Below are 144,179 nucleotides of genomic sequence, written 5' to 3' on the forward strand. Positions count from 1 at the left end.
TCATAAGGAGCTACACATTCCTCAACATCTGAAAAACTATTCAAATTATCTGATTGTTCAGTGTCTGGTATATTGATTTTCCATGAAATTATAGAATGATCAGGTATATTTTTAGAAAAACAATTATGTATACCAATAGTATTCAATAAATCAGAGATATGTGTCACATTAAAATCTGAAAAATAATGTAAATTTTCATGTGTGACAAGGCAATAATCAACAACGGCGCAGCCTTTTGATGAAATTGATGTATAATCATTACTATGTAGTTTCGCCCATTTAATATACACATACTACAGTCAATCAAAAATTGTATCAACATGTCACCATATGAATTGCAAGTAAAGTCAACAATATCACGACTTACAATGTTATCTACACCTGCAATAATATCATCATTATTGCCACAGCGGCTATTAAAATCACCACATAAAAAGATTAATCCTTTATTTTGGTACTGATAAATATCACTAAGTAAGTTTTCATAAAATGAGTTTGCATCTGAAAAACGTGATGAATTTTCAGGAGGAAGATAACAAACACATGGAAAAAATGAATAATTTTCATGCTTGTGAGCTAATTCTAACCACATTATTCCTTCATGTGAATTATTTAAAATGCTTACGTTGAAATCATTTAAAAGACAACTCTTTACTAAAAAACCAACTCCACCTGAACCGCGTTTTGCATTTTTGTGCGCTTTCCTATTATTACCATACCAGATATAATTATCTAGATCAATAGTATCTAAGCCTAACAGGTGACTTTCAGCAATTCCTAAAATGTCAAAGTTTAAAAAATCTATACATTGCTTCCTAAGTTTAAAATTATCCGAACTACTGTCTATATTCCATCCATGGACATTCCAAAAACCTGCGCTGACCTAAAAATGCCCCCTCCTGTTGCTGGAGCCATGACCTCTCCCGCGTTTATTGCCATCACCACGACCTTTCATGTTGGACTTGGACCGAGAGCCTGAAATGTAATCAAGTCTATCAGAGTGTCTGTCATTTCTGTAATGACCTTGATTGTTTTTATTGTTATTATTTGCATTATATGATAAAGGCAATTAATTCACACCCCGCTTACCTCTGAAGACACAAATTTGTTTGACAACAGCAATTTCATGGTTAATTAGGAAGGTCAGATTTCTTCACCCCCACATATTTGCCAATAAGTAGGTAAGAACATTTTGAAGCCCGGTTATCAAAACTTCTTACCTATACTAATTAGTTTGTAATAAGAGGCATTTCCATTATGGTTTTATAAATATTGAATGTTCATATTGCCTTATGTTTGCATCATTTTTTTCTAAAAGGTAAATCAACATATATAGAGGTCCTCAATGACATAATGAGTTTCAATTGCTCTGTCATTTCTATCATCTAGCGCATTTAATGTTGTTGTAACAAATGTATACTTGATAGGCCTTACAAACCTATTAAATCCCGCTTTCTTCCCTAACAAATCAACATTATAATTATAGAGGTCCTCACTGACATAATGAGTTTCAATTGTTCTTCATTTCTATCATCTAGCGCATTTAATGCTGTTGTAACAAATGTATACTTGATAGGCCTTACAAACCTATTAAATCCCACTTTCTTCCCTAACAAATCAACATTATACATGTACATTGAAATTCTACTCATTTAGTAAAATTAAGCAATGTAAAAAAAGAAGAGAGATAATGGTGATAATCTCTAAAGTGCATTGAATTACCGCGTTTTCGAAACAGGATGTAGATTAACAAATGTTATACCAATAAGTCCTTTTCAGTGTTGAAAGCAAATGTTTTAATTTTGTTTTCAGCAAATTTCATGATAGTTCAGGTATAAAATTCATTTAAACTTGCCTTCTTAGTAATATGTTCATATCGTATATGTATATTAACCTTTAACCTGCTGAGTTTCTATGATGAACTTGTCCATCTTTCAATTGGGACAGTGCCACTGACTATTAAAAGGTGTGCTTACAAAAATATACTGACTGAATGGCGAACAGTGCAGATCATGATCAGACTGCACGCAAAGACAGAATAGATCGTGTCCAACATGATAAGGGTTGAACTTGCCTTCTTAGTAATATGTTCATATCGTATATGAATAATAGATATCTGAACAAAAAGTCTCTTATCGTAAGTATGGCAGTTGCCGGTCATACATAGCAAGGCGACCACAAAGCTGACCCTGATCTTTTTTGTAATTAATCTGACTGGTAAAAGTTTGCATGCCAACCTTTTTGCATGTCAGCCCTACTTTACTGTTTAACTAGGGAATAAACTCCCTGACATAGATTTTACACGGAAATAAAAAAGGATGTACTTTTGATGTGTTTAACCGCAAAATATCGTGTTCTAGATAGCAGTTTAAGGGATACATTACAGGATAAATTCATAGAAATCTGACTTCCTGGTAGGATTTTAAAGTACTAATGCCGTTATCTTAGGTCATGAAACTTTCCCTGATGATATTCGTTTCAATTACGAATTTTCTTATTGCGTGGATGTGACACGAAATCATGAAAGATATGTTCATACCAACCACACGACTGTTTGTTTCTTGTTAAGGAAGTTGTTTCTATCCCTTGTAGCTGAGGGTAATTAGGCTTAAAATACATATCGGCTACGCAAAATGTGCAGGCATTGATACTTATTTAGTCTTTCTTTTACAAATATGTAATTTATGTCATTGTGTCACTTTTTATCTACCTATGGATGCCTGAATCAAGGGAACTAGACAAAAATCACCCTAAAGGTATAATGAAGTTTAAAGTACACTGTCCTCTAAAAGCGAATCCGTACATTAAACGAGTGCATTTTAATACATACGCAAACCTACAAAGGCAAAGTAAAACACACAGACAACTAGGACAAAAGAAGCAACTGACTGGTAATTAATATCACATCTCTGATCAATCGGTGTTGCACATGCTTTTAATAAATGCTTTTAATAATTATGTCTAAACAAAAGATGTTTGTGTCTATTTACTATGCATGGTATGGATCTATGTATCTATTATCCAGTAATTTCCAAAATTTTTCAAATTATATATTTTTGAAAAATGATGGAATTTATGAACCGGAATAATCTTAAAAGTGGTCAATCTCATTTGAGCAGCATTTTATGACACTTTGTTTTCCTTTTTTTTGTACATTCTGTTAGTAACAAAAGGACCAATTTCATAAAGTCAAATTCCTATTAGAAAGGTATGTTTTATTATTTTTATGAAATGATGTAATTACTCCCATTTAATAATAAGTATTAAAATGTTGACTAAGGCTTTTGAGTTTCAAGGGGAAAATTCAACATTTTACAATGAATATGTTTAGAAAGAATTTAACGAAAACTATAAACTGGCGAAAAAAATATGAAAATTGGACTTCAAACAAAAAAGATATGGCAATTTAAATATTATAAATTAGTTAAACGGCAGCCATTTTGGGCACAGTGACGTCATCGTCCTTTCCTTATATGGGCATTACCAGATCTGGTATTTATGGCAAAATTATGTTAAATACAATTAAACATATAACTTAAGTTTAAGGTATACACTTTTACACAGATGCTAAGGTTCATATTAAAATATGGCCAACAAAATATGTTTCTCTCAGTTGTTATTCACAGATTTTCCATATATGGTAATGCCCATATTAGGAAATAATGATGCTGTCACTATGCCCAAAATGGTTACCATTTGAGTACATAGATAGTCCGATTTTGATACTTTTTTCGTTAGTACTAATGTTTCACATAGTTCTTTCTAATAAGAAATGTTGCCAAATGTTGCATATTGCCCTTTAATATAATTTCTAATTTTACATTTGCATTTGATCGATATTGGGTTATTTAAAAAATGTGGACCAAAAGGCAAGTTTAAAAACAGTGTGTACATATGGAATTCATCTGCTTTCAATCTATCACGGTTGCGCAGCCAAGATAGGTAAAGGGAGGTAATAATATTTTTACAAAAAGCATTTCTATTGAATTCCGGTGAAGTATATTTTCATCAGTGTAAATATTTGCCATATATAATGAAATATGTCTTATATTCATATGATTTCTCAGGCAAAATATGTTTATTAAATTTAACATATGCTAGAATAACTCTCGGTTGGGCAACAAGGATCGAACTCAAATTTTAAAAATACCTCAAGTGAAATTCTAACGCGTATTAAGCAGTCAGTGAGCATAAATAAGTGCAAATGATCATTTTACAAACTTAGGACCAAATCCATTACATGCGTATTTTGTATGTATGACGGGTGATTAAATATACAAATCAAAATCTCCTTTAGTTTTATTAATTACACATTTAAAACTTCACAGCACAAACACACTTATCTGATAAAACCTTTTCAATCCTGCCCTAGTAATTACAAGTGCATTTTTCAAAAAAAAAAAAAAAATAAATAAAAAAATCGCGTGCACAATTACGTCATAGGCACCCATTTTGTATAAACAATGATACAATATCTAAGCGTTGGATGCAATTTTAACTTATCTTATTTGCATACGTTTACAACACAATGAGTGTATTTTATATAATACTATGCACCTATTTGATAAAAAAAATTCAATACACATATTATTTCATTACAACTATATCGCTCGTAAGAATGTATGATTTCATATAACCACGTGTTAAAAATGAAAATATGTACTAAACAAGAGATCACAGAGTGATCTTGGCGCCCACCAATGTGCCATTTTTGAGTGTTCCAAATTTCAAGACTTACTGACTAGCTCAAGGTCAAATTTCATTTCCGTACACAACACTTTGCATGTGGTCCAAATTCGAAAGCTGTAGCTTGAGAAATGTGAAAGTAGGTCACTAGATCAATTTCAAGGACGAAATGTGAAAATAGGTCACTAGGTCAAAATCAAGGTCAAATTACACTTCAGAACACAAATTTATGCATGTGGTCCAAATTTAAAGCCTGTACCTTCAAAAATGTGGAAGTAGGTCACTAGGTCAATGTCAAGGTCAAAGTTTGTTTCGGTACACAATCCTATGCATGTGGTCTAAATTTGAAGCCTGTAGCTACAGAAATGTGAAAGTAGGTCACTAGGTCAATCTTAAGGTCAAAGTTCATTTCGGTACACAAAACTATGCATGTGGTCCAAATTTGAAGGCTGTAGCTCGAGGAATGTGAAAGTAGGTCACTAGGTCAATGTCAAGGTCAAAGTTTGTTTCGGTACACAATCCTATGCATGTGGTCTAAATTTGAAGCCTGTAGCTACAGAAATGTGAAAGTAGGTCACTAGGTCAATGTAAAGGTCAAAGTTCATTTCAGTACACAAAACTATGCATGTGGTCCAAATTTGAAGGCTGTAGCTCGAGAAATGTGAAAGTAGGTCACTAGGTCAAAATCAAGGTCAAATTTTATTTCGGAACACAGAACTATGCATGTGTTCAAAATTTGAAGCCTGTACCTTCAAAAATGTGAAAGTAGGTCACTAGGTCAATGTAAAGGTCAAAGTTTGTTTCGGTACACAAAACTATGCATGTGGTCCAAATTTGAAGGATGTAGCTTGAGAAATGTGAAAGTAGGTCAGTAGGTCAAAATCAAGGTCAAATTCCAATTCGGAACAGAAAACTATGCATGTGGTCCAAATTTGAAGCCTGTACCTTCAAAAATGTGAAAGTAGGTCACTAGGTCAAAGTCAAGGTCAAAGTTTTTTTCAGTGCACAAAACTATGCAAGTGGTCCAAATTTGAAGGCTGTAGCTACAGAAATGTGAAAGTAGGTCACTAGGTCAAAATCAAGGTCAACTCATGTCAAGGTTCATCTTGCCACTTAAAACCATACATGTGGTCCAAATTTGAATGTTGTAGGTTATTGACAAGAAGATTTTAAAATCTTTTCCCTATATAAGTCTATATGAACCATGTGACCCCACAGGGCGGGGCCATATTTGACCCTAGGGGGATAATTTGAACAAACTTGGTAGAGAACCACTAGATGATGCTACATTACAAATGCCGAAGCCCTAGGCTTTGTGGTTTGGACAAGAAGATTTTCAACGTTTTTCCTTATGTAAGTCTATGTAAACCATGTGACCCCCGGGGCGGAGCCATATTTGACCCTAGGGGGATAATTTGAACAATCTTAGTAGAAGACCACTAGATGATGTCATATACAAAATATCAAAGCCCTAGGCCCTGTGGTTTTGAACAAGAGGTTTTTCAAAGTTTTTCCCTAATAAGTCTATATAAACCATGTGACCCCCGGGGCGGGGCCATATTAGACCCCAAGGAAATATTTTGAATCATCTTGGTAGAGGACCACTAGATGATGCTTCATACCAAATATCAAAGCCCTAGGCTCTGTGGTTTTGGACAAGAAGATTTTCAAAGTTTTTCCCTATATAAATCTATGTAAATTATAGAAATAAACAAAGGGCCATAACTTACTTAAAAATTGTTGAACCAGTCTGATTTTCAGGGGGACACAACTAGGGTACCAATACATTATTCTGACAAAGTTTGGTCAAAATCCCCCAGGTAGTTTCTGAGGAGATGCGATAACGAGAAATTGTTAACGGACGGAAGGACGGACGGAAGGACGACGGACCACGGACGCAGAGTGATTTGAATAGCCCACCATCTGATGATGGTGGGCTAAAAACCGCTACACTGTGGAATATCGAGCCCATACTAGCTATTGATCATGACTAGCAAAATACAAAAATAATACTAGCAAAATACAAAAATAATACAAAAATAATACTAGCAAAATACAAAAATAATACTAGCAAAATACAAAAATAATACAAAAATAATACTAGCAAAATACAAAAAATAATACTAGCAAAATACAAAAAGAATAAAAACAATGCTTATGGCGACACATTTTTGTGTTACTAAAATTATCATCACTATCTCATACATAAGTATGAATACTGATTTGTTAACATTATCTAAAGAACAGACAGTTCCATTATTAAAAGTAGCTGACCTCGAAACTACACTATAGATATAAAATCAGTGCAACACCTGCATATTGATCGCGTATATATCTACTTCTAGCTTAAATAGAATTTAATGCGGACGTTATATGCTAAACTTAAATAGGAATGTTTTGCAAAACAGAAACTTGATTTTGTAAACGTTTCGAGCTATTGACTGCGTGTGGATTTTCATTAACACTTTGTACATGTCCAGAATGTATTCATGGTGTAAGTATTCATTTAAATATATTTTAAAATAATTATTAATATATCCATATTTTTGTATGATTTTGTTAGTGGGAAGCATGCATAAGCGAAGTTCCCCAGACTGGCAAATAATTTAGGCAATGATTATAATAGAAACTATGATACGAACACACTCATTTCGAATAAATATATCTGCCGCTTGTCTTACGCCGTTTGCGGACTACTTTATTCAAATAATCCATTACTTGGCGGGTTCGCAGTATTTGCCGTTAAGGTAGTCCTGCACGTTTGAAAAACCTGAAGTGATGGCGCAACGTCATTTTTTCGGAAAACGAAGAATGAAGCCTGAATTCGGCGTACGGAAATGAAAATCAATATATGAATTAATGGCAACCTGTAAATTGATTTATTAAAATCGCACTGTAACTATCTTTCTAAAGTTAAAATATCATAAGAAAACGTGTGACACGTTAAATAATTCAAAATAATGTCTTAAATATAGCTCGAAATGGGCAGTTCACATTAATCATGGCCTAATATCTCAAAAGTAAGCACACGGACCTATACATTTTATTTCACCATATTATAGGCATTATGTTTATTTACCTTTGTGAGAACATATTGAACTTTCAATTTTTCCGATAATCGGTATTATCGATTTTTTGACACATTAAATAAAGAAGGATAATTTCGATTTATTCGCTGTATCTTTTAAATGGTTTAAAATAACGGATTTGCTTCGGTGGCATTCGTTGATTTAATCTTTCATCTAAATGATGATATAATTTTAAATGTTATAAGTTTACGCTTTCGCTTACCCTTTGGACTTTTAAACGTACCACCCTTGTTTTCCATTGACGTCAATTGTAGATGTCTATTTTTTGCTAAAATTTAGGGTAAGTTTTGTTTATATATTGTTCAAAGTACGAAAATCGGAGAAAATAATCGTTTTTGCTTCGGTTATGTTCTACAGAATAACTATTGCTCGACTCAACTGTGCAAAAATAATTTTAAAAAATATTTGATTTGACTTACCCTTTGGGTGTTTTATAACATCACTATTACTTTTAAAATGAAGACTCGGGCCGACTCGGAATTTTCCGGATTTTTTCCGAATGCGAGCAGACGACTCGGTATACAGGTATTTCCAGTTACGGCAAATTTTATGTCAAATTAAATTTACGTTTTTAAATACTTGGATGTAATCATCATAATTTATAACTTATTTTGCGTCTATTATTCATATGATTAAAGGTTATACATATTTTGACATGCGAATGCGTGAAAGAAGGGACCAGAGGTAAACAAAAGTAGATACATATGGGACTTTTTATTGGGGAAAAAAGGCAGACACAAAGATGAAATTGTCTGTACTTAGAAAAAGTGTCAACTTGATTATTTCTCCAATTGTTTTCTTAAGTACATCAAAATATGCTCCTTGTATTGGATGAAGAAAGTCCTCAACTGTCAAAAATGAACGATTTATTTTTGTTATTTGCACACACCTTGACACGCAAGATTCCTCAACCTTTTCTTTAACCAGTTCGCTTAAGCAAAGTGTTTAAATATGGTTAAATGACAATTTATACATATTAATGAATGATAAGATGGAGAGTAAATTATCCGTATTTCATTGTTTAGCATGTTAATCAAAACTCTTACAGAGTAAGCGAAGATTAATTTAGAAATTGACAGTTTCATATCGGGATTGTTATTTCAATCAGATGTAATAGATATAAATTTTTATAAACTGATACAGTTTATAAACTGATACTTAATTAGATAGTCCCTTGCTTGTTACTTTTATTACCTTTTCACTGTAATAAAATTTTAACACCATGCATGGATAATTATGGGGGTGATAGTGGATATTTCGCACTTTTATAGCACATGTCACTTTGAAAAAAGGAGGCATTTAATAACGGCAATAAAATGGGAATTAATAAAAAGAGACAATGCTTATGTTTTCTTTATTAAAGTAAACAAGACATTACGAATGATTATGTTTTCTTTTCGACTGCTTCATTGTATTGCTTGTTCAAGATCATTATCTGTTCTATTTATTGCTTATTCAAGCGACACTTAAAAACATTTGATTATTAAATGTAATGTCACAAATTCTGAAGTGTGCAGGCTTCCGTACATGAAAACAGGGTACATCGCTCCGTGGGGACCAATCTCTGAATAACTTTGTCCCCTTTTTAAGTACATATTTCGCACGAGCAACTTGGGTGTTAGGCGCATAGGAAACTACACATTTTGCCGTTTTCTACGTTGAAGTGGAAATGATTGTCATTTCTTTATATTTATACAATGTGTCTATATTTGTCATACTTTCTTATCCGAGAAAATTTTACACGTTTGTAAGCTATTGATGTGTATATCCAATAAACAAAATGTATTGCAACTTGACGTGGGTACATGTATTTCATCTCTATTTTTAAAATAAAACAGTATTTATTTCTTATACAAAGCAATGATAATTTGAATTATTTCAAACAGATAGTCCCTATCCGTTTTATTAGGCCAAGAAAGAAATGGACAAAATACAGTGTTACATTTCCTTTTTAGTTTAATATCTTCAGTTAGTTCCCGAGTTTAGTATACTTAACAAAAATATAAATTAAAACTAACATTTGACTTGACTGTGAATTAAGCCATTCTATTTTCATACCAATATATAGAAAAGAGAAAAGTTGTTAACATGTGTACACATTTATATTTGCATATTAGGTTTTCAGTATTCTATTACAATGTTGACTTACACACTTAAATGATAAAATACTTTCACGGGTAAAAAGACCTTAAATTACTACCTGGAACGACTACAGACCTTTCTGGTACTACAAGCTAAATATATAAATAAAGATGCAAGGAAAAGATATGATATGCCCTTTAAGTACTTATTTTCTTTATTATTTTACTTTGAATTTTATTATATCTCAAACTTCACTCTTCCTTCGCTCATGTCACATCATCTCTCTACAAGTGTCTTTAATCCGCTTAAAACATAAATGCTAGGTTACTTATTACCTGAAGGCAATAAATATCAATTTTGTAGATAAGGTGATTTATGACCCCCGCTTAAACTCGGAAGTTTACGTAAAATTTACGGACGATAACGATCATACCTGTAGCATTGTCGATTTTTTCTCCAGCTAGGCTTAAGCTGTCCCGCATAGTACAGAAAGTTCGATATGGTTTTATTAAAATCTACATTTTAGAAAAATTTCTATTCGCGAAAATGTTATGAAAGTTGCAATTTTCCCATAGACTCCCATTATGGAAAATCGCGTGAGATCCAAATTTTTCAAATCAGTCTAGCAAAAAAATCAAGCACACGACCCTATCTTTTTTATTTGCTGAATTTTCTTAATATATTCCGAAGTTTTGAAAAATCAGAGTTTAATCAAATTCTACATTGTAGAAAAAATTTCGATCCAAAAGTGCAAAACTACCTTAACTATGGTAATGACGGCAAATCGACCGATGAGAAAAAAATCGACAACGCCCATGTAACTGTGAATAAGGAAACTCTGAGATATGTTTCAAAAATCGGTTGAACCTATTTCTTTTTACAAATTTACCGTCGAACTTTGGCTCTCCTCTGTTTACACATATATAATCATTGCTTGGCTGTCTTAACAAAACAAATGCTAACCATTGGAAGTGTTTTTATCTTGTCAAATCTAGCATTTTTCATAAATATAGTGCATTTCAGCAATAAACATGAAAAAAAAAATGTTCGATTCACAAGTACTAAATTACTGTCTTTATAATTTACGTGTGGTGCTTTCTTACATATATCTTTCGTTTGTAAAGAGTGAGTCTTAAAAAGACCTGCCGGAATATTACAGTCATATTTATATGATCTGAAAAGTTGAAAAGTCATACATCAGTGTACATCAACTTGATATAATTGGTGCAGTATATAAACACCGTCTAGAAATGACTAAATTATGTTGCTTTTACTGTTTTCTAAATTTCGAAAACAATGACATCAAGGTTTTCTTACCTTTTGACGATAAGGCAGATAAAGCAGCTTGCCCGGAACTCCTCAGATCATATACTTATATCAGTTACATCAGAACAACTTGTAGAAATAAACCCAACTGAGTTACAAGGCATGTCATCGGCTTTCCCAACATTTTCATTACATAATTTATATCATGTACTTTTGATTCATGAAAAACTAGTCACAAATGTCATAATTTAGATCGTAGCTCATCATCATAAATTTTCACATGATTTTAAATTAGAACAGTTCCTTCTTTAACTAGCTAGCAGCCAGGAAACTATTTTCAAGTACGAGTATATTCATGCACTTGTGTACTTGTTTCTGCACTCCATACTTGTGTTACACAAATTCTGATTGTAACATTGAATCGTTTTCATAAAAAAACTTTATGGAGTTTTAATTCCATTGACAAAGCCAAGGGTGTTTGAGTTAAAAGTATTTACATTAGCTCAATTGCAAACACTTGAGACTTTGAATTATCATATATCAATCATTGAAGAGGCCACCACGGTTTTCTTTACTTAATAGTTGTTAATTCAATACAGTGCATAACCTAAAAGTGTTTAATTTATTTAAAAAATACACAAATTTAATATGCAATAAGCACTACAGAACTGTTGAAAGTCCTAATTTGCATTGCAGATTTTGAAGCGTTAAAGAACTCGGGGGTACAATATTGCACATAGTTGTTCTAATACTGGCACACTTGACAGGTATTATAATTGCATCTGATCCCCTTAAATACTGTAAATGTACAAGTGTATATTTTTGTACAAATATGACAGCCAAGATTTATTTAGATAAAGGAAAATAATAGACACAAACATATCACTAAACACGATAAAGAGATTTCATTTCACATCAATAATTAGTTTGTAATAAGAGGCGAAATGGTTTTACAAATATTGTTCATATGGCCTTATGTTTGCGTCATTTTTTTCTGTAATGTAAATCAACAAATATAGAGGTCCTAACTTTAGTTGTTTCTGTCATTTCTATCATCTAGCGCATTTAATGCTGTTGTAATGAATGCTATTATTTAAATTTTCGTAATAGTTTACAGATGAGTGTTTAAGCTTCCAGCTTCTTCACTCGCAAATCTCTGTGAATTAAAGAGAAAACGATAATGTAAATTTAAAAATATATTGTTTTTTTTGTAAACTACCGCCTGAACATTAGTTGTTTAAAGTACTCATGTTGGCCTTCGGTCTCCGCATTAATCTACTTCAAACAAACCGGTCCAGTGTTTTGTTCTTTGTATCCAGATCTTTACTACATTTAAATTCTATTCATTTAGTAAAATTAAGCCATGTATAAAATATAGATAATGGTGAAAATCTCGAGTGCATAAAAATACCGCGTTTACGTAAACAGGATGCGGATTTGACAAATTTTATACCAATTAGTAGTCCTTTTCAGTGTGCATTTGAAAGGAAATTTTATTATAATTTTGTTTATGATAGTTCAGGTCGAAACTTAAACTTGCCTTCTTAGCAATATGTTCATATCGTATATGTTTATTAGATATCTGAACAAAACGTCTCTTATAGTAAGTATATAAGTTGCCGGTCATATGTAGCAAGGCGACCACAAAGCTGACCCTGCCTTTGATCTTTCTTTTTGTAATTCATCTGACTGGTAAAATTTTGCATGCTAACGTTTTTGCATGTCAGTCTTATTTTACTGCTTTATTAGAAAATAAATTCCCTGACATAGTTTTTACATGTTCTAGATAGCAGTTTAACGGGTACATTACAGGAAAAATTCCTAGAAATCTGACTTCCTGGTAGGAAATAATTTTAAAGTTTCTAGGCCATGCAATTTTCCCTGATGATATTCGTTTCAATTACGTATTTTCTTATTGCGCGGATGTGTTCAGTTTCGAGACACAAAGTCATGAAAAATATGTTCATACCAACCACACAACTGTTTGTTTCTTGTTAAGGAAATTGTTTTTATCCCTTGTAGTTGAGGGTAAATAGGCTGGAAAATACATAGCGGCTACGCAATATGTGCTGGCATTGCTTCTTATTAGCCTTTCCTTCTTGTATAAATATGTAATTTTTGTCACTGTGTCACTTATTATCTACTCATGTATGCCTGAAACAAGGGAACTAGACAAAATCACCTTAAAGGTATAGTCAAGTTTAAAGTGAGCCGTGCCATGAGAAAACCAACATAATGGGTTTGCGATCAGCATGGATCCAGACCAGCCTGCGCATCCGCGCAGTCTGGTCAGGATCCATGCTGTTCGCTTTTAAAGCCTATTGGAATTGACATTATCTTAAAAGGGGTCAGTCACATTTGAGCTATATTTTATGACATTTTTTTTCTTCGTTATAGTATATTCTGTTGGAGTTTTATTTAACTTTTCTGAGAAACAAAAAAGAGTTAAATCTCTATTAGAAATGTATGTTTTATTATTGTTTATGAAATATTGTAATTACTCCCCTTCAATTCTATGTATTAAACTGTGGAGTAAGGCTTTTGATTTTAATTAAATTTGCATTTGGTCGATATTGGGATATTTCAACCAAAAGGCAATTATCCGCTTTCAATCTATCCCGGTTGCGCAGCCAAGATAGGTAAAGGGAGGTAAACATATTTGTTACAAACTTGCATTTCTATTGAATTTCGGCAAAATGTATATTTATCAATGCAAATATTCGCCAGATATATTTCTTACGCAAAGTATGTTTATTAAATTTTCACTTGTGCTAAAATAACTCACTGTCAGCGAAATCAATTTTAAAAACAACCCCAAAGCTGTCAGTGAACCCAAATAAGTGTAACTGATCATTTGTTAAACTTTCGACCAAATTTATAACTTGATCAAAATCTGATTAACCACGTTTAATTCGTAACGGCAGGTTGCGTATTTTGTATGTAATGACGGTGATTAAATATACAAATCAAAATCTCCTTTAGTTTTATTAATTACACATTTAAATTTTAATGATCTATGACCAATACCCCATGAGGTACAAAAACTTCACAGCACAAACACACTTATTTGATAAAACCTTTTCAATCCTGCTCTAGTAATTATACGTGCATTTTTCAAAAAAAAAAAAAAAATAAAAAAATAAATAAATAAAAAAATCGCGTGCACAATTACGTCATAGGCACCCATTTTGTATAAACAATGATATTAAACATATTTATCACAAATATAAAATGCATTAAAGTTCAAAAGGAAACGCGCAATATACAAAAGTAATAATGCTTATACTTAACTTTTAAGGCGACACATTTATGTGTTGCTAAGATTAATCATTATCTCACACACGAGTGTACTGAATAATTCTAGTTTGTTTACATTACCCAAAGAACAGACCCTCCCATTGTTAAAAGTACAAAAAAAAAACCATAGCTGACCTTGAAATTTACCTAAGCTGAGATAAACCCGGATATTTAATGCATTTTTTTTGTGTGTGTAAACATGATGTGCGATTTATTTCGTTTTAAAATGAATCATGTTATCATAAGTCATTATGCATTGTTAGGGTCCCCATTAAAGGTAGAGTTTGAATTTATACTCCTACTTTGAAAGCTTAATAATCGCCTGAGTTGACTTTTTCCTAGTTTCATTTTCGGTCTTCTAGTTGGGAATAACTTATCTTCGCTGACCTTTAAATGATCATTAAATGAGCCGTGCAATGAGAAAACCAACATAGTGGGTTTGCGACCAGCATGGATCCAGACCAGCCTGCGCATCCGCGCAGTCTGGTCAGGATCCATGCTGTTCGCTTTCAAAACCTATTGGAATTAGAGAAACTGTTAGCGAACAGCATTGATCCTGACCAGACCGCGCGGATGCGCAGGCTGGTCTGGATCCATGCTGGTCGCAAACCCACTATGTTGGTTTTCTCATGGCACGGCTCAAAGCTTAAACTTGCATCGCAATGTTACAGCAAAGATTATTTGTCACAATCTATATCCTGGTAGATACAGCGTATATGCAATATAGTATAGTTTAATTTTCGATATTGTATTAAAAGGATATCATTTTAATTTAGCAACGTGAAACGAAATTGATAGAAAAGAATAAATGAAGAGCAATCGCGCGTCATATGATAGAGCGGAGTTTGACAGACCAGAAGAGAGGGTAGATCTAGTTATTAAAGGGGAGTTAGGCAGACCAAATATGGCAGCAACTACATGTATACAAGAAGAACCAGATAGTGTTTTGAACAGCAATGAACAACTAATAGAAACTAGAACTGTAAGTACATATTTATACCGCGCCATGAGAAAATAAACATAGTGGGTTTGCGACCAGCATGGATCCAGACCAGCCTGCGCATCCGCGCAGTCTGGTCAGGCTCCATGCTGTTCGCTTTTAAAGCCTATTGGAATTGGAGAAACTGTTAGCGAACAGCATGGATCCTGACCAGACTGCGCGGATGCGCAGGCTGGTCTGGATCCATGCTGGTCGCAAAGCCACTATGTTGGTTTTCTTATGGCACGGCTCATTTATAGTATTGTATAAGGAGCTAATAAACGGTTGCCTGGACGTTGCACAGGAGCCGTTCTTTTGCATTTTTAATTAGTTCATGGAAATAACACATTAAAATGTTCCAATGAGCGACGGTTTTATCATACGGCTATCTTATCTTTTTGTCCTTTTAAATTTTTTGAATATTTTCAGTATATTAAAAGGATTATTATATGTATGAACTACTATAAAATGTAATTTGTACATGTATATGATGAATGGTGTCAAGTACAGATTTCAAAATTAAATTTTTAACCCTTAGCCTGCTGGCGGCAAGTGGTTCTGCCTTTGCGACCAGTTTTGCGACCAGTGCAGACCAAGATAGATCAGCCTGCACATCCGTGCAGTCTGATCATGTTCTACACTGTTCGCTTCCATCAGAGCTCTTCCAATTTAGAGTTCACATACTGATTTTACGGCAAGCATTTTTGTATACCTAGTGACTATAAATAAAATAGATTCCAGTGCACATTTTCCTGAGCTTGTTAAAATGTTTTTTTTTTTGTTGGATTTAACGTCGCACCGACACCTGATAGGTCATATGGCGACTTTCCAGCTTTAATGGTGGGGGATTACCCCAGGTGCCCCTCCGTGCATTATTTCATCGCGAGCGGGCAACTGGGTAGAACCACCGACCTTCCGTAAGCCAGCTGGATAGCTTCCTCACATGAAGAATTCAACGCCCCGAGTGAGGCTCGAACCCACATCGACGAGGGGCAAGTGATTTGAAGTCAGCGACCTTAACCACTCGGCCACGGAGGCCCCTTGTTAAAATGTGGAAGGACTATGTAACCCCGAAGTATTTAACTAATCGATATATTTAGAAATTGCAAAGCTGTCGATTTGTTCAAACTGCTTCTTACTTGTGCGTTCTTCATGGTTCCCCAAAAATTCAGTAAGAACCCGGTTCTTATTTCTTAATTTTCAACTGACAGGTTTATTTCGGAAGGTCATGATAAGACCACAATCAAGTGATAAAGGCAATTTATTTATCAGACCTTTTTTTTGTGGTGTACTTTACAGGAATGCAGTGACATACTGATATTCCTCTGAAGACACAAATTTGTTTGACAAAGCAATTCAAAAGCCCGGTTATCAGAACCTCTTAACTATACTTATTGGCAAACTGCCTCTTAATGGTGCGTTCTTCATGATTCCCCAAAAATTCAGTAAGAACCCGGTTCTTATTTCATAATTTTTAACTGACAGGTTTAATTGGGAAGGTCATGATAAGACCACAATCAGGTGATAAAGGCAATTTATTTATCAGACTAATTTATTGGGGTGTACTTTACAGGAATGAAGTGACATACTGATATTATGAAGTGTGAAAATATTTAATTAAACATTTAATTCTTCGCTCAACATAATCCTTTGAAACAAACTGAAAACGGTCCATCATTTTGCTAGACATTCACATCTGTTTTGGCTCCAAAAATTACAGACAAAATAAATGATGTAATTCGCACTCAGCATACCTCTGAAGACACAAATTTGTTTGACAACAGCAATTTCATGGTTAATTAGGAAGGTCAGATTTCTTCACCCCCACATATTTGCCAATAAGTAGGTAAGAAGTTCTGATAATCAGAACTTCTTACCTACTTATTGGCAAATATGTGGGGGTGAAGAAATCTGACCTTCCTAATTAACCATGAAATTGCTGTTGTCAAACAAAGGTAATCTGAATGTGAATTCGGTCATTTATTTTGTCTGTAATTTGGAGCCAAAACAGATGTGAATGTCTAGCAAAATGATGGACTGTTTTCAGTTTGTTTCAAAGGATTATGTTGAGCAAAGAATTAAAAGAGTCATTTGTTCTCTCGCTAGCTCTTGTAGTGAAATGTTTAATTAAATATTTTCACACTTCATAATATCAATGTCACTGCATTCCTGTAAAGTACACCACAAATAAATGAGTCTGATAAATAAATTGCCTTTATCACTTGACTGTGGTCTTATCATGACCTTCCCAATTAAACCTGTCAATTAAAAATTACGAAATAAGAACCGGTTTCTTACTGGATTTTTGGGGAATCACTAAGAACGCACCATTAAGAAGCAGTTTGCCAATAAGTAGGTAAGACATTTTGATAACTAGGCTTCGCCCGGTTATCAAAACCTTTTACCTATACATATATCTTTCTGAATTTAACTAGCGAAAACCTTGAAAATCGATCGAATACGGCTATTTAGAGAACAGTAAATTGTAAAATTTGAGCTGAAGTATAATAATGCAGAACTACAGTTGACATTTTTCTATCACGCTATAAATGGATGAATTGAAGTAAATTGGGCCACTGCGTAAAAAGAGCACAAGATATATCATAGTATCTAATATCCTACAGTATTAAAGCTTAGTCTTACATTTGGAGTAAAAAATCAAACATCAAATCATAGAAAGAAAGGGTTGTTTAAAAGAAAATTGAACAGCATATAATCATGTATATTACCCTAAAACTAAAAACAGTTGTCAGTATACTGATATATACATTGAATTCCGGAAAAATGCTGCATAAAAGGGCCACGCATTCGGACAGTTTAACGCCTTTTAAAAACTCACCCTTTTCATGGAAATTTTACATAAGTTCGTTTTGATGCATTTGCAATAATACCCCAGTGTTGAAATTTCTCATAACTAGGTGGAACGAAATTTTCAGCAATTGTTTATTTTTATTTCTTCACAAATGACATTCATGTTTAACTGGAGACAGCTTTTTTTCAGAATATTTTAAGTATCCATCGTACCGGACAGTACGGCAGAACATGTAATAGTCAGATAGATTGTTGGTAAAGATGTTGTTCGTTTATCAAATATTTCTGTGTTTGATGATATTCTCCTAAATCTTTAGATAATTCTAGAAGGGAAATTAGGTCTGATATATGGGTCGTTCCACGTGAAAACCTATATTAGTGATTGCATAATAAGTACTTTAAAATACTGGAAAATCCTTGTTTTTCTTGTCTTCATGCAGAAACTTGAAACAAGTATATTGTAATTTATTTATGTAAGGCGAACCAAATTCTACGATATTTTACAAATAAATGTGATTTGTGTGGCCATGGGAACGGAAATTCCAAAGCACCTCTGCATCATGAAAATGTAGAGGTGTGTAGATATTTAAAATCAATGATGAAACCAAAAATACACGATTAAATTATTTTTCAGTAGTATCATTTTAAACTGTTCCTAAATATTCAAATGTATGATGTTTAGTAAGTGATACACATAATTTGTTGCACTAATGACCTGAAAAAAAACTCACTTACTTAAAAGCATTGTAACTCTTTAAATAATGAAGATAATTACTTCAAATTTTCAGATATGAAAAGTAAAAGAATGTTTGTTATATTAATTTTGATTTTTTTGTCACTAATACAGGTTTTCTCATTGAACGGCCGATATTATTTCGATACTGATCTACCGATAACGCATGTTTTTTTTTCGTGTAATAAAATGGTAATTAAAGCTGTGTTAACAGGGCGTGAGCGTGAGAAACTCTCTGTTAATACACGTTTACTCTATTGAATCAACCCTAGCGTTGAAAAGATGGTTGAAACAATATGTCTTGGCTTATATATGGCACCAGATACTAGTAGATCTAGTAGGTCGACGTTACACGTCCCAAAGAATAATTTAGGACTGCGTAGACTTTTATTACGTTTTAGCCAGTGCTTTAGCAACTGGCTATAGCTCTAAATCTACTACCAAGTTTCAACCTCGCCTCGTATGAGTTTTCCTTCTATTTCTATGGGACCGTATCACACAAATATTCTGGACGTGTAAAAAAATAGTCCCATATTTATTTTTTATAATCCTGGTATTGTGTGAATGTGTAAGCAACTGAGAACTACTGTTTTAAATAACAAAAAGAAGAAAACAAGCAGCAACGGATTCTAGAATAATAATGAACTTTATATCCACATTCGAAATATTCGGAATCACTCTAATTTAGGGTTAGGGTTTAGGGTTAGGATTGAAATTGGCTCCACTCTGGGGCAAACTTAGTTTTACATAGAGTTAATTAATTGTTTAGGGAAAATCTTTAAAAATCTTCTTGTCTTGAACCACAATGCACAGAGCTTAGATATTTTGCATGTAGCATTGTCTAGTGGGCCTCTACCAACAGTGTTAAAATCATGACTGGTCTAGGCACAATGAAATGTTGATTCTTTAGGTGTATCGGTTGACTGGCTATCAGTCTTTTCATGGCTTTGATGTTTCTGCGCTCTGAAAATCGATTCAGAGCTTATGAATTAACTGTAAGAGCGCTCTGTCATATCATTTCAATTCAATTAAAATGAATCAAATGTGGTAACACCCTTTCACAGCGCATATAATATCTCCAATTAAAATGTCAACCTGACATTAATATTGCCATGCTTAATGAAAATATACAAGATTTTGAATATATTGTGATGTCCGATATCGGACAGAGGTGTTGCCGAAAAGATATTGATTCTACTTGAAAACGATTGGTAAAGATGTCGTTTTGGAATATCTATCCGGTATAAAAATGATACTGGTCCAAAGTCGGTTGGTAAATATGCACTTGCTTGCTAAACTGTAGCATAAAAAGTTGCTTAGACAACTAATAGAGAAAGAAATCTGAACACTGGAACTTGAGAATAATTATATTCAAATAACAGGAGGTAAAAACCGAAAAATGTCTGACGTTGACTTATGAATCATGAATATGGATCATATTGGTAAACCACATCGTTTGTTTGTATGTAAGCTTATTTATGGTTGCCACTGGGTAATGTTAGTGGGAGGATAGCGCAAGATACAGAAGACGCTCCAATTCCAGAAGCTTCTCTGGTTCTTTGGTGTGTCAGGTGTAAAACACACATATACGGGACTCTTATTTCAATGTTAGTTATCTTCAGTTGGAGGAGCGGGGCCTCGAGCTCACGACCCGTGGTTTCGTTGCCAGACAGTGTTACCACCGGACCAATGCGTCCGCTCTGACCGCATCATGAGAATGTTTCTCCTTTAGTATCGGAAAATTCTCCATTAGGCTCGAAAGTACTCGTCAACAGGCGGAAAGTCGGTATGACAGTCTGAAACTTTATACCATTGTAGGTGTATTACAAACATATAAATCAGCCCAAAGAGGTAAACTCATTGAGTTGAAAGCGAAGAGGTGTTTTTTTGCAATCGTTGTCACTCAGCTGTTTTATCTAATTGTGAAACATGCATGTTTTATCGCTGAGCAAACAAATCGTATGTTCCCGGTTACGTGTAATATTAGGCGGACTCATTGTTTTGCTGAAAAATTAGTAACATGAACCATGGATATTGAAAGTCTTTAATGCTATTTAATGCTATTTATGTATATCTCGGACTTTTAAATTCGACAAAAAATTTGGATATGAAATGCAATGGTATTTACTTGTTTTGACTATTTATATACACTACTTTGTAAGATCTATATTTTTATTTCTGAACCCTATATCGCGAAATCACGTAACTACGATGATGAAAGTCGAAAACACGATGTTGAAACTCGAAACTACGATGTTGAAAGTCGAAATCACGAAACCAAGATAGTGTTTTCGCCATCGAGCTTTTGACTTTCTACTTTCGTGATCGTTGTTTCGACTTTCAACATCGTAGTTTCGACTTTCCTCATAATGGTTTCGACTTTCACCATCGAAACTCGAAAGCACGATGATGAAAGTCGAAAGTTCGAAAGTCGGAACCACGATGTTAAAGACACGAAACCACGATGGTGAAAATGCGAAATGATATCGCGTTACATCATCGTGGTTTCGTGATTTCGACTTTCCCCATGATAGTTTCCTGTTTTTGCCATCGTGATTTCGACTGATTTCGACTTCCACCATCGTAGTTTTGTTATTTCGACTTTCGAGGTATGGCGTTCAGGAATAAAAATATCGATGGTCTAAAAGGAACACCATTATGTTTATTCTGTACCTAGTTATATTCTTATTTGTACCACATGATCGTCCAATACATTTCCATATATCCCGTATTTGGTGATGCCACCCCTTTGTTTGAAACATCGAATTAACGCAATGTTTCTATAACGTTGAAAAAATGGAATCATGTGCACGTCGTCTGGTGTAAGAAAGATAAGCACTGAATAAATATGATATATGTAACGTCGACCTGTGACCGTGATATATTTTGACTCGAACCCCCACAAAAAAAAACGTCCAATTTGTCTTTGTTTTTTTTTTAACTATATCAAATATATTTCATAGGTTTCCCAAACAAAATGGTGAAATTTGTTTAAACCACTGACAATACAATTAAAAAAAAATATTTCATTTATATGTAAGATAAACATATTAACTCACCCATAGACATCATATGTTACATTTTTATTCGAGGCAACACCATTCGACAGACTTTACATTTACACAAAATAAAAGATATTTCGATATTAAACTAAACAGACAATTGTATTATTCGTATTTTATTCTGTGACGTTTGACACCATGGGAAGAAATTAAACTATTAATATTTTAAAATCCAAAAGTTAATGTACAAAATATCACTTACAACTGCGATACCATTACCTGTAATATTTTAAGACACTTTATTGCTTTTATTTAGGTTATCCCAGAGCATGTTTTAATAGAATGTAATATACTCAGTGACGTTTGCAGGCTATATTTCTCACCTCAGACATTACTTTCAAAGCTACATAAAATGTTTATAATTTTGATAACTATGAAATGCATATCTGCTGAAGACCAGACAAACATACTGAACGTGCAAGGTATATTAGACTCAAATTTCGTATCTGATAAAAAAAAGAAACAGTTACTATATATTATTTTGTATTTATACAATTGATTAGTTTAGAATAGTACACACGTATAGCTAAAACAAAGTATAACTTCACATGTCGACTATCAAAAAGTCACCCACGTTATCTGAAATATGATAATGGTATGATAAACACCATGCTCGAAAAGGTCACTGAGAATTACTTTTCAAAGAAAATAAATGCAGAATGAAAGGAGTTTGAAATAGTACACACGTATACACTAAACAAAGTATAAATGTGTATATCCATTAAAAAACTGAAAGTGTTTTTTTAAACAATCGACTGTTACTGAATGACATTTGAGCCATGTCATGAGAAAACCAACATAGTGGCTTTGCGACCAGCATGGATCCAGACCAGCCTGCGCATCCGTGCAGTCTGGTCAGGATCCATGCTGTTCGCTAACAGTTTCTCTAATTCGAATAGGCTTTGAAAGCGAACAGCATGGATCCAGACCAGACTGCGCGGATGCGCAGGCTGGTCTGGATCCATGCTGGTCGCAAAGCCACTATGTTGGTTTTCCCATGGCACGGCTCATTTAATTATGATTGTAGCTTTACACACACAGTTAATTTATATTCTTAGTAAAGTTAATTACATTTGATGAAAATTTTCTACATTTGAAGAAAATACCTACAGATAGAATATTTTAGTGAACGGTGACCACTGGATATCTTCAAAACATTAAATTAAAGACAGTTTATAAATATAAGTAGATAATAGATCTCTCTGCGAAAAATAAATGAGCCGTGCCATGAGAAAACCAACATAGTGGGTTTGCGACCAGCATGGATCCTGACCAGCCTGCGCATCCGCGCAGTCTGGTCAGGATCCATGCTGTTCGCTAACAGTTTCTCTAATTTCAATAGGCTTTGAAAGCGAACAGTATGGATCCTGACCAGACTGCGTGGATGCGCAGGCTGGTCAGGATCCATGCTGGTCGCAAACCCACTATGTTGGTTTTCACATGGCGCGGCTCAAATTTTGTTTATGCTTAATCTTTCAGGAGGAGAATTACAATGGAACACGCATAAAAGACCACCCCACTTGTACATGTAATATATTGGTAGGTGTATTTCTTATATTGTAGATTTTAACAACCAGAGCAATAAGTAAAAATGTTAGACAGATAACGGTAGATTTTAGCAGTTGTATATTTTAAAACCATTTATCTTAACATCTTAATCAAGCATCAGAGTTTTCGAGATTCGACGCATATATCACATATCTATCCAGTTCGTAACATATTCTATTTTGCTGCGAATGTACATATACTTTTCATGTTTGAACGAAAAAAAAAACTTATTAGGACATTGTTTGAACTTCAAATTTATTTTGTCTTCAAACTTTTAGATCTCATATTAATGTTAAGTAACAAAACAACCATCATAAAGTCATTAAAATTTAATTGAAAAGAAACCCAGTTTTCAAAAAAGAAAAAGAAAAAAAAATGAAGTGAATAAATTAAATCATACAATTCATATCAACCATGTTCCTATAGTAACACAACCTTTTATTAATGTTATGTAATAGTGACGTGTTGTAACTGATTCTTGATTTAAGAAATAAATTATGGCAAAAGAGTGCTTTAATACTATTTATGCACGATGGGCGGTTATACGTCGGGCGTAATAATTGCACGAGGGCGCAGCCCGAGTGAAATTATTTGTACGACGTATTACCGCCCGAGTGTATATATAGTGTTAAAACACTCTTTTGCTATAAATTATTTCGATTCTAATACGCCCTTAATCTAAAACAGTATATAAAATATAGAAGCGCTCTTTCTTGGCCGCAACAAAAACTTTGACGTCACCGCACGTTAACGTGACGTCCTTCTAGCGTAAGAGTGTTTTAACAGAGACAAGCATATTAGAATACTAGTAATTCTTCATCACTACTTACGTGAGATGCATTCTATATGGTGTATAATAGCCCCTTTCCGGTTTATTTGATAAAAAGCGCGCTTTAAATGTCAAAGATATATATCAAGTTGTTTTTATCTTAATAGCAGTAATATTCATTTCTGTGCAGATGTTTTAGAATTTTAAAGTAATTGTTTCAAAAAACCTTTAAAGATGTTATTTCCCCATTTCTGGGTCAGTTTTTGCGTAAAGTGTTCATAAATCAATGAATTAACCTAGCGCTCATATTTGGTAACAACTGGGCGCCAATGTCAGTTTAGTGTGTGTATGCGGGAGGACGGGGAGGGGGAGGAGAAGTCGGCGGCGGCAGCGGAGGAGGAGGTGGTGGAGGAGGAGGAGGAGGAGGAGAAGGAGAAGGAAAAGGAGATAGAGAGAATATTTTAGAATTGCAAATATCGACTTTGTCTTTGTGGCTCTGTATTCATAAGTCCTTCTTGCATGAGCAACCGATATGCAAGTCAGTCCAAAGGAAGCTGTGCTGTAGTTTTATGTACAATAATTAGAATTTAGACGTTCTTTGTATTATACATGTATATATACTTTCTTTGATTAGCAGACATTTAACATTTATGCGTTGTGATATTTCTGTATATGTTGATAAAAATGCCGATATCATTGGTAAGCCACTTTAAAATGGCTTGCATAGAAGGCGTACGCACGTGCCTACGCGAGTGTAGCACGTTCTTCTTTACCGAAAACATCACGCTATTGGAAAATCATATATTATTATTCTAAACGGACACCAAAGTTTGTTTGTCAAAGGAATATAATCAGTTAATAAACACTTTTCATCTAAATATTGAAAGGTAAGATTAGGACTCATTACAGACATTATCAAAGTTAACGCAGACGAATCTCACATGTCGACAACCAAAAATTCACCCACGCTATCTAAGATATGATAATGGTATAGTAAACACGGTATTCGAAAAGGTCACCGAGAATTACACTTCAAAGAAAATAAATGCGGACTGAAAGGAGACACCACATCCTCCTCAAATATCGCGGCAGTAAATAATCAAATAATATACAGATATTTGAAACGTTCTGCTCTGTATAATTGCATTACACACGCGTGTTACTGGAAATTAATTGAGCCATGAACTGCACGTGTGCAATAAATTATCGAGATAGATGATATTATTACCCAGACTTACATTGAACTCGTACTAGTTTGAATTTAAAATACCCCAATGTCGCTTGGAAAGCTAGCGCAAGCAGCTAGGAGTGTCTTAGTCGGAATGTCATGTAGAGGGATATGCTGTCTAACTAATAGTTATCTTTAAAATTAAATTAGAGTGATTTTTATCTAACTAATAATTATTCTTTAATTTTTGACACATAACATAATTCAAGCATTTTTGATCTCATTTTTTTTTAATGATTATTTGTCGCCGGTCGGCGACTACATTTGGTAACCTCAAGGATTTTGTGCATGGCAGAGTAATATTTAAACACGGAGGATATAAAACTGTGCATGAAAACACTTTACAAGATTATATAGCGAAGTATAATTATTTTCATCACGAAATAAACTTATGGATAAAAAGTATATAATGCAGGACAACTGCGAACCATAACAATAAAACTATTGATTTCAAGCGGATATTTTCTTTTGGTTTAAAGTCATACCAACAGAATTCATGCGGCGACGTTCCAGCATTTTGGTGGGCATTGTTTATGACAATTTTTCATATTTAAAACATTCTCTAGATGAAAAATTATCATTTCACAAATTTGAGATTTATTTCATAACTCCTTTGGAAGTAAAAGATATCATATCTAAAATTGATCTTAAATAATCTACTGGGAGAGACGGAATAAGCCCCAAGATTCTACACGACTGCGGAGATTTCATAACTCCATCTATCATATCTATAATAAATAAAAGCATACACAGTGGTGTTTTTCCCGATAAATTAAAAGATCCTTGCGTTATTCCAATTTTTTAAAAAAAGAATAAGCATATAGACCTAGCTCAATTTTACCTACCATATCTAAGATATTTGAAGGGCATATTGCTTCACAGTTGCAATTATATTTCAAAAAGACAAATATATTACACAAAAAATAAAAATAAAAAAAAACAACAATCAGGTTTTCATCCTACTCATTCATGCCACACTGCTTTATCACTTTTAATTGATACTTGGTTGAAAGATGTGGACAGTGGTAAATATGTAGGGTCCGTATTTATTGATTTTCAAACAGCATTCGATCTTGTCGACCATGAAATATTACCTAATAAACTAAAGCTTTATCACTTTACAGATAACTCTTTGAATCATCCGGAAAAAAACAAACAAAATGTATGCTTCTAAGTACATATTATAAAATGAAACAAGCAAGGAATCTTGAACTTTTATTTATCAATGGAACGATAATTGAAAATGTAACAAGTCAAATTATTCTTGGCATCTGTAGAGATAAAAAATTAACGTGGCATACACACGTTTGCAGTGAATAAACCTAACTCAAAATTTGCACTTTTAAAAAGAATTTCGTACTTTTTGACCGATGAAATGAAGATGTTATCTTATAATGCAAGAAGCGAGCCTGCTCACTTTTGAAAACAGATGCAATTATCACATGGCTGTACTGGTTTTTAAATGTGACCTTAATCTTGTACCAAAATATATGTATGAATTATTATCTTTTGCTCACAACGATAGATATAATTTTCGTTCTTCGACACGTAAAGATCTTTCTTTGCTGAAGCCCCGAATAAACTACTTGAAACAAACATTCTCATACAAAGCCACACATTTATGGAATTCAATTCCATCAAACATCAAACTGCAAGATAATCTATTAACATTTAAACGAAAAAATAAGGATTATTTATTACAAGAACAACGTTACTTACACTTAGATTTTTTTAAAAATCTTATGATATTGATGGATAAGTGTACATGTATGCAAAATGAATTACACTGATTTATTCTCCTGGTAAAATCATTTCAAATCGAGTTTGTTTAGTGTGTTTGTCCCTATGGAAAGTGGTGCTACTGTTACTCTTATTTTTGTAGATACTGTGTTTTTACATTTATATAGAAGGCCATATTGGAAATACGTTGTATGTATACTATGTACTCTTAATATATCACCTTCTTAAAATAAAGTTATTATTATTATATTATTATAAGTCACGAGGGCACCTAGGTAGAATCACCAGACTTCCATAAGCCAGCTGGATGGCTTTCTCAAATGAAAGTAATCTAAACTCCAAGCAAGGTTTCGAACACACAGTAATTTGGGGCAAGGGACCTTAACTTCTGGGCCGCGGAGGTCCCCAATTAGGGGATAGGTATTAAAATACTTTATGAGAAAGTGGTTTATATCAGTCTAGTTTTCTCAAAAAAACACTGAACAGATAATTTGATAAAATAAACGATGATTCCAGAGTATATGTGTCATGCTTGAACTGTGTGGCTCCTTAAACATTGTTTTCAAAAGAAATAACCACTTCTCCGTAATACCATATATGAGCCGTGCCATGAGAAAACCAACATAGTGGGTTTGCGACCAGCATGGATCCAGACCAGCCTGCGCATCCGCGCAGTCTGGTCAGGATCCATGCTGTTCGCTTTCAAAGCCTATTGCAAATTTGAGAAACTGTTTGCAAACAGCATGGATCCTGACCAGACTGCGCGGATGCGCAGGCTGGTCTGGATCCATGCTGGTCGCAAACCCACTATGTTGTTTTTTCCCATGACGCGGCTCATATATAGGTTACATCATTCTTATTCATTTTCTGTTTAATTTCAAATGAACGGTTTCATGTACAGACATTATCTCAAGTACTGTAGAACATTTTCAATAATATAAAATCATATACAGCATAGCCAGTTGATAGTCTCTTAGATATAAATACCATCGGGCCCGTAGTTTAATTCAAGTGAATAACCTGACGCTACTTTATTTTGAAATAAATTTTAATGGACCTTAAAAGGAGAAAACGTTTTACTTAAAAACAACTCGTTTTGCCGTCAATGCACAACAACATATTCTACTCGTTTAGCTCGGTTTTCTTTTGAGAAAAGAAATCTTGAACCGTAGATTTGGCACGAAAGTTTGGCCACCACAACACCACCATTTCTTACTGGGACAGTCCAACCGTGCCCGTAGAACGGCCCACCAGTGACCAAAGATTACATAAAGTTTATTGGACAAAACGTGCTTATTTCTATTAGATCTTATGATGGTCATACCCACTTTCGCTATTTGATTGTATTACTTGTGTTACGGATAATGTATTTTACCATTGACAAATTTGTAAAAAAAATAATGAATTTTCCATATCATTTAACTATTTCTAAATAGAATTAATAATGTTTATTGTAATTCAAATATATTTCATAAAAGTTGGAAACGTCTACAGGTGTACAACAACAAACACACATTGTAACATGACTCGGTATTATTTCCAGTTAAACAAAGAAAGAAATAAAGCTCTGTATATTCTGCGATAAACAACGGCTGACGCGCGGACCGGTAAGAGAGCATTATGACGTCAATTATGACGTCAAATAGCCACATGACGTCCGATACATTACTCCTCGCGTAAATGAAGTCCAGTATGATATTCATTAAAATATATTAATGAGCATGTCAGAATGAAAACAATCAAGGCCTTCTTGTGATTTATCGTCCAATTTACCACGGTTCATCGTTCAGATGCTTCAGTATTTAACCACTCGTGGTTCAATTCCTACGCATCTGAACTCTGAACCGTGGTAAATCAGACGATAAACAACTCGAAGGCCTTGATTATTTGTTCACTCTAACACAGCATGAACATGTAATTGATCGAAAATATGGACACCGCTCAGCAATGAAAACACCTAAGCTATGCTTTAATAATATCGCCCATCAGCTGGAATTTAGTTAAGGGTATATAATATATGAGCCGCGCCATGAGAAAACCAACATAGTGGGTTGCGACCAGCATGGATCCAGACCAGCCTGCGCATCCACACAGTCTGGTCAGGATCCATGCTGTTCGCTTTCAAAGCCTATTGCAATTAGAGAAACTGTTAGCGAACAGCATGGATCCTGACCAGCCTGCGCATCCGCGCACTCTGGTCAGGATCCATGCTGGTCGAAAACCCATTATGTTGGTTTTCTCATGGCACGGCTCAATAATTTATTATGTTATTATATATATTATATTATGTGTAATATCCATGTTAATCATGTTAAACTTTTTAAGACGGTATCTTAGCAACAAAATGATTACCTCTATCCTGTTAATCGTCTCTGATATTTTTTCATATGTATGGCTAGTATTCCTCAATTCGTGTTTGAAGTCAAGTATGTCTTGATGTTCCTTGATTTCCAAGATCTGTCAGTTAAAAAGCTACACTTTTCTTCTTCAGAAATGGTGTTTTGCCATTGTTGTAGTGGCCGCGTTAGTGATTGTCATATTAGTACTTTTGGCAGAGCGAAACCAGAAACACGAAGGATCGCCACCCGCACCACAAGCATCTAGGTTTAGCAGTTACGTAAACGCCGATGATAGAATAGGTAAGAGTTTCACTTTTATATATATTTTATGATATTACATCCTTAACATATGCATAGATATTTTAGTGATGACCTTTCTTATTTCAATGTTGTAATAAGTACAGTCGTGTTGCAATTTCAGAAAGGGTTTTATCATTTTCTGCTATGGTATAATTCCATGCAGAAAATCTCTACCACTTTCTGCAGAATGGTGGGGTTTGTATGATGTAGATCAATAAATCTCTGAACTGCTTAACTAGCAAGGCTAATGCTATAATATATAAGGTAGCATACCATATTTATGACGTTTATACATGTACTAAAATTGTAGATTTGGATATTGAGGATAGTTAGATAAAATGGAGTTTTGAGGGGTAAGTTCTTGTCGGTTTGCTCCGAACATTTGAGAAAGAAATATAATAACTCTTATAAACTGCTTTACATATTCGTAAAATATTATCTTAGCGGCTAGGTTGAATTTCCGTGCGGAGTGACTATAGATACCACATCTTAAAATATTAGTAAAAGTAGGCTCTGGTATGGTTCATTTAATCCATTTTGTTTCGTTAAATTAACTAAGTTCACTGTGCTTTAAATATTACACAGAAATGGAGATTGAATGAAACATTAAATTGTTGAAAACTTGTTGTTTTTGTTGGTATTTATTCAGATTTACGTATAAGTGCAGAGACTAGCTCGTGTGAAGGACATTCGTGTGTCATCTGTAAAACAGACGTTATCCCCCATCTTGAAGGTAAGGGTCGTTTATTGATTGTCTTAGCACTGTTTGTTTTGTTGGGTTAACGTCGCACCGACACCATTCAGGTCATATGGCGACATTCCAGCTTTGATAGTGGAGGAAGACCCCAGGTGCCTCTCCATGCATTATTTCATCACGGGCGGCTTCTGTAAGCCAGCTGGATGGCTTCCCCACATGAAGAATTCAACGCTCCGAGTAAAGCTCGAACCCACATCGGTGAGGGGCAAGTGATTTGAAGTCAGCGACATTAACCACTCGGCCACGGAGGCACCTATCTTCGCACTGGTGTTGGCGATCAGATTACCATGTCGACAAACAAGGTAATATGATCTGTCTGGAAGTAGTAACGTATTAAGAACATAAAGGCAAATCTTCTTTTTATATTTGACTGAAGTAATGATTATATGCACAATATATTTTTAATATAATTATATATAGATACGAGTCTAACTGTTTCCAAAAGGCAAAACAGACGACTTAAACATAACATGTATCCATAAAATAGCTATTTTAGTTAGAATAACAATATAGTCCAATCAGAAGTCGTAAAATATTTGAAAACAAATTTATTTGTTAAAGGCGGTTAATCAGATTTGGTCAGGTGACGAATTTGTTCGAAATTGTGACAACTGATCAATTAAGAAATGAAATGATTTTTTAGCTCACCTGAGCACAAAGTGCTCAGGGTGAGGTATTGTGATCGCTCACCGTCCGGCGTCCGTCCGTCCGTCCGTCTGTCCGTCCGTCCGTCGTCCGTCCACACTTTCCTTTAAACAACATCTCCTCCTAAACCAACAGGCCAATTTTGATAAAACTTCACAGGGATGTTCCTTGGATGGTCTTCTTTAAAAATTGTTCAAAGAATTGAATTCCATACAGAATTCTGGTTGCCATGGCAACCGAAAGGAAAAACTTTAAAAATCTTCTTCTCAAAAACCAGAAGCCCTAGAGCTTAGATATTTGGTGTGAAGCATTGCCTAGTAGACCTCTACAAGTTTTGTTCAAATCATGACCCCGGGGTCAAAATTGACCCTGCCCCAGGGGTCACTTGATTTTACATAGGAAAATCTTAAAAAATCTTCTTCTCAAAAACCAGAAGCCCTAGAGCTTAGATATTTGACATGTAGCATTGCCTAGTGGACCTCTACTAAAGTTGTTCAAATCATGACCCTGGGGTCATAATTGACCCCGCCCCAGGGGTCACTTGATTTTACATATGAAAATCTTCAAAAAATTTCTAAAAATAAACTAGAAGGCCTAGAGCTTAGATATTTGACATGTAGCATTGCCTAGTGGACCTCTACAAAATTTGTTTAAATCATGACCCCCAGGGTCAAATTGACCCCGCCCCAGGGGTCACTTGATTTTACATAGGAAAACTTTAAAAAATCTTCTTCTCAAAAACCAAAAGCCCTAGAGCTTAGATATATGGTGTGAAGTATTGCCTAATGGTCTTCTACCAAGTTTGTTCAAATCATGACCCTGGGGTCAAAATTGACCCCGCCCCAGGGGTCACTTGATTGTGCATAGGAAAATCTTAAAAAATCTTCTTCTCAAAAAGCATAAGCCCTGGAGCTTTGATATTTGACATGTGGTATTGCCTAGTGGACCTCTACTAAAGTTGTTCAAATCATGACCCGGGGGTCAAAATTGACCCTGCCCCAGGGGTCACTTGATTTTACATAGGAAAATCTTCAAAAAAAAATCTAAAAATAAACCAGAAGGCCTAGAGCTTAGATATTTGACATGTAGCATTGCCTAGTGGACCTCTACTAAATTTATTCAAATCAGACCCAGGGGTCAAAATTGACCCCGCCCTAGGGGTCACTTGTTTTTTACATATGAAAATCTTCAAAAAATTTCTAAAATAAACCAGAAGGCCTAGAGCTTAGATATTTCACATGTAGCATGGCCTAGTGGACCTCTACAACATTTGTTCAAATAATGACCCCTTGGCTAAAATTGACCCCGCCCCAGGGGTCACTTGATTTTACATATGAAAATCTTCCAAAATTTTCTAAAACTAAACCAGAAGACCTAGGTCTTAGATATTTGACATGTAGCATTGCCTAGTAGACTTCTACAAAAAAATTTCAAATCATGACCCCTGGGGTTAAATTGGCTCCGCCCCATGGGGTTACTTGATTTTACATATGAAAATCTTCAAAAATTTTCTAAAAAAAACAACAGAAGGCCTAGAGCTTAGATATTTGACATGTAGCATTGCCTAGTGGACCTCTACAAAAATTGTTCAAATCTTGACCCCCCCTCCCCCCACGCAGGGTCAGATTTACCCAGCCCCAGGGTTACTTGATTGTACATAGGGAAATCTTCATAAATTTGCTAAAAATAAACCAGAAGGCCTAGATCTTGTTCAAGTAAGCAACTCTACTCAGGTGAGCGATATAGGGCCATCATGGCCCTCTTGTTTCGGTGTTCATGTTTAATTTGCCGATCCTATTCTGTCGTTCATTTCGCATGAACACCAACACCAAAAAAAAAAAAAAAAAATATAGTTTCATTTCTTATATTTACATTATATTTCCTTTCCATTTGTAAACAATATAATATTATAAATTGCACATTATTTGTGGCATTTAACATTCAAATCAGCTTCCCGGCCATTCTAGTCACCAAACGGAACAACTACGACGTCATCTATGGAACGTTCTCCCTGACTATACACGGACGTCGTCAAAACAGCGGCCGCTTATCACTAAGCAGCGATGACGTAACTTTCGCGTTTTTCTTTTTGCTGTTCATACGAAATGAACGTCATAATTTTCAATGGAAAATAATAGGGCGAATGTAAATATTTACACTTATTTGTGTTCTCTAAGTTCTTAATATTATGTATGTGTTAGCTTTTCAATGGAGGAAATATTTTGATTTGATCAACCAGGATTTTAATAGATCGGCAACAGTGACTCCAAATATCAAATATAAAAAGTGGAAACAAAATATAGGTCACCCAACTCGACAAAATTGAAATATTGGAGGCTTGGTTTGGTTAAGCCTGTTCATGGACGGCATGCTACCAACCACGCACTTCAAGAACTCAACATTTGCACATGTTACAAGGACCAAAAAGTAAAGCAATTATGAGACATCCACAGACGTGTTCGTACATTAATTGACACAGATAAGCGGCAACTGGTCCTCAGAAAAGATAGATATTGGGCTTTAACGAAAAAACAATGGAGAGAAAACTCCATTGCTTTATATCTTGTCTCATGTATTATTAAATGTTTGTTTTGTGTCATTGCAGCGAAGGAGTGTTCTGAACCTGAACCAAATGTAAAGAACGGCAGTAAGTATAGTTTCAGCTTGAAAGAACAACATTTAGAATTAAACGAAAAAACATGTATATATTTATTTCAGTGGCTGAGATATTACCTTTCTTCTTTTGAATGCTTTTTATTCAATAGATGTGTTTGGAGATGATACGTTCATAATTGGAAAATAACCAAGTCTGTGACAACGATTGTATTAAGTTTAGGCACAGTTACGTGATGTATCGCTAAAGTAAGTTGCAATCTGGCAAGATTTAAAATACACTCGGAGAGTTCGGTCTGTAATGAAAATATAAGAAAAGCTAAGACTTCAAATACAGTAAAAACACGATGACAAATTTGGTTTGCTTCAGTTTTCAGCATGTAATGGTCCCGTCACAACGTTCTTTCGTATCCATTATATTTACATATCTGTCTTCGTTTACAGGTTGTTTTCTGTGTGAAAAGACATGCTTGACGTTGCAGGACTTGTTGAATACATTAAAAGAAGACAAGAAACATGTGTTGTGCCCATGGCCAATTGAATTAGATTGTGAGTATAATAAATTAGGTGCAAATATTTTTATATCATCTCTCTCTCTCTCGTAGCTGATTAACTGTTAAAACGTATTTTTTAAAAAACCCACTATGTTTGTTATTTATTGTATGAAGTCAACACTTTTTAAAAATTCAAAACTAACACACCTGTGCATAAGACATTTTATTTATGACCGTTTGATTTCCCCAAAGTAATGCATTTAATACCTTGATTAAATGGCTAAAAAGTAATATTTAGAAACGCTGCGCAAAAATTGTACTTACGACTTAAACAAATATTGAAATGGAATTATAAAGTATTTTTCTGAAACTCGGAATCCTATAATGTCCAGAATCTCTATATTACAGGTTGTATACTATCAATTATGGGCAACCTCTCTCACTATTGCGGAGAAGGAGGACGGTATCTCTGCTACAGTGAATCAATACACGTCCATCATCACCAGTCAGTAAAAGAACCTGTATGTCAGTGCCCGCATGGAAGTCGGTCAAAACACTGCAATAAACCATATACACAACCAGTAAGTATACATTCATAACATAAACTTCTGTATTTCATATTCTGTGAGTCCTCTTCGCGGCCATGTCGTACATCAATAAGCAGAAGAAATGGTGTCTGTCATCATAATGACGAAAGATTAGATCTTTCAGCTGGCATTGTCAGATTAGATATGAGAGGGATATCCGAAAAATATGCAACAAGTAGCCGCATTTGTTCTTCTTTTCAGTTAGATAACGGATTGGAACGCAGTTGACACATTTGTAAAATTAAGAACAAATTTCAAAAGATTAAATCAATTCACACCGTTGTTAGTTATGTTTGAAAAGGGCACTATTGTATCCACTAGCAGTAAAATGTAGTTTGATTTGCTGGCTGATCTGGCATAGATGCATGTTTGGATGGCTATGAGAGGTAGTTTATTTTAATAATTTAACATCCAATAGTAGAATTATGTAGCTGTGTCTCTATTTATCTTATCATGATTTTATTTTTGGACTTGTTTGTATGTTTGTTAAAATATAACCCACTTAAAGTTGACATTGTAGTTTGAAAGGCATGAAACCTGTATAAGGATTTCGTATGAAAAAGCTTTGGAATGAAATAGAAAATAAACAGTCATAATTACACGATTTGAAAAGAAAACTGCTGATTTATTACGATTTTTAGAACTTCTATGAAGACTGAAGTTTGTAAGAACTGACAAATAAGTTATGCTGCCAATACTTAAGTGTATATATATATTAATGTAGGAAGTGGTATAAATCAATAGTTTCAGTAGGAGAATATATGAGCCGCACCATGAGAAAACCAACATAGTGCATTTGCGACCAGCATGGATCCAGACCAGCCTGCGCATCCGCGCAGTTTGGTCAGGACCCATGCTGTTTGCTTTCAAAGCCTATTGCAGTTAGAGAAACCGTTAGCGAACAGCATGGATCCTGACCAGACTGCGCGGATATATGCGCCGAGTCTCGAAAACTCTGATGCTTGGTTAAAATATTTAGATAAATGGGTTTAAAATATATATCTTCTAAAATCTAACATTTTCTGTCTTAGACTCTAACATTTTTACTTATTGCTCTGGTTGTTAAAATCTACAATATATAAATGTACATACCAATATATTACATGTACAAGTGAGGCGGTCTTGTATGGTTGTTCCATTGTTATTCTCCTCCTGAAAGATTAAGCATAATCAAAATTTGAGCCGCACCATGAGAAAACCAACATAGTGCTATTGCGACCAGCATGGATCCTGACCAGCCTGCTTTCAAAGCCTATTGCAATTGAAGAAACTGTTAGCGAACAGCATGGATCCTGACCAGACTGCGCGGATGTGCAGGCTGGTCTGGATCCATGCTGGTCGCAAATGCACTATGTTGGTTTTCTCATGGCGCGACTCAATTATGTGCTTGCGTGTTTTGGCCGTGTTCGCATACATGCGTGCACTGATATTAATTGCGGATTTAGGAATCTACTATTTTGGAACATGGCTTTCCTTGTTTGATATATATCGCTGTTTTTCAAACTATATGTCAGAGACAAAATATATGTTTTAACTTTCATTACAGGCAGAGTGTAGATGTTTTAAATCCTCTCGGAAATTTTGTGGTCAGGAACAAATCACACAATGTGATAATGTAAAAGCAACATGGTCGACGTGTCATATGACTCGATCAGATAAAGAATACAACTGTCTTTGTAACAAATTAACAGGTAATTGCTCTTCCTCATATGGTATTTATTGATTTGTAATGATGCATAAAGTGTCCCCTTGAAGTTTTATTTCTGTGTAACATACTGTTCGGTGAAACAATTGCACAAACAAAGATTTTCTTAAAGTTTGTTGATAACAAACATCAAAATTTTAACAAAATATTTTCTCCTGAAGAAAAAAAGGGAGAAAAATCAATCGTATTTATATAGCCTTTTGTTTTTTCCGATCACATCATAGTCGAATCCAAGCATTAAATGCAACAGTATTCACAGTCAATGCCACTCTCAGGAGGGGCCGTCTCGATTACATGCATGTATTTTCAAACAAATGTCAAATAGGTATTTACAATTTAGTAGAAACATAATCATTTCTAGACTTTTGTATTTTATTCTGCAGTAAATATAGTTGCAACCACTTTATCTACTATCTGAAAAGATTTGGATTAATGGATTAACGCCTCTTTTATAGATATGTTTTACATGTTACAAGCTTTTTTGAATGATTTAAAAGATATAAAACCTTTACGTTTTAGGAAATGAAGACCATTCCGTACGGTGTCCACATTCAAATTCAGACCCTAACAGTAAGCATACTGAATACTTCATTTATCTGTTTTTCATTTATGTGTACTGTACCAATCTGATACATTTTTGAAGATGTGACAAATAACATAAAAAGCCCTTCGAAACATAATTGCAGTTTGTTCATATTAAAAAAAAGAACATGTCATCGTCATTTGCATATCATTTTCATGCATTGTATACTATAGTTATACTAAAAGTTCGAAATTTGAAATGTTCATGCACGGCTCCCTCTGCAAGAAACAATATTCATGTTTAATGTTTCAGTCCTATACACCATTAACTCATACTAAACGTAATGAGCTGTGTGCTGAATTCTAAACATACATTGAAATGTGACTAATCAAATTTGTCCAAAAGGAAATAAGTCACATACCAGTAGCATTGCCGGTATTTATGGTTTCTATTAAAGAAGACTATACCACAATTATATATATTGGAAAATAGTAGTTAGGCCATACCAAATTGATATGTCGTTCGTCGGAACTACCGCATCAATAATTTCATTCCCGAGAAAAAAAAATAAAAATCACCCGCTCGCACGTACATAAAAATCTCCGAAAAAAATTTTTTCCCGATTACGCGGTCCGGAATAATAACGGCAAAGCAGGTTTTATCGCTGTTTTAATGCGTCAAAGTGATATTGATCGGATTTCATGCATCCGTAATACATGTTACTGATGACCAAAACTCAAAAAGTCAGGAATTATGGTGTTGTTCATCATTTGTTTTAAATCTGGAGTGTCTGTGCTGGTGCCACACATGGCCTTCGATGTGTCGGTAGGTAATGAAGTAGGCACGTTCTACTTTTGTTTAATACAGTGAAAGGAACGAAGCACGACTTGTAAGACGTGCACGGTGATGCAGTTAAAAATATTTGGAAATATTGTTCAGTTATAGTTTTCAAACCATTTGTTATCAGTTGTTTAGTTCGGTATGTTATATCTAGAGCCCAAAGCTGAGGCCGACTACTATCTTAAAAAAATGTTTGTTCACAGATCCTGACCGACCTATCACATTGTCTAGGCCAAATCTTTTTGAACGTAACTTCTTTAGTACAGCAGTCAGATATTCTATCGAAACGCATTTAGTCAATTTAAAAATTGTTTAGCTTTTCAAATAAGTAGTGTAGATATAAAATCTGTCCTTTTGTAACCCCAATTTTGCCTGTTTGTCTATTACTTGGCTGTGAATTGATAGAACGAAAAAAAAAACTGGAAAAAAAACAGACCTCCCCAACTCTAAAGTTCTAGTTCAGTCAAAGCAAAACAAACAACACTTTAAGGGTGGCCATATAACACTTTAAGGGTGGCCATATTGGGATCATTTTTTGTCAGTCTTGTTATCATTTTTGCCTGAAATGAATCTCCGCCACAAAAACATAAGCTAGCCTGATCTGTTAAGAAATTATTCCAAAGGGATTCGAGCAATGTCGAAGCATCTGTATGACCAACTCTGTTTGGTCTCACTGGTCAAGTGGTTTGTTACTTCCCTTCACCTCTACGGGTTGGAGTTCCACTAGGGGCACAAAGTTGTTCATGTGCCGAAGCCATCTAACTGTGCTTCAGAAGAAATGTTATTCCACACATGTGCCTGTTTTGTCTTAAATATTCCTCATGCTGTGCCGTTAAATAGGCAGGCCTTCAGATTAATGTAGAAAATCAGAATTAAAAATAAGACACTCATCCCTTAGAAATTATAACTAAAAAAACCCCAAAGTGATTCAGTGAGGTTTGGCAAGAATTTACTTGCAAAATCATTCATGTAGTCTTTAAAACATAATAGAAAAGCTATATACTGTGTTACCCACACTGTAAATGTTTGATTTCTGTGTTATTTCTAAAGAAATGTTAACTTCATGTATAATCATAACCGCCTCCTCAAGGGTCCAAGTTGGGACAAAAAAATAAAAAAAGCCCGCTCGCTCCATGTAAAATCTACCCGTCTCTGAAAAAATCAAAATTGAGAAAAAAAAAAAAAAATAAAATAAAAATTTCGCTCGCCCGCACCAATTTTTTTTGAAAATTTTCCGAAGAACTATTATTCAATTTGGTACGGCCTTATATTAACATAAGGAAAACTGGTTTGTGCGAATAAAAAATCTGTATGTTAAGTGTAAAAAACACGCTAACGACTGTGTAAGTAAACACAGTAAATATTTAGCCTCGTGAGGATTTTCTAGATTGGAACAAAATATCTAATGATAAATTTAAATGAGCAGACGACATCTTTGAACAGACTATTATTACTTATATAGTTACAATTTCGTAGAAGTATTACATACATTAACTTTTAGACAACTTTTAAAAGCAAGCAGAAGGATACTGTTGTCGCCTTTGCTATAAGAAAAGTTGTATTTTTTCAGGTACATATGCATTTGGCTGAAGGAGAACAAGTTGCAGCCTTTGTATACATAGTGTATATATCAGATATAACTGTTCCATATCGATGTATATAGATATGCTGTCGAAGAAGTTCACCTAAAAGGAAAAATGATATTGAAAATTAAAAGAACCAAACTAATTAAGACTTCAGTAACATCCACTGGATTTTCAAACAGATTTTGCTAGTCATTTTGAACGGACTAAATAGAAGGGGACAAAACATTCATAGAAAATAGAATCGATAACGTTTACATTTGACTGTGATACTTATCATTGGTGTATTTTGACTTAATATGGTCTATGCCTCACACAAGACTAAAACAAAAAAGGAATGTCATTTTAATGGTTTAATTACATTTCAGTGGAAAAAGAAAATACAGAAGTATTGCATGTTTATCAAAAATTAAAAGTATTAAAATATTACGAACAGATAGGTGATTGGAATTAATATATATATTTTTTTGTTGTACTTCTATATAACATCATTATTTCACAGATTTCCATACATTTCACTCTTTGAATTTGCCAAAAATATGAAGAGCAATACTGAAAAATATGAGACATGTGTATCTTTATTAAACATATTCAGAATTTAAGTAGAATATGTTGCTGTTGATAGTGCTTATATGAAATGTTTATAATTTGCTGACTTACATTTCGTATTTTTCAAAAATTCATATTTGTATTGTGTTCTGTAGCAAACTTGTAACTCTCTCGCACGACCATAAAAATTCATGTTAAAAGTCTTAATAATCGATATAGATTTTAGATACTAATGATGTGATATGGAGCGCCTGTATATGTTACAGACTCCGGTATATACCGGATTCAAGTAATTTGAATGAAAAGCATCTTTAATGCATTATTTTGTACGAACCGTAACCTTTAGTCAGTATATATTATACATATTATACACTAAATGCTCGCGGACATGCAATAATTTGCGTATTTTTGCCGTTTGCTCCAATTGATAATCACTTCCACACATGCGCAGAAGACCGCTCCAGCTCTGCAATGAGCAACTTCGTATAATATCTGCAGTATTGTCAGTGATAATTCCTTGTTATAGTTTATTAGAGTATGTTATTTTTTATACGCCAGTATGTCATGATATCATGAAATTGAGAGAAATAAACGAATTAAAATATGAAACGCTTTTGATTGGTTATTGCAGTATCTCTACTTGAGTCTTTCCGGCCCGGTCGACGGGTTGGTATTGCGATAGGAATTTTGTTAAAAAAAAAAAAAAAAAAAAAAAAAGACCCAAGCTTTTGAATTCCATGAAGGTTTCTATTATTTTGCTTTCTTTGGGAGAAATTGCAGATGCATGATTAGGCAGAGAGCCACTTCTTTCAATATCTATTTACCCAAAGCGACTCTTTATAAATGAAAGATGTTTCCTTTCTGAAACATGAATATGGTGTCCGTACCAGGGAGTTATTTTCGTAAACGGCAAGATTAACAGTATTATAACATAAATGTGGAGTCAGTACCAGAGATTAGAAAAATGTACATCATTGTAACACATGAATATGGTGTTAGTTTCAGAGAGTTATTTTCTTATAGAGGCAGATTAAGTAACACATGAGTGTGGTGTCAAGATTTATTTTTGCATAGGGAAATATTAAGAACATGGCTACACAAGAAGTTATTTTTGTATAAAGAAAAAATTACAGCATTGTAAAAACACAAAGATACCAGACTGATGTCAAAATAAAGTAATGTAAAATTACATGTAACAAATATTTACCCATCCAGTTATATCGGGTATATGATAAATGATAAAATATGTACGAAGATTCTTTAGAAGCATATTTCATAACCACGCATAGCAATCGCAGATCCGTTTCTTGAGACGCAACTACGTGCGCACCAAAATCCCTTTTACCCCTAGCACCTGCTTATACAGAAAGTAAATGAAAAATACCAAAGGGAATCCATGATCCCAAAGAGCATGAAAAATACAACAGTAAGTCCAAGTCCGGGTGCCAAACGGAATAAACTGCTAATGTGATGGTCAATTAAATCTGTAAAACACCCCCCCCCCCCCCCAGTAAAATAATACTCAGTTTGATTAAGTTTGTTTTGATGGGTAATGAAATGTGCAACATCCCTCATCCCTTCTAGCACTGGCTTAAACGGGTCTACTAGTATATTATACATATACATTGTACATGGACCCCATGACAGAAGACCTGTGTGGTAGTAATGATATTTCGAAATAAATGGCAGCCAGTCGCACAATGGGTGTTACAATAAAAATTGGACAGTTACTGCACGGAGGAATCAAGTACTTTGATTAACAACATTGTGTATCCATATTTACCCGCATTGTAAGTATGTTTTATACCCTAGGTTTTAATTATCATATCCATAACGAAACTAAGGAACGATTGCGTAACGTTAGAAATTTTTTATATGGTACATTTTTTATACCATTGTTTTATACCCTAGGTTTTAATTATCATATCCATAAAGAAATTAAAGAACGATTGCGTAATGTTGGATTTTTTTTAAAAATGGGTACATAAGTTTTATAAGCATACATTTCTATTGAACCAAAAATATGACATTAATTCTTATTAATTCCGCTTATGTAATCGTTTGAGGAATATTCTATTTGTTAAATCCATTTTTTATTTATTTAAAATCAGGCTGATTTTTTTTTCTAAAATTTGTAGATTAATTTCGAAGACGCTTACATACATCAAATTAAAAAGAAGGCACATACAAACAGACCAACTTCAGGACACGTGTTATTTTTCCTATGGCATGTCTGTTTAATTGAACATAGTCATTTTCTTCTTTTTTACGTTTTACTTCGTGTTTTACTTCACAATACCTTTGTTAAAAGACTCATTGAACATGTATATCCTGGTAAGATATTGCGAGACAATGAACTAGGTTCCAACAATACGCTCAGCTTCAACCAATGTACACAATCAACCCCACTGGGCAGACATCATTATCGAGGGAGTGTTGAGTTAAGCGTACAGTTCAGAAAACATTTTTAGAGCGAAAAATATCATTACGGCATTTTAATATTTGTAGAAGCTATTATGTTTTCTATGTTATTTAAAAAAAACCACTAAAGTATCTTGACACTTTTTTAAAATGAACAGTCTAGCTGACTGGTATACTTACAAGGACCGAAACTAGTGTATGTCCATTGTACATGTATCCATAAAAGTAAATAATTACATATCTTGATATCAAATTTGCATATATATTTAAATCGATGTTGAAATGTGTTTGAAAAGAAATTGTTAATTTTACCTTTTTTTAATTTGTTTCTTCTTGATCTAGAGTATACTTTTTGCTACAAACGTTTTACTTTGGTATATCATTAAATATAATTAATTAAAACATTGTCATGACGTCACTCCTTTGTTCTCGCTGTACTGTATTTTTAATATTGGACTGCTTTCAATGGGACTTAGTTCAGTATTTTCCACGTGGAGTCCAATATTATTTTAATATTGGACTGTGTATTTAATATTGGACTGCACGAGGAAAACGATTTATATACAAAATCAATGTCTTCGTGTAGTCCAATATTTATCAATACATGTAGCGTAATTCCATATAGAAATATTGTAATCAAATGAAAGCAGTCCAATAAAATGACACAGTACTGATAATAAAAGGGAAAATTAATATCAAAATTAAATTTTATGTATAGATCTAGATGCAAAATTTTAAAAATAGCATTATACATATATGTATTCTGCATGCGTCAACGTAGTCTTACTCCTTAAACGACGTTTCCCTAGAGCAATAATTTCTTCCAGTTTTAAAAATTGTGCAAGAATTTATTGCTCTCTATTGAAAAAGCAGTTTTATAAGACTAATCATGATAGTTCTTTTAGGCCGTACTGTCAATAGCCTTTATGATTTTGTTAAGTTTAAATGAAATGTCATCAATACTTTTCAAGTAATGCTCCGGAAAAAGCATTATTTTGTATAATAAAGGGAGATAATCCAACAGCTAGGTAAGGTAGAGCTATAGTTCTTTGACACTGCTCTTTGATTGCTCTATGATTATGTGAAATTTTAATAAAATGCCGTTAATACCTTTTAAGTTATACAACGGACGGACGGGCGGACGGACGGAAAGACGCACAAAGTGTCAACCAAAGTGCTCGCCCTTCGGGAAGCATAAAAATAATAGTAATACTAATTTGCGATATACGAAAATTAGGTGAAGCATTGCATCATCGTATACATGGCTCATATTTTGTTATGTCACATTCCACATTTCCCGTATTTATCCGTTCATCTGTACATAGAAAAAACTAAACAAATGCTTACATGTTAATGTTCATGTAAACCCCTGAAAATGATATGAGCCGCGCCGTGGGAAAACGAACATAGTGCGTTTGCGACCAGCATGGATCAAGATTAGCCTGCGCATCCACGTAGTCTGGGCAGGATTCATACTGTTCGATAACAGTTTGTCTAATGGCATTAGGCTTTGAAAGCGAACAGCATGGATCCTGGCCAGACTGCGCAGGCTGGTCGCAAAACCAATATGTTGGTTTTCTTATGGTGCAGCTCATAGATTTGTTGGGTATTGACAGTTACAGTTTATGTTTATTTAAGTATTACATCCGTATTGAAAAAAAAACTGTAAAAAAAAAACAGGATGTTCATTTAAAAAAAAATTAACGTTTATTGCACCCTACTTAGAATAAATTGCCTTTTTTTCTTGTATTTGAAGCCAGTGTGAAGCATTTGCTCACATTTGTTCAGTCTGTGAGATGGCCTATTCGGAAAGAAAAAGGAACTGCAATTAAGGGACACATGTACTTGCATGAACCTTAGTTTTGTCGAAATATCTTTTAAGGTACTTCCGCCATCTTGAATTTAGAGTGACCTTCACTTGAAGTGTGAAAATATAGTGAACAAAAGCTTTCAAATGCAGCTGTTGCAGAATACAAAAACAGCTCAATTTGCAAGACCTGAACTAAAAGTATCTGTATAAAAAGTAAAACTAAAATTTGGAAATAAACAAAGAAGATATTTTACCTGTATTTTTCCAAATTTTTGGTTAGATTTATAAATCCTTTCAAAATACTTTATCAAAAATTCATGAATGGCAAAAGTTAGTTCAAAGTTTCAATTAGTGCATAGGAGAATTGTCTTACTGAATAGAACTAAACTTATTACAAAATCTGTTTCCAAACCTGACCACCTCATGTATTAAAACGAAAATAAATCTGTACATATTGCTATTTTCAGCATACATAAAAGTAGTGCAATGTGCGGACAATGATTTTTGTACGTATGGTGTACCAAACTGCCTAAAATTGTAAAACAAGCCTCAGACTTAATGTGAACAAGATTTGGCAACGATCCAAAATTCTTTTCAAGGATTGTACAAGTATAAGAAAGGTTTAATTTATTATAGTGGAATTTATGTACCTACGCGCTGCTTATCTCACGAAAAATTTGGTGGAAATGGAATTTTCGGCACTTCCTGCTGTAACTACCGAAATTACTTAACGTAACTTTCTCACTCATACGTGATTGTATATTTATAAATTATAAAGACAATCGAAATATTTGCTTTATCACGATATAATATTTTTAGACAATCTTGAAACATTAGGCCACAGTATTTCCGCATACTGGTCCAGGACAAGTTCGATGTGTATAGTGATTCCTTATTAGATGTTTCATGCGTCGTAAACTAACCAATTTTGATCTATCGACTTTTTAAACAATATGAGAATAATGCAGCATGTTTTTAAAAACACAGTGAGAATAAATCGCAGAAAAAATGTACAGCCAAATATGTTAGGAGGTAATACAATTTGTACACAGTAACTGTTGTAGATAACTACGAAACATTTTACAAAATGCAATCAGTTGAACTTCTCTAGCGAAAACCTGATGATTAAAATCAGCAATATCTCAAAAGTAACTTTTCTGCATCTTGCTTCTTCGTTAAATAATGATATTTTTTCACATTTTCATAGATTTAAACTGATAATAAATGTGCATTGAAATTCCGGCATAGAAAAGGACATTGACTTTACATTACTGCGGTGTTGACAGCAGAAACAGCGGTCCAGTACTAAGACTGTCTACGAAACCAAGGATAACGAGCTCTTTATCTGAAAATTACGAACATTGGGATCAGTGTTCAGTATACACCTGAAAATGATAGACTTGCTGTTTGCCGAGTGCACACTGGCTTGTTTTCTATCGTCGTTAATATAAAGTAGACTAGTAAATATTCGTACACATGCATAATCTCATAAACAGTTCTTTAATGTATGTTCTCTGAAATGAGCAAATAACTGGCTCAACTGAGACACCATACTTTAAAGTAAATTCAGTTTATTCACCACGAGGTTCAAAATGCACGGGAGTCTCGTGATAATACATGCCTTTAATTTCACATGGTTGAAGTGTAAACAAATAGTTAAATTTGCTTCGTTTTATTTCTCACGGAAAAGATCGGACGGTTTATTATATTGGAATAATTATAGAACATCTATGCATTTAAAGTTGAAAGTTGATTGTTTTCTACAGGACGTAAAACTGAAACAAGTAAGCACTTTTACTTTTTCAGCAATGTTCCTCAGGTGAACTTTGACATTGTTTACGAAGAGAAATCAGTTTTGTGTCATCTTGAAATGCGTTGTTCGGCTGAAACGTATAGTTCCCGGAAAAGATCTAAAATGGTTTATTTTGGGAATTTTTCTTTTATTTATAAATTCAACACAATGTGTAATATTTCCAGTTTTTGAAAATGATTGAAATTCAACTTTATTTTAGAAAAAGTTTCGATCTTTCAGTAATATTTTGTCAGCGGATGCTTACAAATTTTAAGTGAAACGGCTTTCTTGTCCAAGGGAGGTGTGTAAAGCGAAAAACTATCATTACACATTGCGTTTATTCTTTAAATGTGAAGGATCGGTAACAGATAAAGGAGATCGGACAGTGAAAAACTATACTAAATGGATATCTCTAACCATGAATAAGGAGACATATATATTTCAGTAAGGAAATCTCAGGTAAAAGAACAATCATATATTTTATTCCTTGAAATAAACATGGCGGCAAAATATTTTAGAAAAACTGTGCACGTGTTTTGCGCATTAGAATGTTTAACGACATTTTCTTGAAAAAGTAACGCTCGTGTGCACTATTTTGGCATTTCTTTGATTTGAAAATAAATGTTTTATAGCAATTTAGGTTGCATAAGATACCGAAATTTTGTACCAAAAATGTTCACACATTTTCTTCTAAAGCACTATGGAGATAGGGTTCAGCGTAGCTTTCATGCTCGCAAGTTTACCTACAGATATATCTTTTCAATTTTTATCATATACTTTTTGTGTCCTTGCATTTCGAAAGCTGTTTCGAGGGTTCTGATTTTTCACATGGATTTCTAATTTCAATTTGCGGAAATACCTTAATTTTGTACTCGTATATTCTATTTCATTCTATGCTATTTTATGAAATACTGAGATTTTAGTGAAAATAAATCTAATAGATTCAAAGTGAATGATATTAAATATATTTTTCAGTATTTCAGTTGGGACTACATTAAACATCCGTTGTACTAATAACAACATAAATACGAGTAGCTTCGAGTGCATCAATAAAAATCATACTGAAAGCAAGTTTTCCTTAGTTTTCTGCATCCGCCTCGCCACTATGCGTCTAAAGGAACGAAAATAATATGATTTGGACTTACCAGTAGCTGTATCCGATAATATATTAAAATGTCTGTTCTGTAAGTCTTCTTGCACTAAATTTGAAGATTTTCGGGCAAGTTCATGTACAACCCAACAAAAACTGTCACTGAACTAATAAATCACAACAGTATATTGTCAGGCGTGTAAACAAACAACCCATTTTCTAATTCAGTGCACATGCAGCATTCATTTTCTCCAGCTGTCCGATTTCAACTATACTTTCAGTGAAACATTATCATAATCCGCCATACCCTTGTAATTTTTAACACAAAGAAAGTTTCCTTGTACACATTTAAATAAAAAAACATAATCACTTTATCCTAGCCATGAATTAAAATAAATCCTTTCTAAAATGTCACAAAATTTATCTCCTCCCGCCGCCACTCATGAGAATACTACTGCTTATTCCGTACATCAGTGTACATGTGTAAACACAATTAATAGCATCACGAGAATTCCGGGCTGACGAAAGTCCAATATCACGAAGGCGAGAAACCCGAGAAAAAACGCAGTCGTGCATTATGAGAAAAACGTGCGTAAAATTGTCATGAGGATCTACAGGGTATTTCATAATCATATAGCAACTTTTATTAAATGCATTAATGTGAATAAAAACCGAATTAATTCAAGAATATTTTACGTCAATGGTTTATACGTAATTTTTTATAGGTTATGTCATAAAAACAATGTTTTAAGTAAGATATAAGCCTCAAACGATCCAATATGTAAAATACTGGACGGTCCTCAGCGCTAACGCGCTTCGGACAGTCCAGTATTTTACATATTGGATCGTTTTCGTCTTATATCCTATACCTACAGAGATCCATATCTTTCAGCTAAATACTTTACATTACACGATTTAAAACCACCATTTATCTTCTCTTCCATCTCAGTCATCTTTCCATCCCTATACCTTAAATGATAGATTGCATGGTAAAACATATTTATGTCACGCCAATGTTATTTAGATAATATAAGCTTAATAGGAATGTAGAACGAATTTTGATAAATTGAGATAATTATACAGCCTAATATTTGTATTGAATGCCTCATGTTACATCCGTTACTTTACAAGTAATAGTACAGTGTAACGATCCGTGAAGAATAGTGAACAATTTATTTCATTTTATTAGGTTTTATAAATGTTTTAACCGTAAAAGGAAAGACAACAAAGACACGATAACGCCGCTTAGTGATGACGTGATGATGTCCACTTGTGGCCAGTGAGGAGCTTGAAGTTTTCTAGTGAAATGATAGATTAGGGAGATTATTATGATGTTAAAAATATTTACATTTATAAAACATACATGCTTATAAATGGAAAGAAGATATAATGTTTATAAAAGAAATGAAACTTCTTTTTTCAGAGTTCATGCGAAATGAAAGTCGTAATATGATGGCAAATAATCCATAAATCACGAGCTGCCGATCATATTCTGATGTGTACCTGCTGTATGGAATTTTCTGTATGGAAAAGAGTGTTTCCCAGTCTGGACAAACAGCATCTATCTGCATACGCATGAGCTCTGTCAAACTAAATTACAGCATTATCTTTTTACGGGAAATGAAACGTAAATGAACATAAACATAAACTTATATGAGCCGTGCCATGAGAAAACCAACATAGTAGCTTTGCGACCAGCATGGATCCAGACCAGCCTGCGCATCCGCGCACTCTGATCAGGATCCATGCTGTTCGCTTTCAAAGCCTTGTGCAATTAGAGAAACCGTTAGCGAACAGCATGGATCCTGACCAGACTGCGCGGATGCGCAGGCTGGTCTGGATCCATGCTGGTCGCAAAGCCACTATGTTGGTTTTCTCATGGCACGGCTCATATGCATTTTAATTCTTTGGCATTGTCCCGTTATATACCATTCAGTAAAAATATACCATCGTTAGTCGTAGCAACGATTAAATAGGATTATGTATATATCAAGTTAGAAAAATTCTTGATAGTATCTTACGCTCGTCATCTTATACATACTGTTTTAATCATGGTAATAAGTAATATCCGTCCTTACACAGTAACATTCAATTCAAGTTTCTACAATATTTCAGAATAAATTCAAACTTTCGACCATTATTCGAACTGAATTTCCATCGGAACAGAGTAATGCAAAATCATCATCATTCAATTACGCTTTACTAGAAATCATAACATCGTATTCTCCAGGGAAATGCATTTATTGAAACATTAGATCTATCGACAGGAAAAAGAAAATTAAAAGTTAGGATAATTAATTTAAAACGAAATACAATCTAAGAACTTGATTAGAAAATAGCCGAATAACAGTTCTTAAATATCAATATCGAATTTAATCAGATATTTTTAAAGAAGATTGTTTTAGAAGTTTTGGAATGACACTTATAAAAATATTTTGTTCTTGTCCTTCTTCACGACGGAAAGGAAGAATACGACGAGGCTTGACTTGCTCAAAGACCTTCCGCAGAATAGTATATCCTTAGATTTTCAGTCTAATACTTACAGTCTCTAAAAATGAAATGTCAATTTTGGCACATTCCACACTTACAGAGGATAAAGACAAAATGTTTATTGATTCATAAACACTTGTCCTTTTTTTGGATTAGATCCTTATCTTTGATTTCGTTTTAAGTATAGGAAATCTTGGTCGAATTGACTTGGTCTATAATACGTAAAGAATGAAGAAATTTTGATGCAGGGATATCTTAGATGTGATAAAAAGAATATTACATTTTGTGTCTTTCTACATTGAAATTATTAAACTCATTGAACAAAATGCTCGGCAGAGTCTCGCATTTTATTATTTTATTCAACGTGTTTGATAAAATCCAATATGAAAAGACACTCATGTAACATCCTGTATATCATATATGCAAAGAAGACAAAGAAACTTAAAATGCTATTGTTTTGGCCTCGTTGTCGTTATATTTAAAAAGAGAGACTCACTGCCCAACCACAGGTAACAGCCACATTGAGCCATGGACAGGTACAGGTATGTTGTTGCATTGTATACAAAAGGAACATTTTCACTGTTTTCTGAATTGATATTTCGAGGGCTTAGAGCGAAACTGGTCTATCTGTATATAGAAATAGAAGCAGATAGACCAGTTTCGCTCTAAGCCCTCGATTTGTCATATATCACATGCTTGATATTTCCATGGGTGGGGAACACTTGCACATAATGTTCTACCATTTTGATTTCCATGACATAAGGATACATATACGCGTTTGTCATACTATAACTGTGTATCTGTATACAGTGTTTTTTTTTATTACTGTTTTGATGTTCTTATATACATGAACAAGGCAAGTATGAAGACATTAATTTTAAGAAATTATAATTATTTACAGAACATTTTGCACAACATGTCAAATTTATACAATAAATGGTTGATTCTTTTAGTGTGAAAGCTAAAATACACAGGGTGACAAATAATAAGGTATTCCTTTTAGACAAGAAATTCAGTTTAAAACTTAAATGCAAAAGGTAATGGACAAAAACTATTATCTTACAATGTTTTAGTTTGGTGATATTCTGATCAATAGACGCCACTGTAATCCTTGAGGCCGCTGTAATTAATCCTTGACGCCACTGTAATCCTTGACATAACTGTAATCCTTGACGCCACTGTAATCCTCGGGGAATGAATAATTATGTATCAGATGCATTCTAATTTTAGATACGTTGCAGTTTGCCTTCATCTGTTGATCATTTTTGACGTCACTTGGGGTGATTCAAGTAACAACGCATCCAGTCCAGATCATAACATCAATGACGGAAATAACACGGTCGAATATGACGTGTATGACGTCATTGGGCTACGTTGTTGCCCAGGAAGTAAATGTTTCCCATCGCAGAAGGACTTGTCTGATCTTCATAATTCACTCTCTGGAAGGGTAATTCTACCAGATTTTACTGAATATTTCGAACAGGCATATATGTATAATAGCTACGATCAGAGGTAAGTGCTCCCATAATACATATCTTTGTTTATCAGGTATTCAACAAAAATAACGCGAAAGAACTGAACTGCTCAACATGTGTACTTACATAATTCAGTTAATACTATAACACCAAAATATCTTAAGAAATTATCAAAAATGTTTCCTTACCTAAGAAATGTCACACATTCCTAGATGAAAAAAGCACTACATGATCTTTAGGTCATTCTTGTTGGTGATCCCAAAATGTGGAATGAACTCCCTTATGAAATCAGATATTGTAAAACTTTAAGTCAGTTTAAAAACATCAGCATAAACTATATCATTTAACTTGAACTATATAAGCAAACTCTCTTTTAATCTATTTATCCCGTAATAAAACCATATCCAAACATAATTTGCATGTTGTCCACACCACATTGGATACACTTGTTTTCAGCTAGATGTTCATACCTTCCGGTCAGGTTATTTGCCATCGTCATTTGGAATGTTTAGACCTTCTGGGCAGAGATACCATGTAACTCAATTCCTCATAAATCGCATTGAAATTGATTATTAATCCAAGATAGAAATTGATTATAAATCCAAGATACGTTTCCATATTTGCTGGTACAGGCTCTGTAGTTATTATAATCTCAGGGGTGGTATATAGTAGTTTTGAAGCAGCACTGTAAAATTTTTTAATTTCGTGGGCATGAAATTTCGTGGTTTTGGTCAAAACGGCAATTTTGTGGGGGTATGAATTCGTGGATTTCAACTTTTGAACATAAAGTGAATAGGAATTTTACTTGTTTGTTGGGATTAAATTTCGTGGATTGACTCAACCACGAAATCAGCGAAAATTAGTCCCCCACGAATATTAATGATTTCACAGTAACTGATGGAACCAATAACCAAGGAATTTGAACCTCTATATGTAGCCCGTTCTGGCGCACCGTGTAAGGTTTTGTAAGACATAGGTATACGAAAATAGTGATAAAAAGGATGCGTTATGCCTGCTCTGTTCGTTTCCATATTTACTGATTTACTCCATCCATTCTGACTATCACCATCCGCGATATCTTCCATGTACGTTTGTGAACACTTACATGCATCTCACTCGTGAGTGATGTAAAAACATCATCAGATAAAATAATTCAGTTTTGTAAAAGTATGAATTTAGACGAAAACGTCTTCATTAGAGCCGTAGCTAGGTAATAAAATCTATTCCCATCTAAGCATACGTACCTGATTCTGTACTTTTCTGTGTTACATAAGATATACATTTGAGCCGTGCCATGGGAAAACCAACATAGTGGGTATGCGACCAGCATGGATCCAGACCAGCCTGCGCATCCGCGCAGTCTGGTCAGGCTCCATGCTGTTCGCTAACAGTTTCTCCAATTCCAATAGGCTTTAAAAGCGAACAGCATGGAGCCTGACCAGACTGCGCGGATGCGCAGGCTGGTCTGGATCCATGCTGGTCGCATACCCACTATGTTGGTTTTCTCATGGCACGGCTCATTTCATTAAATTTGGCTTGAACAGTCTGTTGAATACGTCGGAGATGTGCTTCTAGCCTATATGCTCCACACTAAATTGCACTTAGTGGCGTAACTTTCGTATTATTCTCCTCTTCTCTGTTTGCTTGTTATAGTCCGTTACAATAATGTTATTTTTCTTTGTCTTCATTATTTTCCTCTTTAACTGTCTTATCATTAAGTGAGGGGAGTGTAGTTGTTTTTGTAGTGTTGCATGCGTTGGATTTAATTTTATGCAGTTACCCTATCGCGGGCTTAGCGCAAAACGGTTGTAACTCCTTCTTTATTTCATATAAGTTACAACCGCTTTGCGCTAAGCCCGCGCTATTCTTGCTTTTAACTTCTTTCCTAATAGAAGAATGTTTATGCTTTTTTTTGTACGTGGATTACAAATAACATTATTCTTTAACCACTTGTAAAAACATTAATCTTCTGATGTTGCTTAGACATTAAATTCCTTCTATACTTCTATGTACTCTTTGTGTGTGTTCGTAAAATGTTATTTTGATTCATGTTCTATAGTAAATACTAAGGATATTACTTCAGATCATTTACGTTAAACTTGCAATATCCAAATATAATATCCTCTTTAGATAATGTTAATACTTTTATCATTTTTCATCCAGTTGATCTCTTTTAAGTATGGTGAAAATTGCTTTAAACTGATAAGTATTACGAAATAACAATGTGTGGGAATTTAGCCAGAGCAACCAGAACAGCCAGAGTAGCCAGAAACCAACCCTAACCCTAACACTGGCTACTCTGGCTGCTCTGGCTAAGTTCATGGGAATGAAATAACAGCGGGCGAATATCTTCGATATGCTACAATTAAAATTATATTTAAAGATAGACCAGGTGAGATCTATTACACTTGGAATAATTATACTGATGAGCAAGTAATATTATTTAACAGTGATTTCTGTCAACATTAATTTATTAATAATCTTAATGAATAATTTATGACGGCGAAGTTAACATTTATTCTGTAAAGACAATGATTCAATAAGGAAAGACATGTTCTAATAATAGAAACTCCCCAAACCGAAACCATTGAAGCTTACACATGCGGCTTATGCCCACTGTTTTCTCGTTTAGGACAAGCCCATTATTTTTAACTCGGGACCATACGCCGCTTTCCATGGAATTATGTGTATCATTAATGGATCCATGTGCACCGCCGTATGAACCCATCTGCAGAAGTCTTAAATGTTTTTTTAATACTTGTAGCATGTGTACATGTTGAGTTCTAGTCAACTCGGGGCTAGAGGGCGTGGACGGTGGCATGCTTTTCCATTACCGTCCGTGAACAGGCTCAATCAAACCGAGCCTGCACCATTTTCATTTTTGTCATGTCGAGCGACCTGTGGAGTTTCCACTTTTTCCATTTTAGTATCAGTTCCTTTTCAATGTATTGTAAAACTGACTTAAAGGTATGGAAAAAATCTTGCACACGCCATTATTTCTTGTTGAGGCATGTCATTGAATTTGAATTAAGATAGGAATAACAAAAGTTTGTGATTAAAACGAATTCATATAAATTTACGAATAGAACTTTACCTAAAGCAATCGGTAATATGGAGACGTTGGCAGTGTGACCCAAACGACCAAACTTAAGGAGACTTACATCCAGACAGTATGACAACAATGTTAAGAGAATCTGAAAATTGTTGCTTATTTCTTTAGAAGTCTTTAAAACTTAGCTACTGATCGATTATATGAAAACACATAAATTTTCATTTAAATTGTAATGGGTTTGTCACGGGGTAACTAAGGTAACTGTCTTAATTATAACACTTTGTATAAAAACGGTCGTTAAGTAAAAATTCCTCAATGGTGTATTGGTCAAGATTGTAGGAAACTTTTTATTGCCGAGGCAACTCGAGTTCGTAGACATGTTTTTTTTTGTGATTTAGCATTTCCTTTATCTTAAGCAGAACATCCTGTGCGTAAATGTTCGATGTAAAATAGTTTTGATCTACCTTTAAAGTGGTTTTCTTAGTCTGACATAAAAATCTTTACACAATGAATACTAAGGGAACATCTAACACACTTTCTAAACGAAACGCCATTGTAAATGTTTAAGTAATTATTCTCTAGATATCCAAGTATCATTGTTATGGTACACTCAAAAGAGGACATCCAGAAAGCTATCATCTTTGCCAGGAACTTTAATCTACATGTGACGATTAAAAGTTCAGGAATGCAAAGTAGATCAACATGGGATGGTAGCTTCAATATCAATCTGTCTGAAATGAAAAACTACAGTGTCAACATAGATTCAGACAGACATCCCGACGGCGAAATCAAATTACAGACGGGACTGACATGGCTGGAAGTGTATCATTTGGTAATGATTTCAGCAATTGTTCTTAAACTATGATATGCTTTCTAAAAAGGGGAATACTAATATTATGTAATTAATTCCAATGATCATTTATAACTCTTTTGCTAGATATCTGAATATATATCATGTTTTCTTGAATTGACCGAGTGTACTGAAGGCTTGTTAAATTCTCATCCGTCTGACTTAATAATTGTGTTGTATTTTTCTATTAGATGCAGTGTTTTGTCGACTTTAGAAACATAAAAGCCAATGAAAATATGGAAATAACGATGATGCTATTTCTCAAACTAGACTAGATTAAATATTCTCTATAAGGAAGGCCAAATTAGCTAACGCTGTCCGTCGCACGCAGGCACGCACGCACACAGGCACGCACGCATGCACGCACTTTTAGTTTCGCAGCCATGGCTTAACATAAGGGAGTATTAGAGGTATTTATCTTATGCCCAAAAATGTGTTTTGTTTCTTGTTATCGTTCTTTATTCCAAACATTGATGAAAGAGACTTTAGTAGACCATACAAATATATCCCTTTTTACTGCTTAAAATAAACATTTCTAACGAATTGTACAAAATTTAGACAAATAATATCAATTTCCCGTTTAATGTAGCCATGCACGTTTGCATCATTTTTTCTACAAAATATTTTATAAAACCCTGAGTTTTCAAAACATTAGAATATATTTAGACAAAAAAGCTAGGGTCGTCTGCTTGATATTTGCTGGTTTGATTTGAGAAATTTGGACCTCACATAAGTTTTCATACACATACTAGTCATAGCTTTTATAAAATGCGGTGGTTCCAACGCCGTGACCGTGAAGAATTTTGTCGCAGAAACGGTAGATAATTATGGCGGGTGAATGTAATCGGTAATTTTCTAATTAGTTTTGCCTATTTGTTCACGTTTGGCTGAAAACAACAAGTGAAACAGGCGCCCACATATGTATTCTTTCAGTCATAAATACTTGTTAAGTGCAATACATTGCCATAAATGTAAACACTTTTACACAGTTTGATAAGAGACAGCCGATTTTATAGAATTTCGATTAAAAATGTAGAATTATTCAAAGTTTACAAAACTACCTTACACTTGCATTATAGCGTAAGTATTACGCTATCAAATAATATAAATTTCCTCGTAATCGCAGGCTTATCAAATAAATCGACAAAAATTATTGCAACGCAGCTGGCGGTGGATACAACTGCAACGCATTACGATGTGTCCGATTCCTTTAATGTCCGTTCGTGGCTTTTACGTAACTAAACTGTACTTTTCCCGGTGTCGGGTGAAATGGGTGGACATGGAAAAAAGTGGACACAAGGTCATGTGCGCATGCGCTAATCTATATAAAGTTAATGGGCGGAGTGCGCTAAATATAATCTCAGGGTACATCTCAAAACCTAATATGACTGGTTTACTGATTGATAAAAACGACCAGTAACAAATAAATATCCTCTGGATTCAAGGCATTTAAGTTACCGTGTATGAAATGGGCTAATATACTATAGCTTGCTTATCTTTATACGACGGACATTGGTATCATCATAAGGGCTAAAATAGTTTCTGTGTTTTCCGGTTATATTTTACCTATATTAATGCGCAGCATAAAAATCTCCAGCGAATAGTGATAATTGGGGTTTCGAGTCCAGTCAGAGATTTTTTTTTCATTTGTCTTTTATTTTGTAAATTGTTTCGTGATCTTATAAAAACCCGAAATATGTAAACAGTATATATGCTTATAAAATTCCTGTGAAATATGTGGACACGACACATATGAGACACAGCTATAAAAAATGGTAGACACAGTAAAAAATCTCATGGAAAGAAGCGGACACGACATTGAAAACACAGTGAGTAACTTGTAGACATACTAAAAAATCTTCTGTGAGATAAATGGACATGACATATATGAGACACGCTGAGGAATTAGTAGACATACTACTATCCACTGGGAAAGAAGTGGACGTGTGAGGCAGAGATGAGTAACTGGTAGATATACTAAATATTCTCCTGAGAAATAAATGGACACAACACAATAAGACACAGCTGAGGGAAATGGTAGACATAGTAAGAATCTTCGGGGAAAATAAGTGGACACGACATAAAATGTAACACAGCTGAGTATATGGTAGACATTATAAGAATCTTCTATGAGATAAGTGGACACGTTTATATAGGAGACACATCTGCGAAATTTGGTAGAATAATGATTATACTGGGAAAAAGTGGAATAATATAAAACGAGGCACACCTGAGAATTGGAACACAAAAAAGGGACATAGTGATGAACTGGTTAACATAATACGAATCCGTAGAAAAATAAGTGGACAAGAAATATATTAGACAGAGCTGAGGAAATTTGGAATATAATAAGAATCACCTAGGAAATGAGAAGACATATGAGACTCAGCTGAGGAATCGTTTAGACATAATAAGAAACCTCTGATAGAAAGAAGGGACAGGATATGAAACAAAATTGAAGATCACCGGGGAAAATTGGATATGATATTTTTTAAGACACGGCTGCGGGATATGTATACATGATAAGAATCACCCCAGGGAAATATGCGGACACGAAATATATGAGACACAGTAGAGGAATTCGTAGACATAACAATAATCCACTAGGAAATAATGGGAAAACATGATACTATACATATGATTACAAACCGAAAACTTGGTAGACATAATAAGAAACTTGTGGGAAATTAAGTGGACATATGACACAGAAACTGAGAAGGTAGACAAAATAAGAAACTTGTGGGAAATAAGTGGACATTTTAGAGAAAGCTGAGGAATGTGTAGACAAATAAGAATCCCTTGGGAAATAAATTGACATAAGCGACAGAGCTGAGAAATAGGAGAAACATCATTTTGAAACTTCTGGGAAAAAAGAGTACATATGAGACAGAGCTGACGAAATAATAGACAAAATAAGAAACTTGTGAGAAATAAAAAGGACATATGAGGCAGGTGAGGAATAGGCAGACAAGATAAGAGCCTTCTGGGAATAAAGTGGATAAATGAGACAGAGCCCAGAAAATTTTGTAGACGAATTAGTATACAAAATAAGAAACTTATGGGGAAATAAGTGGACTTACAGAACTGGGAAAAACTGGTAGACAATATAAAAATCCCCCGAGATATAAGTGGACATATGAGACAGAACTAAGGAATGGTAGACAATTTAAGAATCCCTGAGGGAAAAGGAAGCAATATAAATCCCCTGGTAAATAAGTGGCCATATGAGACAGAGTGAGAAATTTGGGAGCCAATTTAAAGAAATCCCCTGAGGAATAGGAAGACAATATAAGAATCCCTTGGGAAATAAGTGGACATATGCGACAGAACTGGGGATTAGGAGTACAAAATTAGAAACTTCTAGAAAAAGTGGACATATGGACACAAACTGAGGAATTGGTAAACAATATATGAAACCCCCGGTTGGATATAAATGGAATTTTATGAGACAGAGCTGAGAAATTGGCAGACAATATAAGAATTTCCTGAGAAATAAGTGGACATATGCGACATAGTGAGGAATAGGAGTACAAATTAGAAACTTCTAGGAAAAAAGGAGATATAAGACACAGAGCTGAGGAAAATGTAGACAAAGAAAGTAAGAAATTGTCGGAAATAGTGGACATATGAGGCAGAGCTGAAGAATAGGCAGGCAAATTAGAACCGTCTGGGGAATAAAGCGGATAAATGAGACAAAGCCCAGACATTAGTAGACATAATGAGAGAAACCTGAGGGGAAAAAAGGTAGACATATGAGACAGGACTGACGAATTGGTAGACAAAACAAGAATTATCTGGGATATAAGTAGACATATGAGGCAGATCTGAGGAATGGTCAGCAATATAAGAATCCCTTGGCAAATAAGTGGATAATTCAGAAAAAATGAGGAATTGGTAAACATTTTAAGAATCACCTGATTAAAGTGGACGTATGAGGCAGAATAAGGAATTGGTAGACAAAATAAGAATATCCTGGGATTTTAGTTAGTGGACATATGAGACAGAACTGAAGGATTGGTAGACAATATAAGAATCCCCCGGGAGGTAAGTGGACATATGAGACGAGCGAGGAATTGGTAGACAATATAAGAATCCCTGGGAAATAAGTGGACATACGCGACAGAGCTAAGATATTGGTAGATAATATAAGATCCCCTGGGAAATAAGTGGACATATGAGACAGAGCTGAGGAAAGGTACACAAGATAAGAAATTTCTGGGAGACTGGGCTGAGGAATAATCCACTGGGATATAAGTGGACATATGAGACAGAACTGAGGAACTGGTAGACAATATACGATTCCCCTAGGATATAAGTGGGACATATGAGACAGAACTGTTAGACAATAAAAGAATCACCAGGGATATAAGCAGACATAATTGAGAGAGAACTGAGTAAGTGGTAAACAATATAAGATTCTCCTAGCATTAATTGGACATATGAGACAGAACTGAGAAACTGGTAGACAATATAAGAGTCCCCAGGAAAATAGTGGACATATGGGACAGAACTGTGATATTGGTAGACATTATAATAATACCCCGGTAAAAAAGTGGACAATGAGACGAACTGAGAAATTGGTAAACAATAAAGAATCCCTGGGATTTAAAAATGGACATATGAGACAGAACTGAGGAACAGGTAGACAATAAAAGAATCCTTTTAGGATATGAAAGGACATTGAGACAGAAACCGATGAACTGGTAGACAAAATAAGATTCCCTTAGGGTATAGTGGACAAAACTGAGGCATTTGTAGAACAAATCAAAATATCCCTTTGAAATAAGTGGGGCCCTATTAAAACAGAGTGAGGAATGTAAAGAAAAGATAAGAATTTTCTGTGAAATAAGTGGACATATGAGTAGGGGCTGGGAATGGTAGACAACCAAGAATCCCCTGGGAAATAATGGAAATTCAAAAACAGAGCATATGAATTTGTAGACAAATAAAAGAATCCCCTGGGATATAAGGATATAAGTGGACATATGAGACAGAACTGAGAAATTGGTGACAATTAAGATTCTCCTGGGATATAAGTGGACATTTTGAGACAGAGCTGAGAAATTGGTAGACAATATAAGATTCTCCTAGGATATAAGTAGACATATGAGGCAGAACAGAGATTTTTGGGAGACAATTAAAGAATCCCCTATGACATAAGTGGACATATGAGACAGAACTAAGAAATTGGTAGAAAATATAAGATTCCCCTATGTTATAAGTGGACATTTGAGACAGAACGAGAAATTGGTAGATAAAATAAGATTTCCGTGGGGAAGTGGGGTGGACTATTTAAAAAAGAGCTGGGAAATCGGTGGACAAAATAAGAAACTTGTGGGGAAAAAGGTGGAATATAAAAAAGAGCTGGGGACATTATAGACAAAATAAAATACTTGAGGGAAATAAGTGGACACATGAAACAGAGCTGTGGAATTGGTGGACAAAGTAAGAAACTTGCGTGGGAAAAAAGGTGGACATATAAAACAAAGCTGGGGACTTTATGGACAAAATAAGGAACTTGTGGGAAATAAGTGGACATATGAAACAGAGTGGGGAATTGGTGGACAAATAAGAAACTTGTGGGAAAAAGGTGGACTATAAAACAGAGCTGGGGACTTTATGGAAAAGTAAGGAACTTGCGGGAAATAAATGGACATTGAAAACAGAGTGGGGAATTGGTAGGGCAAAATACGAAACTTGTGGGAAAAGGTGGACATATAAAACCCGAGCTGGTGACTTTTTTGGACAAAATAAGAAACTTGTGGGAAATAAGTAGACATAAGATAGATTTGAGGATTGGTAGACATTTAAAAAGAAATTTGTAGAAAATAAGTGGACAAATAAGACAGATATAAGACAAAATAAGTGGGGTTTTGAGACACAGTGAGGAATTGGTAGACAAACTAGGAAACATGCAGAAAAAAAGTGTACATATAAAACAGAGCTGGGGAATAAGTAGACAAAATAAGAAACTCGTGGGAAAAAGGTGGAATATTAAACAGAGCTGGGGAATTGGTGGACAAAAAAAGAAACTTCTGTAAAATTAATGGAAACAATATTTATGAGACACAGCTGGTGAATTACTAAACATAATAAGATTCAAATAAGTAGATATGATTTATATTAGACAGCCGAAAGGAATTAAAAGGCATAAAAACTTTTGTAAAAAAAGTGGACAGGCTAATGATATACGGGGTCATAGCAGAGGAATTGGCAGACATAAGTTGAATCCTCTGAAATATTTTTTATACATCTTGTATGTTTTGGGTCTAAATTTGAGGTACTGGAGGGGTTCTTCTATTCAAATTGTTTCATTACGACAACCATTTCCGCAGGTTGTGTCAGATATTATCGAATCCACTTATTTCTATATAGAAATTTTTGTTAAGCATAGCATAGCATTTCTCAGCATTGTTACATATATATCGTGTCCCCTTATTTACCAGTTGACTTTGTCTACCAGTTCATCAGTTGGGTCTTATTGTACCCTCGTTTTTATATTTCCTAGAACTTTCTTAGATGACTACCATTGCCTCAGATGTGTCTGCTAAATATCGCGTCCACTTATTTCTAAATAAAAAGTTATTAAGCATAGCTTTTCTTTACAGTGCCTTAATACATCGTGTCCACTTATTTTCCAGCGTGATTTTTCCACAAATTCATGTTGTGTCTCATTATACCTCGTTTTTCATTATTCTTAGAACTTAATTTCATGACTACTATATCTTCAGAGTGTCTGGTATATATCGCGTATACATTTTTCTAAATAGAATATTATTTGTATAGCTTTCCCGCAGAGTCTAATAGATGAGCCGTGCCATAAAAAAAACCCAACATAGTGGGTTTGCGCCAGCATGGATCCAGACCAGCTGCGCATCCCGCAGTCTGGTCAGGCTCCATGCTGTTCGCTTTTAAAGCCTACTGGAATTGGAGAAACTGTTTACGAACAGCATGGATTCCTGACCAGACTGCGCGGATGCGCAGGCTGGTCTGGATCCTTGCTGGGCGCAAACCCCCTATGTTGGTTTTCTCATGGCACGGCTCATATACATTGTTCCTTATTTTCAGTTTGGGTTTTTATATTTGGAAACCATGACTTATATTTGAACTTTTCTCATCATGACTACCATTTCCTCAGATGTGTCAGGTAAATATTGCGTCCACTTATTCCTATATAGAAAGTTATTAAGCATTTGCCTTTCTCGCATTGTCTTATATATATCGTTGTCCACTTAATTACCAATGGTTTTGTCTACCGTTCATCAATTGTTTCTCATTGTACATCGTTTTCATTTTTCCTTTGAACTTTCTTATCATGTCTACCATTTCCTCAGATGTGTCTGGTATATATCGCGTCCACTTGTTTCTAAACAGAATATTATTAAATATAAGATTTTTCAGCAGTTTCTAATATATATAGTGTGCACCTATTTCCCAGATGCTTGTTATTATGTCTGGAAAACCCTGAAACTATATTAAAACTTTATAATATCTTCAGACATTTTAGCCTACACCCAACTTTGAGCTTTAGTTATTAATATATCAGTCAAATTTATACACGGAAGCTTTAACTAATGTCATGAGTCAAGCCAAGATTTATTGGTCAGTGGCCGTTGTATTAGTCAGCGAACTAGTCAAGTTAGGTTTTGAGATGCTCCCTGAAGTTATATTTAGCGCACTCCGGTCATAAGCTATATATAGGTTTGCGCATGCGCATTTGACCTTATGACCACTTTTTTCACGGATCCACTTATTTCACCCCACACCGGGATTACATTTGGTTACGACCATTAAATCATACTGACTAATAACTCAAGGCTTTGAAATAGTTTATGTTATAATATGACACCTTTCTGAATTACAGATCCATAGCTGTACTATATGAGCAGTATATTTTCAACACTTGCTTACAGGGCTAATAATTCAAAAACTTAAATATCATATTCTGCAGAATGAGTAACAGATTATATTAATACTGCGTTCGAATCACTTTTGGTCAATTATTTTATATACCTGCATTAACAATTCCCCGAATACGAAAATCATATTGTGGTTGTTTGATAATGTTATGCTTACGCAATACTGCAAACGTAACTGTAAAGATGCGATTACATTAATGGCGAAAATTTGCATAAAACAAGAGTTTGTGGCTAGAAGAATAAAATATGTCACTTGTTGTTTTCAGCAAAATGTGATCAAATAAGAGAAACGCGACAGCGGAAATACATTCACCCGGCCATATTTATCCACCATTTCTGCGACGAATCCTCCACCGCCGCGGAATTGAAACCACTGCGTGATATAGGGAGATGAAAAAAAAAAGATGACATTATCGCAAATAATTTTTTTTCTGCAATTTATATTTTAATGAAATAATTAATATTATTTGGAATTATTAAGCATGTCAAACTTTTTACCACGTTTCATCTTTATCAAGATAGTAACGTTGCCGTTTTACTAAATTTACTCACGGGACATAAATTTAGACATAAATTCATAAAATGATTTAGTTTCCGTATGCTGAACTCAGACTTTATTCAATGTTATCCGGATAAAAGACGTTACGTCATTACCTCCGGTTTATCAAACGTGCAGAAATATCTTAACCTACTGGGGCATGTCCCCTCCTTTTTTGCTGTATAAAATAGTTTACAAAGTTTTTACGATTGTGAATTATTCTGATATATGAAATAATAAAACGGCCGTTTCAGATGTTAGCTTAGATACATGGAAAATAATTATGTATACGGGTTTCTTTGTCGTGGGAAAAGGAAATGTACCTACAAATGACTAACGTTTAACGAATTAAATATTTACAGCTTGATCAATATGATAGAGTGGTTGTTGGATCATTTGAGAAAAATGGGCACGTGAGCGGATTCACTCTGAGAGGTGGACACAGTCCACTTTCTAGGATATATGGATTATCAGCTGATAACGTACTAGAAATTCAGGTATTGTTTTTCAGTTTGTAATTAAATGATCTAATGAATCTCTCAAAAGCAAAGGTATGAGCAATTCGTTTCCGTTTTTCGGAGTACTGCCAGCAATCGGCAAGGCATTTGTTTAGAAACATTAACCGTATGAGCTTACCTAACGGAGCATCTATGACAGTTAAAGCTAATAATGATTTTAAACGAAAAAATAACTGAACGACAAAAGCAGCGAAGTACGAACACACATTTTGTTTCCAGTTTCTTTTTTTGCTAAAATATTTAAAAAAATGTATAACAAATAAATTACTGTCTATAATATTAGGTAGTACTGGCTGACGGAAAAGTAGCAACATGCACAAACAGTTCTACTGTATTTGAAGAACATGATGGCTCCATCACTACGGTAGAAGACGGAGACCTGTTCTGGGCCATGCGTGGAGGTGGAGCAGGAACATTCGGTGTAGTTGTATATTATGTGTATAAACTACACAAGCTACCAGAGAGCATGGTCTACATCGATGTGTTATTTCTATTAAAAGTAGGTTTACTAGACTCGAGCGTTCCAGTTCTGCGCTTTATAAACACCATTATCACCTCATTACCAAGTAAATGGGGAGGTTACTACACTATTGCCAATTCGAAAAATGTATTTGAAGGAAACATCGATGTCAATGGTGTTGCTGTGCTCGTACTTATAAAAATGGCACCATGGGACGGGTCTGAAGGTAGCGTGGTGAGAGACCTTCTTGCTCTTCTGCAACTTACCTTCAATGACGTTCAAATGGCTAATTACACACGCTTTATACAGATGATGCAGGACAATAGTACTTGGTTTGCGGACAGATTTTACCGCGTCGGTATCATGCTACAACCAGAAAAAGTAACATCTGACCTAGTAAACTTTTACATACAAGAATGTTTTGGGACTTTCGACCGATTCAATTTCAGCTGCGATGGAGTTTTGACAGGAGGTTAGTTTAAAAGAATAATTTACTTGTAAACAAAGCACTTGAATTTCTGCAACAATACCATTATTTACTTAAATAAAATTATTGTTTTCCAAGTTCGATCCAGCACCCTATTCAGGCCAGGTTTACCACTGTCATTACATGTTTAATTTCTACTATGTATATTTTTACAATGCCAATGAAACTAATAATATATTGCCCTGAAATAATACTTCAAAATGTAACTGAATGTTACTGACAATGGCGGGAACTCGAAAAGTGCTAAACTCCAACACAGTGTTACGTCCTCTTATCCAGTTACATTCGCATGGCGCGAAATTAATGTAACTAGACAAAGCACTTTACATTTCTAAACAAATTTAACAAGAAATAAATGTGCTGCAAATTTGCATTGTCAAACAGAAATCAATTCCTTATTTTAAACAAATACTTGCATTAATTTAGGTGTTTAAATGCGAATAATATCATAGATTTTTATTGCAGACTTTTAAGTAGTAGCAAACTATTGTTTATATATGGTTTTTAAATGCTACATTTTTTTAATTCTTTTCTTGACCTTTATTTTGGAATCTTAAGTATCGAACCGTTGTTTTTGAAATTCTAAACTCTCAAGTTCCAGATTAATCGTATACTTTGTTTTTCTTCAAAATTGTTTACTTGCAATCATAAAGTTTATGCTATGTTCTTATACACAAAGACTGTTCTTAAGAACCAACAGAGTGATTGTCGTATATTGTTTATTCTTTAATACCAGTCTGTCGTCAATTTCATGTCTGTCGTTTTATTTATATAATTTTTAAACACAAGTTTTATCGTTTATTTAAAATTATTTGAATTTAAACTTAAACATTTTTTTCAGGTTTTCCAGTTTGAAGCTTCTCTGATACCAAATTCGTTGTCAATTTTGATCATCAATACCTTAAATTAGGATTATTTTAGGTTAAAACACCAAACCTTTTTCTTGAACATGAAAGTGTTCGTTTTCTAATTATCACTCATATAAGCCTAAGTACAAATTGTCTATTATTGTTTAGGTTCTCAAGTACTTATACTGTCATCTATGAGGCTCATTGAATATAAATGACCTTCATATCATTTTAATCTAAATCTTGATAGATCACATTGCAGACTTTTCTGTTGAAAGTCAGAAGTGTTTTTCTGTCATTTATGACACTACATAGATATAGATTTAATCAAAGTTATGTCTAACATTCTTATTAATTTACAGCAATTGTTACATTATACTCGTGTATTAAAGCGATCTCTTAAGGCTCGTCTACACTATTCAAGAAAATCTTGTAGGGCCCATAAATCACTAGATAATTTATATCTCGTACAAGCAATTAGTGCTTTGCAATATTTCTTGAACTTGGAAGACACATTAATTTTAAATGGAGGGAAATCATGACAGGTAAATAAAAAAGATGTCCGAAATGATACCAGTACAAAGTGTTTATAAAGATCAAATATTTGTACATTTAAAAAATGAATCATTGGTGAAAACATTGATTGAGAAAAACTTTAGTTGAAGTGATACATATCCAGTTGAAGGACAAAGCTATTAAAAGATATTATTTCAGGAAATATGATAAAACAGTCATATTGTGTTAATATGTAATCTTGTGAGAAACATCATTGATAATGTAAAAATACATTTTGAGAACATCGAACTTGCTGATGTTACTCTTCTACTGGAGTACTAGATATAATTTTATTATTGAATTATATAAACTTGGCTTTTGAGCATGTCACAATTAAAACATCTTTTTTTTTCCTGCTGTCCACACTGCCATGTTTATTGTTAAATTATCAAAGCCAAACATTCAATGATGGTTTTATTAGATCTCAAAACACATTGAATGAAAAAATGTAAACAAAATACCATACTGGGCAGGTGCTCCTCATCAAAAACCCTTTATCAGAGCATTTGACAGCACTACCATCCAAGAAAAATAGGATGAATTCTATACGCTACAAGATCTTGTAGCCGAAAATTATCTAGAAACTGCCACTCAAAAAGACACTAATTGGGACACAATGGACTGTCTACACTATACAAGTTGCTGTGATTTATATCTTGTGCAAGTTTTCTTGAATAGTGTAGACGAGCCTTTATATTAGGATATTTTATATAAATGTTGTCGTTAAATAACACACTTACCGTCTATAATATGTTCTTAAATAATAAAAATGTCATTTTATTGTTAGGTGACTCATCAACATTCTTCCAAACTTCCACACCCCTTCATCCGGGTCATAGAAGTGCAATTACAGATCTGAACTGTTATGTGCATGTAAGGGTCGATCAGCCATTTTTAAAGCAGTCTGCAGATGATGACGTCATTATTCCTGCTGTAAACAGATTGAACGCACGCCTTCGTAAATTTGGAAAAGGCCTTAGTTTTGTAAACATCGAAAAGAACAATCCAAACTGGAAAGACGACTACTGGGGGGAACATTACAACAGACTGCTTGAAATCAAACGTCGTTATGACCCTGAAAACTTTTTAACATGTTATCATTGTGTAGGGTCAGAAGTAAGAGGTATTGTCATACCGAACGAAATTTCAGCTGGGTTCAAGTACACAAAAAGCTACTGGTTCCTATCAGTTATCATACTACGAGCAATCTAAAACGACAGTTTGTGCATTGAGTTGCTTGGACACTTCAAAAATAGAAAAGACATGTGAAAAGCTACTGAAACATACTGTACATACACGTAACCAAAACCTTAATTAAACGAAGGCAGGTGGTGGCTATTTAAATATTAAGACACAAGTTTCAGATACATAGACAGTTTTCAAAACACGATAAAAAGAATTTATACTTACTTGATACGAAAAACACACAGTTGTACGAAACTATTACTCCTTGCCCCAATTTCACGAAAAATCTTAAGTAATTACTTAGTTAAGTCTGTTATTTCAAGTGCTTGTTTTTGCCCTTTATGCGTCTTCTATGTTGCCTTTTCACTATATCAGAATCGTATGTGACTATTTCATTGATAAAAACACAACAATTCTGAATTTTACAGAAAATGAAGTATAAAAATAAGAAATATACTTAAGCAAATAATTAAGTTCGTTATATTGTGCTTAAATAGAAATATCATATTTGCGTGAGTGAAATAATTACTGCAGACAAATATTACTGACCATAGTTTAATTCAGCTATAAATACATTGGTATGGAAAAAAATCAACATTAAATAACAACAGCGTACGCAATAGCATGATTTTAAAATAACAGACTTAACTAAGTAATTACTTAAGCTTTTTTGTGAAATTGGAGCCAGATGTTCTAATGAAGGCACTGGCCTCCCAAAACTCCCCGAAGCGATTATTTCCCTTTACGGTACATTAATCACTGCAATCATGAGTTCTTTAAACAGATCTGGTTATTCTTTTTTAAAATTGCATTATTCGCATCTAGATGGTAATATTCGCGCACATAATTGTTCAAATAACAAACTGAAGTGATTTTCTTTTGTGAAAATATCTATTGGACGTTTGACAAAGGAAACAGGCTGCCGAAAATCGTTGCTTTGGCGTCTCCGCTATTTTGCAGTATTTTGTGACTTTGAAGTTTTTCTCATCGTCACGTGGTATCTTGTGAATGTGGCGGTTATAATGAACAAAAGGGAAGGTAACCGCTGTGAGGAGCTTGTTGCCTCCCTTTGCCTTGTTTCAGACCTGTTATATATATATTTATATATAATTGACTTCTGCTATGATTAGAGCTTTAATTGTACTTTTTAATTTTATTATGTTTATAACAATTTCCAGGTGATGTCGATGACGTTAGACTTGCAGCAGGAATTAAAAGACTTCACTGTTGTTATTGTATTTTTTTAGGTAAATTACGTCCTGCCAGCATACACATCTTCGCTGATATTCTTTGCCTAGTTCGCCGCCTTGCATGTAGATTATGTTTAAAATTGACGAAATATTTTATGTGACGTCATGATCTAGGACTGTATTTATTTATCATACACCCTTCGTTGAATCTAAACATTTTCATCCTGTTGTTAAGTTTCTTTTGCACAAATGAAACGTCAGTTAACCACATAACGCAACTGCCTTCGAAAGGAGCGGACATGCAGGGTAAAACATTTAGTCAAGCTTATATTATATTTAAATTCATCATCGACACTACACGGTATAACATCTATAGTATATTGTATTAAGTAGACATAACAGCGAAAGACATCCGTTCTAGAGGAACAACAATTTACTTTTTCTACATATGCTCCAATGTGGTATTATCTTCGTACTCCACTCTGTCCCGCCCTGTCCCTCATGATACTAGTATATTTATAGATCATTTCACGAAAATCTTTGTGTTTAGAGAAAAGAAAATCGAGAATTCGCACAGAATACATGCGACAGAAAATTGTCCGACAAATTCTTCCAATCTGCTATCAGTGCCACACAATTGAACTCGCCCACTACCAAACCATCTTAAGCCTGCCTGCTTAGCTCAATAGGGAGAGCGCAGATCGGGTCCGTGAGGTCGAGCCCTGGCCGAGGCGTATGTTTTTCGTGAGGATTTGATAAAAGACATCGTGTCTGAAATCATTCGTCCTTCACCTCTGAGTCATGTGGGGAAGTTAGCAGTTACTTACGGAGAAAAGGTTTGTACTGGTACAGAATCAAGGACCACTCGTTAGGTTAAATGCCCGCTGTTACATAATTGAAATGGCGTTAAACCCAAACCTTCTTATTTGTCAGACCCATGCGTGGTAGACGTTCCTGGCTCAGAATTGAAAACATATCCACATAGAATACAATTCACCCGATTTAGTGCAGTTTATCTCGCAGTGATTTGTTTCCATCTTTCAAGTCTTGGATGTCTTGTGTTTCTTGCATTTAATTATATCAGTTTTACTGTCAATTCTTGTTTTTCACTTCCTTACACTTACACATCCCGTCTTTGTTTCTTCTCCTTTTTGTCTTGATTTTGTCATGTATTATGTCCCTTATAAACGCCCTATCATCTCTTCTTGAGAATTTTAGCGTTTATAATAGAGTTATAGCCCTTGAAATAGCCAAAATAGTTGATTTTTTGTTTGTGATGCTCATAGCTCAAAAAGTATATGGACTTCAACTTACTTTATATTTGCCATTACCTCTACTGAATTCTTTAAACATTTATGCATGAATATTTTAAATTGTAAAAAGCAAGTGTACTTTTAAGATACAATAGCTATTTTAATATTTGAAAAATAAATGTGTAAATTGTTTACAAATGTAAAGTGCTTTGTCTAGTTACATTAAACGTTTTTGTAGGAGATGAGACTTTATCTGGTGTTAATGTGTCTGTTACTTATTCGCATTTGAATAAGGAATAAGTAACAAAAAGTACCTAGTTACTTATTCCTTATTCGAAAAAGGAATAAGGAATAAGTAACCAACTTTCTCGTCATGTGTTAAGAACACGTTTTGTAGGTGTTATAGTGAGTAATAAAATCAAGTTGAAAAAATGATGAACGAGATGAGTGTTATCTAAAGTTCATTCACCTTTTACTTTTTCCAGTTCTAATTATTTGAATTCTGCAATTTTCTGATGAAAGAAAAATGAATGTGTTCGGAACACGTTTTGTAGGTTGAAAAGTGTGTTACTAAATCAAAATTAACTAATGTTGGGACGTGATATGACTTAATCTGGTGTTTATTTCTCTGTTACTTATTCGCGTTTGAAATAAGGTAATAAGGAATGTAACAAAATGAAACTAGTACTTATTTCCTTATTCGACTTATTAAATTTCTAGGCGAAAAAAGACTTGGCATGTGTTCAGAACACATTTGTAGGTCTTATAGTGAGTTAATTAAGGTCAAGTTGACAAAATAGTGAACGCGATGAGACTTTTTTTTGTATAAATTTGTATGTTACTTATTGGTTAGAATAAGGAATTTAAGTAACAAAATGAATCCAGTTACTTATTCCTTATTCGACGTATATCAGTTCTCGGCGAAAACGATATGACATGTGTTCAGAACACGATTTGTAGATCTAATAGTGAGTAATTAAATCATGTTGAAGAAATGGTGAACGAGGTGAGACTTTATATGGTATTAATTTGCCTGTTACTTATTCGCGTTTGAATAAGGAATAAGTAACAAAATAACGCCAGTTACTTATTCCTTATTCGAGTTTTATCATTTCTCGGAGAAAACAGTATGACATGTGTTCACAACACGTTTTGTAGGTCTAATAGTGAGTAATTAAATCATGTTGAAGAAATGGTGAACGAGGTGAGACTTTATATGGTATTCATTTGCTTGTTACTTATTCGCGTTTGAATAAGGAATAAGTAACAAAATAACACCAGTTACTTATTCCTTATTCGAGTTTTTTTTTTCATTTCTCGGAGAAAACAATATGACATGTATTCAGAACACGTTTAGTAGGTCTTAAAGTGAAAAATTAAATCATGCTGAAGAAAACGTTAACGCGATGACACTTTATTTTGTTGTAAATTTGTGTGAACTTATTCCCGTTTGAATAAGGAATAAGTAACAAAATGAATCCAGTTACTTATTCCTTATTCGACTTTTATCATTGCTTGGCGAAATAGATATGAGATGTGTTCAGAACACGTTTTTGTAGGAGATGAGACTTTATCTGATGTTAATGTGTCTGTTACTTATTCGCATTTGAATAAGGAATAAGTAACAAAAAGTACCTAGTTACTTATTCCTTATTCAAAAAAGGAATAAGGAATAAGGAATAAGTAACCAACTTTCTCGTCAGCAGTTTTATGGATCTAGCTCGAAAACTTATCTGCGTTATCGCAGGATCTAGATTTTCAGACGGAAGGACGGACGTTCCTACATATATTCCTATATATTTATGTGGCTACTCTTTTGTTCTCCCTCTTGTTCATTTAGCCATTTAGTAAAAGATAACGCTTACGGAATGAATGACATCAAAGAAAAAGTACAGTTACCTTTTGTTCCTATGGCCACCTATTTATGCAAATAGGAAGACGGACGAAGTGCACATCTCGGGTGTATAAATGATGCAGCAAATATTAATAATTCCTGCTTAGCTTCTGCTGTAGAAGTGAATGCGTTAAATTATTTGTTGTGATACTCTATTTGATTCAGAATTGTGTCAAGGGTGCTTTTTTTCAGAATAAGTACGAGGAAAATATAAGTGTGTTTATCTGAGTCTTAGGCAATGAAAAGTTAGTGCTAAGTTGAAGTGGATAATCAAAGACATTCTAAACATTCTGAAACATTACGCACAAAACTAATGCATTTTTTTTTAAATTTAAAGCTCCTGACATTTAATTTGTTAATCAGCTATAGTTTGTATGGTATTTAATCGAAAACCCTTATTGCGCATATTGATTTAGAGACTAAACTACGTCGATTTCATTTACGAATTCACATTTATTTCTTAAGCCGACAAATATAAGAATTCTATTGCACACTAGCCATAGCTTTCACAGAAGCGGTGGTTCAAAAATGGCCGGGTGAAACTAATTGGTAAGATTTTGACGAGTATTCCATATTTTGTTCAAATTTAACCGGAAACAACCAGTGAGACAGGAACCCCAACATGTACTCTTTCTGTCACAAACATTGACACTTTTTTGGTGCAATTTCGTACCATAAATGTGAACACTTCTGTACAGTTTGATGACTTCCGATTAAAGTTGTAGATTTTTTTTGTATAAAACGACCCCAGCGTAAGTATGACAATATCAAACAACAATCATTTCCTCGTTATCGGTGAATTCTCATTGCAGGCGTATGAAATAATCAACCAAATATGATTCCAACGCAGGGTCTGAGGATAAAGTTGCAACGCATTGCGATGTATCAGATTCCGTTAGTTACCGCCTTTTACATCACTTTGACATAAGACAGAAATAGAAAATGGATGTTTAGTAAAAATGTGCTTTTAATTTTTACTTCCGTTTTCTTACTGTTGAAAGTAATTTATATACTTTGAACCATATGTCACATAATTTACTGCTAAGAACAAACAACATGTTATTATTGTAATAACTGCAAATAAAATGTGCTGCATTTTGTATGTTTATGATATGACCGCATTAAAGAATACTGTAACATTCATTCCCAAAAATGTATAAACATAATTTCAATGGACTACATTTGATTAACGTCGGATCCGATTCGATTTTACATCATATACACAAACGTAGACATATATCCATAAAATATCATAAGTATGTGGTGTATTTAGCTGCCGCATTGCATCAATTGAGGGTTTTTATAAATTGTTTAACTAATATTTACTTCTACAATATGATGTTCTTTTCATAAATACTACAGGATTTCAAAATGACAGAAAAGAGTCAAGATTTCTTGCTTGAATATTGTAAACTAAACAACTTCTAACAAAAGACAGGAAACCATGATACTTCTAAGCGACTAGAACAACAATTACCTCTCAAAAAGGACACATTTCTAATCAAACATCAGAAACCTTGGGGTTTTGATTTAGTTTTGAGATAGTATATCATTTCTTCCCTTTTGATTTCAAAGTATGTTTTAACACTCGCATTTACTGTGAGTATTACTCTATTTTATACAATCACAAAAAATTACAATGAAAATATCTCTTTCAGTTATATGAAATAAATTAGATTCAATAAAAAGCCAGGAAAGAAAACAGAAACAGGAAAGCATTTGGCAATAGTTTTGACTACTGACTGGCAAGCCTTTCAGTAAGTGTTTCATTACATGACATCCGGTATTAATTTTTTTGCAGTAATCCAGAACAATAGGTAAGCTTCGTGTTTGTGTAAATACCCAATACCAAGTAAAATGTTCGTATCAAAACTTATATGTAGAACCAACATTCCGATGCATTCATGTCCCTGCAGGATTTAACAGTTGCCGCTAGCAGTGCCGGACAACGACGCAGTCCGAATCTATCAAAATGTATTGACATATATTAGCATGAATAATTAAGTAGAAAAATACTTTTCTCCATGTTCTGTGGCTGGAAGAATTTAGCAAAAATAATATTATCATTGTAGTAAGTCGGTGTCAGTTTAAAAATAGGATATGAAAAAGTATTCTGACAGACATTTTATCGAGTTTCTCTATGTATACCATCTGCAGTGAATATCAATATTGACAACAAGTAAAATTTTGATGCAGAGCATCAAATCGCCGGAAAACTGTCGGCTAATATTTTGAAGACTGGATTGAAAAAAGGCTAATAAAGCTATAACTGCTATTGCGGTGCATTGCATGCCGTTGAAGGACTGAAAAACGTCGTGTCCTTGATGAAAGTTACCCAAAATTAATCTTTTTCCTTTGTTTACAAAACACACGCTAAGCCTCGTTCTGAAACCCACGCACCAGCACCATCATGAATAAGAACGGAAATCTACGACGGCATATATTTTTCACATTTTCAAACAATAAATGCAAAAGATTTCTCGTAACCGAATCATTTCCACAAATTATATTATATATGAAAGGCCCATAGTTTGACAATAAAGTAAAAAAATAATGAAATTTAATGACATTCATTTATAAACTGTGTTACAGACAAGAGACAGTCACAGAATTTGTCAGAAAACTGTGTTACTTCCATTGTCTTACATGCGCTCATGTAGATCTTTTTTCGTCTGCAGTAGTATAGGCTGAACACCACTAAATCCAGCTGTTCTTTATTTCATATAAAATCCACTCACTTCATAACGGTTTTTCGACATTTTCTAGCATATCAGATTTTCAGAGACTTATATTCCCATAAAGAACTAGATCGCTACTTTAGAAAAACAAAAAGAAAAGGGGGTGTTAACTTTTATATAAGAAAACTACAGTTCGTTAAATACAACCCGCTGAATTTACTACTTTTCGCTTCTTTCAGTTTCTCTTTTCGTGACATTAAATTCTTACGCCGCCATTTTTATCTAGCATGCGATAGGAACATGCCGATTTCAATAGAATGCTAAGTGATACATACTGAAACGCGGTAGGGTAAAAGTAAGCACGTTGCTGCCGAGAAAATGCACTAGGAAAGGAAAAAAGATTAGTACTATTTATATTTGGACTACTTGTGACTAGACCTGCGGAGACTTACATTCTATTTGGTAGTGATCAGCCTATAAGAGAAACTTTTTGTTTGATTTTTCCATGAATTTGCATTCATTCTCAAGGTACACCTATTTTACAATGATTCTGCTTAGTTTTGGTGCAAAATATTGAGAGAATATAGAGAAATGACAATTCATTACAGGTCACCCCCATCTCCAAAAATATGCAAAATTTAGCCCTGTGCAAGCAATATTTCAATTTATTTTACCTTATTCGTGGAATTCACATTTAACATCCATTTAATCGTTACGATGTTTGTCATTTTCATTCAGAAACATGCTAATTTCAATATTATTTAGACAACTGAAGTGCTAAAATGCGAGAAAAGACATTTACTAGGTCATAAAACGAACCAAAATAGTGCCACCTGGTCGAAAATTCGATCTAAATTCCAAAAACACAAGAAATTTAAGCGTTTTCAGTCATTTGTTACCGTTTTACATCATAAAGAATAGATTAATGGCATTTCCATTCATTTTCGAGGGGTTTCAGAAAATACCATGTATTGCCCCTTATAGGCTGAACACCACTAAATCCAGCTGTTCTTTATTTCATATAAAATCCACTCACTTCATAACGGTTTTTCGACATTTTCTAGCATATCAGATTTTCAGAGACTTATATTCCCATAAAGAACTAGATCGCTACTTTAGAAAAACAAAAAGAAAAGGGGGTGTTAACTTTTATATGAGAAAACTACAGTTCGTTAAATACAACCCGCTGAATTTACTACTTTTCGCTTCTTTCAGTTTCTCTTTTCGTGACATTAAATTCTTACGCCGCCATTTTTATCTAGCATGCGATAGGAACATGCCGATTTCAATAGAATGCAAAGTGATACATACTGAAACGCGGTAGGGTAAAAGTAAGCACGTTGCTGCCGAGAAAATGCACTAGGAAAGGAAAAAAAGATTAGTACTATTTATATTTGGACTACTTGTGACTAGACCTGCGGAGACTTACATTCTATTTGGTAGTGATCAGCCTGTACGAGTATATTCTAAATATACGCAGCGTGACGTAGCCACAGGTAAAGACACAGCCAATCAGTGTTCGCTTTATTTACGGCTGAATAGGATAGGGATAAGTTCTTTATAGGTTTATCCTATTTTCTTTAAAAAGCTATCTTTTGAAAAAATAAAAACCTTATTCAATTTTCAGCTCCTAATTCCTTTATGTAAGCCTTTCATTAACTCCTATATTTTTCTTTTATTTACAATATCATTTTTTTATTGTCACATTTTAATAACTTCTCCTACCAGCTGCAGAATCCTAAAGCGTATCAAATAGCTACCGGCGGCTAATAAAGAAATTTAAGCATTCCGGCAATCGTCTTAATAGTGAACAAACGAGCAAGTATCTGTACTTGCTCAGAAACTATGCAAAATCAATGAGATTTCATATAGTGATCGAACGTCCTTCAGTTTTTTTCCGTGATGAAATCCTTAAAAGGCTATAAGCTCCCACTAAAATGCATGGAGACCAATTTAAAGCAAAAAAAAAAAAAAAAAAAAAAAAAAAAAAAAAAAATAAATAAATAAATAAATAAATAAAAACAATGTGGTACATGTACCTTGTTTTAGAATACTTTTAGAATATCAGTTTTAAAACTAAAATGATGTGGAAAAAATATCAAATTCACTCTGAAAACTTATACTCTGCACAAAATAGAATTTAAAGTTTTGATTTATCAGCCATATAAGCATATTTTGAAAACAGACCGACCGTATAGCACAACTATGGTTCGGTGATATATATAAGGTGTCTTGCGTTATTAGTCAGTTTGATGTAATTTTCGTTACCAAATCAAATCCCGGAAAAGTACAGTTTATGTAAGTTTAAAGCCCGGAACGGATATTAAAGGAATTGGACACACCGTAATGCAGTGCAACTGTATCAACCGCTCACTACGTTGGAATAATTTTTTTGGTCTATAATTTCATATACCAGCATTGCCAATTCACGGAATACAAGGGAATTAATGATGTTTGATACTGTCATACATACGCTATAATTCAAACGTATTCAAGGATCATTTTGTACAAAAAAAAAAAAAAAAAAAAAAAAAAACTAGTTTTGATCGAAATTCTACAAAATCAGCAGTCTCCCATCAAACTGCAAAGAAGTGTTTATATTAATGGCAAGACATTGCACTGAACAAGAGTTTGCATCTGGTAGAGAACATGTGTGGGATCTGTCTCACTTGTTGTTCCAAGCCAAATGTGAACAAATAAAGAAAAACTCATTAGAAAATTTACCGGAAATACAGTCATCCGACCATATTTATCAACCGCTTCTGCCATGAATCCTCCACCACCACGGCGTTGGAACCAACGCTTCTGCGAAAGTTATGACCAGTATGGTTGCCGAAGAAGGAAAATCAGCCGTCACGCTTTTCATATTTTTGGCATGATTTGCTCATTTACGTCTGTATCTGGTAAAATAGACCTGCCGAAACTCCATGCAGGTCTTCGCAAACGTTCACTCGTAAACAAATGGGGACTGATTTATGCCATTTCTTCTTTTCGCCGCGTGACCCCTCTAAGTTAAAACTCAAGATTTGAGTTTTTTTTTATTTATTTTGATTGTTTTGTTGTTAAATTGAACAACGTGTGGTTATTTTGTTTTCCCGCAAGATTTTCAATGTGATTAGGGTGTTTGTTTATTGAAAAGTAGGCGTTGAGCATACAAAATAGATATTCATGTTGAAAGAGAGATTATGGTTTGTTTCAACATCAGGTCTACAGCATAAGACCACCTAAAATATATTCGTTCCCCTTCTGTCTGTGTAGGTATGTAGGTATGGATAAATATTTTTTCATAAACAAGAGGGTCATAATGACCCTGGATCGCTCACCTGAGTAATATGAGCTACATGTTTTAAATGTCAAACTGATGATAAAATTTTTAAGAAAGTCAGTAGGTCACATCCATGGCCAATGAAATTCAGTTTTACGATTTGTGTGCAAAACTGTGTATGTCATCAAAATTTCAAGGCTGTATCTTAAAAAACAAGAAAGTAGGTCAGTAGGTCAAGGCCACAGTCAAGTGACATCATATTACTTGTGGTCATCAGGTAATTATAATTAAACAGTCTTGGAAATAGGATCAGATGATTTTTTAAGTATTTTTCCTATATAACTGACATAATAATTAAGTGACCCCAGGATGGGGCCTCTTTTAACCCCAGGGGCACAGTTTGAACAATTTTGGTAGAAGACTACTAGACAATGCATCATACCAAATATCAAAAGCCTAGGTCGTATAGTTTCAGACAAGAAGATTATTGCTTTCTCCTATATAAGTCTATATAAAAATTGGGACCCCCAGGGCAGGGCCTCTTTTCATCCAAGGGGTACAATTTGAACAATTTTGGTTGAGGACCATAAGACAATGCTACAAACCAAATATCAAAGGTCTAAGTGTTGTGGTTTCAGACAAGAAGATTTTAAAACATTTTTTCCTATATAAGTCTATGTAAAACTTGGGACCCCCGGGGCGGAGCCATATTTGACCCTAAGGGGATAATTTGAACAATCTTGGTAGAAGACCACTAGATGATGCTACATACCAAATATCAAAGCCCTATGCCGTGTGGTTTTGTACAAGAAGATTTTCAAAGTTTTCCCTATATAAGTCTATATAAACCATGTGACCCCCGGGGCGGAGTCATATTTGACCCTAGGGGGATAATTTGAATAATTTTGGTAGAGAACCACTAGATGATGCTACACACCAGATATCAAAGCCCTAGGCCCTGTGGTTTTGAACAAGAAGATTTTAAAAGTTTTTCCTTTCGGTTGCCATGGCAACCAGAGTTCTGCATGGAATTCAAGTTTTTAAACAATTTTGAAAGGGGGCCACCCAAGGATCATTCTTGTGAAGTTTGGTGTAATTCTGCCCAGTGGTTTTCAAGAAGATTTTTATAGAAATTGTTGACGGACGACGGACATCAAGCGGTCACAATAGCTCACCTTGTCACTTCGTGATAGGTGAGCTAAAAATATTGAAAAAAAAAGAAAAAAGAAATAGGCATCGGCGTCCGCGTTATAGAAGGTTAAAGGTTTTCATATAAGCTGGTTTTTCAGAAACTTCTAAATTAAATAATTTCAAACTTCACACATTTCTTAGGTATTCTGAGATGTCAAATTTATGCCGCTGTTTAACTTAAAATTTTACGTTAAATGTTTTCATGTAAGACTATTAGGCTTAATATTCGCAAATTTCATACAACACCTGTCATCAGCATCACAAGATGACCTCTCAGGGCAAGTTACATTTTTGGAGAAAAAAAGTTGCCCCTTTTTACATTAGAATTCAGATTACAATTTTTGCATGTAAGAAGGTTTCTCAGAAACTACTAAAACTTCACACAAAATGTTTTCAACATTATGAGATGACCTTTAAGGATACGATACATAACTCTAGCCTATATTATGTCAACATTATGGCCCTTTTTAACATAGAAATGTTTTTAAAGGTTTGTATATAAGCACGTTTCTCATGAATTATTTGACAAAATACTTTCAGATTCTCCACACATCTTTGGTATCATAGGATGCCAAGTTGACGCAGGAAAAATTTGTTTTAGTCACAAAGGCATATATAGAAGTTAAGGAGTAAATAGAAAAAATTGATCCTTCTACAGACACTGAAGACCTCTAGCATTGTGCATATAGAATGTGTAATTGTTCTGCTCATTTCGGGGCTAGTGGGCATGGGCGATAGAATGCGTTTCCACTTCCGTCCATGAAAAGGCTAAATTGAACCCGGCGGAGTCTTAAGCGACCTGTGGAGTTTCGACTTTTTCTATGGTATACCTTTCTGGACCTTGACTTTGAACATAACAGGAGAAGTTCACACACACGTACGCACGCATGCATGCATGCATAGAAAAGTATTTTCACTTGTTCTTCAATAAAATTTATTGTGTTGCGGTGTTTTTCTCGGGTTGGTCGTGGGAGGGGAAACAAACATATTTCATTTTAAGCCTTATATGCAGATAGCAAGTCTGTGCAATTTGGCGTTAAGGGAAACCTTTGATATTATTGCACAATTTACACAAAAATGTTATTTTCTTCCCACAAATACGCTAAATATAACCAATGTCTAATGATAATTACAGATGTAGGTGTTTGAAGTGTTTTATCACCTTTGCAAGATATTACATGTAGATATATTATCAGCAGTAACGGTTTACTGTATGAAATCATTTCAGGCCAATATTAGCTAATTTACTTTATTGTAACTATGGTATTTATTCCTTCAACTGTAATTCGATAAAAATAAGCATTTTAAGCATTTTCTAGAAATCGTGCCTATTAATCTGATGAGTGCAAACATTTTTATCCCCCGCCGATGAAATCGGGAGGGAGTATTGAAATGGCGTTGTCCGTCCGTCAGTGCGTCCGTTTGTCCGAGCCCACATTTGCATACTTAAGTGGCTATAGGAACAATAGGTAATTGTACTTTTTCTTTGATATCATTCATTCCGTAAGACTTTTATGTGGCTATTCTTCTTTCACGCGGCTAAAATAACAATAGAGAGAACAAAAGAGTAGCTACATAAATACCCATATGTAGGAACGTTCGTCCACAGCCATTTCTGAGAAACTGGCAGGTAGAATTTCATGAAACTTGAAATAAATATAAACCAACATACTGCAATGATGTCCGTCAAGTCTTTTTTTGGATTAGTCAATTTCCCTTAGAGTTATTGCCCTTGATTTAATGAAAAATGCCCCAAAAATGACCGTCCGCAGCCATTTCTCAGTAACCAGCAGGTAGAATTTCATGAAACTTGAAATAAACATGAACCAACACACTGCAATGATGCCCGTCAAGTCTTTTTTGGAATAGTCAATTTCCCTTAGAGTTACTGCCCTTGATTTAATGAAAAATGTCCAAAAATGTCCGTCCGCAGCCATTTCTCAGTAACTATCAGATAGAAGTCCATAAAACTTGATATAAACATACACCAACATACTGAGATGATGCCCGTCAATATTTTTTGATAGATCAATTTCTCTTAGAGTTATTGCCCTTGATTTAATGAAAATTCTACGTCAGCAGCCATTTTTCAGAAACAAGCTGGTAGATTTTCATGAAACTTTAAATAAATATGAACCAACATACTTCGATGATGCCTGTCATTTTTTTTGTTAATTGGTTAATTTTCCTTAGAGGTATACTCTTTAATTGTTTAAAAATCTAAAGATTTGTACATAACAAACCAACCATTTGGTAGAACTTCATTAAACGTCTTTCATTCTTTTCCATGAACATTTATTATAAACATATGAAGTTGTTTACACCCCGCTCCCCCCCCCCCCCCCCACCAAAAAAAAAAAAAAAAATCATTCCTTTTTATTAAACCTTCCATGAATATTTATCAGCATGCAAAGTTGTACTGTTCCCCCACCTCACTCCTCAACTCCGCTGAGTCATGCCCACCACCCCGATCATGCATCACCCCCACCACTATCCTTTTTTTTCATTTTTAATTTTCCATCAAAATTTATAATCAACATGCGACGTTTTGTACCCTCACCCGGTCACACCCGCCCCCCCCCCCCCCAGCACTCCCCACACACACACGAAAAAAGAAAAAAAGAAGCATTCATTTTCTATTAAATTGATTTGGACTATTGAAATTATTTGCTTCTTTGTAACATCCTTTACTTTTTGCCGGATATATTTTTTTGCCATTCCTCACCACAAACCCCTTTGGCGGGGGATACCAATTCATCGAATTTGCTTGTTGTTATTAGATTTTATAGAAGCATCCGTTTCCTAGTATTCTTGTTTGTCAACTTAGAATCACTTGCCCCTATCCTTTGATGAAGACCCTTTTCATGTAAGAAAGCAATTAAGCTGACTTACAGAAAGTTGGTGGTTCAACCAAGATGATGTCCGCCAATTTGGGAAATGATGGCCTAAGGAGCACCTTGACGTCTTCCTAATAGTATCAACATATGCCTTATAATTATACCGTTTTAACGCCAACACCAACAACAGCAGTCTAGTTTGATTCTAAGGAAGACAGTAAATTTGCAAGTTTCACCAGGAAAGACAAGAGATACCACTTATGTGACGCATCGTTTGACATGCTTTATTTAACATTATTTGGAAAAAATGACATTTTATTTGTGAAAAAGAACCTTAACAAGACAATAGGGTGTAAAACAACTACGGGTGTATGATAAAATGTTCAAATTACATGATGAATTTATAGCTGTTTCCGGTATCCAGAAAGAAGTGGAATTGCTCTCCTTCTTTTCAATTAATAGTAATGTACCTCGGGTCAGTATCGTTTTATGTGGTTTTAAAAGTGGAATGGCTCTCAGTCTGTTGTAAACTGGCTAAAATCTTATTTTCCTTTAGCCTTTTCTATTTTGCGAAGCCTCTAGTACAGTTTTTACACTTATCCCTTATTCGTGCTTTTGTCGATGTCAGTGCATTTTTTATTATCTTTTCTTTCTAAGTTTTAAAGGTATTGTAAATTAGGTGTTTCCATGCTTGTCATAGCATTAAACGTGTTGCATTGTTCAATGTTTGATCTCAGACGCAAATTTATTGAAAAAAAAAATCAAGGAAATATTCACGTCATTTACACAAAACACATTCATGATCACGAAAAAGATTGTATATCACGAGTGTGCTGATATAAAAGGTAAATAATATGAGGTGCGTATCTGGAATTCGGATGAATTCTCTGTGCTTCGTTTGATGTTTATCACCAATATATTATAACAATGAGGTTTAACAAAATGCATTAGGCAAAGAAATTCAGCAAAGACATGTATGCTGGCAGGACGTGATTTACCTGAAAATTCCAATAACGATAATGAAGACTTTTGAATTCCTGCTACAACACTGAGGTAATCGAAATCACATGGAAGTTGATATAAACTGTGTCAGTGTAACAATGTCAAAATACATCACACTCGATATTTTAAATGTAAAATAAATACTATAAAAGCTCTAATCATAGCAGAAGTCTATCTATATATATCTACAACAGGACCGAAACAAAGCAAAGGAATGCAAGAACTTTCATCAGAACATCTGGAGTAATAGTTTTGTACAATGTTATTCATATCAAGTGTAAATTTCTTTTTATCGAGTTTTGAAAGCTTTGTACCTGTAACAGTGTCTTAATATTTGAATAGCAACCACATGCCTAAGTTTAATTAAGCTTTTGATTACATGTATGTACAATATGCTTCAGTAGCTTCTCACATGTCTGTTCCTATTTTCTGAAGTGTCCAATCAAGCAACTCAATGCACAAAATGTCGATTGCTAGTAGTATGATAACTGATAGGAACCAGTAGCTTTTTGTGTACTAGAACCCAGCTGAAATTTTGTTTGGTATGACAATACCTCTTACTTCAGATCCTACACAATGATAACATGTAAGAAAGTTTTCAGGGTCACACGAGGCTTGATTTCAAGCAGTCTGTCGTAATGTTTTCCTCAGTAGCCTTATTACCCGCCGCCAGGAGGCGGTGGGTTTATTGGTATGCTAAATTTGTTTCGCGTGTGGGACATGGAGCAAGTCACGTGACAGGTTTTCGATACTGTACAGATTTTTTATTCGTAGATGTGTGATACACCAATACATTATTTAAATGATAAAATATTATATTTATGTATAAATGTTTTATCATTTTTTTAAAAAGATGAGAAAAAACTCGGGTCACGTGACACGTTTCGACCCTCTTCGTAACACACCGTAAGTTACGACCATCTTCAACTTTCGCTTTCAGATGGCTGTGACCTAGTTCTCACGATCCTTTTGTTTACATTTTTATTTTTACAATTTTCGCCTTTCATGTGGTACATTTGGCTCAGATACAAGAATTTTATAATTTGGTTGTAATGTAGGATTACCATGATTATTGGAGATTTGTAGAATAATGCGTTTTGTTTATATCAAATTGTAACAACGGATTGATGCGTATGATGTCATCAATATCTGCGTACATAACATGTAAACAAATAATCAGCTGTTCCGTGAGATGATAACCTTTGATAGAGATATGTAATGTTTGTTGAGTAAATGGAAATGTGTTTACATTACATCTGTTAGGAATCTGGTTAGGAAAGTGTGGTTAGTTTGCATAAACTATAGATATTAGATTTTTTAAGGATATAATTTAATATATTTAGATTGCCATGACCTGAGATCATTAGCCCACAAAACATTGCTCAAAATAAAAAATGGCCATCATTATGACTTATCTGAATATAATTTCTGGCGGCGGAAAGACTTTTGACTTGTTTCCAATTTGGATTGTTCAGTGCGATGTTTACATGCACCAAACAGTTCAGATCTGTAATTGCATTTCTACGACCCTGATGAAGGAACGTGAGGGTTTGGGAGAATGTTGATGAGTCATCTAACAATAAATGACATTTTTGTTATTTAAGAACATATTAAGGATGACAAGTGTTTATCTAAAAAAAATGTAATTTGTTATTAGGTCTATATGAATGATAGTTTTCGCATTTAAAAACTTGAAATAAACGAACGTTTTCATGTTCCAGAAACAGCTTTGGTGTTTTAACCTAAAATAACCATAGTTTAACTATATTAAAAATTAAAATTGAAAACGAATTCGGTGTGAGAGAAGCTTCAAACTGGAGAACCTGAAAAAGTGGAGTTTAAGTTCTAAAAATCGTAAATAAACGACAAAAGAATACAAAAATAGACAACAGACATGAAATGGACGACAGACTGATATTCAAAAGCCTTACAAACTACATTGTGGTATTAAAGAATAAATAGTATACGGCAGTCACTCTCTTAGTTTATAAGATTATAGACAGTCATTTGTTTGTCATTTTGTTGAACAAAACCTTTTAGGGAATGTCAAATAATACAACAATTCTGATTTAATCAACAAAGATTTCTCAGAACTAAAAATATTCAAATAGGTTTCATTGATACTAGAACAATGTCACTTGGGTTAGACGAAGAAAAGGACATTAAAAAAAAAGAAATATAAGTCATATCATTTTGATATTAGCCAATAATCTTAGAAGTAAATGCAAGTACCAAAATGTACACCAAAAATATTCACGAATCTTTCAAGTTTTATTAACATGGCGTATGGGTATTGTTATGCATTATGTTTACTTTTCATCTTTCGTAACATACATAAGTAAGTGAAAGTGTTTAAAATGTATAACATGCGCAATCGATGTATACTAAAATGAATAAAAAATGTAAAACAAATACATTGAACTGGAAACAAAATGTGCGTTCGTACATAGTGTCTTTGTCAAACAAATTCTTTTGAGTTTAATATTATCATAGTCTTTGTAACAGAAGTTCCCTTAGGTAAGCTCATACGATTAATGTTAATAAACGAATGTCTTGCCAATTGCTGGAGGTACGCCGAAAAGCGGAAACGACTTTCTCATGTTTTTACTTTAGAGAGGTTCATAAGATCATTCAAATACAAATTAAAAAAAAACAACAGCAACAATACATGAATTTTTAGTCAGCTGATAATCTATATATCCTAGAGAGTGGACTGTGTCATATTTCTTGCTGAATGCATGTCACTTTCGTTCTTTTAAAAGGCAATAATTATACTTAAGGGAGCATTAATTTTTCAGAGGTTTTCTTTCGAAAAATTATTATAACCTCCTTTTGCAATTATTATTTGTACAATACAGACATTGTTGACATAGAACTAGAGATCAATCAATGACGCAAATAATAATCCTGCCTTGCATTTACCAATACACCTGTATGATACACGTTAAACGAAATGAATGAAGTAACTGTATAGTTAAAATCCTTGTCATAACTGTAAATTTTCAAAGTAAATACTGAAGAGGCTTTCTAAAGTTATATCTAAACTTTTAGTTTAAATGGTGGATCCGAATTTATCTTATTACACTTATAAACACTTTCTGATGTCATACAATATGCATGTATCTTACAACTTTCTTACATTGAGATAAGTTCTTCCTGAAGTAATCCAATTATAATTTATTTGATATTTATCAGTGGTCTGAAAGGTAGAGCTATCTGCAAGAGCGGCTACATGAAAATTAAAGAAGAAGTTTCAGAATATCTTAAAACAGCATGCTTAAAATGACCAAATCAAGACTTAAGTATTATACTTGGTCTTTAATGCTAATGCATAAATATAAGCAACTAGCATGATTTAAAAAAATAACTGGTTTTTATTCTTTAAAGTTTTATGTACTATCTCTAAACATTGACTGAAAATAAATCAATTCGGAAACAACACAATGGCAGTGAATTTTACTAATATTTTACGGTTGCTGAACCATCCCATTTTCTTACTTTTGCAACCTTTAACTATCAAAACAAATGTAAAACTAAAATCATATTACAATGCTTCAATAGAAAATAGGCGTATGCACAAAATTTTATAAACATAATAAAATATACATTAATTTCTAATAAGTATCTTACTTTATGTAATGTGTCTTGTTGTTTTGAAATAACTTTCTAACAGAATAACGAGAAACTAGATGTGTGTCCATAGCACACAGGTGCCCCCCACTCCTGCCACTGTAACATGGTTTAATGACTCAGGTTAAACATTTTTTAAGATGTTTGCAACACAAACTTTTAAGAACCTTATGTGTATTTTTCACTTAGTTGGCCATAACTCTGGACGAGCTGAGTAAATTCCCAAAGAGAACACTTCATAGGCTATAAAACAATCCTCTAATGTTTTGAGATTCTATGTTTCACAATCTTTTTTTAGTAAGTCTGGACAAGAAGTCTGGTCTTGTGTAGTGAAATAATGACTGTAGGTAAAACTGCACATGCTGACCAACATTCCTGTAAACTTTGGTGACTCTAGGTCAAATACTTTTGGAGCTACGCGCGACACAGCATTAAATGACCAATTTTTAACTAAGTTAGGGGCCATAACTCCTACACGACTGAATGAATCCGGACGCGAAACCCCAGGTGCACAACTGCACATGCTGACCAACATTCCTGTAAACTTTAGTGACTCTAGGTCAAATACTTTTGGAACTACGCGCGACACAACATTAAAATGACCAACTTTTACTAAGTCAGGGGCCATAACTCCTACAATACTGAATGAATCCGGACGAAAAACCCCAGATGCACAACTGCACATGCTGACCAACATCCCTGTAAACTTTGGTGACTCTAGATCAAATACTTTTGGAGCTACACACGACACAACATTAAAATGACCATTTTTTACTAAGTCAGGGGCCATAACACCTAAACGACTGAATAAATCCGGACGCAAAACCCCAGGTGCACAACTACACATGCTGACCAACATTCCTGTAAAGTTTTGTGACTCTACGTCAAATACTTTTGGAGCTAGGCGCGACGCAACACTAAAATGAACAATTTTACAAAATCATGGGCCGTAACTCCTACATGTCTGAATGAATCCAGATGCGAAACCCCAGGTGCATAACTACACGTGCTGATCAACATTCCTGTAAAGTTTTGTGACTCTACGTCAAATACTTTTGGAGCTAGGCGCGACACAACATTCTCGGATGGACGGACGGACAAGGGCAAATCTATATGCCCGCCCCGCCCCCCCCCCACCCCACCCCCCAAAGTGGGAACATAAAAATGAAATGTTGAATAAATGGTTGTTATTATTAAAACTGTGATTAACTTCGTTTGCTTTGGATCTCTAGTGATTTATTGTCTCTAGACATTCTTGTTTGAAGGGATTATTGTACTTAATCTAAATGTCGGCAAAGATTTACACACTATTTGCATACGTACAAAATCTTTGCACCGTATCTTAATGGATTTGGACAAACTGATCTAATTTTAGCAAGTCCTGTTGAATAAATTCGTCAAATACATTGCATGGTGATGTTTTTAACAAACAACACATAAAACCTGCGACATTTCATGTTAGAAGGCTATGTTTGCAGCCAATACCCAAAGAGATTACATGTTTTGAAGCATTGTTAATGAACGATTATTCTTGCCAAATGAAGACAGAATGTTTACTCGGTTTAACAAGTAGAAACCAACATGTTGACGACAAACAAACTTAACTATCTGCGTAAATGCAGATTCAACGACAATACGGGAATGACTTTATTTATGCTAGACGAGTATTTATGTATTCATAAGTCAGACAACGTTTATTGTCCAATATTTGCCTACTCAATTTATTCCATACAAATACGTAAGACTAGGGAACATAAGCAAATTAGATTACTTTAAAAAATTGCCGAAGAAAACTTCGTTAAACAAGTTGCTTTTGCGTGCCACGGCCACTGGCACCAGATCAGAAAAAAATGCCTCAGTACGTGTTATACCATACCCCTAGGTATTCTATAAGAACCATGGTCATGAACGGGAAAGTGCACTAACCCGTTTAGTTATGAAATGCGCGATTGAAACGGGTTAATATATTTTCCCGTTCATGACCATGGTTCTTATAGAATACCTAGGGGTAGGGTATAACATGTACGGAGGCATTTTCTTTCTGATCTGGTGCCAGTGGCCACGGCTCTTTGCAAATGTTCTTTTCGAATGCTATCATATTTTTTTTTGTTTAGATTGTACCAGCAAATTACAACTAACACGTACTTTAATCGTATATGGATGTAATACTTTTGTGCAGCGTCTCTGGCGTAATAGACTAGGTGTAATTAAGCAAATACTTCATTCCGCCTGCAACTGCTCAAAATAGGTCTGATAGGAAGCAGAGGTATAGGTTCTTAAGTTAATTCATGTAGTATTTACTAAAATATACCGCTTCAGTTGACATTCTTTTCTCAAGATAACACATTTAAAAGCATTTGACATTTGACATTCAAATAATGAGCGATGACAGTTAAAAAAAGAAGACAAACAAAAAGTGGTTTCTTTGTTAGCGGCATAAACAAAATAATTTTAATTTGTAAATGCGGATTCAGATATAGTTCTGCCTCTAACGGCCAGTTACGTACTTGGTACCTATGAAAATGACTTCCGAAAACGTCTAATTTCCACTTTGCAACAAGTCATCATGTCTTGCGAAGACGAAAGTATTTATTGGAGATGAAACTTACCTTTAACTAATGAGCATGATACTCAATTTAATATAAAAGCTATTTTATTATCCACAACTTGGTATAAAATCGTTTTTTTTCAGTGTCGTTATTATAAAAAATATTTCATGACCATAAGATTTCCCGATTTTCACAGTGTGTATGGCATTGACCAATAACAACAATTCCGTAAAATCAATGCGGTCAGGGACAACGAACTGTAAACACGATTTGGCTTCTTCATGATGAAACTGAGCTATAAGGGTTCCGGTAAAAGGGGAAGCCAGATTTCTTCATGAGGAATAATGACCACGTGAAATAAGATATTATTAATCCAGTTTAAGCAAATGTAAAGATTAGAGGTTAGAGAATATTAACAATTCATGGGATTGCGTAGTACTTTTCACATGCCTTCTAGAATTTTGCATTATGTTTTGCGACGTTCGCTGCTGTCATTCTAGTGGTTGAAAAGGCAAAAAAAAACAAAAAAAAAAAAAAAAAAACATCGATTTATACTAAAAATTGACATATTGTGGAAATTGAACCTTGATGCTCTATGTTCATATTGTATTTCCTGATTGCTTATGTTTATAACTGAATAGAACAAGCGCCTACAATGTTTCAGCAATCACTTTAAGATTTGGCCAAATATTAGACATTGCAAATATGCTTTATTGATACGATTATCAGAACTTGCAATAACATTGAATAGACGATGCATGTATAGTACTCTCTAAAACCATGAGAACGGACAAACATGTTCATCAAAATCTAAGTACGTATGGGAAATAATCAGTTCTTAGTCGTGTTTAGCCCAACAACCAATACGATAAGTTAGATCCTATATGCAAATTAAAATCTAGAAATAAATTGTGAATTTGTTTCGACTCAGTATTGTTATTTTTTCTAGATCTTTCGGATCATAGAGAAAGTTCATTTATATTTACTGTGATAGAATTCGCTTTAATCCTGTGAGGGTTTTTGCATATTTCATAACCTCTCAAGAAACGAAAGACTCAAACAAACACAGTCTGCAGTTATGTTTCTTGGTTACGTTCTATGCTTTCAATTTTTTTTCACAGATTTTATTAACTATCACAACAGTCTTGAAACGTCATGTGGCGGCTGTAAAATGTCAACCCGTCCTTGGACTCAGTGTTGTTATATTTTCTGATTATTTTGGATCATGGAGAACATTCATTTTAGTGTAACAGATTTCTGCTTAAGCCGGTGCTAGGAGGTGTGAGGGAATTGCTCATTTCATTACATGTGATGAAAACACCCGAGTCTGCTATTATACTGCTTGGTGCATTTGTATGCTTCCAAAGGATATGTTCACAGATATCATTCATTCGAACATTTTTAGAAAGCTTTCAATAGACATTTCAACTAGCTAAAGTATAATTTATTATTTCTGATCCTTGGAATCTCCAATGACTGTCCAAGTGCTCCTCGCGCGTCAGCAGATAGTGTTGTGTTCATGGACTGGTTTATCATTCAATTTGGGCAGTACCATTTTTTATTATTCGAAAGGATGAACACTACAGATTTACTTCCTGAATAGCGAATAGTGCAGACCATGATCAGCCGGGAAAAATCACTTACCGCAAGCAGACTAAAGGTTAACAACCTTGTGTCCACTTGTACACAAACTTGTTTGCTAGTTTGACCATCTGTAAAATATACCTATAAAAGATACATATAATCTTGCTTTGCGATTTGTGAAGACATTTGACATATAAGTTGCAGACATTTTCGTTAAAATAGTTTAACAATATAAGAGCCCTATTACCCTAGATATGTTACATAAACTAAGAAATGTCAATGAACTTTGATTGTAAAGAAGTCAGTAATGGATTACCGGTGATAATAAAAGAAACAAGGCCGTCTGCAGGTATCTTTCTTCGAATTTTATGTTTGTTTTATACTAGTTCAACAATGTAACAAAATGTCGCCGCATTGTTTAGTAACAGTTTAAATGTATATATATTTGGTAGTTACGAAACAACAATGTCAAAAAGCAAATGGCTATCGGTATGGTCAACCAGATCACAACCTAAATGCCTAACTTTCTCTCGGACATTAGCTTACTCTGTGTGATCATACATGCTGTATCCAAACCGCCTGTGAAGTACGGTAAACTAGATCACAACCTACGTGCTTCGCTTTCTGTCTGTCGTAAGCTTATTCTGAGAGATCATAGAAGCTGTATCCAAACCACCCGTGAAGAAAGGTATACTGGATCACAACCTAAGTGCTTCACTTTCTCTCCGCCATAAGCTTATTCTGGGTGATCATATAAGCTGTATCCAAATCGTCTGTGAAGTACGATATACTAGATTACAACCTACGTTCTTCACTTTCTCCCCGCCATTCACTTATTCTGAGTGATCAAACAGGATGTATCTAAACTGCCGGTTGGGTACGGTAAATCGAGTCCCTGACATTAGCTTAATCCTTTTGATTATACAAACTGTATTCAAACAGTATGTGGAGTATGGTAAACCGGGTCACTCCCTACATGCTTAACTTTGTCACCGCCATTAGCTTATTCTGAGTGACCATACCAGCTGTACCAAATCTGCCTATGGAGTACGAAAAACAGAGTATGGCATATTTATGACACATGTTTCTGCAGGCAAATACAGTATGATATGTACTATAATCATAAATATAATTTTATTTTCATTTAGCAAATTGTAGTAGCTATATTGATTACTCAGTAACACTCACTACGTATCTGCGGTTGCTAAATGGTCTCTTACAATTCAAGGTTCTTATTATTTCGACCTTTGTGAAATGCAAAATACAATTAATTAGACCTTTCCATCTATGACCTAGCAATTACCTTTTCAGGTCGAATTGATTTTAGCTTGTCTGTTCTTCAGGTCAGCTATTAGATACATTTAATATGTAGATGGCGCCAAGGTGTCCAGACGTAATTAATAAATGTTAGTTCATAGACAGTCATGAGAACTGATAATAAATCTTGCAGTCTTGCAGAAATATTATATACAAGGCATTTTATTGGCTAATGTAAAAGGCGATACCTCACTGCCATTGATAAACTACTAGTGTTTCAGTAACTGTTTAAAACAGTTTAAATAGCTTAAAACTGGGCATATTAATTTTAAAGTGTTTCACGTATGCAAAGCGAAAATATTTTTACTATCTTTGTAATAAGGACTTCCTCAAGATCTTAATGCAGATTAAAGGATTTTTTTTATAAATCCAACTTAGCATTAAAATTATGACAAATTATTTAATGTCCCTTCAAGAATAGACTAAAAACACTTTTTTCAGATTCCGAACTACCCGTGGGATCTGGACGACGTAGCTCCTTTCCAAAAACGTACCTGCCCGCGTACAAACGTGATTTTAATAACACTAAACGACATTATCTATTTCATTGCGAAAACGTTACCAGTAAAAGAAATATATATCTAGGAAATTGTAATTTCAATGTTTGAACCATTGTTTCAGAGAATGTTTACTGAAAAATAAGTTTACTTATTTGATCTCTGTAACTCTGTAGCATTTCCTATATCAACATGTTACATGTATTAAAGCATGGTTCTGCTATATATTATAAAACCACCTTTTCAATCTTTGCTTTCATATGTAAAGGTAACCTCATTCCAAGTCTAACTACAAGTCATCTGTATACTCCGTAGAAGAATGACATTTCCTTGCAAACGTTACTTTAAACATAGTTTTTATTCTGAAAATTAATATTAAAATATACTTTTCTTTGATTTGACAAAATATGTAATTTCATGCTCTGAAGACTTTATATAACTATTACACTTATGTATTCATGTTAAAGGACAAGATTCCACCAGGTCCCCCTTGCATATTTAAACTCGATCATGCAATTTTGTAGACATCCATTGTCTAAACGTATCAGAGATCTAGAATAAAAAATGAAGCACAGATGAATTGCGCTTGACACTTTGTCTGTCATACTGTCGCCAAGACAGCGAGGAAATCGTATGGACTTTAATCTTGAGAATATTGTGGGTGTTGAAGTATTTATACATTTTTGTTGCCCTGAAAGCTGATGTTGACACTACTTTTGTGGACTGGAGCATCGTCATGAAAGAGGAAAATGCCTTTCAAACGGGCGCTTTTTGTCATGGATTTTTTATGGAAATAAATACTGTGTTCATGTAGAAACTGCTAGAAATAGATTTTCCCATTTGACAAGTGATATGAACAATTGGGCCACAAGAATTCAAGACGACTGTATTCAAAACATTTAAGTCAGATTTCTGTCGCCCTTCTGACACTTTGTTACCTGTCCTATGTGCAATAGTATACGAAGATAGCGCTTACAAATATATCATACTTGTCTATACCCCGACAAATACGGACATTATCGAATTCTAGGTTTTATTTCTGAAAATATTGCATCAATTAAGAGCTTTAAGTTTTGCCCCCAATTCATGGGATATTGATCTGAAGCGAAATCAATGATATGGCATTATGAATTACGTTTAAAGTCACTTGAATTGCATCTGCAAAGGTTCAATGTCAGTCGGTTGTGTTTAAACTAGTCAGTTCTAACAATATATCAGGGAATTATGTAAACTTCAAGACAGTTACAAGCTTTCATTTGGGTTACTTTAAGGCATTTTAAGTAACAGCCAATACCGGCATAACGTAAAGTTTATTATCGGGCTGGGGAAATTTACGTCGACATCTTAGGTCGACTCTGCCATGTATCATGGATATAAGAAACGCACTCTGCAGTACATATTGAAAGTTAGAAAAAAGCAAACGGGCTAGCTAAGCTTGTGGGACTGATGTTTGAGAATGGAACAAGCTTAGTATCATTTCATTGGTTACTTTATAATATTACAATTATATAAACAGATGTTACTTAAATAAAAGGTACGAATAAGTACTAACAATGTGCATTTCATTTATCTTTGTTGAATTTTTACATTGAATGAAATTACAAACAAATCATCATTTTAATATTTGTGAATTGAACATAGATATCGAAGTATAAGAACTCCCGCAGATACTGAAGTTTCAAAGTTAGTTTCAGTGAAATACTTTAACACAAGAATATTTGTATAAATAGAGGATATTATGTGTGTGTATTTTCATATTGAATTAATTAGACGAGTTGAATAAGATAAGAAAAACTGAGGCTCTGTCGAGTATTTCATCAATTTTATTCAACGAGTTTAATAAATTCAATGTGTAAAGACAAAAAATGTAATATTCTTTTTATCACATGTAAGCTTTCCCTGCTGAAACATCATAATGTTTTATCTTTTATCTATAATAGACCAAGTAAATTTGTCCAACGTCCCTATACTTAAAACGACGTCAACGTCAAAACTTTATTACACTAGTGTAGCACCAAATTGATGTAATGGCTTCATTTAATTCCCACGACGTCAAGCGTGTATAATGTTGAATAAAATACAAATAAATAGTACTGATTTCCACAAGAAATAAGGGGAAAATGCAACTGGAAAAAGCAGAGGCGTTTTCGTTCGTAAATATTCAATAAAAATGAAATGTTGAATAAATGGTTGTTATTAATAATATTAAAACTGTAAACTGTAAACTAGATCACAACCTACGTGCATAATGTCTCTCTGCCATAAGCTTATTCTGTGTGATATTGTATAACTTTCTTCACAGGTGCATCACTTTCTCTCCGCAATTAGCTTATTCTGAGTTATCATACAAGCTGTATCCAAACCGCTTGTGAAGTGCGGTAAACTAGATCACAACCTACGTGCTACACTTTCTCTCTGCCATAAGATTTATTCTGTGTGATCATACACACTGTATCCAAACCAGATGTGAAGTACGGTATACTGGATCACAACCTTCGTCTGCCATTTAAGATTATTCTATGTGATCATACAAGCTGTATCCAAACCGCCGGTGAGTACGGTAAACCGGGCCACTACCTACATAATAAACTTGTTCTCTGATATAAGCTTAATCCTCGTAATTATACAAACTGTATTCAAACCGTCTGTGGGGTTCGGTAAACCGGGTCACTACCTATATGCTTTGTCCTTGCCTTTAGCTTATTCTGAGTGACCATACAAGCTGTATAAAATCTGCCTGTTGAGAACGGGAAACACAGAGTATGACATATTTATGACATATGTTGTTTCTGCAGGAATTAAACTACAGTAGCAATATGTAATGTAAACATAATTTAATTTATTTTCTTTGTTACATTTAGCAAATTGTAGTAGCTATATTGGATACTCGGTAGCGCACACTACATACTAGTATCAAGATAGAAATGTGCGGTTGCTTAATGGTCTCTTGGAATTCAAGTTTGTTATTATTTCGACCTTTGTGAAATGCAACTAAAATGAATTAGACCTTTCCATCTATGACCTCGCTATTACTTTTTCAGGTCAAATTGATTTTACCTTGTCTCTTCTTCAGGTCTGCTATTAAATACATTTTATATGTAAATGGCGCCAAGGTGTCCAGACGTTTTCAATTAAGATATGTGAATTTTGATTCATACTGATGATAAATCTTGCAGAAATATTACATAAATGTTGCAAGGCATTTTTTGCTAATGTAATAATCGATAACCTACTGCAATTGATAAACTACTAACATTTTAGTAACTGTTTCAAACGAACAGCTTAAATAGCTTAAATCTGTGAAGCTTCATGCTACAGCAATTGTTGTCGGGGTATATTTATTTTAAAGTTGGTCATGTATGCAGAGCGAAAAATATTTTTTACTATCTTTGTTATAAGGTCTTCCCGAAGATCTTAGTAATGCAGATTTAAGGATGTTTTCATAATAGTTTTAAATCTAACTTAGCATGTGACAAATTCTTTAATGTCCTTTCAAGAATAGACTAATAAACGTTTTTCTTTTCAAATTCCGAACTAGCCATGGGATCTGGACGACGTAGCTCCTTTCCAAAAACGTACCTGCCCACTTATAAACATGATTCTAATAACAATAAACGACATTATCTATTTTATTGCGAAAACATTACCAATAAAAGAAATATATATCTAAGAAATTGTAATTTCAGTGTTTGGACCATTGCTTCAGAGAACTTTTACTGACTGTAAACAAATAAGTTAGTTGACTTCTGTAACTCAGTATAAATTCTAAAAGGTACCACCTGATCGTCTTATAAAAAATATAAGCTTAACATCAACCAAAATAAATAACAGTTTGTAAAAAGAGTATTTCCTATATCAACATATTACATGTATTAAAACACGGTTCCGCTATGTACGGAAGAATGACATTTCCTTGCGAACGTTACTCTTATCATTGTTTTTATTCTGAATATTAATATTGAAACAATTTTTATATTATTTTTTTTGATTTGACAAAATATGTAATTTTATGTGCTGAAGTCTTTATATAATTATTACACTTATGTATTCATGTTAAAGGACAAGATTGCCTGAGGTATCCCTTGCATATTTAAACTCGATCATGTATTTTTGTAGACATCCATTGTTTAAACGCGCCAGACATCTAGAACAAAAGAAATGAAGCTCAGGTGAATTGCGCTTGGCACTTTGTCTGTCATGCTGTGGGCTGGAGCATCGTCATGAAAGAGAAAAATGCCTTTCAAACCAGTACACAGGCGCTTTTTCTCACTGATTTGTTTATGAAAATAAATACTGTGTTCTTGTAGAAATTGCTATAAATAGATTTTCCCGTTTGACAAGTGATATGAACAAATGGGTCACAAGAATTCAAGACGACTGTACTCAAAACATTTAAGTCAGATTTCTGTCGCCGTTCAGACACTTTGTTACCTGGTCTACGTGCAATAGTATACGAAGATAGCGCTTACAAATATATCATACTTGTCTATACCCCGACAAATACGGACATCATGGCAACAACAAAGTTTAACGCCAAACGTCATTATCGTTATAAACGTAACAAACTAAGCAGCAGCAAGAATAATTAGTGTACAAATGGCAAGAAAATATAATGTCAATATAAGAAATGATCCTTTTTTCGTTGTTCATGCGAAATGAACGACGGAATAGGTCCGGCAAATTATACATGAATTATACATGAATCGCGCCAAAAAAAAACCCATTCATTCCTTAAATAAGTTATCGAATTCTAGGTTTTATTTTGTTATTTCTGAAAAATTGCATCAATTAAGAGCTTTAAGTTTTGCCCCCAATTCATGGGATATTGATCTGAAGTGAAATCAATGATATGTCATTATGAATTACGTTTAAAGTCACTTGAATTGCATCTGCAAAGGTTCAATGTCAGTCGGTTGTGTTTAAACTAATCAGTTCTAACAATATTTCAAGGAATTATGTAAACTTCAAGACAGTTACAAGCTTTCATTCGGGTTACTTTAATGCCTTATTTTAAGTAACAGCCAATACCGGCATAACGTAAAGTTTATTATCGGGCTGGGGAAATTTACGTAGACATCTTAGGTCGACTCTGCAATGTATCATGGATATAAGAAACGCACTCTGCAGTACATATTGAAAGTTAGAAAAAAGCAAACGGGCTAGCTAAGCTTGTGGGATTCATGTTTGAGACTGGAACAAGCTAAGTATCATTTCATTGGTTACTTTAAAATATTACAATTATATAAACAGGTGAAACTTAAAAAAAAGGTAAAAATAAGTATTAACAATGTGCATTTATCTTTGTTGAATTTTTACATTGAATGAAATTACAAACAAATCATCATTTTAATATTTGTGAATTGAAGATAGATATCGAAGTATAAGAACTCCCGCAGATACTGAAGTTTCAAAGTTAGTTTCAGTGAAATACTTTAACACAAGAATATTTGTATAAATAGAGGATATTATGTGAGTGTCTTTTCATATTGAAATCATTAGACGAGTTGAATAAGATAAGAAAAACTGAGGCTCTGTCGAGTATTTCATCAATTTTATTCAACGAGTTTAATAAATTCAATTCGGAAAGACACAAATGTAATATTCTTTTTATCATATGTAAGCTTTCCCTGCTGAAACATCATAATGTCTTATCATTTATCTATAATAGACCAAGTAAATTCGTCCAACGTCCCTATACTTAAAACGAAGTCAATGTGAAAACTTTATTACACTAGTGTAGCACCAAATTTATGTAATGGCTTTATTTAATTCCCACGACGTCAAACGTGTATAATGTTGAATAAAATACAAATAAATAGTACTGATTTTCACAAGAAATAAGAGGAAAGCTGCAACTGGAAAAAGCAGAGGCGTTTTCGTTCGTAAATATTCAATAAAAATGAAATGTTGAATAAATGGTTGTTATTAATAATATTAAAACTGTGATTAACTTCGTTTGCTTTGGATCTCTAGTGTTTTATTGTCTCTAGACATTCTTGTTTGAAGGGATTATATTGTACTTAATCTAAATGTTGGCAAAGATTTACACACTTTTTGCATACGTACACAATCTGTGCATCGTATCTTAATGGATTGGACAAACTGATCTAATTTTAGCAAGTCTTGTTGAATACATTCGTCATGGATATTGATGTTTTTAACAAACAATACATAAAATCTGCGACATTTCATGTTAGAAGGCTATGTTTGCAGCTAATACCCCAAGAGATTACATGTTTTGAAGCTTTGTTAATGAACGATTATCCCTGCCAAATGAAAAACAAGATGTTTACTCGGTTTAACAAGCAGAAACCGACATGTTGACGACAAACAAACTAAACTGTCTGCGTAAATGCACATTGAGAAACAATACGGGAATGGATTTATTTATGCTAGACGAGTATTTATGTATTCATAAGTCAGACAACGTTTATTGTCCAATATGTGCCTACTTAATTTACTGGATCCATACAAATACGTGAGACTAGCGAACTTAAGCAAATTAGATTACTTTAAAAAAAATTGCCGAATAAAAAAAACAAGTTGCTTTTGCGTGCCACTGCTCTTTGAAAATGTTCTTTGTCAATTAATGCTATCATATGTTTAGCAATATATCATTTGAATAGATACCAGCAAATTACAACTAACACGCACTTTAATCGTATATGGATGTAATACTTTTATGCAGCTTCTCTGACGTAACAGTGTAATTAATTAAGCAAATTTATACTTCATTCCGCCTGCAACTGCTCAAAATAGGTCTGATAGGAAGTAGAGGTAAAGGTTCTTAAGTTAAATGATGCAGTATTTACTGATAATATATCGCTTCAGTTAACATTCTTTTCTCAAGCTCACACATTTAAAAGCATTTGACATGTGATATTTAAATAATGAGCGATGACAGTTATAAAAAGAAGACAAACAAAAAGTGGTTCCTTTGTTACTGACATAACAAAAATTAGTTTGTAAATGCTTCTGACGGCAAGTTACTTACTAGAACTTGGTACCTATGACTAGTACTATGGTTTCCGAAAACGTCTAATTCCCACTTTGCAACCATTCATCATGTCTTGCGAAGACAAAAAGTATTTACTGGCGATGAAACTTACTTTTAACTAATGAGCTTTAACTAATGGTCGTCAATTCAATATAAAAGCAATTTCATTATCCACAACTTAGTATAAAAGTGTTTTCGAAGTGTCGTTATTATAACAATACTTAATGCGTTGAATTCTTCATGTGAGGAAGCCATCCAGCTGGCTTACGGAAGGTCGGTAGTTCTACCCAGGTGCCCGCTCGTGATGAAATAATGCACGGAGGGGCACCTGGGGTATTCCTCCACCATTAAAGCTGGAAAATCGCCATATGACCTATTATGTGTCGGTGCGACGTTAAATCCAACAAAAAAAATAATGCATTTTTTTTACAACCATAAGAATCGGAGTTCATTTTTTCCCGATTTTCGGAGTGTGTATGGTATTAACCAGTAGTAGCAATATTCCGTAAAATTAATGCGTTCAGGGACAACGAACTGTAACCACGACTTGATACGACTTAATTCGGTTTGCCAGAGCGTGTAGTCATGTCAAGCATTTCAATGAACGTAATCAATATATTACAGGTAAACTTCTTCAGCAAGGCTACCGTTATTACAAATTGCGTAAATATTTTGCTACATTTTATTATCGTAATTCTGATTTAGTTTTAAAATTCAATAGTAATTAAAGACACTTCTGCGAGAAGGTATTTCTAAACCCGTTTTTTATGGGGATGTAATTTACAAACTTCGTAAGATCTTGGGTCACGGTAATTTTCCAAATGTATTTGGAAAGATTATCAGACGTTTTATTAAAAGAGGTTACGACCCAATTGTTTTGAGACATACCGCATGTTTAGTGTTCAACCCGTTTACAGTTGGACACTACGCTTCCCTCTTTGATTGCGTCTGATGGAAGAGGGGAAGGACTCTATGATAAGCAGTTTTTAAATCCTACCAGGACTGAACTGTTTTGATATTTGTCTTCTGGCCTGTTTCGTCGGGCCCTTAAGGGTGTTTCTCTTGTTGCTCTGTCTTCTGAAAAGGCATTGAGTACATACGATTTTGGTTCTTAAGGTTTGTTTTTTATATATTTATACACGAGCATTTTTGTGTTTTACATGCCATGCCTTTTTGTTTCCATTACGTGTGTATGAGATTCACCTGGAGGGGATTACTTTTATTTACACTGTCCCATGTCTTTGGAACATGGTGGGGGTAAGAGTGAGGTTAGGTGCACTATAAACCGGTTTAAACTCCCCAGTGGTGTTTTTGCCACTGACCGTTCCAAGGCAGTGCCCCACTGTGTTCCTTTGTTTGTTCGTTTCGTCTTATGTGTTGGCTTTGTGTACGTGTGTGTTGTTCGTTTTGTCCTTATGTGTTGGCTTTGGGTGTGTATGTGTTTGTGGTGCACGCGTCTGCGTGCTGGGGGTTTCGTTTTGAGGAGGCTACTTTTTTGGTGCGTGGCATTCCCTGTTTGATATTTTTCTTTGTTTTTTTTTTGGCTTCTTCATGATAAAACTGAGCTATAAGGTTTCGGTTCAAGAGGAAACCATATTCCTTCATTTGGAAGAATGACCACGTCAAATAAGATATTATTAATCAAGTTTAAGCAAATGTAATGATCAGAGAATACTAAAACGCCATGGGATTGCGTAATTCCATACTTTTTGCATGTCTTCTTGAATTTTGCATTACGTTTTGTGATGTTCACTGCTGTCATTCTAGTGTTTGAAAAGGCAAAAAACATTTGATACTAAAAATTGACATACTTTGGAAATTGAACATTGATGCTCTGTGTTCATATGGTATTTCTTGATTGCTGAAACCTTGTATATACTTTAATAGCGATGTTTATAACAGAATAGAACAAACGCTTACAATGTTGCAGTAAACAATTTAAAATTTGGCCCAATGTTAGACATTGCAAATATATATTTATTGATATGATTATCAGAATTGGCAATAACATTGCATAGACGATGCATGTATGGAACTCTCTAAAACAGTGAAAATTTGAAACTAAACAGACAAACAAGTTCATCTCAATGTAAGTACGTATGGGAAATAATCAGTTCTTAGTCGTGTTTAGCCCAACAAACAATACGATCAGTTATATAAACACTGGAAATGAATTATGAATTTGTTTCGACTCAGTATTGTTATATTTTCTAGACCTTTCGGATCATAGAGAAAGTTCATTTATATTTACTGTGATAGAATTCGCTTTAATCCTGTGAGGGGTTTTGCATATTTTATAACCTCTCGTGAAAAGACTCAATCAAACATAATCTGCTATTATGATTCTTGGTTGCGTTCTATGCTTCTGTGAGTTTTTTCACAGACTGTATTTTTTTATTAGGACAGTCTCAAAACATCGTGTGGCGTCTGTAAAATGTCAACCAGTCCTTGCATTCAGTGTTGTTATATTTTCTGATTATTTTGAGTAATGGAGAACATTTATGTTTAGTATAACAGAATTCCGCTTAAGCCGGTGCTAGGAGGCGTGAGGGAATTGCTCATTTCATTACCTGTGTTGAAAAATAACCGAGTCTGCTATTATACTGCTTGGCTGTATGCTTCCAAAGGACGTGTTCATCACAAATATTATTAATTCGGAAATTTTAGAAAGCTTTCAATAGACATTTCAGCAAACTAAAGTATAATTTATTATTTCTGATCCTTGGAATATCCAATGACAGCCCAAGTGCTCCTCACGCGTCAACAGATAGTGTTATGTTCCTTCGCAACTTTTCTGACTTTCGCCGTTCATGCAGATTTTCAAAAACTAATATCGCATTGCATATTAAATTTTCAAAACTATCGCTGTTGGTTAGGTTTGGCTTAACCTTAAATCAGCTGAAGTAATTTCAAATTTCAAACGATTAAAAAGCATGAATCATCATAAAGAAGATGATGCTCATTATGTGATTATATCTGTCAAAGAAGACGTAGTTGCTTCATAAGGCAACAGACCCAGATTGACAAACTCAAATGAAAAATAAAATTCAGAATTGTTCATAGTTTAAAACTCAAATGCGATGAAATACGGTTGAAAAATCATAAGCGAATATATCTATAAGCAATTGCAGACTCAGTTTGAAGGTGTCAGTGCATTAGATGTCGTGAAAAGTGTAACATCTTCCCTTATTTCACTCAGTACCAGCTTAAGCGGTACTGTTTTAATAGAGAACCCAGAACAGAGTCCATGATCCCGAATACCCTTAATATTAACATTTACCCTGCTATATTTCTGAAATGGATTTGTCTATCATTCAATTTGGGCAGTACCATTTATTATTCGAAGGGATGAACACTAAAAAAATACTGCCTGAATAGCGAATAGTGCAGACCATGATCAGCCCGGCAAATCACTTGCCGCACGCAGACAAAAGGTTAAAAACATTGTGTTCACTTGTACACAAGCTTGTTTGCTAGTTTCATCCCTCGGTACGAACCATCTGTAAAATATACCTATAAAAGATAATATAATCTTGCTTTACGGTTTTTGAAGACATTTGACATATAAGTTGCAGACATTCTCGGTAAAATAGTTAAACAATATAAGAGCCCTACTACCCTAGATATGCTACATAAACTAAGAAATATCTATGAACTTGGATAGTAAAGAAGTCAGTTGGTTACCGGTGATAATAAAAGAAACAAGGCCGTCTGCAATTATCTTTCTTCGAATTTTATGTCAGCTTTATACTGGTTCAACGATGTAACAAAATGCCGCCGCATTGTTTAGTAACAGTATAAATGTATATATATTTGGCAATTACAAAACAACAATATCAAGAAGCAAACGGCCCCAGATCACTACCTAAATGCCTAACTTTCTCCCTGGCATTAGCTTATTCTGTGTGATCATACAAGCTGTAACCTAACCGCATGTTAAGCATGGTAAACTAGATCACAACCTACGTGCAAAATGTCTCTCTGTCATAAGCTTATTCTGTGTGATACTGTATACCTTTCTTCACAAGTGCTTCACTTTCTCTCCGCAATTAGCTTATTCTGAGTTATCATACAAGCTGTATCCAAACCGCTTGTGAAGTACGGTAGACTAGATCACAACCTACTTGCTACACTTTCTCTCTGCCGTAAGATTTATTCTGTGTGATCATACACACTGTGTCCAAACCACATGTGAAGTACAGTATACTGGATCACAACCTTCGTCTGCCATTTAAGATTATTCTATGTGATCATAAAACCGCCGGTGAGTACGGTAAACCGGGTCCCTACCTACATACTTAACTTTCTCTCTGATATTAGCTTAATCCTTGTTATTATACAAACTGTATTCAAACCGTCTGTGGGGTATGGTAAACCGGGTCACTACCTACATAATTAACTTTCTCTCTGATATAAGCTTAATCCTTGTAATTATACAAACTGTATTCAAACCGTATGTGGGTTACTGTAAACTGGGTCCCTACTTATATGCTTAACTTTGTCCCTGCCTTTAGCTTATTCTGAGTGACCATACAAGCTGTATAAAATCTGCCTGTTGAGAACGAGAAACACAGAGTATGACATATTTATGACTCATGTTGTTTGTGCAGGAATTAAACTACAGTAGCAATATGTAATGTAAACATAACTTAATTTATTTTCATTGTTACATTTAGCAAATTGCAGTAGCTATACTGAATACTTGGTAGCGCACACTACATACTAGTATCAAGATAGAAATTTGCGGTTGCTAAATGGTCTCTTCGAAATCAAGGTTGTTATTATTTCGACCTTTGTGAAATGCAACTAAAATGAATTAGACCTTTCCATCTATGACCTCGCTATTACTTTTTCAGGTCAAATTGATTTTACCTTGTTTCTTCTTCAGGTCAGCTATTAGATACATTTTTTATGTAGATGGCGCCAAGGTGTCCAGACGTTTTCAATGAAGTTGCGTAAATGTTGATTCATACTGATGATAAATTTTGCAGAAATAGTATATAAATGTTGCAAGGCATTTTTTGCTAATGTAATAATCGATAACCTACTGCAATTGATAAACTACTAGCTTTTTAGTAACTGTTTCAAACGAACAGCTTAAATAGCTTAAATCTGTGAAGCTTAATGCTACAGCAATTGTTGTCGGGGCATATTTATTTTAAAGTTGGTCATGTATACAGAGCGAAAATATTTTTACTATCTTTGTTTTAAGGTTTTCCCGAAGATCCTAGCAATGCAGATTTAAGAATGTTTTATAAATCTAACTTAGCATGTAACAAATTCCTTAATGTCCCTTTCAGAATAGACTAATAAATGTTTTTCTTTTCAAATTCCGAACTAGCCATGGGATCTGGACGACGTAGCGCCTTTCCTAAAACGTACCTGCCCGCTTATAAACATGCTTCTAATAGCAATAAACGACATTATCTATTTTATTGCGAAAACGTTACCAATAAAAGAAATATATATCTAAGAAATTGTAATTTCAGTGTTTGAACTATTGCTTCAGAGAACTTTTACTGACTGTAAACAAATAAGTTAGTTGACTTCTGTAACTCAGTATAAATTCTAAAAGGTACCACCTGATCGTCTTATAAAAAATATAAGCTTAACCTAAACCAAAATAAATAACAGTTTGTAAAAAGAGTATTTCCTATATCAACATATTACATGTATTAAAACACGGTTCCGCTATGTACGGAAGAATGACATTTCCTTGCGAACGTTACTCTTATCATTGTTTTTATTCTGAATATTAATATTGAAACAATTTTATATATTATTTGTTTTGATTTGACAAAATATGTAATTTTATGTGCTGAAGTCTTTATATAATTATTACACTAATGTATTCATGTTAAAGGACAAGATTGCATGAGGTATCCCTGAAATGAAGCACAGATGAATTGCGCTTGGCAATTTGTCTGTCATGCTGTGGGCTGGAGCATCGTCATGAAAGAGGAAAATGCCTTTCAAACCTGTACACGGGCGTTTTTTCTCATTGATTTTTTTATGAAAATAAATTCTGTGTTCTTGTAGAAATTGCTAGAAATAGATTTTCCCATTTGACAAGTGATATGAACAATTGGGCCACAAGAATTCAAGACGACTGTATTCAAAACATTTAAGTCATTTTTCTGTCGCCTTTCTGACACTTTGTTACCCGGTCTACGTGCAATAGTATACGAAGATAGCGCTTACAAATATATCATACTTGTCTATACCCCGACAAATACGGACATCATGGCAACAACAAACGCCACACGTCACTGGCGTTATAAACGTGACAAACTAAGCAGCAGCAAGAATACTTAATAATTTGACTACATAGCTTACTCTAACCTGATAATGCAATGATGAAATACCTATCGCGAACTCGATCAACCCTCAAATATTATTATTTTCATGGTAATTTGCTTATTTGTGTTACACAAGTTGTGTACTCCTGAACTTCTGGTCCTTTCGCCCTGTATCTGTTCAGGTAATAGAAAATTTTGGCTTTTTGATTAGTTGGATTTTTTACGTACGTTTGACCTTATTTATCAAGAAGAGGATGCTATAAATGTCGTTTAATATGTAAAAATAAAAATTTGCGTTTTTCCCCACAAAATGTTTTGACAATTAATGCGTTCATGTGGTGTTAAATACTTCACACTGAATTGCTTTACTGAATTATTCCATATGAAAAACAAACAAGAAAAAAAAACACATACACACAATGGAGAGCGAGCAAGTAACGTTTATGTATAAAGAGAACTGCTAAGCTCTGATAAATAAATTATTAAATTCTACCGCATTATCACATAAGGATGATCGAAATTTCAAATTGATTTAGAATTTAGACAATGATAGATTTATTCTCTATTTGAATTTTCATTTCCAGATGTAGTTCAACTAATAAAGTCAAACAAAATAACAATTACAGCTTCTTGCTGCATTTGATTATCCAACCAGAAACATTTATTCTTCTGGGAATTGTTATCGAATTATATCATATATTTAGCAAACCCTATTATGTTTACATCAACATATCTTTGTAACATAATTGTCCTAAAATATTGAGGATTGTTAAATGCTTTTAAAATGAGTAGAAGAATAAAAAGGCAAAACTAGCGTATTTCTAAATTGGAACGAATTAATTACCAAGAAATGCTTGGTTATAACGAAAATCTTCGAAAATGGTTTCCCCTGAAACACCTGGACAGATTTCAAAAAGATTTCACAACAATAGTCATTGGGTGACCCTCTATCAGATTCCTTCAAGTCGTTTTGTATCCTTCTAAAACATGGTCACCAGGTTGTGGAACTAGTTGTTCTTATATGATCATGGCTTTATGTATAATCACCCCTTGGATATGGCGCCTGCTTTTTAATTTTGTCTTTTGGCAGTTCCTGTGATATGCAGGCTCCATAACCTCAGATCCCTTTTCTAAATTCCAGTTTGTTTAGTTTTGCTCATTGTTTTCTCGTTTAGGGCAACCCCATTATTTTAACTGGGGACCATACGCCGCTTTTCATGGAATTACACACTAGTGTAGCATTGAAGGTTCCATGTGCACCGCCCTATGAACACATCTGCGGATGTCTCTAAATTGTTTTTTGTACTTTTAACATATGTAAATGTTGAGTTCTGCTCAACCCGGGGCTAGAGGGCGTGGACGGTAGCATGCATTTCCTCTACCGTCCATGAACAGGCTCAATCAAACCGAGCCTGCAACATTTTCGTTTTTGTTGTGTTGAGCGACCTGTGGAGTTTCCACTTTTTCTATTTATGGAAAACTTTGAAAGTCATCTCCTTTGAACCTGCTGGTCAGAAGTCATAATATATTCACAACAATTGTCCTTAGGTTACCCTCTACAAACTGTCCTGAAATCATTCTGTATAGTTATAGCATGGCCATCAAGGGTTGAAAGTATTAATTCCTATGTACATGTAGCTGTATGGTTCTGCCGAATTAAAAATATTTCAATGCAACGGTCCTTAGGTGACTCTCTACCAAATTCTCACAGATTATTCAGATTTTTTTAAAGAAACCATGACAGATACAGGGGTGGGGTTAGTTTTCTTTATACGGCTATGTGCAATAATTTTTTTTAAAATCTGCTCGGACAACGTAAGCCGACTTCAAAATGATTTCGCGACAATTTCTCTTTGGTAACTCTTTGACAAGTGCCTGTAAGTTATAATGATTAGTTTAAAACATGGCCGTAAGGACCGAGCCAGATTTCTCTATATGGAAATATTTTTGAAAATCTCAGTAACAGCTGGCCAGATTTAAAATGATTTACAGCTGCTATAAATGTTCTTTGAGTGACCACCTACCAAAACTCTTTGATAAAACAGTGATATTCATGTGAGAAATGTAGGGCTATCGTGTTTAAAGTAACACTCTATTTGTGTTTGTTGCGACATACGCAACAAAACAATATTCTATAAAATACAAAATCGCATTTTTTCTGTTTTATTTTTAAGCTGAAAGTCAGTAGATGGTTCATGAATGTTTATATATACAATTGGTTTAGTTTTGGAACTAACTAGGGAATACTTTTTATTGGCAACAGGGTTCCGTTTTGTTTTCAAAGATTTAGATATATACGTCTACTAAGAACACATGAAAACGAATACATATATAACATAACACAACACAACATATATTTTATTTGGCATTAAACTGCAATAGCACGTTTATAGCCTACACGAAAACATCAGGGACTGTTGTTATCTCACAATGCTGGAAGCAGTTGCGTAAAGAATTACTTAATTAACTACTAGCATTATGGCGAACAATTTGGTTCAGCTATTAAACTAACAAAAAGAGATATCAGTGCATTAGAGGCATTCCGTGTTACAGTGCTATTTGCCCATAACAATTCTCAACAGTGCTATTGCCTCTGTGCACTGAAAATTGGATTCTATTTATTGACATCGTAATGTAAAATGAAATGCCGAAACAATAAAACAGCACATCAAACGAAAACCTAGCATCCGGGGAAAAAACAACAGATCTTTGTTAATGTAATAAACTGTTTTAACTACTGTAATATTTGACTGATCAGAAACCGTAATAACCTCCCCTTGCCTGGATAAGTATTAGAAATATTTTAGAAATTATTTTAACAAAAAAAAACGAAGTTGTGCATAGGGCAAATGAGCTTGCATTTTGACTTGATTTTGACTTTCAAAGAAAAACCGTACACTGAAATGACGTGCTGACGTTTAACAGACGCACATTAAAAACGTTTTGTTTAGCAGCATTTTATGATCACTTAATGATTTTGTTTTTAAATAACTCTTTCTTTGAATCAAGAAATATACAGAACAGGGAGGTACAATCATACCATTTGATCTTTGATCTTTGATCCAGGTCGATGTACAAGGATGTTTAAAGCAAAATAGCACAAGCGGCATCTTAATTGTCGGGTCAACAATTAAATTGTGTTTAGATGTATGCTGTATTTCTACACTGCTTATTTCTATAGATGCTGGGTAAAAAATTGCATATATACAGTCGCAATGTGACCTGAATTGTGCCATTGTAACTAAAAACCATACGAAAAAAAGAAAACTTGCATACACGCTTATTTGACTTCTTTTAGATAACAAGTCAGTTCTAAGATTTCTGTAATTGATAGGTTAATGACAGAAACCTTATTACTGAACAGGAACAAGAATTCAATAAGGTGAAGTGAAGCCAGTTAAGCTTCGGTCAAGAATGATAAATACTAAATTGAACCATATTGCTGACATGAGAATTTTGACATTAATCATACAGGAAAATTTCATGATGATAATATTTTTGAACGTTTTTTTTATTGACTGAAAATCTATATCTGCGACATCCACTAATTTGATAAACAAAGTGATTAAAGAGTTATAGAAAAAACTTAACAATTCTTACCATATATGTTTTAATTACATACTCATTAATTTTAATCTCTAGCAGCAGCTAGTTTAAATTTGAGAATACTATTCGTTTTAGTGATATTCTAATTGTCTTTTGAGTTGTGCCATCACTTTGTATAATATATGGATTCCAGAACTAAATAATTCACCTTACAGTAAAACTACCAAGAACAATCAACATCACTTTAAAAACAAAATGAACAACTTGCAATAAAGCAGTAATAGAAATACCCTATTTTGTTAAAAATGAATTCATTAAACCCTTTTAAGGCTATTTATAGTAATGTGATATAGCTTATAACTCTTAGATTTTGTCAGGGTTATTAAATTAATGTATGTTAGTCCCGGTTGCAAAATATTTGGCGATATCAAATCATAATACCTGTCGTGAATGTAGTTTCAGATGCAAATTTAATGGTCAATGAATCTAATTATACTTGTTTTGGTTTTGTCTTTTAGGAACATCAGGCTGCAGGTTTTGTCAAATACTTGTACCGCAGTTGAACAGATTGGTAGGCGCAATATTGACACTTGCAAATTCATAACAGATGAGCTTTTTGCTACAATGTTTAATCGAATTTTGGAAATATCTGTTCATAAAATATGTTGCAGTGCATATTGTAGAGCATATATTACCAGACGCATTATTCTGATCATAGATACAAGCATATGACCGAAAATATAAACAACATTTTTATACTAAATATAGTTCACGATTTGCAATATGGTTATCGCGGAGACACATCAGTAAGTTTGTTTTGTATTTAAATTTGTCTGATAAAGAAGTCAAACTTGATTAATACAATCTGTAAGAAACAAGACACAAGAAGCCACAGATAACGCAGTCACCCAAGGTCTGTTGGCGCAAAGGGCGCAACTAGTCATCATAATGAGAGACTCAGTTTGATGCGTTAATGAAATATTCAACATCCCTACTGCCCGGTAGAACCGGCAAAAACGGTAATTATTACCCTCACAACGAAAAGTAAGCACCTCCTACCGGCGTCTTACGATAGTTTTATCTTTTATCACATGTACTTCAAGTTAGTCATGCAGAACGGGCAAAATAGTTATAACCTCATGTAAAATGTCAATGCCATAAAAGCCGTAAAAATGTATGAAAGAGATCATTGAATTATATTCCATCATTAATCGTAAGCTATTCCGTAACTTAAATGATAAGTGCAACTGCTTATATGTTACATGTACTGCAATAGCTATGAAATATATTAATATAAAAGACATATAATTTTCGAGGTCAAAACGTTCGGCCGACTGCGACTGTTATGTTCCGTAGCTTAAATTTGTGACTAGATGTTAGAACGATCGCACCTCAGACAACCGTCGTTAGTGTTTGCAAAACTATAATTATAACAGCTGCTGGCATTTTTATACCATGCCGGCATTTGGCAAATTCAGCCTAATACGCACCTTACAAAAATGAAACCTGTCTTCATTTACAAACCTGTTTGTTTCATATAATGATACCTGTTTTTGTTATAAAGTTTGACAATAGTGGAAAAGTTTGCATTTCCCATGACGATACCGAATTTGCCTCCTCGGGTTTTTCTTGTTTCCATTTTTTTTCTAGACATTGAGTTTATCGTATAATAGAATTATATTTTTAACTGTTGCTCCTTTTAAAAGTTCACCATGGAAAATATTTGACAAGTTCAAGCAAGAAAAAATACTGCATGGCAATTTTCCATTAGAAGTCCATGGTGAGATACTGCCATGTCTTTGTCATGTCAATTATATCACATGACAAGTATTCTTTAATGATCGAAATCGATCATTGCTTAAGGATGTAGGATCGTTTTTTCTAACGTTAAGAATATTTTCATACTCTTGAAGATCATTTGTTTCTAAGACAAATAAGAGAAGAAAAAGCACAGGTCGCCGAACTCGTTTTAATTTTATAGGATATTTTCTTCACCCACTGTTTAAACATCTCTCAAATGTTGTAAAATTGAAAAGATGGTGGTACTTTATAAAACATATAATATCCAACTAAATGTTATAGGGATTCCAGGTCTTACCAGTTACTATGAAAACAGGGTGATATCAGTATTATATCAGTATTATATAAGCATAAATGTCAATAACAAATCTCTTTTATTTTTACATGCTGACGTAGTTACCCCACCCACTTTATTTTCAATGGAATAAACGTATTTGAATCAACAAAAAAATGACATTGAGATTTTAGAAATATTTTGCAGCTTTAATGACACGCAAAAATGCAAAAAAAAAATAATGGAAAGAAAAAAGTCGGGGTCACCGTGCATCTAAGAGATTTATTTAGAAAAAATGTATTAAAACTGGTGAATGTATAATTATATCTTAGTTCTTTTTGTTGTAATTTATATTTCCTGGAAAATATAAAGAGCTATGTTGGAAACTTTTATTTCAGTTGTAGCTTATCATTATATACATTAGTCAGAAAAAAATCAGAACCAAACCTGATCTACTTTCACAGATAATTGAAATTACCGACCCCTACCCACTGTACATCTTACATCAATTTTAAGCAAATGCCAGCCAAAATAAAGGGTGATGTTTTTTTTCGCCAGATGTAGAATCTGTTTGGTATAATGGTGCATTATTAGCCATATTTTAATTATTTAGCATTAAATTTTGGCAAACATTTTGTTAGAAAAAAAATATTCGAAGAAACATTTTTCAAAATGGCGGATATCCTGAAAAAAAAACCGCTCGTTCATTAAAGGGCATGAACTCCAAGATTTTGAATAAAATGATCTTTCTTTAAAATTGAAGTATGGCCGTATAACGAAGATTAGAACACGAGACTTTTTGTTTTCTTAAAAAAGTGAAATATAGAAAAAACATATCTGAGCCGGGAATCAAATCAGGACCACCTCGGACATGAAAGCCTTCGTACCTTCTTGAACAGTACACAATAAAAAATAAAGCTTTATGATTAAGGCAGTTTACCTCCGGTATACCGTTACAAACCCTTTTCAATTTTAACGGAAAAAATGGTAATATAACATGTTGCTCAAGTTGGCGGCCTAGTGGCCTGAAGTTGGCGGCCTAGCGGCCTGACACAACTAATACTCATAATTATGTTTCAAGAACATTTAACAGACTTCTTAAAGAAATATAGCAATAATTTCCTGACACCTGAAAATCATACAGGCAACTTCTTTTTCACAGACGGAATAGTTCTTCCCACAGCAATCCAGTTGTAGCTGGGGAGTCCGACTAAGTATCTTTCGATGACTTGACAGGTTGAAGTACTTGCACGAGTAACTGCATTGAAATTAGATAAGAAAGTTCAGAAAAACTAAAACATCATGTTTCAAAATGACGAACTAAGGACTTACATATTATATTCGGTCGAAGAAGTTATATATACGAGAAGCATACAATGATTTTTTTTCATAATATTTAATCTATCATTCATGATTAAAAACGTTAAGCAATATTATATCCTTATCGATTTTGAATTTCATTAAACTGCGTTACATAAAAACAGCTTATATACGAGTAACTTGCGGTATTTCGTGCTAAAGTACTCTTTGTCTGAACAAAACGCTATAACATATAATGTAATGTCACTTTTAGACGTCTAGAATAATTCTAAAATGAGTTTAACATGCCACAGTCACAATATACGACCGTCGCAGCAACTTAATGTTGACTAAAATGATGAGGTATTTCTTGATCTGACACTGTCAATGTTCGGAATTGTGAATAATTCAAAACTAAATATTGTAGAGAGCTTGTTATTGGATACGATATAGATTCATTCCAGTCACACTTTAAGTAATTTCATGTCTATTTTAAATGATATCTCTTGCTTCGGAAACTCTCACAAACAATGCAAGATATTTAAATTTATTTGACGTAGGATTAGCTTTAGTTAGACTAAAATTCCCTGATGAATATTATATCATAACCTGCGTAGTCTGTTTTATTTTATATGCATTTCCAAAACATGTAATGTGGCAACAAGCAAATATTATTTTGTTCTTTTTACCTGCATTGAATTGAAAATGCAAATGTTCAAAATTTATAATACTGTTGGTGGTTGCCAATCAAATTCAAACATTCAAGAAAAACTTAACCACTTTCACGACGCCATTCATGTCCCAATCCGGAATGACAAAGTATTGATTTGGACGTGTTTAAATTAAACATCTTCGATTTAACACAGGTGAACAAACCGTTTTCTTGCAAAAGGAATGTGACGCCAGTTACATCTTTTAAAATATTGAATTATCACGACAGCAGTCGTCTTGTTCCTTGTTGCGGCCGTAAAATGGCCTCAGGGTTTTCTGGTTATTTGGGTCCATCTAGTCCAATCTATGTACCCGTATGACATTACATTTTGTATTTATCTGAAGCCCGTGCTAGGGAGCGTGAAATGTGTCTCACATTTGATTACATGTACTTATCTTGAAGAGGCACAGTCAAACTAAGTCAGATATAATTTTGCATGGTTTTGCTTTTTTCCCTTAATAGCAGATGTCTTTAAGTGCAATTTCGAGGCGGGAAAATTTATATTTTTTGGTCTTCCAGAATCGTAGAGTTTATTAAAACTGAAAAGTAGAATAACACTTAAGCCAGTGCTAGGTGACGTAAGATGCACTTTACATATCATAACCTTCCATGACAGACTCAAAGAAACCTACTATTTTGTTGCTTGTCTGTGTTCTGTTCCAAAAGGGTGATTTTCTCTTCTTCATCAATTATCGCAAGATCGATCTTTTGTGCTGTGTGACGGCCGTAAAGCGTTTCACTAAGTGCTGTTATATTTTTTCGTCCTTTTAGCTCACGTGGTACGTTCTAAATATCTGCATGATAGAAGATTCAAAGGGACGCAAGAGTGTTGTAAAGTTCATTACCGCTCATGAACAGATTAAATCAAACCGCGTCTGCATTATTGTGCATGTGTGTGGATTATGTTATTTATACATTTTACCTGCTTAAGGAAATCTTGACTGTCATGAAATGTATTTGTCCTGAAATAAAGTTAAACTTTATGCATTTTTTAAGCAGACATACGGCGTATATCTCTATTATTTTACAATTCAGGTAATAACGTTTGAAACAAATCATTTTTCAGACATAAGAAATGTTATTCTTAATGTTTTATGGCTATTTAGAGAACTTTACGAATTTTTAAAACTGTTAAGAATCTATAAACTTGTTATCAAATTGAATAAAACTATGTATATCAGGCTTTGATTCTAAAGTTTATCAAACGTATATAAGGTCGGAATTATATAAGAACACACCTTTAGAGTTGAACAACAAATGCTATAACTAATATCAAATAAAGAAGGAGGTGTGATAGCAAATAAAATGTTCGCTCCTCGATCTGTCTTAAGGTATAAGATCACTAATAGAGAACCTCCTTTTTGAAGAGTATTCAATTCCTACCATAAACCTACTTTGACAGCAATTTTCAGGGGGGCGTAGGTTCAAGCCCTACTGGGACCAAATTTTTTTTCCCTTATTTTCCTTTTTTCTAGTAAGCTTTTACTTCTTTCAAGACTTATTATTGTTTTCTTGTACAAAAATGGAAAAAGATGAATCTTATAAGCGGTTTCTTGGTGTTCAAAGTGAATTAACTACTTAAACAGAAGGGGTAGAGTTACACATCTTTAAAAATATTGAGTTACATATGGTGAAAGTTCTCTATTTTGCTTTCACTCTTAGATTATATATTGTGGAAGAAATTTAGGTAGGTTTTACGTCTGCCCTAAGGTTATCTTTAAATGGAGTAAGCAAAATTCAAAACAGAAACACAGCATTCGACCTTATTTTTTCAATGTTGAAGTATGAATTCTGTCTCATTAAATCCGTCTACTTGAGGCACCATAGAAGAAAATGATATTGCCATTTTTATTCTGTGTTTTATAATTGTTTACCAATAGTTTGATGTTTCTTTTAATAAAATTAATGGTAAAATGAGTTCTCTGCAAATATTTTGGATAGTGGCTATCACTTTGAAATTTGTCTGTACTTGAGCTTGAGGAGATACCATATGATATACAAAATTTACAAAAAACGGCACGGTAAAAGTTGTTTAAAAATTGCAAAATAGTGCAAAACATGGTTACCTTTCAGAATATACCAAGCAAAGGCCATTTTGTAAACATTACTATTAGTGCTCTAATACCTTAAAAACAGTGTCATACTTCTACCATTTGTGAGAAAGACTTTATTATTTTAAAAACATGTACGGTTTAAAATCAATTTGCACATGGTCAAAGATAGAAATTGAAGTGCTATAATACCTTGTACATATAGATCACGTGATATACACAAAAATGTTTCAACTGTAAGACCATTTTCAAATTGGTAGTTCAAACTACAGCGCTAAAGGAAGGAAGAAAAACACATGTTTTGTTATCATTACCACTGTTAAAACTCCATATTCCATATTTATACACGTGCTATACAAAGAACAATGCAATTATTCTAATACATAGCTAACACATGCTTAATGCATTAAAAGTGCAGTTCATTGAACCTGTGTTATTTCGTGCTGGAACGCAATCTAAACAGCTAATTACCGCTCTTAACATTAAACTTTTAGTAATTTCATCAATATTCATTCATACCAAAAACGCTGTTGTTGTCATGAGAAACTTGCCTTTGTTTTGTTCGTAAAAAGCATCATATTGCCTATAAATTATGTACTTGTACAAACATCACCTTTTAAATTTGTGATTAAGAAACATCTAATTAAATTAGGAATATCTTTATGCTTGGTGGGTGAGAAAAACAACAACATTGTTTAATACGCTTATTGTAAGTCTGTTCCGCAACTTAGATGTATTTAGTTTTATGAAAACGACGTTATACCCTTTTTCAAGCTTTATTTTTGGTATCGTGGGCTTGCCTTTAAGTTTACCAATACAACTACAATTACAGTAACACACGAATATCTACGACGTTATCAGTAGAGATTTATATATAATTGTAGCAATTTATAATAAGTTCTCGTAGGGACAGGAATAAGCTATAGCACCCATTAAAATCAATTAAAACTCCATGTAGCTTTGTATGGCAGACCGTTTAGACGGTACCTCGGGTATTTGTTTACGTCCTGGTTGGTTGTAAATTTGACAATTAATGTTTATCTGATAATCTTTATTGTTCTGTGGCTATTCCGGTTTAGGCAATTGGAATTTCTGAGATGCTCTTGAGTGTCTCCGCCTAATTAAGAGGCCAGTACTGGTCCATCATTAATTCGCAAAGAGCTAGGCTAAGTTAACCGGACAGGCCAATATCTATAAAGGATTTATCTCCCTCAGTTCTGAGGGCTATGTTTCACTCTGTCCCTCTGGTCAGACGCTCTCTGTCTGTACTTGTAGAGGATGAGTTTGGCACCCTGAGAGGTTGCCTTTGCACTAGGTAAAGCGCTTTTGAACGTGTTTATCATGAAAAGAGCACTATATAAATATGATATAATAATTATGATGTGTGCTTATTTGTCTTTCAGATACGATCTTTTATTTACGTGTTAAATATCTTGTTCTATACTGTATCCATTCAGATTCTGAGTACCATAAAATACCAGTAAAAAGTTTCAAGCTTTATAAACACTGATTTTGTTCAACAATATCCCTTTTCTACATTTTCATGGTTTAGAATTTGTTCTATTCTCTTTTCAGATATTCAATTATATTTTCCTAATACTTCAAAATAAAATATTGCAGTCCGTTTACTGCATACATTGAAACATGTAATGCGTGACATCGGCAAATTCATAGCAACTATAAATTACTTGCGGAATTGCTAAAAAATAAAGCAGGAACAAGTGGGTTATTGGAAAAACAGAACTGTGTAAGTGAATGCTATCAGAAAGTTTTAATTTATTTAGGCATCATCATATGACACCAAACAGGATCCATGCACAGAGGAGCTATATTTTATATAATGGGGATATCTAAACAGCAGATTGATCTGCAATGCTGTATTCGACTCAGATGAATATTGCCAGGCATGGATCCTTCGAGGCGCTTGCACCTAGTGTGTTCCGGTCTGGAAAAATCCATGAGAGTCGAAGGTATCATTGCAGATCAATGCACTTCTTTATTAATCCTTTGATTACATAATTATAATTTCTAGTATTCTCGCAGTCAGAATTGACTAATAAATCTTTTGAAAGAAAAAAGGACTGAAAACTCGTTTGAACGGTGAACATTTTGACGCAGGATCGTCGAGACGCCATCAATATGTCATGTCTGACGTCATATTTCACGTCACTACTAAAACAAGTAGTACAACCATTTTGTTTCCATGTCCAATGGGAGTTGAGTACAGGGTTTTGTAGTAGCTAACGAAATATAAGTTGTATTTCAGACAGAAAATTCGTAGGTATTTAATAAAAAGAAAATCCTACAATACAGCTTCATCGACGTAAATAATCGTAATAAAGATGTCAGCAACTGCTCAAAAATATTGCGGTAATATACAATGCAGTGATGCTTTGTGACGATATGCTGAAATTATACGCTCTGCCTACCGTAATGAACCCTGGTTCCTTGGCCTTGGCTAAATGGTAATTTTCATTAAATACTGCAAACATTTCTTAAGTGAGTCTCTAAAAAGCACATTTTCATCTGAGGGCTTAATCGCCTTTGAGCAATTTGCAATAAAACTTTCAATAGAGTAAAAACTGCAAGAGGTAATGAAGAAAACTTATTTATGAATATATGACAGAGCAAACATAGGGATGGACACCAGTCTAACCCACAATACTTTGCGAACATTTTATTGAAACAAGAGGCGAACAACACATCAAGACCTTAAAGTTTTTTTTTTGTTTAGTACATATCATTAACCGATAACTAAGGCAGATATTTAGAGCCCACGATAGAACTTTATAACGCCATTCATTTTCCTTCATGGTGACAAACGACGAAAGTACATGCCTGCTTGGTATCGATTATGTTCTTTCTCTGTTGTACGATATACATTAAAACTACAACTTGTCTACCAACGGCCCAAATATTTGTTCTGGTAATAATTATTCATTTTATGATACTCATAATCGGACAAATAAGAAGACTTGAAATGCAAAGATAAAAAAAAACGAAATAAGGATCATTGTTACTTCATTATGCATTAACATGATATTTTAACCAGTGATATGGATAAAAGAATTCGGCGTTTGTTATCAGAACTTTTCCATTTTATCTTTTTGCTTTCAATTGATTGGAATGCTAATTTATGCTGCAAATAATATATACGATTGTCAATTATATAAACATGAAAGATGGATTTTTTAAAAGAAACCATTCTAAAGATAAAATTAAAACTAATGCAAGGACTGACCTTGCAGGTACTATGATAAGAGTTGCGAATCTTGTGTTCAGTGAGGGCATTAACTAGAGTGGCGAATCTTGCATTGAGCAAGGGCTGACTATGTACAGTAACTATGAACTAGAGTGGCGAATCTTGCGTTTAGCAAAGATTGACCTTGTTGTATGACCTAGGGCTGAGAATCTTACAAGCAACGTGTGGACTTATTTCATTTGTCAGAAATTTCTTCTTCCATATTCCGTTTCAAACGACCTTTGTACATAAACTTCCTTTCCCCTTACATTTAACTTAATCTTCAAATGTGGTAATCAAGTACTCTTAAATTCAACATAATTTTCAAATTCAAATTAACCATTTTTTTGTTTCCATTGAAAAATATCTTAATAAGTAGAATTTATTTTACGCTACATGAATATTACAAATTTCCAACCACGCACAAAGCTTCACATGTTTCTATACGTCACGCCGTCATTTGACATACGTTTTTGCCGAAAGAAAGCGTGTGCTGTGACGCCACGTTAGAATGTTTGTTGCTCAATCGACGATAAGTTAGTAGCATGAAGCAAACTCCTGATACGGAAATTTGGTCAGGAGACCATTTCCCCAAGCAGAAATATCTGTTAAATGGACAGGATAGAATAGAATAATCTTGTTTTATTGCTTCATTAACTACAGGCGACATAACCGAACAAATTACACTCCCCTATTGCCAATTAAATGCCTATAAAATATTCCTACCGCCTTTTACATAACACATTAAATGCTATAAAAAAGAACTAAAAGCCATTTCTATCAACTTCATTTTGTAAGATAAATGGTATTTATTGTATATTTTCTCCTTCAAGATATGTTAACGCGCCTTTATGGCCCTGTGTGCTACACGAGGTTAACGTTCGTTTATTTTATGATTCATTCACGTGAATAATTAACACTTGCAGAACACTTTTTATTGTCAGTTGTAATTTATTTCCAGCAATTTACATTTACGATTAAATTCATTTGTAGAAACTAAATACTTTCCTAAACAAAAACGAAATTAATAATAAGCTAACTGAAAAATATGAAAAGCGTTACTAAAGTTAATTCCTGTTAAAAAATAAGAAATGCCTATACTGTTCATCGAAATACAATCTTTAGGTTGGAGAGGTAAGGCAATGTTTTGTTTAACAGGATAATACTTAAGGTTTATGTGTTCATATACTTATATCAAAACACTACCATAAAATATTAGTGAGGAAATGATGCGTGTTTATTTCAAAAAGTCGAAGTGCATCACACTCCAATGAAAAATTATGAAATTAACAAATTTCTGTTTTTTGGCAAAAACATCATCTATCAATACTTCACAGAAATTCAAACCTTAGCATGTGTTACCATTTTTCTACCCTCTTTTAGTTTCCAAAAAGAAAAGGGCTTCCTTCAACCCTTTCTATGTTCAGACAATTTATTACTCAAACTGTCGGTAAGTTTCTGAACTGTACTAAAACTACTACGTATATTTGTGTTCCTCATGACTATATTTGGAAATATCTGATTAATTCAAAGAATAGCAGCTGAAGTGACATTATCTTTGAGCAAACTCTTTAAGCTGAAAACCTGTTTCGAATACGTGACGTTTCGTAAATCTACAAATTCGTTACTTCAGAATTAAGAAAAAAAACAAAAAAACAACAAGTGTACGAAAATATTATGTTATAGAACAGTTAATTGAATTTGTGGTCTCTCTCGCTACAGTGCCCTTTGTCTGACGCAGAAACGACTGTTCCTGCAGCGTTTAGCGGTACGTCATCGATGTTCATTAAAAAAGTTAATAATTGTTATTGTACAATCATTTTACATAACAGATAGCCTCACTGCATGATAAGACTAAAATGATCTGGTGTATACGGATTCTCAGTTAAAATTCTAGAAAAGTAAAACGATAATTAACAATTCACCAACAGAGATAAAGGTTTCAAATATGGCATTGCAATCTTAAAACAATTCACCAAGTCTGGGTGTTGCAGAATTTAGTTCGTGTTCTAAATTCTGACCAGGAAACATGATTTTAATTACGATAAGATTTTGCGTACGACAGTATGAAATTCGAAAAAATGGTCGAAGTTCCCTAAAGTAAACATCAGATGAATATGACTCTAGAATTATTTCTATATTTTTGTAATTTATTTAAGAAATAATTTATAGCAAAAGAGTGCTTTAACACTATTTATGCACGAGGGCGGTTATACGTCGGGCGTAATAATTGCACGAGGGCTCAGCCCGAGTAAAATTATTTGTACGGCGTATTATCGCCCGAGTGTATAAATAGTGTTAAAACACTCTTTTGCTATAAATTATTTCGATTCTAATATGTCCTTAATCTAAAACAGTAGATAAAACATAGAAGCGCTCTTTCTTGGTCGCAACAAAAATTTTGACGTCATCGCACGTTAACGTGATGTCATTCTAGCGTAAGAGTGTTTTAACAGTGACAAGCATATTAGAATGTTGTATATTCTGGATGCTTTGTCCCTTTCAGGGGCGTTTAGTGTCACAACATGTATTATGCATTATAGCAAGTGATCAACTTTTTTTTATTTTTGGAAGCGATGTTATAAAACAATTAAATGGACTCCATGATCACTAAGTGTCAATAACAACAAAGAACACTAGCACAGTGCAACCTTTACGAGAAGACCATTGCTATTTGTCGTAAATTTAAACCGACTAATAAATAAAGAAGAAATACTCGGAATGTGACAGTCAATATATAGTGCAATAAAATGGGATTGATTTAAACAAAATTCAGGCATAAATAAAGTATTACAGATAATTTTGATCTGCCATGTTCAAAAAAAAAAAAATAAAATAAATAAAAAACAGAAGTAGCTTTTATAAAGAACGGATCCTTCATTTTTTTCTTGATTTAGTGACAAAGTTAGATCAAAGATAATTTCATTTGCATATAAGGAAGCCATTAGGAAGCAATATTTGAGGCAAACATTAGATTTTTCAGTACTTATCTCGTTACGTTCTTACAGTGTCAAGCAGATTATTACATTATACTATATTGTATTGTATTGTATTGTATTGCATCGTATTGCATCGTATTGTATTACATCGTGTTGTATTGTATTGTATTGTATTGTATTGTATTAGCCTCAAAATTATTGACTCCGTCTGTTACAAGTCATTACAATATTTCAAATTATTTTTCTTTTTAAAAACAGAACTATGCGTTATTTCACTGCCGAGTTTAATCGCGACCGACCACAATATTAGATCAGAAGCTTAACACTTTAGTTGTAAATTAACAGTCGTACTCATTAGTTGCAAAATTGTGATATCAGATTTTGAATTGTAAATTAACCGTCGTTGTGAAATCAATACACGATGTAATTATTACGGTAAGGTAAGTGCGACAAATAGGTAGTGTCTCATATATTTTTCTTTACTATTTTTCTGTCTTTAGTTAACATATGGTTTTGAATCCCTTTAAGTATTCTAGTTTCGACCTCACTGTGTACAAAGTGTAGTACACTGTATGTAGTATTTATTACATGCTAAATCACTCTTGTTAACGAATTCCATGTGATCTGATTTTTGTCAGTGAACCAGTTTATAACCATTTATCAAAATCATATAATTTTGTGTTCTTTCATTCCCTTCGAATTTGTGCAGCTCATCCTGGATATCAATTCACGTCTTAGTTCTGAATCAGTTTCTGTGTTTTAACAAGGACGTATAAGTTTTGAATATACTGTAATTATTTGTCACTGTGATGATATAGTCTTTTATAGATCTAACAAACAGTGTACTTGAAGCATTAATTTCATTACGTTTCACATTGATGAAACATTAATAAGTTTAAACAAATAAACCAAGACTGACAATTTATTCAGCCTACACTGACAGAAAAAAAGCTATTCAAAATGCCATTATGGAATTATGTCCTGTAGAAATTAGCGCCTCATTACGTGACGATTTCATGGATAAAAAAGCTCAACATTTCGTGTAAAATGGTCTAATTAAAGTGCTTAGCTGATGGACACTGTGGGCGTCACTCAGTTCTTGGTATTATTACACACACTATAAGGATCTTTCACTAGATTCATGTGCAGATGGAAACGTTTTGCTTGAGGGTATCGAGATTCTGCTGATTTACCACAAAACAGTTACCGGGGAGCTAGATGATTCCATCCGCACATTATACTGGTGACAGACTGCTTTCTTTACATTTTAATCCACAAATAAAATAACACAATTGCTTTTCTTTAAGCACTGTTTTATAAGAAACATGGAGGAATACATACGCATGCACTCAATGCATTTGCGAAAAGAAATACCTTTTCGGATTCAGTGAAATAATCAGGCCCGCAGGCAAATACCAAAACAATTAAGTCCAAGTGGACTTTGATAGCAGAGTCCGTTTCCTTTGATAACCCTTTCCGCCTCCAATCACGCAGTTTGTCTAAACCACGTCCGATAATGATCTCCTTGTACGAAACACATATGCTTTCACAGAAACACCTGGCGTGAAAATCGTCCCAAAACATCCCCTTAAATGTGAAGCTGTATCATGTCGCATAAGTGTCTTTAGATCACTCTTATATTCTAAAACGGAAGACAGTAATCTTTCTGTAGTACGTGTGATGAATGAAAGCCAAAAGCGGTTTTGGCAGGAAAATCCCGTTTAAGATTACCAGGATATTTCTAAATGAGATACTGTTTTTTCACTTTTTAAGAATAGAAAGTTTCGTATATTTCTTAGACGAGCCTAATAATTTTTGATTTATAAAGACTGTAAACTGTTAGTATCTTTATCGTTGTTTAGTTTTGATTACATTTACTCTCAAGAAATTCTTCCAGACTGGGAAGGCACCAGATTATATTCAGCGGATTAATACATATTGCGGCATTTTAACTTTAGAAAAACATAGAAAACATAGAAAATTAAAGTTTTTACTATAGACTTCATAATAATATCATGCACTTATGTATGTGGTAATCTACGCAAATTGCTAAATGGAAATAGAATCTTGGAATATTGTTTTTTTTTGGGCTTTTAAGCAAGGGACCAATCGTAGTTATGAATTAAGGTATACTTTGGGTCATTTGCATATACTATTTGGTCAAAGACATATGATATCACGACATGACCGAGAGAAGTAAATATTTTTGTGGTTCAGAAATTTCACGTCGTGCTTTGTGAATTTGGCTTAAGTATCCATCAGTTTACTGCCATTATAGCAGAACGTTTGCAACTTGACATTGCTTTCTACACAATGATAATATGAAATACATCGAAAGCTAATGGATGACAGCAATAGAATGATAGTGTCATGAGTATCATGGTTATAAAATGCCCAGTCGTTTAGTTTGACTACTAAACAGAATCGTGGAATGTTTTGTTTTTTTCTACGCGAACGATTTAGTTCATTTATGGGGCTTTCATGTTTTCGGCCCTTGTTAACCACTGTCATTTTATATCACTTGCGTAAACTAGGTTAAAGAGTAGTTCAACAAAGCGTTTTCTGCCACTGACATAATTAAACAAAATATGTTTATCTCTTGCTGTAGCTATTTTTAAACTTTGGATTAGGGTAATACGATACGAGTTCATGGAATTTGGTCATAACTAATCTAATCATGGGCAGATCTATATGTTTTTTTTATGTAATAAAGTCACAAATTGTCTTCGAAGAACAGTCGTTAGAAATGATCGTTTGTCTACCAGTACAAGATTATATGGATCATTGAGACCTCGGCTTAATGTCGTTATATAACTAGGAAGATTTTTTTCCTTTTTAGATGCGTATTTTCTCCTCTTTCTACACTATAAATCAATCGAGGACATTGCGTTTATTTTCGTAGTTATGACATCGCCGTTAATTTTAATGCTGATTGATGTATCCGACAGTTAAAAACAACAGATGTTTACAGCGCTGTCTATGACTTTGCGCAAAGATTTGATACTTGAACTTAAAATGACCGTAATTGTTTTCCCGAAAATGACTATGTAAAGGTTAAATTTTCAGTTGAATAAAAATCTCAACGCCTGCATTTCATTATCTCCCCATCAAATAAATACCGCAAAACCGCGATTAACGCATCCAAGTTAAATCTGTTATTTTGGTAGCGTTTCATTTCAAAGGGAGTAATACAGTACTGTATTTGTTATTAAAATGCTTTTTCAGTCTTTTCCTAGGATAAAGTTTATTGATTGCTTTGAAATAATGAAATTATCGAGACTTTGGTAGACTTAAACTCGCTTTTTGCGCAGAATTCTTCATGGACTTACGATGGTTATAACCAGGTTCCCGCCCGTGATGAAATAATGCCTCATTCACCTCGTATAGCTAGAAAGTCGCTATATTACCTATTTATTACATACTCGTTTCTATTCCCCGTTAAGTTACACTGGTACCGGAAACGTCAATATTTTTCCATATACTGACGCCTGAATTTCATATCGGGTGCGTGACGTAATTCAGTGTGTGCTGTTGCACTATTTTTTCCATTTAGTTCAGTATTGTCAATCCTATTCAGGCTATTAAACAAATTTATGATATTTACATTATATTTATACGTGTAGATGAGTATGTAATAAAAAGGTTATTATCTTTGCATCGGAAAATATGCACTCGTTCTTCAACGGAAGAATATTGCGCTCCTAAAGTCGCGCAATATTTACGCTGAAGAACTCGTGCATATTTCCCGATACAAAGCTAATAACCTATAAATACCTGTCGGTTTGACGTTAAAAACTTTGGTTAGCGGACAAATTCTCCTATTTGATATACAGATGTAATCTAGTTTTATTGTTCCCTTTAATTATTTCAGATGACGTAAATGAACAAATTACCCACCATATTGTCAATTAAAAGTCGATAAAACATTCCTACTGATTTTCGTATATCAAATTGATGGACACATATTCGTAACAAAAATAGAGAATGGGAGTCGCAGACATCTTTATAAAATATTTGAAATCGTAAACCATGAAAAGTGATATAGTGAATACTTACAGTGACATTTCTATTTGTGTGATCATTGATTTAAAGAACATGTGTACAATTCATGTATCACTGCTTCGAATTACACTGTCCAAAATGACCCAAAAGAAAGCAACTCGAAATAACTCAAAGTTCGGATTTTGTTTATGAATTATGAATGTTCTACTCACTACTACATGCTTAATTCCCATAGCCTCGCACTAAAGAAACCACGTAACAAGATGTTGACCTATTTTTAATTTACGAGATTATATGTACCTTTAAAGCATTTCTGTAGTCAAATGGGTTTATATTTCGAATGTTTAAAGTTTCGTTTACTGGACTTAACACAAGTACTGGTGGAATTGTTCTAGACAAAATTGAAGTTTTACGTAGAAAGGAGACATGGCCTATGAAACATATTCGCCTTTGGGAAATTTCGGGAAATTATACATCTGTGTATTAATTAAGCTAGAGAAACTACAATTAGAGGTGCTTTGCTGTGGAATCGGTTAAGTGGTAAGGGCAGGATGACAGTCTAAATTTTGGACAAAAAATGAAACCTTACAAAGCAAAAGTTGATATATATATATATATATATATATATATATATATATATATATATATATATGGCCCAAGAAATATATGAGCCGCACCATGTGAAAACCAAGATAGTGCATTTGCGACCAGCATGAATCCAGACCAGCCTGCGCATCCTCGCAGTCTGGTCAGGATTCATGCTGTTCGCTTTCAAAGCCTATTACAATTAGAGAAGCAGGGTATCGGTCTCAATCTGAACAAAAAAGTACATAGCAATTGGCTGAATTATTCTAATATGTTACAGAATTCATGCTTGTACGCAGTCTGTACACGTTTTCCAGTATTAACAACACTAAAAATGCTTTATCACATGCCTCCTAGCAGTAGTGAGACACCATGTTAGTGGTTTAGAAGTATAAGTAAGAATACTTGAACCAGAAACTGCAACGAAGCAAACTTAAAACATGACTCCAAAAAGTGAAAAGGTAAGCACAGTGTATAGCTACAATATCGGGCTCACTGTATAGAGTCACTGAGTATGATCTGATATTAACTAAATTATTATTTACCAATATTTACACAATGAAGGCGATAAATGATGAGTATATATTTAATTTAGCTGCTTATTAGCAAGGACTTAGGCAAATGTTTATGTAAAACCATGTCTAGTTTATGGGGAGAAAATATACCATTGAATGTAAGGAAAACTTAGTTCTAGAAGCAATGACATAAATGACATAAAAAAACTGCAGGTTTACAAGAAGTTAGTGCAGTCATTTTCTCGACGGCATCATTTGACACAAAATGCTTCCATAGATTCAGCATTGAAACAGGCATCAAAGTCAGTATTTGATGGCTTGTTCAAGCCGTTTCCAACAAAATCGCATATGTTTCCATATGTTTAATGTGGGTTTTGTCTTAAACCGATCTTTCAAGTTCAGAAAAGTTATGCACCATAGTTCATTGATCCATCGTCAGCAATATGTTTTATCTTGAGCGCCCCGCTCATTATCTCAAGCGCATGACCATATACTTCGAGCTCTCAGCATCTTATTTCGATCGCACGACATCTTATTTCTGTCACCCAACATCTTTACTCGAGCCTCTGACATCCTATTTCGAACGCACTATATATTATCGTTAGCACTCAAAATCTTACAAATGTATCTCGAAGTCATGACTTATCATGTTGATCACTTGTGATAACCAATAGCAATAAATGCGTGTTCTAAACATACTGCCGTTGTGTGTTTTTATCTGTGCAAATCACAAACTAAACAAAATTGTATCTTAAGTTTAATACCTTGTTAAGTGTTAAACTCACACTCAGAATTGAGATGTGATTGCGTATTGCAATTAATAAGCCGTATGATAGTATTTTGAAAAGAACTTTGTTCATGTAACTGACTCAATTTATTCCCCAGATTGATATTGTCCAATCACACTTGGGATCATGTGTAGTTTCCTCAAATTCTAAATTATTGTGTGTTTAAATGGTATTGGCTTTTTATAGTTTTACATTATGATTAACACAATGATTAATAGCAATTTAAAATACATCAACACCATACATTGTCTAATAGAGTTAAAGACAACTGAAATCAATTGAAACGCACTTACAATATAATAGTCCTGCAACTAATTATTATAATTACATTTTAAAAATCTGATCTCTATCTTCTTATCTTCATATCGAAAAATATGTTATGAGATATAATATCATTTGTATGCAAATATTTTAACAAGGCCTGACAACGATGTCACACGTAGATTTATACGCTGAATACCTCCTAGTATACAAATTAATTATCTGTTTTATTATCTTATTATCTGTGATTATTATTGATCTGTGTACGTTTATATGAGGTTTCAAAAATAAGATCTTCTATTGTATCAATGTAGATACTTGGCATTTAGTTTCCTTAATTAAATGGCATTGATTTTTGGTTAAATGTTCATTTATCTTTTTGTATGCGGATACTGAGCTCACATAGTGCCTGTCGTAAACTATTTTGTGACCTCTCATTGTCAGTCCATCTGTCCGTTCCGTTCCTTCATATGTACTTAAGACGACTTTTCCTACATCATAAGCGAACATATGTAGATCAGTCACAATAAACTTTAAAAGTTCACTTAATCCTTACAGCATACCACTTTACGTCCTCTCCCTGGATTTTTTAAATATCTTTTGTGTCTTAGCTTCCGAATGATAATACCTTATAGTAAAAACTGAAACTTGAAAAGTATGAACAGTTTCCTACATTATTCATAGAATTTGCAAATATAGTTTGTGTAACATGTTGACATAGAGCGCCTTTATATTATCTTTAAACATTTTTTATATCAAAACTTAATTCCTTGATGTAAAGAAATGCATTTTGCTATATCAGAAATCGTTTCTTGATATCAGGTAATACATTAATATAAAGAGTTTGTTTCTCGATATCGAAAAAGGAATTTGTACGTATAAGAATATACATGTATTTTTTTGAAATCATAAATTCTTGACATATTTTATATTAATACTTCGAATTTCGGATATGAGAAAATAATTCTTGATATCATGACATTGATTTATTGATATCACAAAATAAAAAAAATGTAAAAAAGTCAAGAATGTTTGACATCAAAGAAACGGCATTACCTATCTTAAACTTGTCTAGAATGCACGCTGTTAATGAATTTTGAAAGCTGAAAACAAAAGGTAGAGCATTTTACCACAAATTAAAGTTATTTGAAGTGGCCAGGGTGGGGTGTGGGAGGCTGACAGGAAGGTAAATGAATAAAGCGGCCCCAATATGTAATTTTAATAAGGGCGGTCAGGAACCTCAGCTGTTAGAGCAACGGAAAGACATTTCGAGACCCTGTGTTCATGTCCAAGTCTGTTAGCATATTTATCTTACGCAGTGAAATTTGGCGCCTATGCAGGAATGTAGGTCACCGTTTTAGACCTGATTCAAACTGTGTGTATGTTTTTTGTTGTTGTTTTCTTTTTGCTGGAAATATGATATCATATGAAATTAGTTTTTTCTTGTGTTTAACGTTACACCAACACAAACTTAGGTCATGTGGTGACTTTCCAGCTTTTGATGATGGTGGAAGACCATTATTTCAGGTAAGGACGGGCATCTGGGTAGACCTACAAACCTTCCATAAGCGAATCCTACACTTCAGGCAAGATTTCAAAGCCACAGCGGTGAGAAGCAAGTGATAAAAAAAATGTTGGCATCATTAGCAATAAGTTGCAATATCCTATGAGAACAGCACTGTATTTTAAATGTTTTATCTGCAGACCTAATAACTTTCAGCGATAATAATACAAAAAGGGGTCAGAGTTCCAAGATCAATGTATCAATGTAAGTACCTACGGAATACCTTTATTAATTCACGCGATATTCAAGCTTATATACCACCTTTCTAAAGCAAATGGGGATTAATTTTATGAAAATAAAAGGCGGAGTTAAGAAACGTAATATGTAAACTAAACGTCTTGTCTTACGGTCTCATAAGTTTGTGTGAAGTTTCAATATTGTGAAAAAGTAAGATAATATTACGAAACGTCAGAAAAATAGGACCTGATATGTGATATTACAGATACAGTCCACGTCTATTAATAGACAACATGCATTGAGAGACCACTTTTTAGTTCAAAGAACAAATTATGATGTACCAAGAGACCGTTTATGTTAAGAGATTGTGCTCGAAATCTTATTTTTGATCAGACAATCTATTTTTGTGTATTATCAACAACTAAAATAGCACATCCATCTTTTGAATTCCAAATTTACCGCTTTTTATCTTTCTTCTTTTGTATTAAACCATGTGATATAAAGTTGTTAAAGATAGTTCTTCAACAGACTAGATGAAAGTGCACACAAGCCTTTGTTTGAACAAGCCTTTGTTTGAATGGCTGTCTTTTAATGACAAACATAAAAAAACTATCTTTATTTTCTAATCTACCAACCCTGTCAATTCCAGGAGAAACACTCCCTCTTATTTAATAGCTCATCCATATTTATAGTTGTAGCAGTGGTATCCGCTAGCATCAGTGAAGTTTTCTCAGTTTAAGTCTACTGAAATGTTCATTCACAGGATAATCAAATGTCCAGCTTACTCTGTCATTCACATTTTTATCATTTAAATACACAGGAATATCATTTGCAGGAGCACATATTGACCCTCACGGGCTGTGCAGAAGACATAAAATAGAAAAAGTGGAAATTCCACAGATCGCTCAGCACGACAAAAATGAACATGTAACAGGCTCAGTTTGATTTCAAGTTCAGAAGTGGAAATGCATGCTACCGTCCACGCCCTCTAGCCCCGGGTTGGGCAGAGCTCAACATTTACACATGTTACAAGTACAACAAACAATTCAGAGACATCCGTAGATATGTTCATACGACGGTGCACATGGAACCTTCAATGAATTCCATAAGCTTATTCAACTTTCAACAGTTTTACATAAATTTTCGAAATTTTGAATTTTAAATTTACAAAAATAACGCAGACAAATGGCATAATTGGTTATGTCTTTCTGGTTCTGTTCTGTTCTGATAATCTAAAAAACTTGAAGTATTTCCAACGACTAAATAGATGAACGGAGAACAAATGCACATTGTAACTAAATTAAAATTACAGAAATTGAATTTCAAACCCTTGTCCCACATTGTACCATTTCATTCATAATAACACTTTGACTTTGGAGCATTTTCCCCAAACCGCCGCGATTGGTGATTCTTTTATGTCAAGAACCCTCCATCTGACTTACGGAGCGTCCTTTGATCTACCCAGTTGCCCATCCATGCATAAAATAATGCCTGGAGGGGAACTTGGGGTCTTCCGCTATCTTTAAAGCTGAAAAAATGTCATATTGTTTACATTTAGTCGGTGTGATGTAAAATTCAACAAACACACAATATTTATGATTAAGCATGTTTTGTATAACGTTTATGAAACAGTATTTATTTAAGGTCAATGTGATTGGGTCTTTTAGATTGAAGTTCTTCTCTGTTTGGTTTTGATTATTTTGGAAAAACCCCCGTACCCCAGCAAGTGACGTCGATTTTGCTTGGCGCTTGCTTTTTACTCTCTTTCATAAATTAAGCAAAATTACAAGACGGCCTTCCTGAAATGGAAACAGAAACAGACAGGAAGGATTAGTAAGTCGTTTGAGTGCTTAATTGATTCAGCTAACAGTTACATTGACAACTCTGAATGTTAGCACGTGAAACTTTTTGTAGCGCAAACAATGTTTACAAATTATGGAAATGGATGTTATCAGCATCCATACAAGTAAACCTAACGAACACTTACCCACTTTTTATATTAAGATAATCAAACTGAAGAAAAGCAGGCTGACAAATCAAACTGTTATGTCATGCATTCACATGTGTCCCTTAAACTTAATATGAACATTCATCATGGGCAATAACTGACACTTTTGATTTTGAGGTCAGTGGATCAAAGGTCAAGTTCATAGTGAATGTCATGCAAATAGTGTTTTCGCTTAATAACTTGGGATTGCACATTGACCATAGACCGTGCAAAACTTTTAATGATTTTGAGTTTGGTTGGTCTACCGTCAATGCTTCAATTTACGATCCTCAAACTTATCAGGTACTTTGTCCATGGGTATTTCATGACCCTATTGGTTTTGAGGTGAAAGGTCAAAGTTTCAATAGCTTTTTGATATATATGAATCCCCATTCCATGACATGACACTCTGACGTTTTCTGCATCGTTTTCATCTACCTTGCAAATAACGAGTCCAGTAATTATAAATTTTTATTTTTATTTTTCTGTGTGTCAGGTATATATTTTATGATCTATTTTAAGAATTTGAAGAGTGTAGAACTTCAAAATGTTTTTCTAAGAGCGCAAATGCAGTAAATCTTACAGCCGGAACTAAACGGTAATACACGTGTAAGTACTTCCAAATGAGATCAAACGGGTTAATTTGATTAATAAAAAAACATTGGGTGTTATTGTTTTCTTTCTACCGTGTTCAAACTATTCCATTATGCATTCAATGTTTGGTAATATGTATCAAGGTTGTTTTTTTTATTCATCAAAATTATGTAAAGTGAAAGTGACTTGTAATAAAAACTGTCAAATATAAAAAGAATTCGAATTACACATGTGTTACGTAGTATATTATTTTAAATTATAAAAGAAAATAACGTAAGTATCGGTACATACGTTACCGTTGGAGCATGCTGAAATAAAAAAAGGAACCCAAATATCTATAAAAATGCTTAAAATATGTGTGTTAAATAATTTACAAAAGGGAATATACAGTTATAAAAGATACTTTGTTGCACTGTACATAATATATACTGATGATAATTTAAGTACCAAGGAGCTGAGGTCTAACCTTTGATGCGTGCTTAAGAATGTACATAATATAGTAATTATAAAGCCCTGTGTCTATTGATTGTAGCCGTCTGCTGAAATGTTTTCTATATTAATTGAACATTCCTTTAGGTAAGTAGGTTACTACAGACTTTTTTGACTAAGACCACCTGACTATAAATTTTCAACTCGAGGCTAATGCTTCAATCCACTAAGTTGTAGGACCACATAAATGTCACCATTTGATTATTAAATTGGAACCAAGCCGACAGACAAACCGAAAAATTATCTGTATTTGCAAATGCAGGAAAAAAACCTAACTAATTTAGTTGTCTCATTATGGCTTTTTTTCCCACGATTAACATAATATTATTTCCCGTGTCACATCGCGGTGAAAAACAAATACATGAAATTGTAAAGGATGTGCCAAGAGAGATTTCTCTGTGAATTTGTATTTGTCAATTAGGTTTTTAAACATGTTTGAAACTATCAAATTCAATAGTAAAATATTACGATGGAGTGTTTTGTATGTCTTTATTGTTTTAAAACCTGCTATTCTGCAAAACCTAAAAGAAAAGATGAGCGATGAATAATGTGCGCAAGATACGATTGTAAAATTATGTGTCGTGCTTCCAACAAATAAAGTAATTTGATAATGCCATACAGTTAATAAATAAGTTATTAAAGGACAAAAGTTAATTTTCCTCTCTGAATCAGAAATAAGCATTAAGCATCATATAATAATCATTATGCACCGGTGTACTACCGTTTGACAGGACTCAAATTAATGACACTAATCTAATACATAAAACGCAGCATTCATTCATCTTAAATATTTCATTCTTGCAGCATATATGCAAATATTTTGATATAGATTATCACTTTTCATTTGAGCTGATCTATAAATATAGTAGTTTCTTATGAGGTAGTTGAAGCACGACCATTGTCACTTTTGCGCATGGAGCTCGTGTTGTAATTCATGTCATATCAAATTCAAAGCATTTATTTGAAGAAACCAATGTTGTAAAATGTTTAGCCACTGTTGCCTAATTTTTTTTCAACTTTCTTAAGCTAGGCCATATCTATTAAGATTGTTTTTGACTTTTATTGTTGTCAAACATAGGTGTATTTCTAAAATCGTTTGTTCAATTAGTACACTAACAATGTACGGTGGAATTACCTGCAGTATATCGAGCAGACTGCGATACAGGAAACCTCGTCTAATATCAACATGTGAACGTTTGTAATAACGCCAACGTCAATACGAAAGCGCTTTGTAACGTGAAAAATATTAACTCAGTCTTTTATAAATAGAAATCCGGGTCAATTTATTTATAACTCACACTACATTTAGGTAGCGCTGATGTGAAAAAGACACCCTCTTATACATTACAGGCATTTTTCTGCCTAAATTCCAGTACCGTTTGCTGCAAACTTTTCTTTTAAATAATGTATCTCGTGTTTAGCTTTCACAATAGTTATAAAACGCGACTGACACCAAGTACGGCGATTTCAAAGACAGAGTCAGAGCGCGCGCTTTGTATGACGTCAAGAAAAAGAAAAAAGGACGCATTCAACTCATTGTGGATGGGCGGGGTAGGGCTACTCCAAAAATAGCTTCAGCTTCACCGTTTTTGTGACGTAAACGTGCCACTCTATCGACTTCAAGAAAGTTGAAGGGGCAATTTGATCTGCAAATAAAAGTAACAAACTTTGGAGAGGATCTTTCTTTATAAAGATGCTTAAGGTCAAGTCTAATGAAGATCCATCAAGCGGTTGATGGGAAAAAAAGTGTTGGATGGTATGTCTATTTCTGAAAGGGACAAAACGCCTCCATTTTAATAAATGCAGGAGATGACCTTAATGGTGCTACAGAACATGTTTGATCGGTTCGTGAGAAGAAGTCATTCAAATGTTTGTCTCTATTTTTAGCTTTGGCAACCCTCAAAAGAGGCAAAGCTGAAACATATAATAAACTGGACAGACGACCATGTCAGGATGCTACTGACCATGTTTGGTGCGATTCTGACTTGAAGTTTCAGAGGAGATAAATTCTGAAGTGACGTGTAGACACAAACATATAACTGCGTTAACTTAATAAGATACACCCGTAATATAACACTGAATTAAATTGCTGACCAAAATCAATGTCTCAAAGCAATATAACATCATCATAAGACAAGAAATGGTTTAAAACGTTATTTGTTCAACATTGATACAATGATATAGATTCAGTTCAACATCACGAAACATTGTGACGTTCCAGTGAAGCGGCATGGGAAATCCTCATACATCCTCTGAGAGGCAGGTGCATTCCATTCCTAAATATTTTCCTATAAGAGTGCTCCATAGGGTTGCCGAACCCTATCATTTTAAATTTTAGGACATGCTTGTAAAGCATTATGTGGAAAAAATATCCAGTGAGCTAATGATTAACAAACAAAATCGATCTATATAAATTAATGCGGCTTCAAACGTGTAAAAACTAGACTTTCAAAAAAACAACAACAAAGAAATAAAAGATTTAAATTGAATAAATGATTTGCAATTATTTCGAAATATATGAGGGTTGTATTAACAAGTTAACGTAGCTGTAACATGTGTCTTGTCTCAAACTGTTGGGTCATAACCTCTTTTAATAAAACATTTGATAACTTTACTAAATATAGTTGGAAAATTGCTATGACCTAGAATCTCAACATAAAAATCAGGTTTCATATATATTAGCACAGAAGTGTCTTTAAATTATATTTAAATCATATTTTTTTTTAAAACTTATAGTAAATAAACTTGATCTGTTTCTATAGAGGTGTGCGATTTTGATTGAAATGTTTGTGACTTTCATTTTCAAATGATCCCATTTATAAAACAGCGTCTTAGCTTCTGTTTGACATTGTATCGCTTTGTCTTTGCCTGCAGCTTTCTCATTTTTGTCGATTTTTCCACTTTTTCTATAATGTGTCGGAGTTAAAGTTTCTTCGAATGTTTACTGTAGATTTGATGAGGAAAGGTTTTGATCTATATATTAGAAAGTAATTTGTTTAAAGTACTTTGTCTTAGTACTACAATGTTCAAAAGATATAGTCTGTGTTACAGCAGGTGGTAGGGTATCCAGGTGATTTTCAGCATAGTGTGAACACTGTTCGGACATTTCAGGTGATTATACAAACTTGCAAACTGTTTCGTAGCAATTACTACACAATATTGTGCTTTAATAAAGTGTGAGTAATTCTTTTATTTTTTCATTCTCACTAGAAAAGAATGTTGTTTGTTCTTTGTGCATGTAAATTTCTTAGTCCAACTTAGTAGAAGCGTATTTGCCTGGCCCTTTCTCAGAATAATTACTTGGTTAAATTATTTTCATTTTAAATATCACAGAAACGGGTACTGTCGTAAAGTATACGAGTAAATCTCCCCATACATGGACTCAGTGTTGTATGCTTCTTAACCAGATGACCTCATTGATACATTCTTTCTACAAAACTAAGTGGTAACTGGTATACTTTCGATGAGTATCAGAAAATCAAAATAATTACCAGGATAGCGATCTTTTCAACTAATAAATAGAACAGCCCTCCGAAAATACAATTCGCCTTTTTACAAAAATGCAGTTCCTGATTTTAGTTAAAATATCCTTAAATCCAGATAAAATCATATAGATGTTTCAGTTCAAATTTGATGTCTACCGTCAAAGATTAAGCTTTAGCTAAAATTTCATGTTCTTTTTGAAATTTTGTTGTCCGTTTCTCAAGGATTCCTGTTTATGATTATTTTGTGTATTACGTCAGACAGCGCGTGTAATCTCGCGGAAGAGATCATCCCTGATATTACTGCATCAATGTTGTTTATACAAAAATTAACACTTTTCCATTTTTGTACAAAACAAAGTGAATGTAAATAGAATATGAAAATAAAAATGTTTCGACGTATTTTGTATTTTGGACAACGATGAAATAAAGGAAGACTTTACCTTATATTTCGTTTTTTTAGAACATGCTTCAAACAAGCTAAATAATATGTTCCTTTAGACTAAGCCTAAACTACAGATTGCGTGTTCGAATCCCGGTGAGAGTGAAGTTGACCGCGGTCTCTACAACCCATTTCTCAGTCGGGGAATATTATACTCCTGCCATTGTATTATTCCATATGGCTTAAATTCGCTAAATTAATAAGTTGGCCATCGAATTTGCCTAGCATTGTACCTTTCCAGAAACACAAAACTAGTGATTACTGAACAGTCGATTTCGAAACAAATGTTGTAACATATGTTGCATGTCACACTGAACCCAAGGTTCTCCACGTTTTAACAACGAAATGATAAAAATGGCAAGTCATATTATAGACTTATTTAATAGCTTGCCGGTAAATACTGACAACCGACCGTCAGTTCATTCAGTAAGAGTTTTATTACATGACATCAGAAAAAAATCTTCATATTTTCGTTCTACAAGTTATGACTTAAGCTCACCAAAATAAATAGACCGGTCTATAGCAAAAACCATGGACAGGTGATTATATAAGGGGTCATGTAACCGATTGTAACCGATGTTAAAATTTGAAAGTTAAGCGCTTGCAGGCTCGCTCACCGTTTTTCCGTTAACAGCTATCTTTAAGACACACAACAAATGACAAATGACTGCATTCTCTTGCGTTTCAATGATTTAGTCATTGTATACGATTTGCATAAAAAATGAGAGAAACAAGTATATATGTTGTTTTACTGTTACAATTTGACAGTGATATGTAGGAAGCCAAGATAATATGTTTGTTGTCTAACAATTTTATAGAAATATTGCAGCAGTATGCGCAATTCTTGATGCATTTAGTTAAGTTTAGATCACACTTTGTTTCTACAGTGTAAGATAATCATTTAGCCATGTTTTTAAAAGTTCAATATGTGACGAGGAATTTACGGAATGATTTATTTAAAGGAGTTAGAAGATAACACGGTAAATCAGGAGGGTCTTAAATTGTCGAGTTGTCTTCTTGTTTTATAGCTGTATAATACCAATATTACCACAATGATTTCGTTAAGTTCATGTGAGAGAAAATGTAGATCACTAGATTGTGGTAGACCTTTAAGTAACAACTAATATAACCAGCTCATATATAATGTAATATATGTACAATCACATCCCACGAAAAACAGATGGAATCGTGATATCACGCATGATCACACTAGATTCGTATTTGTTTGCAGATTGTAAAATATACATGGGACAAGTTTTATGCACTATAGTATCTTTATATGTTGAAAATATGTTTTCTTGAGAGAAAACAAAAAAATAAGTAGGAAAGAAAGTACAGTTACCGCATATTATTTACAGGCCCGGGCGGCTTTTTGAATTCCTCGATTACCAGGTCTGCAAATAATATGCAGACATATTATTTGTGCAATAATGATTACTAAATGAAGATAGTCGAAAGGTTAGTTATTTGAAGACAAACAATCATTTTACACCATTTGATATCCTTTTGTTTTCATTTTTTTCGCCGAAATAGTCTGGCATACCCGCCTTTACTAAATAAACGGATCCGCCCCTTTTAGAATTCTGCGTGTTAAACGTTATCGTGCGAAGATATTGATTAAATTTGATTGCCTTTTCGTTCGTTCATGAACAATTGCATTTACAGACGAAAAGGAACATACATACAGGTAAGATATTTATTGTAAAACAAACAATCATATTTTGATGTTTTTTTTCATGACTGAGTTAGTGTTTATCGTTCATATAAAGGGAGTTTGCTTTCGAAAAGCACAGTTTTGGATTTTATTTATTTACCTTATAAATAATTATATGTATATTATAGATTATTGTTAATAAATTAAATGATATCCGGTCTTGATCTGTCTTAAAGGGCTACGTATGTAACAAAATTCCATAATATTTCAAATGATGAAAAATGTACGTTTATCGTTCTAGAAAAGGGGTCATTGGCCTGATTTTTGCCGATATAAAACAGTCACCGCTTTAAAACCACTTTAATCTGTAACAAACATATGTTGTTAAGATGCACATTCTTTGATTTATTAGAATGTAGTTAAAGAAGTGGCCGAAAAGTGGATAGTAGTACAATGGCACAGTATTCAGAAATTTGTGAAATTTAAAGCTACACGTTTACTAGAGATATACCTGCCTATAAAAAGAGAAATATCTCTAAACTGACTAGTAGAGTGAAGCCAACAAAAAAAGCTCTTTTGCAGAACCTACCAATGCAAGACTTAAGGATTGTAATACATGTCATACAAACGTCACAAATGTACCTACAGTTTTAGTTACATCTGTTATAAAATATTCCTATAATCAGTTATTGATTTTAAATCTTAAGCGTAAAATAAACCACTGCACTTTAAATATTTAAATCTATCACTTTTTAGTGATATGTTTATTTGTTCTGTTTGACCCAAAGCTGATAAGCAGGCGGTGCACATACCACGGACGGGTACTTGATTGGAATTTATGGAAGAAGGGAGGGCGCACATTCAAATTTAATGGTATACTACCTCCTTAAAGCTAAATACATTATACCCTTCAAATCAAGTTATTACGCAGTTATTGTATAAGGATGAGGTCAATATCAGGTCCATAGATTATTACCGATTTCATCATAAAATTAATTTTCTATTTTACGTCTACACTGAAAAAGAGGAAAAAGAGCCATGTGTTAAGTATCTAATAAAAAAAATCGACATTGTGCATATGAAAAAAAAAACGTTTACAGTCAATCCTAAACATTTCTAGAAATTATGTCATGTTACGATATTAGGAATTGCCTATCCGACGAAAACCCACGTCTTTTCTGTGGAAATGCTCATTGTATTACTTGTCGCGTAAAAGGAGTCATTTCCGGCAATTTTACTAAGCATGACTTAGGTGCACAATAAACCGGTTTAAACTCCCCAGTGGCGGTTTTGCCACTGACAGTTCCAAGGCGGTGTCCCACTGTGTTTCTTTATTTGTTTGTTTTGTCCTTGTGTGCGCGTGCGTGTGCGTGTGTGTGTGTGTGTGTGTGGGTGCGTGTTCGTGTGCATGTGTGCGTGCGTGTTTGTTTGTGTGCTAGTCGCGTGCGCGTCCGCGTGCTGGGTTTGTGTTTGGGGAGGCTGCGATTTTAGAACGTGGCTTTCCCTGTTGGATGTTCATCCTTGTTTTCATTTGCTCCCGGCCTCTACGAATAATGAAAATTTTGTTCTATTTCCTTGTAAAATACTTTTATCAATTTAACAATTAATTGGAAGCCAGTAATATTCGTCTGATATACATAACTAATTTTATTGTTGAAGCAGTGTCGGTGCCGACAGTGACGTTACAAAAAAAAAGCAGTAACAACAACAACAGCAACTAAATAGTGGTTAAGCCGTAAATTCATCATTTTGACCGTAGCCATATAAACGCAACATTTATAGAGAGAGATACACAGAGTTGCCAATATGTTAACAATATGTCGATCAATGGTAGATTTACGAACTAGATTTTAAAAGTTACAAATGCCAAGACCAAACACCAAGTTCGTGCCCCCCCCCCCCCCCCCCCCCCCCCCCCCCCCGAAAAAATCAAATAAACGAATAAATAAATCAATGAATTAATAAACATAATACATGTATAAACTGATCATATGAAAATTTCTAATAAATGTCTGATCTGATTGGATTTTATATCACCATCTTCTCTGTGCTATTGGTAAAATGTATACCTATACAAGTAACTTACCTTAACTAAACTAAAATGAGCGGCTATTTTATGTGACCTTTAGCTTTTTTCTATAATTGGATTTATTTATCCCTACTTATGTGGTATTCTTTCCTTTTTACGAATTGTAAAAACGATAAAAATATTAAAAGTTTTATTTAGTGAACTCTCAATAAGGCCAACGAATGACATTTCTTTCACAATGTCAATCAAATCTGAGACACTATAAACACCGTTGTCTAGGACCAAGTAGAACACAAACAAACATGGTATTCAAAAGCATGCGCAAAACTATACATTGTGTAAAAATACCATGCATATATGCATTATATCTAATCAATATTTCTCAATATTCTATTAGAAAAATATATCATAAACAATAATTGTACAAATATTTATTGCAGTATAACATGATAAGTTACATAATTCACAAGAAGAGATAATGGCGCAAAGAGGAGACATTTCTCAACAAGAAGCAGCTGGCCAAGAAGAAAATGTCGATTTAACAAGTCAGGTATTGACACATTTCTGTCAGCCATGTTCAAACAACAGTAAAGAAACAACTGCCGATGTGTTCTGTCTAACTTGTAAAGAGTTTCAATGTCAGGACTGTTCAAATGGGCATAAAACTTACTCATTCATGAAAAATCATAAACTGTTTGATGCAAGTGCTGCACCAGAAATGACAATCGCTTATGATATGAACGGCTTAGACCGGTGTGGAAAACATGACAAACTTGTTAAGTTTTTCTGTATGGATGACAGGAAATTATGCTGCAGTACGTGTGCCATTATTGAACACAGAAAATGCTTTTGCGTTGATGAAATCAAAAAAAACATCGCCTCAGATCAAAGTGACATCAATACGCTAAAGGTAAATATAAATAATTTGAAACAAAGAAGTGAAGCTGCGGTTAGATATTCGATACACAGTGAAAAGAACTTGCAAGAACAAGTTAAAAATTTGTTTGAGCATCTATAAAAGGTACGAATTTCTATGAACCAAAGACTAAATGAATTAGAACAAGACGTTGAACAGCAAACGGTAACCATATCCGAAATAAAAGCAAAGGAATACAGTAATGATCGTGCACAATGTGAAAATATGATAACTGTTCTGGAAAATGAACTAGAACTTTTGGACAATGTCAAGCGACAAGGAACACCGGAGCAGCTGTTCATAGCACAGCAGGTAGTAAACCAGTCTTTTGAGACTACGAATGAGCAATCTGTTCACACATTTTCAAAATTAGAAAGTATAGAAATGTCGTTAGAACTGAATAGTATGCTTAAGCAATTAATTGATTCAAGCGTAAAACTTGGATCAGTAAAAACAACCACTGACACGTTAAAGATTGACGATATTTTTGAAGGAAGGCCAGTGACACTAGAGACGATCATTTCTATAGATATAGAACAAGGCAAGAATGATACAAGAGAGCCTTATTTCTCAGGAATGGACTTCCTGCCAGATGGTAGGCTGGTCGTTGTGGACAATTTCAATTGTAAATGTTTGGTATACAATGATAGGCTAGAGGAACTGGGTTCTATTAAATTACATAAACAGCCACACGGTCTCGCCACTGTGTCTGAGCATGAAGTAGCTGTAACATTTGGCACACTAATGAAAATAGACATCCTAAAGATCAACAGCTCTAATGAAATAACCCAGGTCCGAACAATCAAAACAACATCAAAATATGACTCCATCTGTATGAAGGACAATGATCATTTTGTTGTTGGAACATTCAATGAGAGCAAACCGGTTTGTATTGTGTCAATATACGGAGAGGAAAAAGACATGAACATTGACTTACCCTGTAAAGATTTCAAATTAGGAACCAGTACTTGTACATATATAAAAAACAGAGATAAAGTTGTTCTCACTGATAGATACGAGCATATTGTCCATATATATGACATCAACACCAATACTACTGTTGATGTCAAAGACGATGAGATCAATGAACTAAAAGGTGGTATTGCTATTGGACCTAATGACAGTATATTTGTCCTCAGTAATAAAACAAATGTTATTATACAGATATCCCATACAGGAAGGATTTTGTCATCACACAAATTAAATATGCTCTTTCCATTTAGAGTATGTGTATCTAAAGACAAAACAAAACTTGCTGTAGCAAACTCTGCACAGGGTCTACGCAAACTGCAACTTTACAATATTAAATGTTAGTTATGGTCTGCACATATCACGTAAACCCCACTTTCTAGCATGGCTAATATCGATACATAGAACTTCGGACTATTTTATAGTTCTCTTGCATGGCGGGGCAGTTGTTCTCCATTATAGTCTTAGAAAATATTTCCTGCTTTAGAGAACTGTTGTCATTATCGGTAATGGTAAGAAATCATGGGACACTGAATATATCTGAAAAATTGTCCTTTAAACTATATGCAACACATATGTTTTCGATTTGATTGTAATGTTGAATGTGAATAAACTGGGGCACTGTTCTAGATTTTAGAAAATTGTCCTATTTTAAAACAAAAAATAGTAATTGAAATTAATAGAAGGTTCATACAGGTACTGACATACGAAATAATGCATTTCAAATTTGAAAGAAATATTTTTTAAATGAAAATTTACATGTTTCATGAAACTAACGTCTACCAACGTGTGCATTCAAAAATCCACTATGAGCTGCTGGTATTGGACATTAGAAGAAAAACGAATTATCACAAGCTGAAAGGGATAATAAAGAGGTCATGCATTTATAGGTACATTGTGTTCGTTCAAACTGTCTCTTCAGACCGATTAACAGTGATTCGGATATAAATGTATCGCACTTATTTAAAATGAAAGCATATTTTCTTATTTAATTGTTTTAAAAATGCTAAAGTTTTTACTGATAAATCTACGCTACACATGTGTATTAACAGTTGATTTGACATAAATTATTGGCTGGTGGTGTCGTATAACGTTTGTTCAAGACGGGCTCCTTATACTACATGTTAGGTGGCAAAAATAAATCATGCACCACCTGATAATCATCTAAATTATATCAATTATAACTAAACTGAGAACGTTTTAATCAGAAGAGAGAATGGTTTTAGTGAAACAGCTTCATTCATATGATGCTATCACGCCCGAATATTCATATAGATAAAATTTATAGTGGAACTTGTGTATGAGTAAAGAATGAAATAAAAGCAAAGTTCTGTGATAAAATGCACACCCGTGTAGATAAAGTTATTAAACTTTTCCATTAAACACTTATTAACATACATGACAATCTTTGACAGTAACTAAAATCCCAGTTGAGTTTCATATTGATTACCTTCCATTTGTCGGCTCGGATATTCATTTAGGAAAATAATTGTATCCATTACCAAATAGATATAGGCGTCATCATTTTAGTTACTATTTGTCGCAGCTACTTTAATGGAATGACTGTAAAATGCCGGACATGTGTTGCATATCAACATCTTATATAGGTTCTTCTCTTTTTGAAAAGTGTAAATGTATCATTAAACGCCTATCCAATATGAAATTTCAAACCTACACGTCAGAACTTACGTACATATATTTGATAATATTGCTGCCTACCAGGAATGTAGAATATTACTAATATAAAACGTTAAAATGACAGGATGTGCCTTTTATTGCAAGCATTCATCTGGACTGAAGCGTCTGATTCAGTATAAAAGATAATGATGGCCATTAAGGGAGATATTTTTCTTTCTACAGAGATAGTTGTATTATTATCACTGATAATACAGGTCACAACGTATTATTAATAACCTAAATGAAGGTTGTACAATTGATTGGGAACGTTTAAATGTAAGGTCTCTT

The 144,179-nt window shown here is 34.0% G+C and overlaps 3 protein-coding genes across 6 annotated transcripts; all 3 read left to right on the forward strand.

Moving 5' to 3' along the window:
* The first annotated feature begins 7,004 nt into the window (after positions 1-7,004).
* On the forward strand, positions 7,005-40,834 carry LOC123524622 (uncharacterized). 4 transcript variants are annotated; one of them, XM_045302946.2, is made up of 12 exons: positions 7,006-7,180; positions 11,820-11,890; positions 15,197-15,402; positions 23,485-23,544; positions 29,782-29,929; positions 30,579-30,662; positions 33,937-33,978; positions 34,389-34,493; positions 34,847-35,019; positions 36,572-36,716; positions 37,250-37,300; positions 39,664-40,834. In XM_045302946.2, the coding sequence occupies exons 3-12, from the start codon at positions 15,229-15,231 to the stop codon at positions 39,681-39,683; spliced, it is 1,002 nt and encodes a 333-aa protein (XP_045158881.2). In that variant the 5' UTR covers positions 7,006-7,180; positions 11,820-11,890; positions 15,197-15,228; the 3' UTR covers positions 39,684-40,834. The 4 variants fall into 4 exon arrangements, with proteins under 4 accessions (XP_053394662.1, XP_045158881.2, XP_045158880.2 ...); XM_045302945.2 differs by lacking the exon at positions 11,820-11,890; XM_053538687.1 differs by lacking the exons at positions 11,820-11,890; positions 23,485-23,544 and having other exon boundaries at positions 7,005-7,180.
* A 9,717-nt stretch (positions 40,835-50,551) lies between these two features.
* LOC123524621 (uncharacterized) lies at positions 50,552-70,565 on the forward strand. Its single transcript, XM_045302943.2, has 5 exons — positions 50,552-51,340; positions 54,938-55,187; positions 64,025-64,159; positions 64,464-65,112; positions 67,318-70,565. The coding sequence occupies exons 1-5, from the start codon at positions 51,033-51,035 to the stop codon at positions 67,740-67,742; spliced, it is 1,767 nt and encodes a 588-aa protein (XP_045158878.2). The 5' UTR covers positions 50,552-51,032; the 3' UTR covers positions 67,743-70,565.
* Positions 70,566-140,807: 70,242 nt separating this feature from the next.
* Positions 140,808-141,347, forward strand: LOC128555910 (tripartite motif-containing protein 66-like). The gene has a single exon (XM_053539724.1). It carries the CDS (start codon positions 140,808-140,810, stop codon positions 141,345-141,347), a length of 540 nt encoding a protein of 179 aa, XP_053395699.1.
* The last annotated feature ends 2,832 nt before the right edge of the window (positions 141,348-144,179 follow it).

Source organism: Mercenaria mercenaria, chromosome 3 (assembly GCF_021730395.1).
Source record: "Mercenaria mercenaria strain notata chromosome 3, MADL_Memer_1, whole genome shotgun sequence".
In the NCBI taxonomy this organism is placed as follows: Eukaryota; Metazoa; Mollusca; class Bivalvia; order Venerida; family Veneridae; genus Mercenaria; species Mercenaria mercenaria.

Coding starts and splice junctions, on each gene's coding strand:
- LOC123524621 (XM_045302943.2), top strand. CDS start 51,033: ATGTATCAGATGCATTCTAATTTTAGATACGTTGCAGTTTGCCTTCAT. Junction 64,160..64,463: donor ATAACGTACTAGAAATTCAG/GTATTGTTTTTC, acceptor CTATAATATTAG/GTAGTACTGGCTGACGGAAA. Junction 65,113..67,317: donor CGATGGAGTTTTGACAGGAG/GTTAGTTTAAAA, acceptor TTTTATTGTTAG/GTGACTCATCAACATTCTTC.
- LOC128555910 (XM_053539724.1), top strand. CDS start 140,808: ATGGCGCAAAGAGGAGACATTTCTCAACAAGAAGCAGCTGGCCAAGAA.
- LOC123524622 (XM_045302946.2), top strand. CDS start 15,229: ATGAAGAGCAATCGCGCGTCATATGATAGAGCGGAGTTTGACAGACCA. Junction 29,930..30,578: donor AAACGCCGATGATAGAATAG/GTAAGAGTTTCA, acceptor GTATTTATTCAG/ATTTACGTATAAGTGCAGAG. Junction 33,979..34,388: donor ACCAAATGTAAAGAACGGCA/GTAAGTATAGTT, acceptor CTTCGTTTACAG/GTTGTTTTCTGTGTGAAAAG.